At 43.0% G+C, this 134,606-nt stretch overlaps 5 protein-coding genes across 6 annotated transcripts; 2 read left to right on the forward strand and 3 right to left on the reverse strand.

The window, feature by feature from the left end:
* Positions 1 to 9,699: 9,699 nt before the first annotated feature.
* ect2 (epithelial cell transforming 2) lies at positions 9,700 to 34,865 on the reverse strand (the record flags this gene model as incomplete). Its single annotated transcript, XM_080831780.1, has 24 exons — positions 9,700 to 9,993; positions 10,476 to 10,613; positions 11,093 to 11,200; positions 12,111 to 12,265; positions 16,691 to 16,829; positions 20,787 to 20,906; positions 23,282 to 23,360; positions 23,665 to 23,746; positions 24,377 to 24,473; positions 24,857 to 24,967; positions 25,139 to 25,207; positions 25,299 to 25,418; positions 26,355 to 26,479; positions 27,568 to 27,790; positions 28,004 to 28,066; positions 28,391 to 28,506; positions 28,691 to 28,821; positions 30,067 to 30,140; positions 31,207 to 31,314; positions 31,413 to 31,502; positions 32,031 to 32,213; positions 32,875 to 32,970; positions 34,505 to 34,584; positions 34,739 to 34,865. 24 exons carry the CDS (start codon positions 34,863 to 34,865, stop codon positions 9,700 to 9,702), a joined length of 2,928 nt encoding a protein of 975 aa, XP_080687906.1.
* A 2,998-nt stretch (positions 34,866 to 37,863) lies between these two features.
* mcf2l2 (MCF.2 cell line derived transforming sequence-like 2) lies at positions 37,864 to 91,528 on the reverse strand. Its single transcript, XM_080833312.1, has 34 exons — positions 91,387 to 91,528; positions 87,584 to 87,667; positions 83,504 to 83,618; positions 82,854 to 82,944; positions 82,267 to 82,386; positions 80,007 to 80,123; positions 79,660 to 79,809; positions 79,199 to 79,323; positions 78,982 to 79,096; positions 78,759 to 78,878; positions 78,317 to 78,508; positions 77,226 to 77,417; positions 75,407 to 75,584; positions 74,839 to 74,948; positions 74,461 to 74,549; positions 60,963 to 61,029; positions 60,302 to 60,417; positions 59,065 to 59,134; positions 58,880 to 58,972; positions 58,556 to 58,648; positions 54,815 to 54,940; positions 53,908 to 54,129; positions 50,455 to 50,547; positions 49,705 to 49,783; positions 48,379 to 48,433; positions 48,131 to 48,222; positions 46,406 to 46,519; positions 45,008 to 45,097; positions 44,379 to 44,450; positions 43,326 to 43,412; positions 42,949 to 43,064; positions 42,331 to 42,446; positions 40,243 to 40,337; positions 37,864 to 39,283 (listed from the first exon to the last, which is right to left on the reverse strand). Exons 1-34 carry the CDS (start codon positions 91,472 to 91,474, stop codon positions 39,180 to 39,182), a joined length of 3,786 nt encoding a protein of 1,261 aa, XP_080689438.1. The 5' UTR covers positions 91,475 to 91,528; the 3' UTR covers positions 37,864 to 39,179.
* b3gnt5a (UDP-GlcNAc:betaGal beta-1,3-N-acetylglucosaminyltransferase 5a) lies at positions 62,300 to 70,407 on the forward strand. The gene is made up of 2 exons (XM_080833311.1): positions 62,300 to 62,496; positions 68,722 to 70,407. The coding sequence occupies exon 2, from the start codon at positions 68,972 to 68,974 to the stop codon at positions 70,109 to 70,111; it is 1,140 nt and encodes a 379-aa protein (XP_080689437.1). The 5' UTR covers positions 62,300 to 62,496; positions 68,722 to 68,971; the 3' UTR covers positions 70,112 to 70,407.
* Positions 91,529 to 108,990: 17,462 nt separating the features above from the next.
* Positions 108,991 to 122,231, forward strand: rfc4 (replication factor C (activator 1) 4). Its single transcript, XM_080832178.1, has 11 exons — positions 108,991 to 109,094; positions 109,868 to 109,989; positions 110,301 to 110,379; positions 117,951 to 118,030; positions 119,495 to 119,614; positions 119,864 to 120,007; positions 120,228 to 120,348; positions 120,509 to 120,634; positions 120,777 to 120,857; positions 121,324 to 121,437; positions 121,734 to 122,231. Exons 2-11 carry the CDS (start codon positions 109,877 to 109,879, stop codon positions 121,827 to 121,829), a joined length of 1,074 nt encoding a protein of 357 aa, XP_080688304.1. The 5' UTR covers positions 108,991 to 109,094; positions 109,868 to 109,876; the 3' UTR covers positions 121,830 to 122,231.
* Positions 122,232 to 122,365: 134 nt separating this feature from the next.
* LOC308360332 (eukaryotic initiation factor 4A-II-like) lies at positions 122,366 to 128,212 on the reverse strand. Of its 2 annotated transcripts, none has more exons than XM_080832176.1 (11): positions 128,173 to 128,212; positions 126,877 to 126,928; positions 126,072 to 126,204; positions 125,708 to 125,847; positions 125,015 to 125,183; positions 124,639 to 124,748; positions 124,339 to 124,482; positions 123,659 to 123,796; positions 123,483 to 123,572; positions 123,161 to 123,240; positions 122,366 to 123,061 (listed from the first exon to the last, which is right to left on the reverse strand). In XM_080832176.1, the coding sequence occupies exons 1-11, from the start codon at positions 128,199 to 128,201 to the stop codon at positions 122,917 to 122,919; spliced, it is 1,230 nt and encodes a 409-aa protein (XP_080688302.1). In that variant the 5' UTR covers positions 128,202 to 128,212; the 3' UTR covers positions 122,366 to 122,916. The 2 variants fall into 2 exon arrangements, with proteins under 2 accessions (XP_080688302.1, XP_080688303.1); XM_080832177.1 differs by having other exon boundaries at positions 122,366 to 123,087.
* Positions 128,213 to 134,606: the final 6,394 nt, after the last annotated feature.

The raw sequence follows: 134,606 nt of genomic DNA on the forward strand, positions 1-134,606 counted from the left end.
TGGTTCCCTTTGAGCACAGATCAGGACTTGACACGAAAGCAATATGTTTTTCAAAATGCCATTTTGCCTCTGAATGTAGAAATTGTAAACTGTCATTTCCAAGCCCGAGTATTTACTTGAATAGGGAAAGAGTTACATGACAACATGGAAACAAAGGTAAAAGGCGTCAAAAAGAAAAAAGAGAAGTGTGTGTAAGTGGGGGGGGGGGGGCGGGGGGGCACTGGCAACCGCATGTATTTGACTAGCAAATACTTACTTGTCAACCAGATACGCAGCGCGCAGCTGACAGACCACATGCTCAAAGCATGGTTCCTTGGGAAGCCGAGAGGACGGGGATAAACTGTTTGCTCTGGGCCTTGGAGAGCACACGGGCAAACAGCTCGTCTGCCATGTTCTCCGCTCGTCTCCAGTCACAACCAGACGTTCCGATCAAAACGTGGGAAGCGCAACAATGTTGCCAACATGTCAGGGGAATCAGCAGCCTCAAAGCATGGAGACTCAATCCTCACTCCTACACAAGTCCCATAAACCCAACGCCACTCCAGATCAGCACGCTAAATCTGCTAGATCTAAGCCCACTTTATATCCCCATGCCTGAGATGTGGCAATATTTACATAGTTGGTAAAGCAAGTTTTCAACTTTCATGATTTTGCCTGTGGGTGCATAAATTGTACAGGTACTGTGTGGTCCCAGTGTCCCAAAAGTAGCGTACTCCATTATAACACTGCTGTGATACAAAACACCAGTCACCTGAGCTCAACCCAAACACTAACACACTGTTTATGGCCTAGTTTAATCATTGCTACCGACACTTCATAGACAAAGTTAATTTAAAGTGCTTACATAAACATTGACAAAAGCAAAGGCTGTGAAAACAGACAAAGGGGCATTAATTTAAGAAAATTAGAAATGAAAGAAAAATAAATAGATTCAGATTTCATTGATGAAAGAAAAGGGAATTAAAGCAATGATGTTCAATTAAAGCATGAAAGACAAAACTGCTGTACAAAGTTTCATTGAAGGCACAGGCAAACAGAAAAGCTTCCAGATCAAAGAAAAAAGTCACTGGGTGCTCCAAGTAACTCAAAAGTTGCATTTAAAGATATGGTCTTTACAACAGAATGTTTCGGCTATGCACACGTGGGTCATGGAGACTTTAAAAAGTAAACATAGTTAAAACGCTGAAAGAATTTTAACTGAATTGAGGACAAAGGCTTGAGGTGGTATTAAACAGGTCTTGTAGGACTCGAGAACAGACCAGCTGACATCAAGCTACAGACTGCCAGATACCAGAAGGCACAGAAGGCACAAAATTGTTGATAATCAGTTTTCTCATTAAGTTCCTGATGTAGTTGAAAATCCAAAAGGTCTTTCCCTGAAGTGATTTACACAACAAGCAATTGCACCCTTTACATCTTTGCATTAACTCCATTTCATTAAACATAAACTGAAGCATTGCTTACCCACTAGCATATTTCTGGTGAGCGATTGTGTCTTTTTTCGTGTATCCATCACTAACGAACAACCATTAATGAAGGTTAAACTGTAAGCAACAGAAGCAGTGTTCAGGGGCTAAGCTGCTCCAATGTATTCAACTATGTGCCTCTCCACAGGCTCTCAAATCAATGTGGGAAGAGAAAATACACTCTCTCTGTGTGAAAGGTGCTGTTGGGACATAGGCAGAGCTGAGAGATCCCCCAGTCTAATACACCCAGAACAGGCTCATTGCCTCAGCAGGGACTCCCATTGGCATTGAGATGACTGGCATTGAGCCCTCCCTAAATTGCAGATAACAGGCCCCTGATAACAAGAAAATGCTTGCAGTCTCAAAGCTCAATTTTGTCGACAGGCAAAAAAAGAAAGGATAGTATCTGGATGCGAATACTTGATATAGTCATCCCAGACAGGCTGGAAATGTTATCAGACAGTGTGATGTAAATGTAGGTGATAACACACGGGGTCATGAACTTTTGTGCAGGAAAAACAATGGCTGTCATAACTAAGCCTACGAATGAGCATATCAGTATAAATCATATCATATCATTTTTGAAAGAATAACAAGCATGACAGAGTAAGCTTAATAAGCTTTTAATTGATTGAAAATGTGAGCAAACAGTCAATGAACAGGTACTGTATGCATAAGAGCACATGTGCCTTGAGGTTGGATTCCTTGCATTTGTTTTCTTACATAACAAAACATTGAGTTGTTAAATTAACTTTAAATTATTTAACACTGCTTGCCATAAGGCTATTTTCAGTTATCAGCAAGGAAACAGGAGTCATTTATTATGCGTCCAAAACAAAATAAAAAAAACTTAAAGAAAAAAAAGTCAGACAGTCAGAGGCAGACACTGCAAATTAATTTTCATTAGTATAGAAGGCCAAATTATTGACAGTATCGACAACATTTTAGCTGATCAAACTATTCTGATCAGGAATCTCTTCCATCATTTGTTGACACTTGCTGTGTGAAACATATGACAAGCTAGCCCTGGTACCCCATAGATAAAACAGAGATTTCTTGTCTCACCAAGTGACATATTTGCCTATTTCCCACCCCTGCTCAGGAGCTCTCATATATACACTGCCCACTCAAGCAGAACAATTTCCCCCCAGTAAATCAGAACCTATTTGTGCACACAGAATCCTTACAGAAATTGTGTTTTAAGAGCTCCCCACTGAAAACCGTCAAATTTGACCATCTTTTCAACCGTTCCCCATTCCACTGTTGCCCTAAGCTTGTGGGTTCATGACCAGAATCACAGTGACACCGCTTTTAAATGTTCTACAAATGTCAAAATCAACTACACTGATTACTTCCTGTAACAGAAATTGTTTGTGTCAAAGGCAACATGCCATGCCTTACACCACATGGGCAATGCATTACAATGTGTCACCTACATGTGACATGTAATTGTGTGGCTTTGGATTGGCCCTGCGCCAGTAAGTGCGAAAAGGCCAGATGGAGTTAGTTTGACATAGTAAGCGTAGACATGACACAGGCACAGGCCATCGTCTTTACAGCCCCATCATACAGCTCATGTTTTCCGTTTAAGTTTTAAACTCTCTGAACTCAATAAATCCATGAGACACTCATGCAATCTTCTTTCTGTTCATAGGAATCAGCCCTCTCCTCTCCTGTACATAATAGCTGCATGATTATGACTCACTGCTGCTTCAAGTGGAGCACTGAACCTGTGCATGACAAAAACTATTTCACTCTCCAAAACACCAACCAAAAGAACCTCACTCAAATTGCACTTCATAATTATTCCCTTAAACACAAAGACAGAGTCAGTGTCTGCTTGGAAGTGCACTGTTGATGACAACATATTTTAGGACAACTGAGAGAAAACAAAATTGGTTGTGATGCCTTGCGCCTAGTAATCCACATACAGACTTTAAGAGGGTTGGATGATCGTAATTTAAGTAGTCTCCAACTGTTCTGAGGCTGTCAACTATGGAAAAGTCTTCTGACGCTCTCAGGTCTTTAAATAGTTGAATCGCTGTTACCAAAAGTAAAAGAGAAAACGTAGGTATTTATAACACATTTGTCAGGGATCATCTGCAGACATGTTCTCTGTGCTAGGCGTGCCACTGAGCTCTGAGCTAACACTGTTAGGCAGTCACCACATCTCTCAGATATATCAAAGAGATTTGTAAAACAGTCACTCTCCAGATATGGGTGTGATGTCTGTGTGCGAGTAGGACTGAATTCAAGAGGCTGTTGCTTTTGATGGCCATCAAGACAGAACTGAAGGTTTTTTAAAAATATATTTAATTGGTGCCGTTTAACAGAGGGAAAGAGCCACCGAGGACAAGTTCATTATTTCAGAGAAGCAAGGCTGACTGTATTCTCTTTGCATTCACTTTTGAGTGGAGATGATACGAAGCAAATTCAGGAAAGTTGACGTGGTGCAAACTCATTTGGGGACAATCAGTGTCTTTTGAACACACTAAACACTTCAAATTACTGTCGATTTTTTCCTAGAGGCAATTACAGTAAAGAATAGAGCTGGGATGAGAGACCGGCAAGACATTTAGCAGTTATAGATTGGAAGCTGTTGAAGATTAGGGCAAAATTCCAGAAGCATCCCTCAGTCTGTCTTGATGAGAGCGAGACAGCAAGCCGGGGCCACTTACGACACACTCCTGCCTGTGCCTCTTCCCTTCCTCCCATTCAAAGCACTGTGGCATCCTCTGGCCTGGTCTATTCCATTATCACTTTCAGATAATCGCCTGCAGTCAGATCTTCAAAGGGGACTTGTTGAGCCCACCAGGATTACATCATCAATAAATCACTAGTGTCTTTATGTACAGAGGACACACCTGCATTCTAATGAGGAATTCTATAATGATCCCGAGCAGCTCCAAACCGTTCTGTGTACTGTAAAGTTGTGCTCCATAGCGTCGCAAAGCATTTGGCCCTCAGCCAGGAGAAAGAGACTAAGGGCCGGGAGTTGTTCACCGCTGTCGAATTCATTTCATACGGCACCAGCCCTGTGTTTGAAATCCACGCTAACTCTGTCAGATGAAAGGCACGCGCCGCTAGTTCTGCTTCAGGGTCCGTGTACTCAAGGATGCAGAGAGGTGAGTGAGACAAGACAGTTTAAAGACAAGTTTATGCCTCCTATAGCCTAGTCCTATTAGCACGTGGTAATGACTGAATGGGTGAAGTCTTTCCGTTAAAACCTTTGTTCAAGCTATCTTTAGGTAGAAATGAATGAATGGATGAGGTAGACTACGAGTCTTTCCTGATAGAACTTCGGCTTAAGCAATCATTTCCTGAACCCATATGCCTTTTGGCAGAGTACTCCTTCTCCCCCAAAGTTTCCAGCGTGCTGCAGATCTTAGAGCCACCCCTCCAGATGGAGAGGGGAATTCTCTCAGAAGGCCGACGTTCACGTGCGCAAACACCCTCAAATCAAGTGGCGGCAACCTCGTTAATCATAACTGTGGGCCGGCACTGAAAATTACATTCACAAGCACAAGGTAATGAATACCTCGCCAAGAAATGGGCTTTCACAGTGGGGTTAATGTACCATGCACAACACAGGTTTATGTAAATACGCATCTGTTCATTGAGCACTGAATAATTTGTGACCTGGAGGTAAAGTTCTCTGTGTTTTGAAGTGCAATAAAGGCGTGTGGAGCTGCAATATGGGCTTGCGGTGGAATCGTTCCTGGTTGGCCCTGTGGGATTTACCTCGCCGTCTTATCCAAAGTCAGAAGCCAGGATATTTTTCCTTTTTAAAAAAATAACTTTTTATATCATTCACTCTTTTTCAGATGATAAATAGGTGGACAGCAGTGAAAGGTCTCCCAAAGAAAACAAACATAAAATGACACACGGTAGACGGAGAAAACCTGTAGGGCCTACCTTTACTGCCGGTCTGACTAAACATCAAAAGCTACCAATACCCATAATAAGTGCACCTGTTCTACACCTTGCGAGCATATAACCATATCTGTTGAATAGTGTAGCCAAACATTTAGGCTGTATCAGGCTCATGGTGGTAAAAGCGAAGTGCATCCAAAGATCTTCAAAAAGACAGTAGGCCCACTCCCAATTCAGCTGCAATCCGACAGAGTTACGCAGTGAGTGCAGCATCCTTTTCTTCTGTGGTGCCATCAGCTGTCCATACTTGACCTTCCACCTGTCTCCTGTTCATTAATGATCCCCGAAAAGTGAATAACATTACAGAATGTAGATGTGTGTGTAGGAGCAGAGGAAAGCAAGCCACCCTGCCTGCGTTTCAATGAGTATGTGCCGCCACTGCTAACAAGCCAAGTGGTCATGCCACAGGGAAGAGACGTATTTAATAGGAACAGCAGCGTGAGCCCACAGACATTGAACTTGTAGCATTTGGCACCTGTTCCCTGTTACCAACCTGCACGGGAGATGTTAGCATTTGCAATTAACATACACTTCATGGGGCTTGCTGAATTTAGCCTGTAGCTTAAAAACTGCTCTGACGACGGGGTGTTTTGGTGCAAGGTTGAAGGCCCAACATATGCAGAGGCTAAAGTTGTTATCCATGTCAACAAACAGCACAGTTGAGGGGGTCTGCTTTCAGCAAGAAAATTAAAGTTTAAACACTACATCCACCAACCTTGTTTCATGTGCTTGCTGGAGGGGCAGAATTATTGCTTTCTCAAAATAGTATAACAAAGACGTGTGCGTTTTCCGCAATGCCAACCTCTACGTTAGCTCAATATGACTGGCTATGTTGTTGCCAGTCTTATACACAGTGAGATACGAGGACACCACAAGCCTGTTTTTGTTGTGTGGTTCTTTTTAGGGGGCAAGGATGGGAGCACTTTCCTTGCCGCTTCGCCATCAGCTCCATACAGGGGTTAGTAGACACCGCAGAGTTACACCACATAGAACCAGCCAGAGTTATCATACATGCTACATCCCTGCACACAAATCCAAGCGGCCCTGATGGCTTTTTCAGGATTTTATCCTTTGTGTGTTTTGCCTCATTTAAGGGCATTTGCCAAGTTGAATGGGAGGCACAATGACCCGTATAAGTTCTGGGCATCAGTGGGAACAATGGTTAATGGAAATGACTGACATTAAGTATGATACCCTGTCCTAGAGAACTGCACTCGCTCTCGTCTGGTCCATTGGCTTGAACTTTCAGTAACATTTGTGGAGATGAACATTGATTTTATTGAAAGAATTTCATGAGTCTTGGTCCATTCAAAGTGGCCATGAAATTGACTGAATTTGATTCAATATTCTACTGAGTATCAAAAACTTAATGTATATGATATGAACCAGCCTCGCCATCTAGAAATCCATAACAGAAATGAATGCAGACCTGTACAGCCAGGAATAAACAGCAACATTTGGTCTCCCATCTCCACAAGGCCCTCAGAGGATAAAACTGGAAATAAGTGAATCCTTTAGTAGGGTACCAAAGCAGACAGTCTAATATTCTGAAGTGACAAAAATCTTGATGTGAATTTAACAATGGCCAGACAAATGAACACACAACTAATGAGGTCCAATAGAGTTTTGCTTCTTTTATTGAAATAAAGCAAATTAAAATCATATTTAAAAGTAGAAATAGTCATTATTTTATTTTCAGCCTTAAGTGTCTGACTTGCGTTGATTAACAGGACTAGCCGCCCTGGTAATATTTTCTTAAGAGAAAAAACAGATAAAGGATAAAGAAAAGCAGGTTTGACAGTATATATGGTGTAGAGCTACCGAGAGCACAAGGAAGAAAAAAACAAAACAAAAAACCACTCACACTACATAAATAGAAAAAAAAGCAATGCTGAGAAGGTTTCCCCACATAGGCTATTTATATAAATGATTTTGATGTATAAATATGTAAGGCTACACAAAAGACACACACACAATGGAAACAAAATAGACTAATAAAATCAGTTTTAAAACATATGCAAAAAGAATGAATAAATGCCTATGCTTCAGTGACTCATTCCCCCTAATCCTGATCACTGGTAATAAAAGACCGATACATAATAGCTTTATAAAAGCTGAAAGATAAGGTAACCGAAACCAACAGGCTTTGTTCCCATTAAATGTTTTGAATACTTTCATTTGCTAATAACTACAGAAACCAACTCTATCCCTCTATGAAGAAAATTAAGATGTTACTGCATATCTATCTGCGTTAATTAAATGTGCCTGAAACGTTTAATACCAGATGAGTGAAACAAATACACACACAAAAATTATCCTTCATGTTTCAAACCAGACAATATTTGTCCAAGCTTGTGTTAATGTACGCACTTGAAAGTGTGGAAAATATTTGCTGTACCTTTGAGGATTAGTTTACGGTAAGTACTTTCTTTGAAATTAGAACACACTGAAAGGAGAATTAAATGAGGTGTGTTGAGGATCGACTGAAGGTGTGGTACTTCCTCTCAAACATAGATGACAAGTTGACCATGGAAGGAGAGTGGCGAACCTAGAGGAGAAACGGTTCAAATTAATTCAAACGAAAAAAAGCAAAAGACAATACAGACACACCAACCACCAAATTATTAGCAAAGTTTGGCTTCAGAGAAGGGCTGAATTGAATAGCTGGGGGAGACATCAAACAAGTGCTTTGTGATGGCGGAAAAGATTCTTTTATGTGCACCACAAGGAATTAAATCTCTAAACCTAAATGTTAATGGCCATTCCAGCATCTACGAGGGCAGCTGAGGAGAAAGCAAGACTGTCGGTATCAATTTAGCCATTTCCTATACCCAATCATAAAGGAACTGCACAAAGAGTGGCCTCACCCTTTACCCTCCGCTTTCAGTCAGCTCTTAATAACAAGATGAGTCAGAGACAGATGGGAGGTGCACATAAAAGGCCTTACACAAATATATAGTGATTGGCTACGGCTAAAGGTTACTGCTGGAGAAGAGTGCACACACATTTGACTGTGCTTAGCCCTGTTATGCAGACGAGAGGGACGCTCGCCACACATACATGCAGCAGCCAAGTGGTGGGAGGATCCTGAGCCCACAGGGTGAGAGAGAGGGGTGACCAGAAAAAAACACCCATGTTATTCCACCACCACGTGTGCTAGCGTAGCCACCGCGGTTAGTAACCCCTTAGCGACCATTCGCAGATGTCTCACTCAGACCCCTTCCACTCCTGGCATTAACATGGGTCAACAGTGAAGATCAGATACGGCGGGAGGACGTATTGTCATTGGGATGTCATGTGACGTGATCTCTGAAACCACATGGGGACATGGACGTGAAAAGATTTGGACCACATCAGCGAAAGTGTTCATTTTTGTTTTCTGTATCCTTGTGTTTTATGGATCCTGTTGAGCAATGTCATTCTTCATTGGTGAATGTAGACTTATTCTCTCCTGAGTCCTACAGCTTTCTTGTGTACAGACAAATTCTAACCACTGCTAACATAGATCACAGTAGTCACACCATTTAAGTGTGTGGTGACTCTTGGTGATGTGCCTGTTTTAGTAGGGATGCAATCACATCTGTATTTGGTCACATTAGAGGCACATTTAATTTAATTCATGCGATCTATCTAAAGAGCATCAGGATACCCTCCTGATACAACGCCCATGTTAATGCCAGGAGTAAAAGGGGACCTCAGTCAGATTACTATGACTTCAAAAGTGCAACTTGCAGATACTTGTATATCACTCCAGCTGGCCTGCGACAAGAACGATAAACCCAAAAAGCCTGGCTTGGCTCACGAGTGGTGCGATAAATTCCCACCATCACGCGCTCCCGCATCCCAGTGTTCCGTTAAAGCTGCATTTGGCAGCCGGATGAGGTTTTATTGGATTAAATTAGCGGCAGGATGATTAAATCACCAGCACAATGTTCATTGCTGTAGGTGCTGCAGATTAGTTCGAGCCAGGCCAGAGCTGGGATGACAGACAGCGGAGGGCCAGCTTCTTTGCTTTGCTGTGCCCACAGCACAGGGTTAAAACACACACTGTGGAGTGGGAGCGCCCTGGCATTTGCCCTCGGTATTAGCGGCACATATGCCAGTAATGAAGATGGAAATACACAGAGTGTGTGCCAACCGAGCCCATCCAGAAGGAGTTAAGAGACAGTGCCATAACTATGCCCGTTACTGTAAACAGGGGGATGCTGATAAAAGCACAGAGAGGGGAGACGGACTGGAAGTGGGTCAGAGGACAGGAGAGCATAAAGGGAGGGAGGACAGAGCTGTGCTCACATCACGTCTACAGGGGGGTCTCCCTGCGGCCCCGGTGCAGGGGCACCTGCAGGGCCCGACATGTCAGAGGGGACGCCGTGGCTGGGGCCCCGCGGCACACTGGACTGTGGGGCCTGGGGGGCCTGGGCCCCGGCTGCGAGCAGTCGGGAGGGTTAGGGGCGGTGTTTTCGGGGCTGCTGGGCGTGCGCACGCAGACGGGCACGCGGGGTCGAGGGGGCTGGTCCAGAGAGTTGGAGCGCTGCACCACCGCGTTCTTGGAGGAGGAGCCGCTGAGGCTGAACGTAGAAGTGGAGCGGGACATCTAGAGCAACAGGGGTCACGAGAGGGAGAGAAAGAAAGGAAAAATAGACAGCAATAGATAGAGAATGAGTGCAACAGAAGGGAAGAGCAAAAGGATGTGAAGGAGAGCTCAAGGGCAAGCATGTGAAAGAGAAAGAGAAAAAGGAGAAAAGACTTAACATGACCCCGCCTCCAGAATGACTCAGAACTCTCCCTTTTATTGAGCTGAAAAAGTTGAGTGCCTCAGGTTCCTGAAATATTTAGCATTTGTGTGATTCATCTCACCAGTTTGAGTAAAAGAAAGAGGGAGAATATTTACATCAACTCTTGCTTTTGAGAGAGAGAGAAAGAAAGAGAGAGAGAGCGAGAGATAGAAAGAGGGATAGAGATAGAGAGAGCGAGAGGGAATGTGAGCAGCACAGGACACAAACAGTCCTGAAAAAAGCTTGATATGATATAGAGAATGACAGAGGCCGATGTATAAAGACTTATGAAGTAACTTACAGCCAGGGTGGAGCTGCTCCCGGCGCGGCTCATGTATTCGGAGGCCAGGCCGGGACTCTTGTTTGGGGAGCCACTGGCCATGAAGGCCCTCTGGAGCACACGCTTGGGGGTCTTAGTCAGGGAGAAAGCCCTGGTGACCTAACACACACACACACACACACACACACACAGAGTCAATCAATCAAATCAGACAGCGGAGCACCCACCAACTCTAACAGCATGATGTCAACATACCATTTCAAAACTACCCTGACCCCAATTCAAATTAAATGTCCTTCATAAGAAAAGAGAGAGTATATAATTTGGTGCGGACATAAAAGCCTTTGCATTGTCACCGCATGTCCTTCCATGCCTGATCTGAGGTCTAACACTGAACTTTAGCTGTGAAGAGTAACAGGGTCAGAGCTGGCTGCCATCTGAGACCCAGAGGCTCTGCAGCCATCACACTGATTACTAATGTGATACATGAACAGGGATGAGGGTAGTATGATCTGACACACACACAGACACACAGAATTACAAAAATAACACAAAGCTTTGGCACAGACAGCAAACCACACTGATGTCACACACACACACACACACACAGAGGACATCCATCTATCAACCCCCCCTACCTTCTTTGATGTCTTCTTGATGGCCCTGGAGGCTCTGCTCAGTGTGCTGTCCATATCTTTGGTGCTTACTTGGACGGAGTCGGGATCGGTGCACTGGATGAGGTCCTCCTGGTGGAGATGGACAGGAAAGAAATAAATAACTCAGAGCTCGGCCTCTTTCTGTTTAGCTGTCAAAACGCAGGGAGAGAGTTGAAGTAGCCTCCGTACAGCTTTCACAATCAGCCCCATGGTTCATTGGCATTCAGAGAGAGGGAGGGAGAGAGAGAGAGAGAAACAGAGAGAGACACAGAGACAGAGAGAGAGAGAAAGAGTGAGAAAGAAAGAAAAAGAAACCAGGCACACAGAGGAACACAGTAGAGACAGGGACAAGGGAAAAGACAGACAGGGTAACAGACAGAAAGACGAAATATAGGAAGGAGGGAGAGAGAGATGGCAAAACAGCAGGCCAACATCCAGGGAAGGCTTAAGGGAAGGGATAACAGAGTCAAACACTGCCACCTAGTGAGGGCTCGTCTAACTGCAGGTCTAAGGGCAGCAGGCAGGCAAACCCCATGCTAATTATGACTGGGTGGAACGTATGCGAGCCTGAGCGCAGGGAGCCAATTACACATACGTGTGCTGCTCCTGGCTCCTTCGGCTGTGCCTTGGGGTCCGATAATGCCATCTTTGTCTAAGTCATCTAAGTTCAAGTTCAATTCCATTTCTAATTACATTAATCTGTCTTCCAGGCTAAAGCGCAGCAGACCATCTAATAGGATTAAAGTGGGACGAAAAGACCCTAGCACCGCACACGTGGTAATTTGAAGGCCTAATAATACAAATAAATAAAACGAAATAAAAGGCTGCTGTGCTAATTAAATAAATAATTACATTTATTTTACATTCATCTTTAAGGTGGCACGCTTTGAGCCGCAGAGAGAAATTGTCACAAGGACACAAGGTGTGAAGTACCTGAGGACATGTTGTGTGTGTGTGTGTGTGTGTGTGTGTGTGTGTAACCATGCGCATGGTGACTCACGGCATCGGCTCTGCAGATGGTGTTGGCCACTTGCCGGCAGAGGGTCTTGAGCCACACGGACTTCTGTGTGTCCTCGGCCGTCAGCTGGAAGCTGAACAACAGGTTCTCCTGCTCAGTGGGCGGGCGCACCACCAGTGCAAAGGCATTCTGACAGTCTGCAAGAAGGACAAGCAGACAAACACAAACACTAATAAGACTAATGACAGGAGACAGATAGAAACTGAAGTGCACTTCAATGGAGGAAAATACAAAGAGAATCGGGAGTGTGTGTGTGTGTGTGTGTGTGTGGGGGGGGGGTTGGTTTGACCACACCTGCCCTCCAACCCCATACCCCTTCTATGTGTGCCTTCCTTGGTCCTTTTTTAAAGAGTACAATGTGTGGATAAAGCCCTGAGGGGAAGCCATGGTAGCCATTCATCAGCCCTGTCATGGGAGCTGGAGGAAGCATGGAAGGAAGGAAGGAAAGAACGAACGAAGAACGAACGAAAAACGAACGAAAGAGAGTGAAAGAAAAAAAAAGAGTGGGGTACACACAGCTATATCATTGATCTCTCCTATCCGGACCAGGAAAAAAAAAAAAGTAAAAAAAATGTCAAGAACATGCCTTACTTACATTCAACAAAAGAAAGACAGGTTTATTTAATACATTTTTTATTATTCATTTGCAGTCAAAATCGTATGTAACTACTTGTGTAGTGCCAACTGATGCTGCCCAGATTTGAGCTGCTTGGGCAACGGAGTGCCAGTCTACTGGATTCCCCCACTCAAAGTATCAAGCAGTCTTATATGCTCAACTTGCCTCCTGTTCCCTAGTTTAAACTGGCTGCCAACACAAGAGTAAGAAAGGGGAGCGAGAGAAAAGAAAGGAGACCTGACCATCCAAAAGCTGACATGATGAATTCAGCTGGTTACTCATAATCACAGTAAATCATTGTGGTGCCATCTCAAGTGATTCTACCAATTTCCACGGACATTTCCAGTGTAACCCTGGTACACACGCCATATTTCCCCCTAACCACAGTGCAAGAGCCCCTGGCTGCTCTAGGATGCGTTTCCCTAAGAAGGGGGACCAAGGCCATCGCCTGCACAGTCGTGCTCATTAAGGCCATTCATTTCTTTGACATTTCAAGTCAAACACAGATGGGGCCCTGGAACATATGCCAGAAAACGTAAGGCACGACAGAAGATTGGAGGAGCACTTGTTGCTAGGCAATGGAATTGAACCGCTTTCCTCGTTTTCTAAATGGTTCTGCGTCGTGCATGAAACACAAGCTATGTTTTTCAAGGAAGAAGCAAATGCACCACCTTGAAAAAATATTTATTCCATTTGTTTACAACTGTGGGGCATTAAGGGTATTTTGTCATACGGTTGGTCTTAGTTAGGCAGGGCACATGGACAGTCTCACATACGAAAGACTATTTCCATGGGTCTTCATGCCAAAGTCATACAGAATGTGATTAATATCAAAATATTGTGTTCTTTGTTACTGAGGTGATGTGAGAGAGCAAACAGCCCTGTTTTGACACCTAGACACCTTCTTGGAAACTTGGATATTACATGTTTATTTAGCTAGTATAGCTGGCTTTGTTTGCTTTTAAATGTCATGATGAATGTATAGTGATGTATAATCGTTGTATTATGGAACAGTGCATTACATATACAGATATTAGAACATTACACTTGCGTATCCTTCTAGCAATCAATGCGGTCTAGTCGTGCTGAAGTGTCCCGATTGTAAATACAGCATGAGTATTGCTGTACCACTGAGCTGCTTTCCTAAATGCTAAATTAAACTATTAATAGTACAATTCTGTTAATGTGGCTTGTGAGTGAGGAATAAGGAGCTGTAACGAACAGTACCAAACAGTAGTATGTGACTTAAGGTGTACATGTAGTGTATGGATAATGGGGGAGTCTTTATTTTTGTATTACTGTAACTCTGGCAGGAAGGTAGTAGAATTGATCAAATTGGGGAAGAAATCAAAATGACTGTTTGGCTAAAGTGGCCAGATAAATGAATATCAGTAAGGGTATTTTTTCCTTAAGCACTATGAATAAAAAACGAATTTAAAAACAGTAGTAGTTCAACACTTTATTCCTTATAAGATATGTTTTTGTGCTCTCAACTAGCATTAGGGCTGCAACTAACAACTATTTTGGTAACCAATTAATCTGTCATAAATAAAATAAAACATTTATTTTTATGAACAGAAATGACATTTTATGTAAACATCATACATCATGTTTGAATATCAGAAAACGCACTAGCCTTTGCTTTGTAAAGCGAGGTTGAGATAGGCGTATAATATGTCTGAGATTGATTTTAAACTGGGAGATATTAAAGTTTAGTCAAAATGGTTCTCATCATTTCATTCTTGCCCAAATGGTCGGCAGCAGGGGACAACTCTCCCACCACCCCATCTAGCCTCGCTTGTGCCTCATTGCCCTCTTTCTTAACAGCCAGGAGGCAACAATGCTGAAAAAGAATTGCAGATTTACAGAACAAAATCACACGTTTTAAGCTGGTTGGTATTTGTGGAACTCATAATGTCTGACAACCGAAGCTGGTGGCTATACTCTGGTGTCCAAAGACAAGCAGCGATTTGGGCTCACATGAGTATTGCTAAACAGCAAATAAGGAGAAATAGTGTTTAAAAAACTGACTAAACAGAGGTCTGTAACTTTTCAACTCCCACCCTGCCGCAAAGCAGGTGTCCTGTTATTAAAAGGAGAATATGGCCACTCTAAATCAGTAAAGTAAGCACCTTTCTTAGCATGTTTATCAGTAGTAATCTCCGCTTGCCCACGTTTCAGATAAACTGTCAATCTTGATTTTGCTAGTCTGCCACTAACATGAACAAGTTGAAGTTTATCAATGGGATACTCAAATATACTCACTTCAAATAATGACATGGTTTATTTGTGGTGATGTATGCACACTAACAACAATTTTGGTATTTATATGTGGATTTAGATGAGCTGTAGCGGTTGACTTAACAAACCATATTGGGGCCATATTGTCAGGAAAAATCTCAATGGAGCTAACTCAAAGCTAACTAGTCAGAAAGACTGATTTGTCAAAATGGTAGATAGTTACTGTGTGCCTGAATGCTAAAATAAATGTCTAGGAAAACGATACAACAACTTGCCGTTGTCTTTCAGAGATCCTCAAAAAAGGAATTAGTGGATTTATCTGTAGTTGCCTAAATTATTCATGAATTCGATTGAAACCTTAAGCAGGCATGTATGCACTGGAAATAAGATTATGGTTCAATAGTTTTAGAAAAGGGCTGTTGAACTGCTGGCTACAACGGCTAGCCCAAATGTTTTAGACACAAAGCTAAATCTAAACCAACTGATCTTGCAGTGAAATTAAATAACCGCACTTTTCCAGCAATGTTATAGTTATATAATGTTATAGGCTACTCTAAGTTAAATATCAGACGCAAAACCCTCTAGGCTTTTAAAAGCCTTTAAAGAGCTGCCAGTGTAGACGGTGGGAGGATTAAACAGCCTATATTATCTGAGTAACTTTACCAGAGGTTGGTAACTTCCTGGTATTCTTTTCAAGTCAAGCTAGATTCTACATGAGGCCCTGGGGACCGGATATTTATCTTTGCAATTCTTCAGAGTCATTTTGTGAATTTTAAAATAGGCTGTATATGCTGTATCGGTCGGTGCTATGGTAGGCTACTGATCAGACAGCTCTTTTTCCTGCCAGTAGGTTAAAAGTTGAGATGTCAGCACTAGAGCTCAAGACCAGGGTTAGCGTTAACTAAAATGAAGACGAAAACGTACCTGACAAATTTAAAACTAAAAAAACCTAATGATTAATAATAATGATTAAAAACAGACCAAAATATAATAACAAAAAAAGAAAAGAAAAAAATGTTGTTATTGTTTCTAGGCGGTGAACGTTGTATCCATTCAAGGTGGCAGGTGTGACACTACCAAAACTCTGTATAGCAATAGTCAGCAACCTTAAGATGGCGATACAGCGTGTCAGGGCCTACAATGCCAACTGATGGAAGCAGGCCTTGTTATCAAGTGAAGTCAGATTTGTCAGGGAGGAAACATGTGAGTCCTGCATGGAGATTTCAAATTTAAAAGTGAAAGTGGTACAAGTGAACGCATGGTAAGTTCAGGCTACAGCAGCTGTGGCATACAAATCAAAGGGAAAAATCCACTGAATCGGCAAGGTAACCTTCAAAGTTACCATCGACAGGAACTCACATTATTCATGGGAAAGGATGTAGCGAGAGAGCATTTACGGATTGACCCGTGTCATATTGTTCAGCTGAAGTAAATGGTCGAAATATTCAATCGAGTTCTGGCCTTTTATGTATATTAAAAGGTGCAATTATCTGGCATTACATCAACGTGCAGTATTGAAGCTAGTCCATAGCCAGTAGATCCTTTGTTACTGTATCTGAGAGAGTGCAATGAGTCACCAACTAATTGACCATTACATAAGTTGACAACTATTTATATAGTCCATTTTAGTCAATTCTGTTGATTAGTTGTTGCAGTCCTATTTAGCATGCATGAGGGCAGTGTGCCTCCTGTGTGTGTGCCTTACCCTCAGTGTCCTGCAGGTCCAGCACCCGTCTGATCTGGGACAGAGGCATGAGGGCGATGTGCTTGAGCTGAGCAGGTGGGCGGGTCTGACCCAGTGGACTCCGGAACGTGCTGATGACCTTGTGCCGCTTCCGTGCAATCTGTCCGAGAGAGGAGAACAGACAGGAGAGACAGAAAAAGAGAGCGCGAGACAGCTTAGAAGAGAGACATCGGAGAAGACGAGACACATGGCCTGCCATGAAGAGATCACTCCCAACATGTGTCCATGTAGCGTGTGTGTGTGTGTCTTGTATGTGACAGAGATATCTGTTTAGCCGCGACAAATCAATAGTACCTTAACGAAGGTAAACGATCCCCCTCATTATCCTCCCTTTAATGATCTGGCGCTGTGGCCAAGTCGACCAGGGCTCAGGGGAGGGTAGGAGGGGGGGGGATGAAGGAAGGATGCGGGAGGAGGAGAGGAAACCCATATGAAAGCTGGGTGGGTGGTGGTGGGAGGAGGGGGCGGAGGAGTTAATCAATGAATAATTGAAAAGTGCAAGCCCACTTCTCCCCAGGCTCATTACCACCCCAGTCCGCCCCTGTGTGACTGGCACTCATGAAGCGGCCGGCCGGCCAGGCAGGCGAGCGGATCAGCATGATTGCCAAATTCCAACACCCCCCCATAACACCACTCCTCCCCCACCCCGCCCGATTCCAATGCGAACCCTCGCTAATTAGGAAATACATAAGAAGCTGTGTCAGCAGCGATAGACTGCGCATACACATAAATAATTCACATTCTTTAAAACAGGGACGGTGTTGCATCCCCCCCGCCCCCCACCACCAGCCACTACTGAATTTGCACTTCAAGGATCTCAAGTCCACGCCATTTGAGGGAGGACAGGACACGAGAGGGGGGTTGAGTGGGCGGCTTTGAATGAGCCTTAAGAGGCTGCACACACGAAGGTGCATGCACACACGAAGAGTGTCACACGTGTGAGAGTGAGATCATAGCAGGCGTCGTCATAAGTGAGTGATGACACTAAGGCAGCCTGCCTGAGCAGATTGGCATGGCATTGGTATGACTGAACAGGGTTTTCTACTTCATGAGAAATGTTATATTTAATGCCTGCCACACTCCAGTGCTCTTCTGACAGGCGCGCTGCAGCACACCAGTGACATCAATCTCCCTGATAAGCTGGGAAACGGCAGAGCGGCTCAAACATGCAAGTGGGCATATAGCAAATGAGTAAAAAACGCTACTCAGTGGCAGCTGTTTTATTAATATGGACAATCTGTGGGACGATAGGGTTTGAGACCACAGCACCCGGCGATATAGAGTAGATAGTGATCCTAACATAGCTTCAGAAAAACAAACACACTTTGTGTCCAAGATTCAGACACCTTGACCGAAGAACAAACTAAATGTACTCTAATCTAACCTTCATATCACTTGTGTAAATGTTATGAAAGGGCAAACAAAAGTTCTTCCTGTTACACAATGTGTTCCTTCAAACCACAGAAAACTGAAGGTTCAAAACTGAAAGATTAAGCGTTAGTTTGTTCAAGCCAAACTAATCTAATCAAAACCCCACTGTGGAGGGGAGTCTGACACTAGAATAGAGGTGTGGTTAAATTAAGCGATACGGCTGTGGTGAACAGTGCCGTGTTGCCGTGGTTGTCAGGTCAACGGTAACTATGAAATGGAGTAACAAGTAGTTCTCCAGCTGACACCAGAAGCAGCAAGAGAGGATGTTTGGTAAACCATCACAGCATAGCATTTCATAGATCAAGGTGACAACAATGCTAACAACTGTGCCGAGAACAGGACTGTCATGATTTGGGGAAAACGGAGACTATTAATGTGGTGAAGACAGATCACAGCTCTGTACTCATGATGGCATTAAGAGAGCATTATTACAGCATTATCTCCCTCTGGAACGAAATACTGTTTTCTGATTGGCTAATGGGGTGTACATTAAGTTCGTATAGATGGACACCTTGGACGTAGTCCCAGTAGAAACGTTAAATCGCCGTTCCATATCAATGCTCTTGAATGGTTACCATTGACAACCAACGTAACGTTTATTTTTTGACAGCTAGGATAATTTGAACCAAGATGGCGGCGTGTTGGGACAAGTTAGTGGGCAATGTTTTATGTCAATTAAGCTATCTACACGACTTTTTATATGTCTAAATTTACTCGGTTAGTTGTTTATGTTCTACACGAATGTTGCAGAGTATAGGAATTCTTAACTGAAAGTCTCGAATATTATTTGTAGGCGGCTGTTAGCGCTTAGAAAAAAAAACCATTGTAACAGATGGTAGCTCACACGGCTAACTAGCCTTCGACCAAAATTACTAAACTTGACCTCCCTGTTGCTCTGTCCAACTTCACCATCAACGGAAACTTGGAGTTCAACTGTAAATAGTAAAACCTTATGAACAATACCTGTGTCCGTGTGTCCGTTTACTTTACAGAGGTGAGCTCATGAGTGTCACTTTGCAGCAACGCCTGGGGAAACTAAAGGTCCGGTTCCACGCACTACTTTCTCACTACTTTCTCTAACGGGAGCACTAGGCTTCAAATCAAGAATTCATCAGGTTATTATGTATATTAAATTTCCTAAAGATAAAGGAAATTCTAAATAATAATAATACAAAAATTTTTGGATGTTGTAAACGGGAGATAAGCGGGATAACGGCCTCCGAGCTGTCCAGTTATACGAATTTAATGGACTTCTGCGGAGCAACTCCGCTCCGCGTCGTGGTGTTCTTTGCCCCGCAGCGTCCATTAAATTCGTATAACTGGACAGCTCGTCGGCCGTTATCCCTTGCAAGGCAGATACTGAAACTATGACAAAACAATGAGATGACTGTAGCATCTTCCGGTGTCAAGGGAGTGTTGCCACAACAGAGCGACCGAGGCAGGTTTCGAAACTGATACTATGCGTCTGTGGTCAGGGTGGAAGTCAAAATCGTAGCATGTTAAAAACCTCTTGCTAGGGCTGGGCGATTTATCCTATTCATTTGAATTTTTATTTTTGAACAACATGAAATGTCTCAATCGCAAAAATCAAGATTAATGCCTCCTTAAAATCAAATCGAATGCCAGCGCCAGCATTTCTCTTTATCTGGCAAATAAAGTCACACTAGATTAGAACAAAGGTTACACATCACAAATACACATAATCAATGTTTTGACAAACACAGCCTAAGCCTACTGTCCATTTCGACTGCTGTAAGCTGTACTTATGTGTACTTACTCCGTCCTTGTTGTTTGATAGTGTTATCGCAAATCAAATCACATTCTATGAATGTTATGGAACTGAGTCAGGTCTGATTAGTCAGTCCGTAAGAAATCTATAAATTGACTACTGTTGTTCTTACCCATTAGCACTGAAATGTTAAGTATAAATACGGTGATTGTAACATTACACAACACAATACTGTCCAGTAAATACTGAAACCATTTGTATGATGGTTCACAAGGAAGATTTTATTCTGTTACATGTGTAAGCACCGTATTAATTGTAGTCAGGTTCAGTAATATTTCCATCTACTGACCTTTTTTTGGTGTTGGTAAACCTGTGCTTAATGCTAAAACCTGTATGTGGAGCCTAGGACTTGGTATGGCATATATGGCCCTAGTTACTCTGGAACCATATATTGTTTTAATAAAGTAAACTATTTTTGAATCATGTTTTGTCTTGAGTCCATGTAGACAGAAACAAATCGAATAAAAATTATGAAATGTCCATTACAAAAATAAATTCATTAAGTAAATAAATCAAACTTGTTTTATGGACAGGGTGAAACTTTTAAGAGCGCTGTCTAAGGAGAAAATACAATGGCATGTATTCTTTATAACTGTTGCGTTGGCATGGAAATTGAGGATGGTGTAAATATTAACAAAGTAGGGCCAAAACTGTACAGCTCAGCATCGTTTTACAAAAATTAAATAACAGCCTGAGCGTCTGATAACGTTCTTTGTGCTTGATCTGTTTACACACCTCCAGTTGACATAAGCACAAAAGCAATGTCAACGCAGAGAATGTCATGCTGCGTGTGGTGCTCCATGTGCTCGGTGTGGACCTGTGAAGTGCACTAGTTACCTCGAGGCAGTCACTGAAGAGGAAGAGGGTGACCTGCTCGCCACGGTCGCAGGGCTTGTCTCCTAGAGCGATGGTCTCCACCCTGTGCACCAGAGTTCGGTGAGAGGACAGCAGGTTGGCCTGCAAATCAACCAATCAGAAGACTGACATCAGCTTCAACAGTGCAAATAAAGGCCTTACAATCGCTGACCTAACACATTCATTATAATTCACATGCGCTGGATTTTGAATAACCACTCCTGTCAAATTTCTTCAATTGATTCGTTTCAGCACTTTAAAGATTGTGGAAAGCATCATGGATTTATTTGTAGTGTCTGTCAAAAAGATGTTCCTCATTTGATGAGTAATGGAGTAAAACTTTGTTTATTTGTGAATGTCTTCTCCCATTCAAGGGGGAATGAGATGTGTTGAATATACCATTTAAACTAATAAAAGACTAACTTTTGACGCACAGTTTGATACATAAATAAAGCTTAAGTAAGCTATTTGAATCTGTCCTTGAGTCCTTGTAGAAACAAGCCGAAATAGAAGATGTATTGCTGAAAAAAACATCAATGGCATGGTGGTAGTGTGGAATCTAAGCAGTAAGGAGAGGAATATTCATATTAGAGTTGAAGAGCAAAGAAACTCTTCCCCTGCTGGGCTAGTAACCACTCCAAAAACACTTGGCGCAGAAACAAACAACTTCACCACTGCTTGAGTGCATAGTAAACACAGTCATGGGAATGACCTAATAGTGGAGAAAAGATTGCACATAAAAACATAGGCAGGATCGCTTAAACCCTTACAAGAAGCGGTTTACCCTGTACGTGTGGAAAGCCAATGAGGACACAGACAAATTACAGGTTCCACATTTCTTATAAATTTTAATATTGTCTTCGCTAGGACAGACTTGAGGGATTACCTACCTATGATGTGACCGACTTTGGATAAGATAGTAAGGAAGATTATATTCTACACTCAAAGGCAACAAAACAAGAAGGATTGAAAAACAATTTCTAGCATCAATGTCACATTGAGGATTATTATTAGTGGTCACTTAAAGACACAAAGGTTGAGATTTGCTGAGAGGCCCTAATTACAGAGCTATTGGCGACCAGGTGCATCTGCAGGGGCTGCTATTTTAAGTGATGCATCGACCCTCTTACAGATGAACTCAATCACAATTTGATTCATTCATGACTGTTCTGAGTTTTCTATTTGGAAACACAATGGAGCAATACACTTATTTGAACAGGGTAGTAGAGATTGATAGCTCTGACATTACGAGGGCAAGTGAGGTATGCTGTACACTGACAGGATAAAGGCAGTGGCTGCTTCTTCTTCCATTTAATAGGAGACATTTAACTCACAAAAATCACACGTTGCCTTGTTCAAGCAAGCTGTAGCAATGGCTCCGCCAACAATACAGTCATTGTAAGTGTTAAATGCTGCCTATAATGACCTACAGCCATGCCCTTCCATTAGGTTTCAAAAATGTCACTTTGTAGTTCATCCACTGAGTCTCACTGCAGTTAGGGAGACACCCTGACATGCATCATTACATATAAAATAAAGCAAAGCTATTACGACCCCCAATGGCGGGTTTACACTGAAAAACGTGAACATGAAGGAAACGTGATGATTTCTTTGGCCGTGACTCCAAAAACAGAGTTATTATGTGTTGGTGATTAGCGAGGTAGGGCAGTCCAAACATGTAGAGTAATTATTTTATCTACAGACATTTAAATAATGATTTCAATGTTGGCACATTGATTCACACATGTTCCCCTAAATCGTTAGCCACAGTCATTTGTGCTCTGTGATCGGCTAACTGTTTGACACAACTGTTTCATTTTTACGTTAATAGCCTGTCCTTTAATGCTGATATTGACTTGCACTGCAGACTTCGATTCAGAAGGTGTCATCATGGTACACTCAACATACCTCAAACCTGATGTTGTACCCATGCTAATTATCGGTTTGGGAGCTAAACAAAGGTTTATGACATGGAAGTAGGCTGGTAGCACAATATTTTTTTAATTCTGGAAAATATCCTTGCTAAAACCATGCCAAACCCTTTAAATACTGTAGTATAGAGAGGATTTCAAGAGGGACACCTGAAGTCTTTCTATTCCATTCCAACAGTGAACCACGCCTGGCACTGAAGGCAGAGCAAGTCTGCTCACACACACACACTCATCTCCTCCCTCCCTGCTGTTCATAAAGTATTCAGGTGCGTACAATTAGGCGGAAAGGAAGTTTATTACACTGGCTGCTGCTGCATGGGCGAGCTATGACTCACAGAGATGACAGGAAGCAGCGGCACACACACACACTCCAAATATACTGTACCGAGATACAATAATGACACACCTAGAAATGTCCTTACCAAACATAGAGAAAGACATAAAATCTTATAAATGTAAATTGACTGCGAATGTTTCAAGCCAGTGAGTGCCATTAATACCTTTGGTCACTTGACTTTTTAAAGTCTAAGTAAAACAAAAACTTACCGGACATCCATCCACCTCATAGACAACATCAAAAATCTGCTTCTGTCCCTCCGTCTTCCTCTTATCTTCATTTATGTGCCTGAAAAAGGAGGAGGTTATTATTCCCAAGGATTAGTGCCACACCACATCTTTTTCTGTTGGCTAAAACCAGGCTTTGCTTAAAAACAAAGACACTTGCCCTTTGACTTTCAGTTAACGCAGTGCATTTTAAAACACCCGAGTCTAATGCATCACCACAGGTGCACTACCCAATCAAGGAGAGGCTGTCCTCAAACTTAACCTCACTGAAGATGATTAATGGACTGAACATTCAGGGTGGGGGAAAAATAAAGCCCTGACGGTATAGGAGAGAAAAAAAAGTTTACTAAGTCCATTAAACTTACGTCATGACTTCTTTGAGCGACTCTATGGCCTTCTCCAAAGTGATTTTGTCCGGGTTATCCTCAGATGTGTGCTTCTTTATGTCTAAAGGGGCGAGAGAGGGAGAGAGAGATGTGAAAAGTGACTTCATAAGCAGTGGGTCTCTGGAGCCTGAGTACCAACAGAAAGATGGCACCATATCCATTATTCACAGCACATCACAACAGCTTTGGTGATGCAAACTCACAACCAAACAATGAAACTGCTTGAGACGAATCAGATTGTACTGGAGGCTGTGTGAGATTGTCTTATAGCGTGGCAATCAGAGAGTGCCCCTGACAGGGTGCGTAATGGGGAAGATGATCCTGGGGAGACAGACCCAGCTTGTGGGGTTGGAGAGCGTGAGCATGACGGCGTGCCAATGAGTGTAAGAATGCGTGTGAGTGTGTTTCCTGGATGGAACAGAGAGATTGGGTTCGGGTGCACGTGCCAGGGAGGGGTTTACTACTGAGCGCAATGGGGGGGCCACTGGATCAGGCAAAAATCAACAAGTGTGAGTGAGCAAGAGTGTGTGTGTGTGTGTGTGTGTGTGTGTGTGTGTGTGTGAGAATATGTATGTGGGTGCGTGAGAGAGAGAGTGTGTGAGTGCGTGAGAGTGAGTAAATGTGTGATTGTGTGTGTGCGTGTGGGCGTCAGCGTGTGTCAGTACATGTGCCAGTGTGGTAGAAGGTTTACCGTTGAGCAGGAGCGCCACACTAGGAAGCCTCTGCACGGGGCGAATCAGCAGCTCCACCAGCGTCTGCCGCCCACACTCAGGCTTGGCCTGATTGATCTGCAGGAAGAGAGGAAGAGGGGGCAGATATATAAAGCCCAGCAGATGACTGGCAAGAGAGGGCCTAACTCAAAGCACACAAACATTCCACAGAGACCAGAGACGCACACGAACACTCTTCAAAGAGTCTGCCACTGAACTCACACACGAAAAAATAAATAAATCACACTTTGACGGATGGAGACACACACACACACACACACAGACATACACACACACGCGAATAACACCAGCATGACTTGTTCATCGACTGTGAGAAACTCTTAAGGACTTAGACAGACAAACACATAGTTTCAGACAGTCCAGCTCTGACACTCACAGACACACACACACACACACAGACACACAAACACACACACTAATGAATTGCCCCAACTGCCTACCTTGAGGAAAGCATGAAAGCGGGGTTTCTGCTTTTCACACCGCTGAATGGTCTCCTTGCTCATCTCAAAGAAGTTGACAAATGGCGGATAGGCCTTAACAAGATCTTTCGACTGCATGAGGATAAAAAAAAAAAAGACACAACACATATTTATACACACCCATCCAAAAACTCTAAGCCACTGCCATTAAAGACAACTCCCCAGAGAAAGTCCAGACGCATGCCATCTGGAGACCCATCACCCCATCACCCCTGCCGCCTCCGCAACCCCACGGACACTCACGTATTTCAGGATGATGTCACCGACGCTCTTGTCCTCCGACCAGTTCATCACCACTTCCTCCAGGTCCGCCTGTCAACCAAGGGCACCCACGTTAAACACGACTAGACACTGATCCATCCCCCCTGCTACTGGGCAGCCCAGAAGGGGAAACCCCACGCACCTTTATCCTGGTGTGCACATCGTAGATGTCTGGGATGCAGCCAAAGATGGTCTTCATCTCCTCTTGAGCCAGGATGGGGCCTCCCACCTGCCCCTCCTTCTCCAGGGGGTACTTGAAGAGCTGGGGGAACAGGAGGCATTACTACAGAACTCAGGAGGGGACAATCTCAAGCTTTTGTCTTATAATATGTATGTGTGTGTGTGTGTGTGTGTGTGTGTGTGTGTGTGTGGGGGGCGGCATTCTTCAGAAGGCAACATTTGCAAATGAGTGATTTTCGCTCAAGAGGACAACGTAATTATTAAACTGAGCCATTATACGAATGAAAGAGGTGCTTTAAGCTTCATCCAGCACTTTTCAGAAGTTATTTCTTACCTAATGGCTCCTATAAAATCTGTTAAGTTGGAGAGCCCCACCGCATGTTTGGACAGGTTTTATGAGGCACTCAGTGCTTACACCCGCCTCCCATTGTCTTCCCCACAGGAAACTCTTTGACTATGCCAATTTCAAGACGCATTCAAGGAAAGGGTAACTCCTTTACTGCTAAAGTATCCTTTACTGCTACATACTGCATTTGTTCTAAATTCTACTTTGCCTTTGCTATGAGCAGAGAAACAAGGAAATATAAAAGGTTTCAGCCAAGTTTTAGGGTGAAGCTCTAGACTGAAGTCATTTGTTGTGATGGCTCAAGAAGAAATAAGATAACATGCAAGTCCAGGCAACATGGTCTGATGGATTTACTAGCCGCGCCTTGGGTCCCTTATGTCGTCTAACTTACCCCCAGCAGAGCAGCAAGCCTCTACAAGCACAGGGGGCCACTAGTAATGCCACTTCCCAGGGGGAGAAGCAAACGGCAGCTGCCACCGGTGGTTGGGCAAGAGGGGGGCACTGTGCGCTACGCTCCAAAAACTCCCAAAACCAAAATCAAATTCATTTTTCTCCCCCACTGCTTCTGAGCACTGGAGTGTCATGATAAGGAGACAGGCAACAACCAAAACGCTACCCCCTCCAAGTGTGTGTGTGTGTGTGTGTGTAAGAGACACCAACAGAGGCACAAACCTGGAGCACCGTATCCAGGATGCACACGTAGTTGCTCTCGGTCTGGTACAGCTCCTTGGACACCTGCCACCTGGCAGACTGCTTGGGCAGGGCCGGCGTGGAGCTCTTCGACGGCCTAGCCATCTCTAAAACAGATCAATGGACATGCATTGCAGAGGTGACTATGGAGATAACCGGAAGGATGGGCTGCCAACTCTCACAACAGCCTGGCTGAGCTCGCCGCTATCCAGCCCCATATGCACATTTCACAGGATAAAAGCAGCAGTGGGGGAGCTTTTTCAGTTTTCATACGGATCAAACAGAACACAATGTCACACTGCACAATCATAGCTGGATTCCTAATACGTATCTAGCCCCACATTTGGTGTGCTTATACACCACATCCACTGGCTGCCTACATATCCAAGTGCCTACTAAATGTTAACATAACTTTTGCACTGCCCCTCTCTCTGTCCCTCATCACTGAGGCAGATGCACCCCCCCCCCCCCCCCCCCAGAGCTGCACACACTGAGTTTGCTCTTCTAGCTACTTCCCTCTCCTGGCGTCTCCTGTGCTACCTGCTCCTGCCTCCCAGCTGCAGTCTCCAACACCTCCCTGAGGGGTGTCGGGCAGGAGCTCCATATCCGTGGGAGGCTCAAGGGAATCGCTGGGGCATGGCTCCTGCTCCTGCCTCTGGGGCGTGCTGGTGCGCTGGAAAGCTGTCCAGCAGCTCCTGTCTGCCTGCCTAGCTCTGCTGGCCTCCCTGCTACCCTTCATCGTGCCGCTGCTGCTCCTCTTCCTCTGCTGGCGTAGGGGCTCGCCTCTGCCTGCCCTGCACCTGCCTTCTACACTGCACTCTGCAATGGAGAACAATGCACTGAAGCGTGCATATATATCTGCCTATGTCTGTGGGAATGCCTTTAGGTTTGTGTTTGTGCACTGTCCATTTTATGCTTATTATTATCACCACCATCTATGAGAATTTATGATGATCATTTTTGAATTTTAGCCCAAGAAGCTGGGCTCTGCCCTGAGTGGTCCGTGGATATGTAAGTGTCGTTAACTGCAACTATGATGACTGACTGACTGAAATCTCTTCCTGCCTGTCCTCATCTCATAACTCTCTGTGCTGACACATGTTCATGAGGAGAGGATAGGGGAGACATCAGATGGAGACGGGAGACGGGAGAGGGGGGGGGGGGGGCGTGTCCTTGATCCTCCCATCACTCTCACCTCCCAGGCTCTTGCAGGTCTCGGGGGTGTTGGAGATGTCCAGCAGCGAGCCCATGGAGAGCGAGTGCTCAGCCGAGGGCCTCTTGAGCGGGGGGAAGGGCGAGATCTCCGTCTCCTTGGTCAGCTGGGCCAGCGTGTCACGCAGCCGCCGCCGCTTGCGGTTGCTGTTGGGCGTGGTGAGAGTGAGCATGGACACGGTCTTCTTCATCGCCGGGCTCTCAGCCTGACGTACACAAGGAGGGGACCACACGTGAGACGCAGAATGAAAGACACCGAAGCAAACAGAACGACAAAGACAAAAGACCAGGACAGAAGCGCTACAAGAAGTACATCTATTCAAAAACCAAATTGTACACACCAATTTTGAAATACATTGATTTTGACACTGCGACCAGCAGAATATATGAGGCTTTATGTTTGATCTATATTCAAATACCTTTTCATAAGAGTACATGGACTCTCCGGCTCTGGCATCCATCTGTATACTCCCCCAAAACCACTTCAGGGGAGGAGAAATAAAATGAAAAAGAAAAACAACAAATTGTCAATACTTGAGATAAATCTGCTTTGGTGAGTCTGCAGAGTACACATGATTAATCATGTGGGAAGAGCTCGCTAATGCTGGACATGGCAACTAAACTCTTAGTCTAATAATACAAATAGAATGGGGGGCCTTGACATTTTCCATCAAAAAGCACGAGAGGAGTGGGACAGCGCTGAGTGTAGGAGGGAAGATGAAAATGTGGAGGGGAGCGCTACTCTCACGCGACAGCGTCCTTCGGAGGCCATAAACAGGCAGGTCTCCAGGGCCACACTCGCTCACCTCCTGTTTCACCACGTAAAGCCTTTTGGATGGAGTGAAGGGCAGCTCCTTAATAGAGTTCTCCTCCACCACGGTGTGTGTGCACCTCTCACTCCCAACTTCCATGTAGAGGCCACCTGATTGACAGTTGGTGGGGTGGGGGCAGGAAGAGAAAGAGCACAGGGAGGGGGAGAGAAAAAATGTCTGAACCAAAAATGCAACTGCAAAATGTGAACTATTCTTGTGCGATGGCACTTGAACCTACAAATCACAGAGTACAATTCTTGGAACTGTCATGTCGAGATTGGCGTGTGTAAGTACCATGTTTGAGCGTCCTCTCCTCCATATTGGCTTTGTCCTCTGCAGTGAAGCCCAGGAAGCTGAGCACACAGTCCTGGAACGGGGGCACTTTGAATTCTGTACGGAAGCCCTCGTCCCCTGCATGGAAATGACTGGGGGGGAAGAAGAAGGAGAAGGCCAATCATTAGCCACACAGGAACAGCGGCACCGAAAGATGGCAGATAATACAAATCAATCACTGGATTTGTCTTTAGAAAGAGCCTATGTGAATTATCAAATCAGCACACAGTAGATGCCAAAATTGTGGAAGAATTTGTAGAAATGTGAAAAACATGGAGATGTATGGAGGGTGTGCACGCATCTGCACTCCACAAAAAAGCTTTTCAGAGATTGTACCAAGCAGTCATTCTACCTCTCGATCAACACACCTAGGGCTTTTTCTTGTTAATGAAGATTGTCTACTGAGATCTGGGGGTATGCTCTGGAAGCCTCAACCATTTCAACCATTAAATACCTTAATCTGACAAACCCTGAAGTAACAACTGAAATGAGTTTAATATTCATTATTTACCCTACATGCGCCTTATCAAATGAGAGTGACTAATATTAGAGTCTGTGTGTGTCAAGCTAATATCAGAGTCTGTGTGTGTATGTCAAGCTGTTTTCAGACATGCACTGCAACCCTGAACCATGACCGGAGGAGCTGTATGTGAGAATGCAAATGTCAGAATCAGGTGGACCAGATATTAACATTTGCATTTAGTCATTTAGCAGATGCTTTTGTCCAAAGCGATGTACAAGGGAATTAAACAGACTTTACCTGGACAACTCCTTAGTGCAAAGTCCATGTAATTAACGACTGTGCCCAAGTGTGAATACAGCAGGTCATTGTTCAGAGTATACACAGTGAGTGGGCATGTTGACACCCCTCGTCACAGGGACGACACCCAAGAGCGACAAGGCCATTACAGCATCAACTGGACATTGCAAAAGCCAACTAGGAGGGTGAAAATAGGCTAGGTCTATACTTTGCAAATACTGAGCGATGAGACACACTGAATATCAATATGCGTACAGGAAGCATGAGACACATTGCTGAAAGAAATGACACATTTATGCAGTCACAGTATGCAGTAAATATACAGCACAACCAACTAGCTAGCTGAACTGAACGCTTTCTCACAATTTCAAATGTTATCTAATGCAATTCAACATAACGTAGTTCGTGTTCTCTTCTTTGTCGCTCGTGTGACCATATGTCCAGTAGTAGACAGCGCTTCTGACAGACAATCTCCTGTTGTGTGCTACATGGGTGAAAGGGCGAATCCAGACCATGTGTGGAACCTAGAAAACAGCTCAAGAGTGTGTGTGTGTGTGTGTGTGTGGTCCTCACTCACATGTCATCCCTGTGCTCCCAGGCCTTGAGAATCCAATCTGGAGTGAGGATGGGGGTGCCCATGCACACGGCCAGCTGCAGCAAGGACGAGAACACAATAAGGAGAGGATGAGGAGGAGAGCAACATTACATTCAGACACAGTGATGAAAAGAAAGGCCGTTAGTGTGTGTAGGATGTTGGAAGTGGGGATTGAGACGGCACTCTGTAAATCACACAAAGACTTTGGGCATCAAGCGCCCTATTATTTATTATGAATAAGGCCTTGCTGCATGATTCAGCTCCATTCAGCAGATGTGGTGTAAGGGAGCTGATGAGCGGCTATACTTTTAATGAGAGACATTTTCAAATGGCATATTCAGACAGCCTCCTCCTACAGCTGTCACCATGCATTCCCCTTAAAAAGGACACAGACAACTGAACAATGATGAGGACGAGATATCAGACTCCTGAACAACACCAGTCTGAAGCACTGTGTGGGCTGCTGTGAATGCTAGACAGCTAATACCATTGGCTGGTGGAGTAAAGTGCAGCATCAGATATTGAAGTTACAGTTCCCTCAAACTGCTCAGCTAAATTAGATTCATCTCACCCACTCCAGTGAGAAAAGATTCATCGTCAACTTTATGCCTCCCAATGCGTGGTGGTGAACTATGCATATGGAGCAGCATCTCTCTGGTATTTAACAGTTCTTCCCTTTGCAAGAGCTCCACAACCATCCCTCTACACCACCCACCCCACCCCATCCCTCGCACCTTCTAAACAGACTGTTTTCACAGCAGGCGCAAAGGGAGGACTGGATTCTCAGGTTTAAAAATAAGCAGGGACTAGGTGAGAAGTGGGGCAAACTCAGGAGAATACCGAATTTACTTATGCAGTGCTGCACTCTCAGGTAACTCAAGGCAGCGGAGCATGCAGAGACTGAAGAGTCTTCAGAATGTGGGAAGGCAAGGAGGCAAGGTAGAAATGGCTGCACTTCAATCCATTTGTGCGGCTAACATGGCAACACTTACCAGCCCTCAGAAGCCTCTTGTCAAAAGGGAAAGAATGCAAAGAGGCAGCCACCACTGTCAGTTCAGTCAACTCTTTTTCAAGAAAATAGACAGAAACACACACACACACACACACAACGGCTGTACTTACCCTGTACTTTTCTCCGTGAGTCGAGTGTGCTACGAGGTGGGTGACTTTGGCGCTGAAGTCTTTGCGGATGGTGCCGCCCATGTGGTGAACCAGATTGACAAGGTTGACCTGCGCGAGGACAGCAGACTTAGAAACATGGGAAAGCACAAGGCCAGGTCTTCTGTGTACACAAAACTTTAAAAGAAGCAAGCAGACAACACACTCACCACTTCATCTTTCTTGCGAAATCCAGTGAAACACAAAGACAGGTTGAGCATGGTGGTGGAGTAGAGCGGTCGACAGGAGAAAGGAAGGGGCTAGACAGGGCATACACACAAAAACTTTCACATTTAAAGAAAACCACTCTCTCGTTCTTGGGCCTATCTTTAAAGCTTCAGTGGCAAACTCTGTCCTTGTTGACTTTTGACTATTCCTCTGTAAATATATCTGTGTTAATCTCCCCGTGGTGAATGTAGAGATTGGCGGGCATGGCCAAGTCCCCTACTCTGGCAATAAGCAGTAAGCTGAGGGAGTCAACCAGGTGCTCCTTCACACACACACACACACACACACACACACAGACACACAGACACACAGACACACAGACACACAGACACACAGACACACAGACACACAGACACACAGACACACAGACACAGATAACTAGGATGCATTCTCAGTGGCAGCCACATCAAAAGCAGCTTATGAATCAATTTCATTTTCAGAAACCAAACTCCAAACATCGTCTAATTTTTTAATAAAACTCCTCCCTGCCTGTAGGTAGATATAAAACTGTGAGGGGGGAGGATGAAGACGTTTGGGGAGATGGGATGGGAGTCTCTTACCTCCTCCTTGGCTGCGCAGTGCAGCACCACAGGGGGTCCCACGATGCGATTGTCGTTCTTGTATAGATAGTCGTAGTCTGGAGTCTTGAAGTCAGTCAGCACAAACACAGTCTCAAACTCTGCGTTCTCCCCATCGCCAAATTCTTTAACATTGTCAGTCTTAAAGCAAGGCTTGTTGATGTCCTGTGAGGGGTAAAAGAAATATCAAGTCAAGGAAAGTATGGCCATTAGGGATGTGGTGCAGTGGGAATGTTATTTCACTTAGAAGCGTGATAGCAAGTTAATGTGTGGCAGAGGGATCTCTTATGGTGTTGAGTGGAAACACAACAGGTGGGTTACACAATGAGTTGGCAGCAGGGCTCTACATTCTGAAATGCAGAGGCGTGTGAGCGCACTAAAGGACTGGGTTTTTCTTTTTAGAGAGAGATTTGCTTCGTGGCTACTCCTTATTTAACTCTCAGTTCCACCATGAATGTGTAATCAGAGGTTAGGCGTGGCATTTCCAAAAGTTTTTGATTTGTATTTTCGAAAAGCCGATATGCCCCCCAGACAATTACTGCTGTATAACCCTTTAGTGCAAACATTTCCAAGTAGCCATTTCACAATGAGTAGTGCAAATTAGGGGGGGGGGGGGGGGGGCGCGACGACGACAGACACACACAAACAGAAAACATGTTAATCCATCTTTGTTAAAAACAAACAAAGTTTCATCCACCAGGTGTTAACAGGGTACACTGACACTTAGTGGTGAGGACCCAGCCATTTAACCCCCATCACCGCTCTGGTGCCCACAAAAAAGGGTGATGTTCAGCATGCAGTGGTTCTCGTCCGTCCTGACACATACCATATTTACTATAGATTTGATCAATTTCTCCCCAGCCTCTGAGCCCGGGACACCTTCTTTAATCTTTACCATTGGGACTTCCATTATTTTGATGGCCTGTAAGAATGAAGCATTGAAGTAAATTCTGGCAACATAAAATGGACAAACCCAACGTACAGGATTGGTCAGGGTCAGTGAGGTGGGGTTGTGTGCAAGACTTTCTGTTGCCTTACACGGTAGCCATCTTTAAGAAATCAGAACCCTATCCAGAGGGGAAGCCCTGATGAATGAATAATGTCCAAAGGAGTGACAAGGCCATCCCTGGAGGTGGGTGTGTCTCCTTGTGGACTGGGAAGGGAGCCATGCTCGGTGACATAAGCTGCGCTCCATTCCCTTCCAAAGTTGGAACTCGGAGCTGGGAATGAGGTTACACCCAAGTTGATCAGATTCCAATGCAACAAGTCGGAGCAAATGCAATGACGCTTCTTGTTGTTAGCAACTGTTACCAGAGTACTTGACAACAATGCAATACGTGATATTTTGTATTTTTGTGGGAGGGTGGGCCTGCATGACTGGGCTTCTCTTCAAGGAAGAAATATATCTGACAAGCTGTTCTCATGCTCCTTTCAAAAAAAAAAAAAAAAAAACCTGGGTTCATTCCTGGGGGTTCCTTTAACGTGATGACAGCAACACACACCCAAACTCAACAACCCCCTCACACACACATAATGTCCACATACTCTGCATTCACATGTAGCACACACACACACACACACACAAAGTGCTGTTTTCAGGGACACACAAACACCTTCAAGGAGCTCTTGAGTGTGTCGTTTCACGGTGGCCTCCAGACTATCCCGTGTACATCTAACAGCAGGTGATGAGAAGCTAACTGCTCAAACTCTCCGTCTTATTATTTCTCTCAAAGTCTCTGTGTCTCTTCTCCCACTCTCTGTGTCTCTTTCTCCCCCTCTCGCAACCTCAACTCTCCAGAGACTCCCAGTCTCAAAAACAAAAGGAAAAGGGGGGAAAGGAAGACCAAGTAAAACTGCTACAGTTGAGAAAACAGAAAAGGTGTCTGCATTCTGTAAACACATGGAAGCAACAGTGAGGTGCAAAACAAATCAGTTCCCCTTATTTCTATGCAAAGACATGATTTTAAGCCTCTCAGTAAGAGCATTTGGCAGGATACAGCCACTGACTACCTGAAAAGCTTGGCACTAATTGTTCTTATATTAATGTGTCTCTTATAAGCTTCTAGGGGGGAAATGATGCTGTGCACTGTAACAAGTTCATCTTGGTTTGCTGTGAAATCATCTTGTGGCGGCAGCAGCAGTCACCTTGAGCGGGTATGACATGTCGGGCATGTGCTGACTCCAAGGACTAAACATTACGCCTACACTTCGTCATGATGGAAAAATACTATTAACCGAGATGCCCTTTACACTCAAACACCTCCTGATATGACGTAAGCAATCAGATAATCACTTGTCTTTACCTGTCTGTCTACATACTTCTTAGAAGCTTTTACAATTGACTTTCACAATTGATAAAATAGCGTTGGACTGAATAGTCGACACTCTCTCTCTCAGTTTGCTTAAAGCTACCAATCCAGTGGCATACGTGACAGGAGATTGATGATGTCATTCACCTGAAGCGCTTTCACAAGCTCTGGGTTCTTGCCAGCGTCACCAACTAAAACAACCCTGGTCTCCACCCGGGGCAGCATGTCTGCAGAGAAAGAGAGAGATAAATAAACAACAAATTGTGGAATACAAAAAGAGCAGTACTTTATCTGCAACGATCTAAGTCAAACTTCTGACCAGCACATGGAGACAGTGACCACAGTAAATGGACAGGGTAAGTTCAGAAGAATCTCATTTACCCTCCACATCGTCTGATGTCAAGCCCAGTAAAGTGTGGTCCTTGGTGGTCTCAGCCATTCTGGAGTCATTCACAGAGAAGTCGAGGCTTCGAGCGGTCCCTATAGTAACTGTGCTGCAGTCAGCCATGGCAGTGTGACAAGGGGTGGTGACCCAGTCCTGTCAGAGAAGCAAAAATGTAGTGGCAACAAGGAGGGGGGGGAAATAAGACTGAAAAAATATATAAAAGTACAAATGTCAAGTGGGTGTCATGGAAAACTAGGATTTCATGCAATATGCAAACTTTGAAAGAGTGAAGGTCTAAGAGCTTTTTGAACAAACAGAGACAGAGTGGCACAACAACTAACTGCATTTACACCATGTTCTTCAAGCCTAGTTAATTAACTGCGTTAAAGTATTGGATGTTATCAGAAAGTTATAAGTGATATGTTGCATTTGTATTGTTTACATTACAACGTCAGGTCTCAAGACAAATATTCTATTTGAACAAACAGTTGCAGTCACATGAACATGTGTCATGACCCATCTGAAAAAGACGGCATTGATGTTCACATAATTCTTAAATTAATATAACCAAATGATCAATCACTTTTTTGTACCGTATGCCAGGAATATCACGATAGTTGATAGATGAAGGCAGCCTAAACATCCAAATTGGCTAACGTTAGCTGCACACATTTTACAGATGAGTGTAAGTCACTAAGAAATAGTGTAACGTTAGTAAGGGTAACATTATCCTTACTATTCTGCACTACCTTAACCACACGTTAACGAAAGTTAACGTTAGCCTGCCTACTTGAATTACTATTAAGAGTTTGCATTTGCATTCGTTTGACCAAGTTAGCCCTGCCTTAAAGCCCTACTGACTTACTTAAACAGATTTCGTGTGCTTTGTCGGATAATGTTATCGTTAGCCGTTCTGAAAACCACTAATCTAATGTTTTAACTGATCAACTACGATGATAACAAACATTATGTATGTCCAAACTAAAACGTAGGGGGGTGGCTGGCTAGCTTTCGCTCGCTAAAGATGACCGTCAAGTTGGTACAGGTGCAGACAAAAGAAACATCAACAGGTGAAAAGAAATCCAGACTTACCTAATCTTGAAAATATCTTGGCTGACCTCTTTAATTTTCCACAACCGTCCGAAAGGTTTTCCTAGTCAGCTGGCTGGTTGACCAGCTTTGAAGGTAACGTTATCCAAACTAGGGTAGCTTGCTAGTTAGCTCACGCTGGTAAATTAGGCTAGCAGCTAGCTAACGATAGCCAAAGCACTGACAAGTTTTTCATAAGTTCCTTGCAGGTGTCAGAACAACGGTTCATTGAAAAAATACCTAACTACGCCCAAATGTTTGGCTACACGCCATAGCTATAATGAAAATAGAATCATGAAACAGTGACATTACATGCCATCTTTGCATCAATCTACTCCCAAACCCCTAAACTTTCTACGAGAATTCAAATTGTGAGACAAACAGAAGGGCAGCAAGCAGATTGGTCGAAGTCCGATCGCTTGACGGAAGTACGACGTTGGCGCTTCTGATTGGTCGTTCCATTCAAACCACAATGCGCTTTGGGAAGATGCTGTCGGAGAAACACATAAGCGAATTCAGGAACGTTTGTGTTGTTTGTGGACGGCTGGACAGCATATTTCACATTTTTCTGAAAAAACTTACATATCCTTATTGAGCGAATATCAAAGGCAAAGTCCTGTAGGCTTTTTTTTATTAACACAAAAATAAAAGGTATAACAGATTAAATCGAGTTATTGTTTTGACTAATTGATTTGGAAAATAGACGAAGAGGCCCAGTTAGATGGAAGCACTTTGTTCTTAGCTGATTGTTACTATGAATACATAACAATAACCTTTTCAAACAAGAGACTCCCTCAGAAGTCCTACAGCTTTGTTCTGCCCTGGTTTCCCTTGATGCCATCTCTGGGAGTTTGTTTCAGGGACAAGTGCTTATGATGTATTCTGCCCATGCACTCTGAGTTGGGATGCAGTTGTGGGCGCCTTCAGAGAATCCCCTGGAACCTGTGTGGAGCCTGAAGGATAAAGTGCTGAGCGTCACTAGGTTTTTTTTAAAGTTTTTTTTTTTTAAACTCCTGTGCCTCTGTATGCTCGTCACATCCTCCCCAGCCCCCCCCCCCCCCCCCCCCCCCCCCACACACACACACACACACACACAGACAGAGCTTGAAAGGCACTCTCAGTAGAGTAAAGGAAAGCTCAGTGAAGCAAAGACTTTGCCACCCCACTTTTTCCCCAGTGCCATTCTGGTGGAAAGCAAACACCTATGTCCTCACTCGCTCACCAATTGCCTGTTGTGGACTAAATGTTCATGTGGCAAAAAAGAGAATCCTTTCAAGAGTGGCTCATACTCCCACCCCAAATGTCAGGGATTGTTTGCTTGAGTGGTTGAGAGGAGGTTCCAAATAACTTGTTGTTGTTCCCCTAAAAGTTCATGTGTCTGTCTCATGGGAGACTAAATGTGCCTCAGTTGAGAAAACCAAAACTGGCATTCAGTCAAAATTGAGTGAGTGGCTCTGCACAAGATGTCCTATTCAGAGGTCAAAAAGCATGATTGCCCTGTGGTGATTGGATTAAGAAGACAGTTTAGAAATATTTGAATTTTGATGAATTAATCATTTTAAGCAGTAGCAGTATAATTAACAGTATTGATTAACAACTTTAGAACATGCCGGTTTTTACTCTATAATTGTATTCACTGCAGACAGTCAAATTAAAACTTAGAGGTAGGCTCTGATTGAGAGAAAGCATTAGGTTTTAAGTAAATGGTTTAAATCAATGGTATTATTCTTTCCCTGAAGTATGTCATTATGGTCAGGTACAATCTCATCTGAAAAATGATCCCAGGAAAGGAAAAGACACCACAGTTAGCTGATACAGTCCATGTATTTCTCATATGCGTACAAATGTACAGACAGGTAATTAACACTTCTTATACATTCCATTGACAATGTCCAAACAGATTTGTCAGAGAACCCTTATTCTTTTGTTTTAAATAATAGCGGTACATTTAAATAGAAGATATGACAATGTCATATGAATCCAACAGTCTGCAGTCAAGACTAATGGCATTTGTTTACAATCATCTGCCCTTTCAGCAAGAGTTCAAAGGTCCAGTCTGAAACTTAATAGACAGCTTGAAAAGGCTACAAAGGCCTGCTTTAACTATGGAACGGTGTAATTCCATGTCATCTTGAGAAAGCCTTTAAAACATCTTTATACTGTACATATGTATTTCTTGACATTTCTATTCCTATATGATGTCCCTTTATGAGGACAGTTGTACTGATGGAATGCGTGTTTACTTTAAAATTTCAGAAACAGTTCATATATGGTATGGAATCACTACAAAGTACAAAGGGAATGCACTTTAAGAGCTGGAATAATATTATTGACATAATATACAAACTTACATAAAAACATTCAGGTATGCAATACTGTAAGAAAATAGTACTGCCACCTAGTCCCTACAGTACTATTGGAATATATATGATGGTCAGAGTTACTAAAATACTGAGTTGATGTGGTAAATATTCTCCTTAACTGACATATTAATTAAGGCATCATGACCATAGGAAATGTGACTTTGGTCACTTTAGCTAGCCTGTAAAAGGTATTTGAGATGGATATCTTCATGAAATATATAAGGCCAATAACCTTTTAAAACCCTTACATATATACCTTGACATTTTTCAAATAAAATGTGTACTTTAATACAGCCAGGAAACACTAGTTTAGAGTATACAAATGTACAGGAAAATTACACAAATCTTCAAGAAGTGCTGTGTATAGGAGTCAGAAACTAGATAACAGGTGTAAAATTCAGCAGGACAGTACAGTTGATAAATGTTCTCTCAGAGTCATGGTAAAATCAAGCCTGTTTGCAGACCAGTCACAGTAGGTCATGTCATCCCAAGCTTGTGACACACTGTATGCATTCCTCATTTTGTTGTGGTATTTTGAGTCCATCCATATTGTCACTGGAGTGATTCCCCTTCACCAAGGTTGAGCACTTTTAGCCAAAGGAGGGCAGGCTACACAAGCCCCCACGAAGGCACAGTAAAGTTTGGTAATGAAAGCACTGAGCACCATCTTACAAGGGCTTGAGATTCTCCCGGGGCTCTTGGCTGACTGGGTATGCAATTTGTTGCTTGACATTGGCAGCTGAAGTAGGACTACTGAAGCCAGAGGGAGCAGTTTACCACCATATTTGTCCCCCTCTCCACTCTCCTCATTCCAATATGGTTGGCCATACTGTAGCCTGATGGGGCAATGATGGGACATTCTTTGCAGATGTTTAGGTCTGGGGTTTTTTTGTGCTTTTTCTCTGAAGAGGTTTTACACGGGCATGTGTCCTGCAGCATTCACTTAAATGCATGGCACTGAAGCAAGGTGGTGGAATCGCCACTCTTAGATGCAATTCCGTCGATTTGCTGTAGCCACGTCACCCGCAGCGTCGTCCTCATTGTCCTCGTTGTCCGTGAGTGCCGCGGTGCACAAGTCACTGAAGATGTCTGTGTGAGAGAGAGAGAGAGAGAGAGAGAGAGAGAGAGAGAGAGAGAAAGAGAGGGAGCAGAAGGATAGTGGAGGGTCAGCCACGCACATTCCAACCCAGGACAAAACAGCTGTTTGAAGCGAATGAGTGCCAAGCAACAGGGGAGTGAGGAATGGGGAGTTTAAAGATTCAGACAAGCAGGACAAAAATAGCTGGGGACAATGGCACTAAAGGATGCAGCACACACTACGACCAAAGAAGGGGAGTTTCCAAGAAGGCATGTTATTGCGAGAGTAACATATGTGATGAGATCCTTATTTCACTATTCATACTCAGTTTTAAATACATTGTTTGCAGGGTATTTCATTTTTCGACTCCTCTTTTTTGTCGTAGGACCATACTGAGACATACAAGTTAGAGCATTAGCACTATGTATGCAACAGCACAGTTCATCTTATATTCAAAAAGATAACCAAGGCAGTAAAAAATGAAAAAGTCAGAGTCATACATTTCATTAAATGCTTGTAAATAGTATGAGTTCTCAAACCTGATTTTCAAACGGCAAAGGAGCTGTGCTGCTTGCAAGTGTACACTCGCTGCGAAGCTCCAAGCAAAATTATGCACATGCCCCAAGCAAAAGCCTCTGCTGCTAGTGTCCCAATTAAACCCAAAAAGCAGTTGTGCAGACGAGGGGCCTGTGACTGACAAAGCACTTGCTATACGAGATCAAGACAATCACACACCAAGACAAGTGCGAGCGGTGAACATGACAGGGCCAAGCTTGGAGGGTGGAGGCGGAGAGGGATCATGCCACAATGGATGACATCATGCTCGGCTCCGTCCCCCACTAGCAGCATAGCAACACAAGCCAGGTTCCCTTTCCCCCATGTGACCCTCTCCAAATCCCTCACGGGAGTTAATGAAATTCCTTGTAAGTGCTTGCTTGCTTAAAATGGACACTGAGTTAGTGGGAAGTACCAGTGTTACTGTAAATCTCATGTCTTCCTGCAGTGGCCTGTAGTATTGTGGCTGGCACCAGACCTGTCTTCTGTGTAATAAGGTTCTTGACTAGCCTATAACATGAAAAAAAAACAACGTTCAACTTTAATGGAGGGCTTAAAAAAGGCACGTTCCTGGGCTGGGAGAACTCAAAGTAAGGCGAAACTGGATTACTCCCTGCCACTGAAAAGCTGACACTCGTGGCGCCTTTGAGCACAAAACTTCAGATATTTCCATGAATTTTTATCCTGAGTTCCTTCAACGCTTGTCTCTGAACTGTCACTGAGATGTATTGAAGGAATCGGAGTTGAAAAATATATCAAAAAGTCAGGATTTGAAACAGCTTCACCCACTTCTTAAGTAAGCCTTAGTGAAGTGTATGCATTCATTTTGACATTCAACTTTAGAGGCAGTTTTCTTACCCGACCTCGTGGATGTTTCAAAAAACAGTTGAGTGTGAGCTTACCAAGAGGTCTCAGCACGAACAGTCCTGACTGATGCAACACAGGTGCTCACAGCAACACCATCTCCCCTATCTACTGCTATAGCATCAGGAGTAAAACGATTCAGTGTCATTACTCTCTGACTGAAATGTACTATCAACAGGAGGCAGAGGACACAGCCTGCACAGGGATTCGACATGAGGAATAGATACTTCTCATCCAGAGAGGCATGTGTGGCAGGTGGTAGCTACAGGGGAGAGGTTGCTAACTGTGGGAGGGGGCGACTACGTAAGAATTCAGTCAGCAAAAACAGCCTCTCTGCCCTAGCATGTCACACACTACTGGGCACATGTTGATTGAGTCCATGAAAACCCACTGAATTCTTTATTACTTCACAAGTGTGACTTGAAAAGTTGAAGAGTGGAGGGAGGGGAGGATAGTGAGTGAGAGAAAGAGAGAGGGAGAGTGAGAAGGGTGTAAGACACTCTCAAGGCACCAACCCCGAAGAGGCGAATGACTGAACGTGGTTTTGAGAAATGAAATATGCATGAGGTGATGAAATATAAGCATATTTGAAGCATTTTTAAGTGCAGGCCTAATTTCATAGGGTATTCATAGTCCACCCCCTCCCTCCTGAAAAAAAAGTGAAAGAAAGTAAGAGAGAGACAGCATTTCAGACTCTCATCCATTGCTGGCTGGCAGGCTATTTCTATAAGTGGCAATAACAACTCTCGGCGGAGGAGGAAGGATAGCCCGATCAATTATTCAGTTCAACATTGTTTTTCGTCGCCAATATGGTACACTCATCTGCCAAAGAAACATTTTTAATATGCCGGATCATTGGGAAAAAAAGCTTAGAAGGGAATTAACTTTTAATTTCAGATGGGACCACAAAGAGAAACTCAAATAAGTTTCCAATCCTAATAGGTTTCCCTCTCCACCCTTACCCCCAAATAACATGATAAAGTTGACTCGAGTATACTTAAAGTGATATTCCAGTGCATAATTCATTCAGCTTCCACCATTAATTAAACGTTCTGTAGCGTTTTTCTTGTCAAGTGCTTGACTTTGAAGAACAAGATTGCTCTAAATCACCACCTCATAAATTCAAGGCCACAATATTACTTACGACTCATAATAAAATATGGTGATGAGAAAGTCAACTTGTCACTAATTACACAAACAGGCATAGCAACAGACCTAACCAGAGCATTGAATGGGTCATGCTTATGGATGGATGAATGATGATTTCAATTTCAATGTTCCAACAAGTTGCTAATTAATGAATCGCAAATGACCCAAAGGCAGTGCTAAAAGGTTTAAATGGGAGCTATGTTGATTTTATTTATCTTTTTTTGTCTCTAACTTTAAAACCAAGCAAAACAAAATAACACCTCTAAATTATTTTACACAGAACCCAGGGTGAAGTGTTCTTCAATATTGTTATGTTACTCTAAGAAGATTAAAGCTTTAAGTAGGCTACTTAAGCATAGAACCATGCCTCCCTCTAAAGGCTAACCAGCTGCAGGGCCACAGTAGCCATTGTTGCTTCATCATGAAAGAGATGTTCTCAGACACGCACAGAGGACTCACGGCCAGTTGGGAGTGAAGTCTGATATCTTACCAGTGGCCATTCTCTGCTTCTTCCAGGAATTGCACTATTTCCCCTGACTCAAGAGACAGATCCTGCCCTGTCCTCGCCTCATATGCCAGCTGGGCCTGGAACCGCTCATTTTCCCCCTGAGGATGGAGAGAGGAAGACAGAGAGACAGACAGGAAGATTAGACAGACAGACAGACAGACAGACAGATAGACAGACAGATAGACAGATGGATAGATAGGAAGATAGATAGATCTAGTGAAAGAGACGAAATAGAGAAAAAGACCAGTAGCTAGTGTGTGTGTGTGTATGTGAGAATCTTCCATCCTGAGTTACGTTATCATGATGAAGCCGGTCCATTAAAACGAGTCTCTCATACTCTCACATATCAGACAGATTATAATGGAAAGTGAAATGCTGGGAGTTTGAAGCTGCGGAGAGATAGACCAACACCAGGCTAATCCCTTTCCTTTTTTGTCTTTTAAATGTCAAGTCCTCAGCTCATGATAATGAGGATCAGTGCTGCTGGGAAATAATTACCCTGAGAAAGACTTTTCGGAAGGGATTGGGATGACTCAAAGGCAGATCGGTGAGTGCACAGGGGGGAAATACACATGCAAGGACTCGTTTAACGGAACGTACATTTTTGTTATTGCTCTCATCTTCCCCGTCAGACGAGTTTGAGAGCTCCTCCGCGCTTGATGGTATGGTCTCGAAATCTTCTGGGTCCATCGAGGGCAAGCGTCGCTGGGTCCATCCTAAAGAGGATACATGGGAACAAATATGGTTATAAAACGGAATTACGCTGTTGGCAGTCTGGGATGTCTGAAATAATTTCGTTTGGGGATGAACCAAATGCAGGTTTCATACTTGGCTCCCCAAAACATAACCCAGTTCATCCAGCAACCACACGTCACATAACCCAGTTCATCCAGGAACCTCTTATATCACGTCACTTCCTCCCACCACCACCACACACACACACACAAGAAGGGTACTGGTTTCCTTTAGACATTTACCTGGTTGGGATGTGGATCTAGGCACAGCTGAGTTGGTACTTGTGGTACCTTTTTGTTTGCTTTGGGCTGGAGCACCCGTATGTACATCTGGGAGAAAATGGAGGCTTTATACACTGCACAGATATCCCAACAAGACGCCAGAAGCGCTTCACAAACACAGAGCATGCGCAGTTTGCAAACTTATACTCTCTCACACACACAGTATTTGCCAAACAGAGGAATGCTGCAAAACACACACACACACACACACACACACACACACACAATCTTGCTCTCTGGAACTCCCCTTCACTGATGCAACGACGGGAATAAATCAGAACACTCAAGTAACTGACTTCTCATCATGCATATGAAAACAACACAGGGTTCCATGCAGTTCTCATGCTCAAAATGAAAAAGCAATAACCACATTACAAAACCACATCACGACGACACCAACATCATCACCAACATCACAAACATCACCACGGCAACACCAACACGACCAACTTAAGCACTGAATCGTGAGGGTGACTAGATGCTCTGTGTGTTCCCCATGGCAGTTCATTGCTTCGTCTCAGTTGTTGTTTTGCCAACAAAATACTGTCTCAAATGCTGATTAAAACGTAATAATTAAAACATTAAAATTAGTTAATTAAAATGTGGCGAAAACACTCCTCCTCGGGGGGAGTTGCAGTGCAGCAGCAATGTAGGGGCTCAGGGCCCACGAGGACCCAGGTTCGAGTCCTGCCTGAGGTCATTTTTAGAGCCCACTTCCCATCTCCCTCCCACTCACCTCCTGTATAATCTTCACTGTCCTATCAATAAATGTCTAGAAAATCCCACCAAAAATGTAAATTAAATAAACCTCCCACCCATCAGCAGAATAGAAAATCTTAAGAGGTTTGCATCTGGTCACCCTGTTTATGAACTTAACCGTGCAGAAAAGTTTCAAGCAAATCATCTTTAACATGAGTAACCAAACTTCAAATCAGGCAAGAGGGTTGCAAGAGGGAAATGAGTTCCGACTGTTTGGAGCCATCACATGCATAATCCATGAGCACTAAGCAGTACCTTCGTAACCTAGTGGTGTGGGGTCGCTCTTAATCTCATGTCTCTTGGATCTAAGGCTAGAAGGAAGTCGACCTGTATGAAGCAATACATGTATACCTGTAAGCCATATTGACGAAGAAGATCAAACAGTAATAGCTTGTTATGTTGCTCTAAAGTTACGAATATATCAGAAGAGGAATGAGGAAGGAGAGACACGTTTACAAAAGGCATTATTTTGTTTTCATCTCCCACAGAAACTTCCGGCTGAACTCAAACACCTTACAACGCACCATCAAAGATGTCAGGAGCCTGACGCCCTCCGTTTATCAGTGATGAGATTTCTCTTAAATATTCAATGACATTTCTGATGTTCCAGATTTTTTTCAGGAGAGGCAGCTCAGAGATTTTTATTTTCGTCATTTCATAAATCATACAGCAGCTCTAATGCACAAGACTGGTTGAGAAAATGGCCTTTTATTTCCCCCTCGTTGTCATGTCGGAGTAGACTCCCCTCTCTCTCCTTCCCTCACCTTCCCTCTGAGTGATTGCGCCAGCGCTAACCTTTATGCACCTGCTTATGTCATTTTTATAAGGACAGCGTTAGCGTTAGGAGGAGAGGAAGGACATGAGAGGTCCATTTGACCAGATACCTTTGGTGGCTGTGCGCGTAGCGGTAGAGGCACTAATAGAGGCGGCTAAAGAGAAGCGGCGAGGAACCTCCATCTCCTTAGGTGCAGGTGCTGGAGTGAGAGGCAAGCAGAGGTTAGCAATTAGTCTCACTGCAAAGATGGCGGGAGGTGAGGTGAGGTGGAATGGAGAGCGAGCGGGGGAGGAGAAGGAGGGGAAGAGAGATGAGAGACAAACACTAATAAATGGCAGGAGCGATGGGAGCAGTAGCTGCCAGGATACTGCCTTTTTCTCGTCCCTGCGTATTGATTTCTGTTGTGTGTGTAAGCAGGCAATAAGCAGCGGCCGATGATTTCTCCAAACACCAGGCGGCTTAAGTTTATTAATTCATTTTATTTAGGGACCATAAACAGCCAGACGGTCAACAGGGAGACTGACGCGTTAGATGGAGGGAGGACACGGAGGAAGTGGGGGATGATTAAGACAAATAGCGCACACTTGGCGACGCAGGGCCACTTGACAGGCGCAGATGGGAAAATCAATGGAGGGGGTATGCTAACAAGATGAAATCAGCCAACAGCTGAAGTTCACAGACAGCCACGGACTCCGTAGGCCTGGCGAGGAGACGACCACAAACCTGTCTGTGTGCACATTTCTCAACAGAAACCTCAGCTAGTCTACATTCACCATAAGTGCTCTCTATAGCAGTTTGTGGTACCGCTGACAGAAAACAGATACACTTACAGTAACTGTAAGGACATCCCCCCCCCTCCCCCTTAATTTCCAAGCACAGACACTTATCTATTTCTATGTCATTTTGAATATCTCTGCTATTGACAAATATACCTCAGAGGTACAGTATGTGTGTAAATCTCAAGCCTGCTATTTTACAAACAAAATCCCCTCGGTAATGCAACGCCCTCACCATGGAAGCAGTGAGACAAAATGTCAAATATTTCGAATGGGCTTACATTGTTATTTAGACAGTTTTGGAGGCCTCTAATACAAACCACACATAAATGTCAAGAGCTATAGAGCAGGACATTGAAAAACTACGACCTGACATCATATCACCTCCAGTATCTCTTTTGGGGGTCAATGTTTTCCCTTTCTCCCTGCAGCTGAACGGCTCCCAAATCGGTTTAATGATGACGGGAAGCGCACTGTGACAAAAAGCTCTCCCTGACCAAATGAAATTCAATGTCTCTTTGGTCAATACAACAGATGGAACATGGGGAGACAGACGGACAGATCAATGCTGGATGAGAGGACATCGGTGGACCCCTCCACCAGTGGAGACCTTTCCCAAGGTCACATCAGGATGGGCAGTGGTGGGACGTGACACACAGAGGACGGGGATGTAAGAGGGTGAAGGTGGTGGTGGGGAGGATTGATGATATGAGGAAATACTATTAGGTTACCTGAGGGAAGGGACCTGCGGTTGGACAGGCGCTGTAAGGTGAAGCGCTTTTTAGCAAGAGCAGAGCGGTCGGGGTTAGAGCTGCGATCAGGATAAGTGTTGGCGGCAGCATCAGCTAAAGGAGGGAGAGGACAGGACAGGACAGGACAGGACACTAGTGAAGTAGATGTTAGTTGTTGAGATAGAGATTGCAGAGTTACCACTGAGATGAGAGGGAAGAGTGCTGGGGGTGTGTGTGCGGAGATTCTCTGTGGAGGTCATAAAGCAGTTCACTCAAAACACCGCTACACGCAAGAGTACATGTCAGACAAGCAATCAATCCATCAAGCCTCCCAACTGTTCATTTCTGAGGGCTCTATTCATCTTTTATCTATATTTCAAACTTTCAGGTGAACCAACATTCAATCCACCTAACTGTCTGCAGACTTTTTCTCTTTACATAATGATTAAAAACCTCATGTAGACCTCTAAATGTTCATATTCATATCAAGGCAATATTGACTGATCTATCTCAACTTTCGACAAGCTTATTCAAATTCTCATACCCCCTCATGAGAGGGATGTTAAAAATAATCATTGTGTAATTATCACCTTTATGTTTTAAAAAGTGCAGTATGACCAGAATTCACAGGTTCACAAGATGCATTCACACATTCCCATCAGCATCACCGCACTCTTGGTATATGTGTTATTCCTCTCCCAAAAGGTTGATATGTAAATAATATGTGTGAACATACGCATCTCATCACATGTTTTCACTTAGATTCAAACGACAAGGCATGTACAATAAAGACCAAAAATATCAAGGACTCATTAGGAAAGCTGCTTTTCTCCTCCCCGGCAGCAGACACTCACACACTATGGCTAGGTTTTTTTGTGATTTAAGCTATTTTTATGTCTGGATGCTATCTTTCGGTCATTCTCTTTAAAATGTTAGAAAGATGGCTACTTAGTGCATTAAGTTCAGTTAACACCCTCAAACAAAGAAGAAAATCACAGACTACTTCAAAGTGCTGATCAGCACTTAACTTTTGATAGAGGCAATGTTCTGAGGCGGAGAAAGGGCGAGGGGCTTCCAGTGCTCTTAGTAGAGCGTAACCCTTCGCTCTGGTGTGTCTTATGTGGAGGTGGGGAAGGGGTTCCCTAAAGGCACTGGGATGTCTGTTGGCTGGGGGGTTAATGACTGTCAAACCTACCACGGCAGCTTGAAAGACCTGATATTCTCCCTTTAAAGCCTCCTTTAGCCTGCATCTCATTAGACACGTCTCTATGAAGACATCTCAGCTCTCCTGTGAGTGTGACACCTCACAGTTCATACATTATGCCACCATTTGAGATGTTACCTGTTGGGGCGAACGAACCCCGGGGCTGGGGGGTTCAGGTAGGGTTGTGTTAAGAGGGAGCCGGCTAGACTGGGCTGACTCTGAGCATGGAAAACAAAGTGTCTGCTTGGAGATAACGCGTCTCCAATCAAACAATTTATGTCTAAAGGTTTCCAGGGTAACAGTGGTTGTTTAGAAGTCTTTACATGTGATGATGTGTGTGTGTGTGTGTGTGAGGGGGGGGGGGGGGGGGGGGGTATATGTAGGAGAGTGTGTATCTGCTCGTGTCCATGCGAGTCATGTCTATTTGTATGCACATTTGCCTGTGCCTGTTTATGAGCATGTGTTTGCATATATGCTGTTTTGTGTGTGTTTGTGTTTGTGTGTGTAACCTGAAGGTTTACCTCTTTTCTGTCGCATGTTGGGGCTAGGGTTACTGCGCCTGAAGCCGGTCTCTGGACTTGAGGAATCAGACTGCCTGAGGGCTAGTTTGTTCCTGGTGGAAAAGGACAACACATGTCAGCCAACACACTTATCTCACAGAGCACTGTTCCATGATGGTCATCACACCGGATGCCAAGGTCATTTATAAACACACACACACACACACACACACACACACACACACACACAATTGGAGAAGGCACCCTACCTCATGGGAGCATGGTAAATGTTCTCTGTGATTCTTTGATGAAGCTGACTCGCCTCTGTACATAAGAAGAAATAAGACACAGTTACTCCGACTGGATTGTAGCCTACATTTTCTGCCTCCCCCACCGAACCCCCTCCCCTCCCGCCCCTCGCTCTTGCTCTACATTAATGAGGCAGCCTCTGTGGATTTTTCTTTGCTTTGTGCTCCTCCGAGTTTGCTTGACATCCGTCAGGAAAATCAAAGTGTTGGGAGCGTTTGATATCTCTGACTCAGAAGAACGATTTTCGCGGTGGCTACTGACCATGAAAAATAAATAATAAAATAAAAACTCATTCAAGTCTTGAGCGGTGCTAAGAGCCCTGAATGCTGCAGTGCACCAGAACCCAGGCACACAGACAGGACACCAGCAGTGAATGTGCGGCCATGGCGTAATACCCTGAACCCCCTGCAGGGGGCGATTGTGAGATCGGATGAGAAGATGTTGCCTCTTCTGTACAGCTGGATTGATGTGACATGTGTGGGGGGGTAGGGGTTGGAGAGGAACAGCGGTGAGGCTTGTCTGTGTTTGCCGATCACTAGGGGGAGGGGGGGGGGGGGGGCAGAGACTTTGTGTTGTGGTCTGGCCTTCGGCCGGCTGGTCCCGGAAGCTCTTGTTTCCCTCAAGCCACACACTGACTTATTCAGCAGACAGCTGCTACTGTGTGAGTGTTTGAGTTTCTGTATGTACGGGTGGATGAATGTGGGTGTGGCATTGCGTGTGTTGGTGTGTGAAGGTGTGTGTGTCTTCAGGCGTATGCGGCCTTCTGTGTAAGTGTGTCTGTGTACTTAACACATGCTCTCTGCAAGCGACTTCATGGCCTGAGGTACGTATATGCTGCGAATACAAATGGCTCCATGGTCTGTATGGAGGATGCACACGTCCCTGTGACAGCAACCCCAGGCCTGTGTGTTTAGTGCAAGGAGTATGCAAACACCTCCACAACCTACCAACCATAAAGCCAATGCACTCTACCAGCTGTCTCCCACACCACACACACACACTAAACACCTTGATTACACCCACCCACACACATATACCGAAAATACATAGCTTTACCCTAACACACACAGGCACACACTCAGACATGCAGACTCCATCCCAATACACAGCACCAGACAGACTATAAACTCCCTACCCACACACCCTGCATCTCAGCTTGCTCTCACAGGCATGATTCCACCCATGGCCCAGAGAGAGCCAGTGATAGTGATGCTGGGATGTGTGTGAAGTGGGGAAAGTGAGGGTGGGGTTGTGCCTAACATCGCCCCCTTCTGGGAGCTCCTTACCTCTGCACGCCTCCAGCTGACACGTCAACACTTTGCGGATCTCTGTCACCCACGTGCTCTTCACTTCCATGGAGGGGGCCTGGAATGACACCAACACACACACACACACACACACACACACACACACACACACACACACACACACACACACACACACACATATCTTGAAATGCAGTTTCTCAGAGTGCACTGTTTACATCACAAAGTCCTCGACTATTCCACAAGTCAACACTGCTCTCCAGTGGTCTACTATAGGAATTGCAAATCTCCATAGAAAGCTCACAACAACCAGCTTAAAACATCAGCAACATTCCCTGGCATCAACTCAAATGATTGGGCATCCTAAAAAAAGTATACATTTATTTTTCAAAACAATTGGCTTCCAAAAAGAATGCAAGTGACTTCACGAATGGGCCTTCCTGTGAAACCCCTAATATGTATGCCCCACGCAGCCGTCAGTTGATTTGGGCTCTTGTAATAGCAGATATGAGGAAGTCACCATGTTTTGACAGTTGTTTCAGGTTGTGTGCCTGTTCGTCTCATGTAGACCAGAAAGAATATGATGTGGCACGGCAGTCTCAGAGCCCGTATTAGGTTTCTCACTGGATTGGACTGCTCTGCCCCCAATGACCCATACTGAGTAACAATTGAGGTTGTGCCCCTTCTATATGGCATAAACTAGCCTAATAAACATACACACACACACACACATACATACATATATATATATATATATATATGACTACAAACCTGAATGATGTAAACTTCCTCTCGTCCATTGTACCACACTTCAAACTTCTTTATGTCCCCCTTCACATTCTCTGTGATACCAACTGCACTCATCTATGAAAACAGGACCAAAGAAACCACAAATTTGAATACTAATATTATTATAATATTCATAACTAATACAGAAAAGATGAAAGATCTCACAATGTTAAATGTAAACGAAGTTAGTCATCCATTTTTCCAAGGTTGCTCCTTTAAGACCCTTATGAAGCCCACCTTAAAATTTAGGACCAAACTAGTGGGACCATTTTTCTAACAACCTCTTGTTCTCATAAAGCTTGCATAAAAACACACATAATACTGAGAAATATCTATGAATTTGTAACAGATTTTGAAAGGGTATTTTTAAAAGAACAAAGCAATCCAAATGGCATAAAATAGATTCAAATCTGAAATGAGTGAGAGGCAAGCATGTATAATACCCACAATTTGGCAAGCAAATAATTTGAATCAGTGGTGGGAGATGTATGATGATGTATGTACCCAGAGAAAATTGTAAACGTAAGAAAGCTATGAGGTCTGGGGATAGGCTCCCCCTGTTGGACAATTAAAAAAAAAAAAAATCCTCAAATGGTGACGTCTGAGGAATTTTGAGGAAATTCCTGTGCAGTTTCGTTGTGTCTGGTTGAAATCGTGCACCCTCATCAACTGATAGAGAAATTTTAATGAAGACATTGTTATTGTATTTTAATCTGCTTGCTTTTCCTGTGTGCTGAGGCCTACAGGCTGAGGTCTTGAATACTCTCTTGCTGAGGCAAACCACCTGTTTTTGTACTGATAATCATGCACACTGCCTAACTCTCAAGCGATGGGACGGAATACCGCCCTTTGTGTGATGAAACCTGTTTTTTCTACTCACATAAGGCTGGCTGCGCCCAGCTCTTCTTTGGAGTTTGTTCATGATATTTGGTTGTGACACATCTCCCTCTTTTGCAAAAGATAAAAGTACTATTTTAAATTGCTGGTCTCTGTCTCATCAATATTAACGTCTTAATATAATGTATCTAACATCCACCAAAGGAGCTATTGTGACATTGCCTGTTGCTCTCCCTCTAGTCTAGATCCACTCCCTCTCGATCAGCGGCACCTGACTAGCCCTCACTGGCTTTCACTTGACACTGGCGAGGGGTCTTAATAACTGAAATCTGCATCTAATCAGGCTGCAACAAGGAAGAACAGTAGGCTACTACTCCGACAGACATAGATGTGAAATTATGTATACGTTAATAACTCCAACTGCAAGTCCGCAGTATATTTTCTGAGCAGTTGGCTTGTTCTCGTGATAACAGGCTTAATTTAGGCTTGGCTAACGTAGGCCTACATACACAGACATGCATCTAGCTGTCACTGGTAGAGTATAAAAATCCATATGATCTGGTTTATAATTTGTAAACAATAGAAATACTGCAAACGTTTAGATTAACTGATCTACTTGTAGTAGGCCTATATTTGTATATTTAAAGCTCATTTAAATATTACAGACACATGCAGTTTAAATCCATGCCTGTCGTTTTTTCGCCTTTGTGATTTTTTATGAAGCATCGCTTCATCTGTTTAAATGAATAAACCGCCCCTAATCTGAATTCGAAACACAATGTAGTGCAGACGTACGTTTGCCCCTTCGTTGGACATTTTACCGTCTCACTATTCTGAGGGAGCAAAAGTCTCTTTTCTGTACATGAGGCATTCATGTTCAAGTAGGCTACGGCATATTTATTTATGAGTATATCAAATGTCCATCTGATTGACAGTTGAGGAATTCAAGGCATCTAAATAGGGCTGATTAAGGTCAACGCCCAATGGCCGTGTCTGATGCGCGTCAAAAGATGCGTGAGTTTAGAACGAACTTGTTTTAACGGGGCATCGCCCACTGGCGACGTCTGCGTGGACACAAAAGTTTAGAACACGTTTCTATTTCTTGAGCGTCAGGTCCATAGAAATGGCTTGCTTTTCAATTTGATCCACATAATTTTACAGTCCTCAGCTATTTCAGCAAACTTCTATGTCACTGTGTGTTAAAAACATGACATTTCATTCCTTAGCAACTAGCATCTAGCCATTGCAAATTTAAATTGCACTGAAACACTGTGTCTGACATAACTATGGTTCAAACTATCGCTAAAAAAGATCTTGTTTTCACTGTTTTGACCGTTAATGGATGTTTCAGAACGCAAGGTAGCCTACATTCCATGAATCGCAGCCGAATGTCGCCGCCAGTGGGCGTTGTTCTTTCCACAAAGGTGAGAAGATCCTTGACGAGTTCATGTGTTTTATATGACTATACTATGAGTTGTACGGAAAAAGTACATTCACAAAATTTGTCACCAACAAAGTTGGACAGCAAGGGGCGTAAATGATACCACATGTGGGAACTGGACTAACTGGCATCCTGTTGAGTAACTGCAATCTCAAAGGAATTCAAAGTTTGTTGGGTGTATAAATCATCCTGTTGAGTAACTGCAATCTCAAAGGAATTCAAAGTTTGGTGGGTGTAAAGGGAAAACACTGACTGTTACAGAGGCCAGGATGAAAACAATAATTTTATCATCACCAAGCACTGTCTGAGTTATGGTTCCGATATCGGGGTCTTCCCACAGAGTGCTTGGAGGTCTAGTAGTTTCTTACACCATTTTATAACAAGTACAGAACAACTTTTCCCATTTGGTTGACCATGACTGTAATAATGCCATGAAAGCGTAAATACAGAATTAAACATAGTAATTAATGGGCAATTAATAAAATTATCAAAACATACAAATAATATCAAAGCATCCTGTTCAAAGTCCATTCTTCTGAAAAACCATGATGTTATCAATGAAATAAAGGCAACAGTCAGATGCTGAGAGAAGAGAACAACACTTCAGAGAGAAAGAGGAAAGGCAAACAGGATATTCCAAAGACAGACTTCATGAGCCAGAAAACTTTTTTTAAGAAAGTGAATTAAGGCAATGAATTCACGGTCTTCTAGACTTTGTTTCTGTGATGTTCTGTGAATGTGAAAGTGACTGCAGTAACCCAGCTGCTGTGGTCTGGAGGTATGGCTCAAACTGGCATGTGTATCACTATGGGCTGAAAAGTGATGGGTCCCACTAATCAATCAATTAATCAGTCAAACAATAAATCAGTTCCTATAGGTACAGGGAATTTGTCTCACGAATCTCAGAGAATTAGTGAAAAAATGGGTCACATGACTATCTTAAGGTTTTATTTACAAATTAAAGTTGAAAATAGAAAATCAGTCAATCATTAGTCAATATGCTGTTCATGGTAATTTCTGAATGTTAAATATTTCTAATGTATGCTAATTCAGAGGAAAGAGTGTGTGCTTCTTTAGAGACGTGTGTAGAGTGTAATGTGACCATTCATCAGCATGTCAGACAGGATACACAGAAGGCTTGAGAGGTCTCAGCTCACCTTGAGAGAGTGCTTGAAACTGTACGAGGGGGATTTCTCATGGCCCTCCGTAGTTTCTTCACGCTTTTTGCAGAAGAGCAGCATCTTGTAGTACAGGAAGATGTGCCTCTGCATAGGCTTGAATCGTGCAAGGTCCTTCACTTTATTGTGACCTCTTTTATGGTCTGTCCACACGTTAAAGGAACCTTGCATTAGCAGCTTCCCGAGGTCAGCGAGGTTACCCTGAATAAAGTAAGGTACAAATACATATTAGAGTAAGCAAAACACACACACACACACACACAAACACACACACTAACACACACACACACACACACACACACACACACACATACACAGCCAAAAGCTCTCTGCAATGACTCTGAGCATTAGGTGTAATTGTCTAGACAGGCTCACAGAAAACACCATAGAGATAATGATGTGAATAGTCTGCCTACAGCCCGTACTGAGAGGAACACATCCCATTATGTACCCCACCTGTCAACCCTACAGCCCGTACTGAGAAGAACACATCCCATCATGTACCCCACCTGTCAACCCTACAGCCCGTACTGAGAGGAACACATCCCATCATGTACCCCACCTGTCAACCCTACAGCCCGTACTGAGAGGAACACATCCCATCATGTACCCCACCTGTCAACCCTACAGCCCGTACTGAGAGGAACATATCCCATGTACCCCACCTGTCAACCCTACAGCCCGTACTGAGAGGAACATATCCCATGTACCCCACCTGTCAACCCTACAGCCCGTACTGAGAGGAACACATCCCATCATGTACCCCACCTGTCAACCCTACAGCCCGTACTGAGAGGAACATATCCCATGTACCCCACCTGTCAACCCTACAGCCCGTACTGAGAGGAACATATCCCATGTACCCCACCTGTCAACCCTACAGTACCTCGAAGCCAGTGATGGCAATTTGATGCATAGAGTCATTGACAGACTTGATGATGTCAAGCATAGTTGCCAAGGCCTCCTCCAGTTCTACAGTTCCCCCTGAGTTCTTGCTGCACTTCAGCATTTCCTGAAAGAAAAAAACAGACAAGGCATATTTTACACAGAACCTTACAGCATTTGCAAAAGTGCACTTTCTGGAAATAATGATAATCTCAAAATGTCAAGATGCACTTCCTCGAAATAATGATAATCTCGAAATGTCAAAGTGCACTTGCTTGAAATAATGATAATCTTGTTTTTTCACTCTATGTCCATCTAAAAGCACCTAATCATGGTGAGCTATGAAGTCTGGCACATGCATCAAGCTGTCAAATTTGTCTACTTAATCCACAGATGAATTTTTACTGTGGTGTGCTCAACTACTGCAGACAATATTAGGCCTTTTAAAACAAAGCTCCATGGTGTAAATAACAACATTCGAAGCCTATAACTGCTGTGCTGCAAAAGTCACAGTAATGAGTAATGAAACAACCTAACTGCACACTGTTATTGATGACTTAAGTACAGTGAATAAAATCCAATAAATGTTAAGCATGTAGTTTGCCTCTGGATTGCTGAATTACTGATCTGGGCTACCCGCACAGATGTACTGAGGGGGAGGTGAACTATTGACTATTTATTTTATAACAACAACTCAAATGCACCTTCAAGTGTCTGTGCAAGAATATGTGAAAGAATGGTGTTTGTGCAGTTGTTTGAATGTCTACGTCAGTTAGGAAGGGGAAGTGGCCAAACAATATCAGTCAAAATGTCAGTCTTGGGAGTGCACAAGCGCAATTTGTGTGTTGAAGGAGTGGAAAACAAAGTCGCAGAAGGGTGCCGAACAGGGAGAGCAAATGTAAAATGAATGGATTCAACCCAATGTTTAGTGGTGTGTAGTGCTGGAAGCTGTTGGTGGAGTCTTGAGCTGAGCTGTTATTGGCCATTTTGATGAAGTGAGCTGATGATGTGGCCACATTTCTTGTGGTTCTCTTTGGGTGCCTAAATTGACCCAGGTTCATATCCCAGTTTCTTTCCTTAACCTAATCTGGGGTCATAATCCTTTGGGGCTCCCCCACTTCCAACCCCTTCCCCTCGTCTAACCTCGTCTAACGTGAGTTGGCTTCTAATTCTTACCTTACACTAACCCATCTTTGTAGTCCCGAAGGGGTTATGTTTACATAATAAGGCAGTGAATCAGTACAGTTCAGGCACTGAGATATGTATGCGAGATCTTTGACTGTGTTTGACTGATATCCTGTTTACTAACCTATCTCTGTTCTCTCCAATATAGTATGACTTGCAAATGCTGATGGCTATTATTACGTTGTTGATCATCACCTAAACCTATAGTTACATGCATATATACAGTACTGTGCAAAAGTTTTAGGCAGGTGTGAAAAAATGCTGTAAACTAAGAATGCTTTCAAAAATGGAAGTGTTAACAGTTTATTTTCATCAATTCTTCATAAATTAACAAAATGCAGTGAAGGAACAGAAGAAAATTCTAAATTAAATCAATATTTGGTGTGACCACCCTTTGCCTTCAAAATAGCATCAATTCTTCCAGATACACTTGCGCAGTTTTTGAAGGAACACGGCTGGTAAATTGTTCCAAACATCTTAGAGAACTAACCACAGATCTTCTGTGGATGTAGGCTTCCTAAAATTCTTCTGTCTCTTCATGTAAACCCAGACAGACTCGATGATGTAGAGATTAGGGCTCTGTGGGGGTCATACCATCACTTGCAGGACTTTCTGTTCTTCTTTAAGCTGAAGATAGTTGTTAATGACATTGGCTGTATGTTTGGGGTTATGTTCCTGCTGCAGAATACATTTGGTGCCAATCATACGCCTCCCTGATGGTATTGCATGATGGATTAGTATCTGCCTGTATTTCTCAGCATTGAGGACACCATTCATCCTGACCAAATCTCCAACTCCACTTGCAGAAATGCAGCCCCAAACTGGAAAGGAACCTCTACCATGCTTCACTGTTGCCTGCAGACTCTCATTATTGTACCTCTCTCCAGCCTCCAGCGAACAAACTGCCTTCTTCTACAGCCAAATATTTCTAATTTTGACTCATCAGTCCAGAGCACCTTCTGCCATGTTTCTGCACCCTAGTTTCTATGTTTACGTGCTTAGTTCAGTCACTTGGCCTTGTTTCCTTGTCGGGGTAGAGCTTTTTGGCTGCAACTCTTCCATGAAGACCACTTCTGGCCAGACTTCCCCGGACAGTAAATGTCTGTACCTGGGTACCACTGGTTTCTGCCAGTTCTGAGCTGATGCCACTGCTTGAAATCTTCCGATTTCGAAGGTAAATAAGCTTGATGTGTTTTTCATCAGCTGCATTAAGTTTCCTTGGCTGAACACTGCGTCTACGATCCTCAACGTCTTCTTCAAAAGAGCTGGAACTGCACATTTTGAAACCCCTGTCTGCTTTGAAATCTTTGTCTGGGAGAGACCCTGCTGATGCAGTATAACTACGTTGTGTCTTGTTGCTGTGCTCAGTCTTACCATGTAAATGGATAAAAAATAAACATTTATTGTTAACATTTTTCAAAGCATTCTTAGTTCATAGCATTTTTTCACACCTGCCTAAAACTTTTGCACAGTACTGTATATACGCTCTGTCCACCTACTTTGTCTCTTTCTCTCACTATGGGATGCTGGTGCCAGTTCTCCACCAAACTGCTATGTACAATGTCTGCTCTGCTTATGATACACCTACATACTGAAGCAGGTAGCGCCAGGACATCTATTTCACTGGCAATTTATTTCGTTTGACAAAGCAGAACCGTCCTAGAGTAATAATGCTTTGATTTCAAGTCTCAAGTACAACTACAAGTAACTGATGAATCATGGAGTTCAAATAGTTTCAAAATCCACAAATAAATGTCACGCTATTCACAAATGTATTTTGTGATTCACAAATATATTTCACTTGATTCACAAATAAATGTCACACGAATCGCAAATGTAAATGCTGTTACTTTTGTTTACAGACTTATGAACAGGCATTTGCAAACTGCTCACCATTTGCGAACATCCCTGCATTTATTTGTGGGTTTTTGTCACTTTCCTGAAACGGCTTGATTCAAAAATTCAATTTCAGCCAATCATATGGCCAATTTCCATAGGTCAGCTGATTGAGCATTCACTCATGTTGGTCCTGCAGTGGGATGCACTTGCTACAACTAGATTGTGCATGTGTGTGCGTGCATGTTGCATAGTTGTGTACTCTGCCTCGTCAGTGAAATTTACCACCAGCTGCTACTGCTTATCTTCTTCTCAGCCCCCCATCATATCTCTCTACCGAGCCGGCCCCAAGTAGATGGGTCCCCCTTATGAGCTGCTCAAGGTTTCTTCCCATGTAAAGTTTTCAAAGTAAATGTTAATAAAGCTTTGGACAAAAACATCAGCTACATGCCTAAACTATTACTATAGCTAAATAAAGCTGAACAATGCATATAGATCATAAAAACTGATCAACAGGTGCCCTAAAAATAGATGTTTTGGTGTGCCCTGTTCCTGCTGGGATTAGCATAAGCATTTAGCATATTGCTTAGCTTTGCTTTGTGCCTTTCCTGCAGTGTACTGTTCTGAATATGATGACATGTTGTTTAAATGAAATGACAAAGAGCACTTTGAGAAGAATGCACAAACAATAACCTTCGGCATTCAGTGGTAAAGAACTTGCCTTTAGCATTAATTGGTATTTTGTGATCCTCTGAACTGGCTTCAGTAGGTATGCATCCAGTGACAGCTTGTGATCCAGTCTCTTTTGGCATTCCTGCAGTGAGATTTCAGTGGAAATAAATCAGGTGTGTGCTACTTTTCTGTGGATGTTTCAGGAAATGTTTGTCATTAAGGAAAAGTTTTCTCAATCATTCACACACCCATGCATATAACTTCAAAATGAGATAACATGGAAAGAGAAAGCGAGAGACAACACTGAGACAACAGCGGTAGAGAAGAGGCAAGTGTAAAGGCAGATGAAGGCAGAGAAAAGCACGAGTGAGACCTGGAAGAAAAGACTGTCTCCACACTGTCTCCAGAGGGCTTCAGAGCGTGGCTTGTTCTGGCAGTACTTCTCATAGATCTGCAGCTCTTCCTTCTGTGAAAAGAAACCGGGGTTCAGCCACTCCAAAAGAAACATTCAAGTGCCACTCAATTTTCAAAAAGTGTATACAACCTGATGCCACACACCCTTTTCAAAAAGCAAATTCCCACCAGCTCCGGCTTCTCACAGCAGTTTTCTAGCTCTTTCAGGAAGGTTCTGGAGAGAAAATTACACACAACAGCACATCCTGGATACCGGAAAATGCTGATTCATACATTTGTGTGGACAATGGCTGTGGTCAAGTAAACATTTTGTGTATTAAATTCCTTCATAGAGAACAGCAACAGAGGAAGAGGATATGCACGTATAGAAAGACACAAGGGGTTTACTGTTGGACGGAATGGGTATGGTTGCAGTAGAACTGCATTCTTAAACTGAACTATGTCACTCTTGTGTGATATGTAACAGAATCAGATAACGTTTTGTGCATGGGTCTCTTGTCATACGATAGCATCAGCACTGTCTGGTTACCAAAACAGCACTTCACATCACAACACAGTTGATCATATCGTTGGATGCATCATTCAGTCCATATAGAGAGTGACAGCAACTGTTTTGTCGCTAGTGAGGCAAGGCTAGGTTGTTAAGCCATAAGCTGACAGATAAGAGAGGCTGCACCCACACTGTTGGAACAGGTGCTGTATATAATATATGTGTTGGTGGGGAAGAGAGATCCAAGGCAGTTGCCATGGCCCCTTTGTTCTGGCCTCTTTCACCCTCCCTGTAACACGATCCAACCCAGGGGTGAGATATCGCAGGGGGCAGGGAGGCACACCCCGAGGCAAGGTGAACAATTTGGGACCCTGTCCCAGAGGCACTGCATGCCTCCACTCACACAGGCACACACACACACTCGCACAAAATGAAGAAAAACACAGGAAAATACCCTTTGAAAATGTCTTTGTGAGCTAAACAAAAGTGAAATAAACATAAATATAAAACAAATATATACATATATACTGTATACTATATATATATATTGCACAAAAAATCTCATGACCAAAGAAAAATTTGCAGCTGAGAGAGAAATAACGAGAGCAGTTGTAGCAGGGGATTGTTGAGCAGGGGGAAACCATGGCAGGAATGTAGGAAGTGTGGCTCTGAGAGTGGTTACCAGAGCAGCGTAGGAGGGAAGTGGGAAGGTGGGGGTTGGGCAGGGGCCTGAGGGCTGGGGGCTGGGCAGTAGGTGGGTGGGGGCTAGTGAGTGGGTGGAGAATAGTGCAATTCAAATGCACCATAACCCTGGAGAGTAAGAGAAAATAACCGACACACAAATGGAGAAAGAAAGAGACGCTGGGAGGAAAAAAAATGTGCATTTCTTACCGATTGTGGAACTCATAGATCTCAGGCAGGTTTCCAAAGAGGACTTCTTTTTTGTTCTCCAGGGCTGGAGGGATTAGATGAGAGAGCTCAGAGTTGTCCAGCTCCGCTGCATAGCCCTAGAGGGATAGGACACAGTCATTTACACAACAATGTGGGGAGCAACGGGTCCATGCACAAACACATGCAGAAAGACTGTCGTCAGCACAACTGAAGTAACATCTATAACCCTATCAAACATCTGGAACATAATCACGAGCCAACATGATCCTTTTACCTGCTAAGTAATAATGACCATTAAAACAAACATTGGTGAGTCTATTACATTCGTATGTTACTTCCACAAACTAAATAAAAATGGTTCTGGCTTGCGAACACGTTGTAGATGCATGGCAGGGTCAAATGATCCAGTACTGGTAATCTAAGAGAATTGGCCCCCAAATATAATCTGAACAAAGTGCACATAGCACTCACTCTATATAGAAATTAAATAAATTATACATAGTACATATTTTGTCAAAAGGTTTATGAAGAATATGTCGTATTGCATTAGTGTATATGTTTAAGTCAGACTTTCTCTAGCCATCGCCATGGTTTCAGGTTTCTTGTTGGACAGACAGCATGCCTATTGTCATGAGACAGCCAATTAAAGAAACAAATGTACCTCAATGATGCTCTGCAGCTCATCCACATACAGCCTCTCTGTTTCCATCAGCTCAGTCATAATGTGCCTGGGGAGAGAGACATAAAGACCCATCAATACAGGGCGGTAGCATGGTTAAAATGGAAGTTTGTCAGTGCTGGTTGATTCATTTAACTGATAATGGCGACCGGAGCCAGCATCTGATATCTAAGTGCTCATTAATATAAACGTTAATGGAGATGGTAGCAGGCGTCTGATGTCGAAGTGCTCAGCTCCGTGTTCCCAGAAGGGTCTCATCACAGTGAGGTAGGAAAACACTTTAATTGGAGAAATTGGCAGCATGTCTTACTAAATACAAGTGTTCTATGTGATGTGGTGGCAGAAAGTAAATCCATTTGCAGGGTGGGTGTGTTGTGGGGAGGGGAGTGGGGGGGGTGCAGGAGACAAAATGAAAGGGAAGGAATGGCCATAAAACAAAGAGCTGGAGAAAAGCTAACATTTCCAGTCTTTAATGGTCCCTTTAATGTGCACATTTGTATGAGTTCTGAGGTCTTGGTTTTTATGTGCCATCACGAGTCCGTCGGTCTGCTGAGTACTTTTTGGTGGACAGCCACATTTTATTGTTCAATAAAGTTTCACCACTGTGAGTGCGGTAGGTGTGTGTCTGCTAGTGTACAGGTTACTCTGTGCCAGGCCAACGGGACTTACTGAGATACCTCCTTTCTGTTGCAGAAGCACACAGAGTCCACAGCCACACCAACCTCATAACACCCACAGCAGAATCTGGCCTTTTGTTGCTTGTGCTGTCTGTAAATTGTTTTTTGCTACAAAATTGCTATCAGACACACAGAGTTTAGCTTTGCCAAAAAGCCAACCTGATTTTTCACACTATCTTCAAGTTGCAGCTGGCAGGAAAACAGATACAACCTCGTATAAAAGCTCACAGCATAGCCTACTATCGATATAGTAGCACAGCATTTTGTGTGGACCATATTCTTCCCAGGGTTTTTGCTACATTTCCTCTCCTAATATGGGCCCTGGAGGAGAGGAATTATTTTTATTGTGTTGTGGTGGCAGCCACTTATGCGATTCAGATGACACAAATTTCCAAGTACTGGCTGGGGACTGGGCTGCTCCATCCAACCACAATTCCTTTGGCCCCTGCTCTTACTTTCAATGATGTGATAATAACTCAGAGTGTGGCTCAGGGCTGAGTTCAGCAGGCAGGCAGGCAGGCAGGCAGGCAAGCTGAGCTGGAAAAGGGGCTGACCCTACCACCCAGCTCAAAGAACTACTCCCATGCTTCCACCCCTTACCCCACCCTCTCAGAGAGTCTCTCGGCACAGACAACAGCCACTCGTTCAGAGCGTAGGAAACTACTGGCAGGGCCGCTAGAAGCCAGTAGCCACGGCAAAAGACACAGCACACACGGCTTCCGGACAGGAGTTACAGAGCAAAAGAAACAGACAGATTGAGAGGAGCGAAAGAAAGCACAAGAGGCGAGCCGGAGAGGAGCTTTTTTCTTCAAAACATGGAGGGAAACTCTGTTTAGCTGGTAAGTGATATGTGAGAGGGTTTTGTTCGCACACATATTAAGGGAAGGCGCACACATGACAGAGGTGTTCACTTTCAGCTGAGTGGCTGATCGAGAGGAAAAACAAGGCAATAAAAAGCCATGGAAGAAATACTTACTTCCTTTCAATGGGAGAATAGAACAGAGCTGAGAACACTTTGCTGAATGTAGTTTCTGTCTGTTGGATGATCACAAGCTAATGGTAATGTAAGAGCAAAGAAAATGTGCCAGAGAGGTGTTAACTACAACTTGCTCTAAATCTACTCAAGTAGGCGTTTTTTTCTTTGAGCTTGAAATATATAACATAACTAAGATATACATTTCACTCTATGATTACAATCTATGAACTCTCTTAGCAATGTTTAACTTCTGGTGGTTGAAAATGTAACACTCATTTAGGGGCAGCCATATTTTTGTATCTATTTTTATATGTGAGCAGTGGGGTGCGGTGGGCTGTGTGCTCCTTACTACTGATAATAACCTGATGAAGATGATTAGAGCAGGGGTGAACGGGATTCCTAGATTTATACCTTCACTGTCAAATAACAGTTGAAGCTGTGTGACTGCTGTTCTTGTAATGACTAATGTACCAGATTTACATACTGTTACCATGGAGATGGTAAAGCAGAACTGACATTTCACTGCCAAGTTGAAGAGAAATACTTAAGGGCTGCTATTTTTAAACACATCTCCTATTACTTAATTGTAATCAGTGATTGTAGAGGAAACCATTGGAGCTTCGGATCATTCTTTGCTAATGATATAAAGACACTGACAACTTTAAAAACAGCACTGATCACAAACTAGTGCTGCACTTTAAGTCACCCCCTCAGTTGTAGTTTGAAAACATCTCCTTGATTGGAACAAATGACTGGCTACTAATCGAGTAAAATGGATCAAAATACCAATCTTCCAATTCTACTTTAACATTTTACTGTGAGGAAATAGCAGGCAATTTGCATGGAGTAGGGAAGTGTTATCTCTGTGCTGATGTGTCCTCAGGTTTGAAATATTCCTCACAAGACTGATTACTGTTCCCAGGGGTTGTTTTTGATGATTTGCATGGTGATCATCAGTTTAACTTCAAAGTTCATGAGAACCACAGCCCCTGAAAATGGACGCCACAATGGAATATTTCAGTGGCATAAATATTTTAGCAGTAAACAGGCTCTCCATGCATAATATCCATTTATGCACTTTTGACCGCTAGATTGTGTTCCAGTTCTTCTGAACTAACATGTTCCTGTGAGACCTCAGAAACAGATTATCCACCCTCTCTGTATTGACACGGGATGAACTGAAGCGAGGTTTGAGGGCCTCTTTGTTGTGAGCAATGGATTTACGCAAACTTGCTGTTGTAACGGTTCTTTTTTGTCCCAATGAATGTTTAGTACAGCTCTCAGCACTTCTATCTGGACAGTTGCTTAAAGCCCTCCATTATTGAACTTAACGCTGGGTTGGCAGTTGCATTCAACAACTGCCTCACATAGGCTCATTTTTTTTAAAGTTACCCCCCACCCTATGACAGGCCACATCAACAGTTCAGTAGTCTGCTATGTTCTGATAGATTTGAAAAAACGTATCTGCTTTAGTTGCAAAAGAAAAAATAGATTAAACTAAACTTGAATGTACGTTGTTCAACAGACAATTGTAGACCCTCCTATTGAGCATTCACATGAGAATGCCCCTGTTTTTTCAGTCAGTCTGACTCATAAGCACATCACACATAGTCACAGCGGAAATTGCAACTGCAATCACTCTGCAAAACATGGTTTCACAACCTTAAAACACTTAGGTAGCAAGGTCAATTATCTACTATGTACACTTCATTTACTTCACGTACACTTTAAACCTCAAGAAATACTGGTCAGGCTACTTTAAAGAATAAACACAGCTGATGTGGAGTCAGCTTTGAAAGAATGCCATTTGTGGATGTTGTGGGAATGAAGCGTTTTAAGCAGACATCAACACAGGAAACAACTTTAACTCAAGTTAATGCAGCACACCTTTCCACTCTGTGTTGACTGCAGTCATTCTAGCAAGCCATTAGTGCACTGAATACCAACTTATAGGTATTATGAATTTTAAGCTATTTCATACTTCATATGCAATGGACCTTCTTTAGTGCATATGTACTCAAAGCCGGCTCTAAAGGCGTGTTTGTATGCAAAGTGCCCACTGCTTTGTGCAAATAATCCAAGACAACTCTGTCTCACTGAATCTGAACACGTACAATACACTGTGAGTGTAATGTGGCCAGTGGACACCCAGGGGTTTTAACCTCCTTGCTAACACACCCATTTCTGAGGGTGCAGGTTTGAGTCCCATACAGGACTGTGTGTCTCACAACCCAGGTTCTATGAGCGCACACTCAACATGGCTGTACATGCATATCTACAGGTACACATAAGGCCTTATGTCATGTACTGCACAGACTACAAATATACATGGTGGTTCACAGAAAACATTGGGAAGTTAACCACATGCTCTGAGTTAACTTACCCATACTTGTAACAAAACCATGTTCTTGGAATTCCCCCAAAAGTAAAATTTACCAGGTGACATCATGGCCTTGTGCTTTGCTTAAGGACAGTTGCCATTTACTGGCCTATAATGGCCAATGCATGTTGGATGTCTATCAATAACAATGTCTATTTGTCACACTGCAAAATGAGGGTGCCTTGACAATCGGCACTAAGCTCATCATATTTATCATAAACCCAAGGTTGTAGTCTGTATCTTATATGGCCTAACTGGTGTGCTGTTTAATCGACTAGAGTCAGAATGCAAATACACTCTCAGTTTTAATAATATGTCCCACATTGTCCCACACAAACGTATTACTGGTCCCTTATTTGGTCTAGAGCTTCTAGGGAGAATTACAGATCAGATCACACTTACACTTCCACAGGCTACGCATCCCGGTGCCCAATAATGGAGGGAACAGGTAGATAACATCACTCAAACCTGTGCCAATAATCAGTCTGTAGGCAACAACAAACTTGAGCCTTTACAGGCTTTTCAAAGACAGATAACTGTAATGTACCTTGGCCGTAACGATAGTGTATCAAGTGACTAGCCCTATGTTAGAGCTGTGGCCCAGATAATGTGTGAGGCCTGCAGACCTGGGCCAGGGCCAGGCTACCTGAGTCAATTAACCACATCTCTAGACTTGGAGTGTCAGGAATGCACACAACTTGTTACAGCTAAATTCATATGCCAAAAATACGTTTTGTATAGTAATATAGTATAAATAAAATAAGAGAAAGCTTGTTATTACAATTATTCCTTAAACATTGATGATGAACTGATGTCTTTTTTTCACCTTGCTTCACAGCAAAGACTTGTCACATAAACTACATTATGGTTATAGCCCTTCCAGTCACAGGAGTTGTCACAAGAGTAAGTGTAGCTAATTATAGTCATTTCATGTGTCATTACAAGTAGTCCTATCGATTGTAACTTTGACTGCCCATGTTTTTGCTGTCATGGCAGCTAATTAGAAATTTAAGACCACACATTTAACCATTATTTAATTGTAACGACATATAGCAACGTGAACATTTATTTCAGCAATTTAACGATTTTACAATGATTATCAGAAAATGATCAAAATAAACACAAATAACGTTAGTGTTCTTAGGCTTTAAGTATACATTGAAAAGGAAAACAACGAAGCATTGTTTGCATTCTTTCTCCGCAGTCTCGAATTCATGGCTGCCATTGATATAATTTCTAGCCACTAGATGTCACTGTGCTGTCTGTCGTTGATGCTTCGAAAACTTCGGATTTTGTTTCGGCACCATCAAAAAGAAGCCTCTACAGCTTCACAAGGCATTGTTCGCCCATCCCTAATTACTAATATTCCCCATTAAGCATTTCTGGTAAAAAAAAAAAAAAAAAAAAACATGGCCACTTCATTCATTTCCAGTCAGCAGATTGAAGACCAACCAACAGGCAAGGGAAACGGAACGCTTTCGATAGAACTCTATCTGGGATTGGAGAATCTAAAAAGGCGGGGTTTGGCGGGGTTTGACTGAGGGTCAAATGTGTCCTAGGCATCTTTGTTTTTTAATCAATCACATCCTAACCACTAGCTTAGTGGTATTTCCATAATTCAAGAATATCTGCGATTTTTAAAAGAACAAGGTAGGTTTAAATACATTTAATTAAGCCATCACGTGCTTATTGTCTTATGTGGAGTTGGTGCAGTTCTCAGCTGTTTTACTTTAATGGTAGGTATCAATACTTACAAACCTGTAGAATCTAGCTTACCTTAAGAAAGCTACATTAACTTTGATAGCTAACCTAGCCAGCTAATCATCAGGCCGGGTAGCTATTGGTAGCTGACATTAAATCAGCTAGTAATACCACTCATACACTTGAAAGGACTGGCATGTCAAACTCAATTAGCTTGTTTTTTTCTACAAGGGGCCTACCTTAAATACTACTGCAAGGGTGAAACATTAGCCTTTCGATAAAGGTAGTCTTCCATCCGCAATGTACATTAGTTTGATTTGGGGTTTATCAGCTAGCTAACATTAGCTAGCCGTGTTTTTGCTAACTTACATTATGTGGTCTAAACAAACAACAAACGAGTTATCTTTAAAGCGAGAGTGCGAGCTTTGCGCTCAAAGTTTCACAGCGTCCTCACTGTCAATGGGTAGAAAATGTAAATGAATCACATTTATTTCAATCTAGTTTGTTTACTTATCACAGTTGGTATGTTTTGCTCAATTTCGCAAGCCAATTTAAAGTAGATGCTAAAAAGCTCCCTGGTCCTTTGAAGACTCCAACTGCTGCTGACTGGCACCTTGGGAGGATGTTTCAAACTATTGAAAATATAACTACTGGAGCTGGTGCAATATCTAATTACTGAGATGGATCGTATATTTGTGAAGGGGTGGTGATTTGCATTGTGTTAAATTAGGCAAATTAATGAATCTCAGATTTAATTCAGCATTTTTGGTTGTCTCGTATTAGTGTCACTACTAGTACAACTTTATGTAGGGAATAATGTATTGTCCGGCGGTCAGTATCCAAAAAGAAATCCCGACGGGACGAACAGGACTTGTTTCCTTCTGAAGGGATTTATTTTTGGATAATGTCTGCCAGACAATACCTTTTCCCGCTAATTATACGTTTGCTTTCCAAAACGATTACTTGCCAAAACGACTGAAGACATTCCTCCAAAATACCTATTTTCAATAATTGTGTTGCCGATTTCCGCTAAGAAAAAAAATAGTTCTTCAAGCAAATAGAACTTTAAAGTTTCAGGTGTTACGTAGCAGCCCATTAACGGACTACTTGCGGAATGATATGAAAGATGTGAATCAGAAGCACAAAACCTGTTTCGAGGCTTAAAAATAAACATTCAATTTATAGTCTTTTTTACACTTAGTAAGTTTCAATAACTCCATACCATAACATATCGACATTCAAGGAGCAAAGATGAGACGTCGTTGTGTGGTGAGAACTGATAGAAAATCGTAAACAACAACAATCGCCGCCATTTTTCCCCCAAATCTTTATTTATTGGTGCCACCAATAAATAAAGCAGGATTCCAGTCAATGGAAAATTGCCTCTCCCCACCAGCGATTGTTGTTGTTTACGATTTTCTATCAGTTCTCACCCCACAACGATGTCTCATCTTTGCTCCTTGAATGTCGATATGTAATGGTATGGAGTTATTGAAACTTACTACCTGTAGAAAAGACTAGAAATTGAATGTTTATTTTTCGAGTGGCAAGCCTATAAAGTTGCACTGGGTGCCTTTAAAGTAATCCTTTAACATTCTCGTTTCTCTGGAGTGACGGCCCTTTTTTTCCTGCCACAAAAAAATATTGCAATAGAAGGCCCAAACGTTGGCCTATGAAACCAGGAAACAACACTTTCAACAGGTATGGCATTTCAAAGGAACCTGTTGAGAGTGTTGTTTCCTGGTTTTATGGGAACAACTTCTTCATTCAACAGAATGAAAAGGCACATATGCTTTTTTCAGCTTTAGGTTTCTGTTACATGAAAAATTAAATGTGCACTATGTATGTGGGCGCAGCACCAACCGTTATTTACTGGGAAGCATCACTCAGCAGCCCATGCAACATTGTGTTTTAAGGCAAATTTGCATTCATGAACTGGTTTGTGTTTTTATATGCCTTTTTAAGTTCTGTGACGACTAAAGTGCAATCACTTGTGTTTTTTTACAGAGGCATGATGGACAATGTGGAGAGAGAACCTGCAGTCAAGGCCACACAGAATTGCTGGTGACGCAACATCAGAGTAGACTGGGGAGAGAAGAGCTCTCTCTTTGAGGAGCACGTCCCCAGTGGTGTGGATAGGATGGAACATGGGACACAAGTCATAGTTTGCAGTAACGGACGGAGTGGCTTCTGTGACTCATCTAAGGCACCGCACTGGACTTGACGAAAGAGCTGACGGGACCAGAAGGATTGCAGAATGTTTATGAACTTTAGGAGGATCCGAAAATGTCAGTGTCTCCAACTTATCTCCATGTGCTTTGTCCTGTCTATGCTGACGTTGTGCTGGGAGCAGCTGGACCACCACGTGGTGAGACACATGAAGTCCTACTCGTACCGCTACCTGGTTAACAGCTACGACTTCATCAACAAGAGTTTCAGTGTTAGTCCAGAAGAAGCTGAGAGTTTCTGCAGTTTTCCATATCTGCTCAACCACAACGAGAAGTGCAATGGGAAGGATGTACTGCTGCTGCTCTTTGTCAAGTCCTCCCCAGAGAATGTGGAGAGGAGACAGGCCATTCGCTCCACATGGGGTAATGAGAGCTACATACAGGAGGAACTAGGGGTGACTGTGAGGATGGTGTTTGCCCTCGGGGTCCATCCGCACCCCCACCAAAAGGCCAGTATCCAACAGGAGCTCCGTAGGGAAGACCTGATGTACAAAGACCTCGTGCAACAGGACTTTGAGGACACTTTTCACAATCTAACAGTCAAGCTCCTACTGCAGTTCCGCTGGGCACACGCCAACTGTGCTCACGCCAGCTTCCTCATGTCAGCAGATGATGACATCTTCATCCACATGCCCAACCTGGTGCGCTATCTTCAGGGCTTAAAGGAGAATGGTGTACAGGACTTTTGGGCAGGCCATGTTCACCGTGGTGCCCCACCCATTCGCCGGAAAGACAGCAAATACTACATGCCTTACGAGATGTACCAGTGGCCTTCCTACCCAGACTACACTGCCGGGGCTGGCTACGTGGTGTCGGGAGATGTGGCCGCCAAAATTTACCAGGCCTCTCTGTCGCTGAATGCCACACTTTACATCGACGACGTGTTCATGGGAATCTGTGCCAAATCCATGGGGGTGTCAGCCCAGGAACATGTTTACTTTTCAGGGGAGGGAAAGGCCCCCTATCATCCCTGCATCTATGAAAAGATGATCACCTCACATGGACACGTGGCCGATGTCCGGCACCTCTGGAAGATGGCCACTGACCCAAAGGTCAAAGGCATTTCCTCTGGGATAATGGGGAAATTGTACTGCACTGCAGTTAAAGTCATGCTCCTCTGTAAACCTTACTATATGAACACCTACCCTTGTAAGGCGGCTTTTTCATAGTGTACTTACTATGGGAGAAGATATAGTCTTTTAATGTGTTATTCTTTTTATTGTCTGCTGTTATTTCCCCAAAGAACCAGAGGCTAAAGCTATGTACTTAAGTTATGTGTTCACCATTGCTGCCTTTGGGCGTCATGGAAACTTGACCAGGTGATTTTGAAACCCTCTGTAGTTGTGGCTTAGATCAAGACCATTGAATGGGTGTGATGACTGTAATCCTCGAAAGGGAAGTCATTTTGAGACGTACCTCATAGATTTGTGTTTATCTTCAGGTTTCTATGCCATCATTCTGAATTAAACAGATTGATCGTAAGAAAACGTTGCCTTATTTTATCTTTACAGTAGTGCACAAAATCCCCACGACCCCCCATGCTATTCTGAATGCTGAGCCCAAAACTAACTGCAGACGTTTCCTGCCACTGGCATTTTCCAAGACATCACACAATTCCTTATAGCCCACATCCTGCACTCTAAATAATACCACATGGACACTGTTAGAATTTGCCAGCATCACAGCATTTACCCTCTCCGAAGGTTGCCGCAAGGGCCTGGAAAACGTTAGGTTGTAATTAGGACCGACATTTGTTAACTTGAGAAAAAACTCTTGATCATATACACGTGCACATTTTCATTGTGTAAATGAACACAATACTTGGATTGTTTCCTTCTATGGCTGTAAATGCCCTGATGTTTTTAAAGATTATCAACGTTTTCTATGGCGCAGAGATGCTAAAACTGAGCTGAGATGCTCCCTGCCTTCACAGAGCATTCATTTTGTGGTTGCCAGTTCAAAGGTACCTTGTTTAACTAATCAGCTCGTAAATATCGGTGAATTATTAATTGTTCTTACTAGTTTATGGCAGAATGCCACGCCTAATGATTTGATGTTTTTTCCAGTTTGGTTTTGCTGACTGCAGCATTGGCATAAGCTAGTGTCACACAGGCTGAAAATAGTCTGAGAGCCGGGTGTAAGTCTTTTGCTTTGGCTCAAATGGTTTTGTAGTACATTCTAAGAGGAGATGAGTCACGGCTTCATTGTCCAGCAGTCTACTCTAACCAGGCCTCCAAAGTGATGACACCCTGGATTCACGGCCCATTCACTGCCTTGGCTCTGAGGCTGACTGGCAGCCAGTCACCCAAAACAACTCAAGGTGTCAAATTACCATTAGCATTCACACTCCACAGAACCGAAAATTACTTGTGGGGGGTAAAGTGCATTGTTTATCTAGACCTGCTCAACATTTCACGGCTATTTTCATGAAATGAAAGCAAGTCTGTTTCCTCATTGGTGCAATCACGTCAAGAGCTGGTGCTAACCGTAAGCTTTTGAAAAGTATTATTTCTTTTTTTGTAATTTCTCTTCTGAATACCACACCCACCGTTTTAATGTGTAAATCAAGACAAATATACTTCAAACTCATGACATACTAGAATAATTTTTTAGAAACTTCAATTTTCTCTGTGATATCTTGAGCTAAATATACTTAATCGCATTTCCTAGAAATAACACAAATCAAATTTAAATTGGGTAGAGAATCAATGTTCTGAACATTGCTCACAAAAATGCTTTGAACATGACACATTACGAATACTCTAGTGATGTTAATGGTGTCAGTAGAGTGATACATAATAAACGGGAGAACTGGTGAGGATTAACAAAGAACGTATTGATATGATAACGTTGCACCCAGTAGCCTTTTTTCCCGTAAGACCATATATTAACGTTATGTTTAAAAATGTTAGTGCCATATAATGTTGGTTGCAGATGTGTTCATTATGTTCACAGAGAAAATCATGTAGAGAAAATAATTTGCCCCCATCGGCAGGAAAGGCAAACTCTGGCCCTGAGTGCAACATTATCATGAACTAGCTGACCTTCCTACCTGTCCAATCTAGGTCTACAAAGATATATTTAAAAAGAATGTGTGTATATATATATATATATATATATATATACAGCCGCGGAAAAAATTAAGAGACCACTTCAAAATTATCAGTTTCTCTGGTTTTACTATTTATTGGTATGTGTTAAAGTAAAATGTACATTTTGGTTTTATTCTATAACCTACTGGCAACATTCCTACCAAATTTCAAATAAAAATATTGTCATTTAGATCATTTATTTGCAGACAAATGACAATTGGTCCAAATAGCAAAAAAGATGCAGTGTCTTCAGATCTCGAGTAATGCAAAGAAAACAAGCTCATATTCATTTTTAAACTACACAATACTAATGCTTACACTTAGGAAGAGTTCAGAAATCAATATTTGGTGGAATAACCTTGATTTAAAATCACAACTTTCATGTGTCTTGGCATGCTCTCCACCAGTCTTTCACATTGCCGTTGGGTGACTTTATGCTACTCCTGGCGCAAGAATTCAAGCAGCTCGGCTTCTTTTCATGGCTTGTGACCATCCATCTTCCTCTTGATCACATTTCAGAGGTTTTTTATGGGATTCAGGTCTCGAAATTGGGCTGGCCATGACAGGGTCCTGATCTGGTGGTACTCCATCCACACCTTTACTGGCCTGGCTGTGTGGCATGGAGCATTGCACTGCTGGAAAAAACATTTCTCAGAGTTGGGGAACATTGTCAGAGCTAAAGGAAGCAAGTTTTTCTTCCGGGACAACGTTGTACTTTGCCTGGCTGAGGTTTGTAAAAGACCATAAGGATTGAAAAAAGCGGACTGGAGGGTCTTCTAGTTCGTCTTCTCTGATGAGTCCAATTTTCAGCTTTGCCCTACACATGGTCGTCTGATGGTTAGACGGAGACCTGGAGAGGCCTACAAGCCAGAGAGTCTTGCACCTACTGTGAAATCGGACTCATCAGAGATGACGAACTTAGAAGAACCTCCAGTCCGCTTTTTCAAACCTCAGCCAGGCAGAGTACAACGTTGTCCCGGAAGAAAAACTTGCTTCCTTTAGCTCTGACAATGTTCCCCAACTCTGAGAAGTGTTTTTTCCAGCAGGGCAATGCTCCATGCCACACAGCCAGGCCAGTAAAGGTGTGGATGGAGTACCACCAGATCAGGACCCTGTCATGGCCAGCCCAATTTCGAGACCTGAATCCCATAAAAAACCTCTGAAATGTGATCAAGAGGAAGATGGATGGTCACAAGCCATGAAAAGCAGCCGAGCTGCTTGAATTCTTGCGCCAGGAGTAGCATAAAGTCACCCAACGGCAATGTGAAAGACTGGTGGAGAGCATGCCAAGACACATGAAAGTTGTGATTTTAAATCAAGGTTATTCCACCAAATATTGATTTCTGAACTCTTCCTAAGTGTAAGCATTAGTATTGTGTAGTTTAAAAATGAATATGAGCTTGTTTTCTTTGCATTATTCAAGATCTGAAGACACTGCATCATTTTTGCTATTTTGACCAATTGTCATTTTTCTGCAAATAAATGATCTAAATGACAATATTTTTATTTGAAATTTGGTAGGAATGTTGCCAGTAGGTTATAGAATAAAACAGAAATGTACATTTTACTTTAACACATACCAATAAATAGGAAAACCAGAGAAACTGATAATTTTGAAGTGGTCTCTTAATTTTTTCCGCGGCTGTATATATATATATGGAAGAATTATTCATTGTCACTGTCATTGGCTTCCACAACAAATGGCCAGTTCCTGCTTTTTAAGCAATGCTATCTTATATTACAGATTTACAGGAAACAGCTACAAGCCTTATGTCCAGTGATAAGATTAAACAGATGAAAAGTTGGTCATCTTGAAGCCAAGCTGATGATCCACAAGCGGGGGATGTTAACAAGCAGCACAGAAAGCACCATACACAAAAAGAACTGTCATTGTGGATGATTTAAAGGTGTTCTTTATCCAAACAAAAGATGATATCAACTTTTACACAGAACTTTTAGTAAAGGACTTTGAGAAGTGATGCCACTGGAAAAATAAAAATCAGTGAGAATATATATACAAAATTATATTTGTTAAGATATGTAAACTACTTGTTAGTTATTTAAATAAATGTAGGCGAATTATTGTAAATGTTTTTGTCTCTGGATTAAAGGACATGGTTTTGCCTCATGAAGGTACAAAAAGTCATGATGCCCCAGCTGTTTATGTACCTTTTCAATGGGTTCATTTTCATCACTAGGGGTGCAGAAATGTTCTTTTAGAGGTACAGACAAGAATGTCCAAAAATGTACCTGATGATATTGGTAAAGGTACAGTGCTCGTACCCTGATAAGATACAGCTGGAGCGACAAGCACTTGGACCTTTTTAGGTTCATTCCTGTACTTTGATTTCTTAGTGTGTTTACACTATTTGCACTATGTGTCTAGGCATTAATTATGAGCTACTATTTAGACAAGAGGCCCTTACCTGCGTCTGTTTGAAAGGCTCTCCTCGGTCTCACTTGGCACCAGCAAGTGGCTGGAGCCTCCCTGGCTTGCCTCATGCATAACTTCAATCTGAATTCAAAACAATGACAATTCCCCCTTAGACTTCCTGGTAGTGGACATTAGACTATGTTGTACTGCATGGGGTTAGGGTTTCTATTAGGCTGTGTTATATTATGCATTGTGATTTTCCTCTAATTCACATATAGATTATCCCAAAATGTAACCATATATAAATATCATTATATATATATATATATATATATACCAAAGGTTACTTATTTTCACATTTTTGGAAAGCTGAAGTCTTCATTTCACTTGGGATCAAAACCTAAGTTGAGATCAAGCATACATGACTGACCTTTATGCCCCCTTTGGCAGAACCCTTACGGATGTTCTTCCTCTTTGCCAGGTCAGCATCAGTGGTCTGCTTGGTGGCGCTTGGATTTTCTGAACCCCGCCTATTGGCTGCTGTAGAAAAGTCAAAGTCAGTTTTATTATCACACAGCAGGACCCACAACACCACACACATGCATTTGGCGGCGACACAGGACACACACACACACACAAGCATGCTGATGAGACGCCGGTGAAATTGTCACAAAATCTCACATTAGAACCACTCTCAATGTTGTTTTGGAAAGTACTATTTTAGACAAACAAATCAGCCAAGGGAAATTATTGACAGGGATGCTTCCTCCTAACCAATTTTTTGTTTGCTGTGTGGTGCTGTTTAAAGGGAGTAGAAGCGGTGGTGTAGTCCAGGGTATACGCAGGTATACGGAGTATACCCACTTATTTTTCAATCAGCACCACTTCTCAAAACAGGACGTTTAACCTGTGCTGTATGGGCTGCTTGAAAAACAGTAAGAGTATACCCACTTCTCCAGGGACCACTACACCACTGAGTAGAAGGGAAGGGAACTCACCGATGCTTACTGGCCTGGGTGTTTTGGGTGATGGTCGCTTGGGCGAGGACTCCGGCCGTGGAGCTACCGGCTGCACAGGTCGAGTCTGTTTGGCTGACAACTTTTTAAGGCTGACGTGTCTCTTCTCAAACATCTCCTGGACATCTTGCAACCTCTGAAGTGCCTTATGCACATTGTCCTATGTAGAGAGATGAAAGGAGCCTTTGAGAACATGCATGACACAATGGAAAAACTTGATCAAGTGGCCTCATCTCTGAGTGTGGGAGTTAAGTGACTGATATCAGCTTCTGATAGGAGTCCTTTTTTGCAGTCAATAAATGAATTTCAAAATAAAGGACGTCTTTGATCCCAGTGGCCTATATTTAATAACATATAACATACTGAGAGAAATTCATAACATCAACAATGTTGTTTTGTCAATGCACACTACAGCATACTGATCAAGAAATATCAAATGTCCTGAAAACCATTTGTGACTCATTTACACTGAACACATTTTACACTTACATTTAAGATCAACATACAGAGGGTAGACTTTTGAGCTGTTTTAAAATTCTAGAGTATAACACTGTGCAATACGCAATGATGTGGTAGTGGAGCTTCACTGCGTTTATAAGTAGATGTGTGGGTTTTCTTGAAGTTCACATAACCTTTAGCCTGTCTGTACTTGATAGAGGAACAGGAACCAAACAGACCAAGGAGGAAACATTTTAATGATGCTTAAGCACAGTTACAAATCTCACTGTATTTCTCTGTGCATGAGAATCGTCCATAAGCCTTTCCACTCAAAAAGAAAATAACTTCTTTGCATGTCTCTATTCAAAAAAGCGTAGAGTTTCTCGAGAAGGAGCCATTTAGAGAGCTCCGCCATAACAAAGACCAAAGATAGCAAAGGTAGTTGGGAGCGTTTTTTAAACCTATCTGTGAAAACCTAAGGCTGGCTGGCAACATTTCAACAGGTGTCCCCAGCTCTGCACTCCTGTCACAAAGCACCCAGTCTCTTCAATACTGGCATGGCCATGTGTGTATCTGGGTGGACATTTGTTCAGGTGGCACAACCAAGTTCAGAACATAACTGTAACTTTCATTTTGTTTTGTGTCAGGCAAATGTAATTCTGAGTGAAAAAGTGTGTAAAATACACTTTATGGATAGTGACACAGCAATCAGATTATTGGCATATCTATACGCTGAGGTTGTGTAACCACTTATTTACAGCTTAAAGCTCCACACCCAGTGACAGACTGGAGTAGTCCACTGTTATATTTGCAACTATTAGTCTATGTCTTGGCCACATTCATAAACTGTGCAATTGACTGTTTTGCATGGGCTATAATTTCGTTGGTGTTGCTTAAGGGATTGTAAACTATCCTATACATGTATTGTAACAACCTTTTTTTTAACACAATAGGCTTATTATGAACTAATGGATGCAATAGTTTATTTTTGCAATGACACGAAGCATTTTCTGTATTGATGACAGTGCCCAGGGGGCCTATAGTGAGGTGTGTACGTGCAGTTCTTGGCATGTGTCTGACTATCTTGCACAACTGGTTTCTCCTCAGAATTTGCATGAATTTGTGAAAATGCAAGCTAGCAAAATCCTGGAGGGCCTGACAAGAAGAAAACATTCCCTTCAGAAAAATTCAGAGCTAAGTTAAGATTGAATATTCCCAAAAAATGGTCCATACTGATATAATATATTTACTGTGTTTCTGTGAATCTTAGATTTGATGTATTCTTGTCTAGTCTCATGTGGGAGTGTTGTTTGTGTAGTGTCTTTGGATAAGAGAGCAATTTTTCAGGAAAGGGCTTCTTTACCCGAATGTAGTCTGAGAGCATCAGCTCATGCTGGTTGTAGAGCTCTCTGAGCGCGCTCAGTTGCTGTTCCTCGGCAGTGTCCATGTAGCGTCTGATGTCCTGCAGAGCTGCCTCAGCCCCCTCCTGAGACTGGCACTTATCCACAGCCTGAGAGGCCAGCAGGTACACACCAGACTCACACCACTGGTTCACCTGTACACACACACACACACACACACACACAGATGCTCACATGTGTTCATTTCCTTACTAGTCCATACACACATTTGCAGTTAAACTCGTTGACCTTATTTGCTAAACTGTAATTGGACTGACACTGGTCATGTATAAGCTGTTAGGTGCAGTTTAATGTTGCTGCCTCTGTTTCTAATAGAATTGGAGGCAACATTAGTTCTGCTACTAAATTTGAAGAATAATTACATGAGGAATGTTCACAGCAAGTTGAGCAAGAGTTAAGGTTAATGCAAACAAATCTGCAGGATGTGCATCCCCTTCTGTGGCTGGCTTGCAAACACTAGCAGAACACCGACAGGAAGGTAAATAGGGTGAGGAGGAGCGGTTCAAGTTTACCACCCACCGTCACATTTCCCACATGGGGTTGTGGCTTTGGGTTACAGCATAGAATTTGAATATATTCAAATGCAAATGCAAAAATGGGTCACCAAATTTAAAAAAAAGCATATTATGTCTGGATGTAAAACACTAAAAGACGTGTAAAGCAGGTTTTAAAATCATTTGCATTATTGTCTGAGAATAAACAAGTTGAGGTTGACTCTGTGCCAATTAATAACAGTGACAGTAGGATTTCTCTTGTGCGAAGAGGGGCAGAACAGTAGACACCAGGACTGGGAAATGGGCCAAGGCGCAGGGGTCAAGTTCCACAGTGTAGTGATGTGACTTCTGTGAGTGTGAACACACTTTATTGATTCCCTTTCAAGATGCGACTGAGGAAACATTTGAAAGGAAGATGCTAAAGTATGCTGAACTGGTACCAATTGCGAGGCAATGAGGTTAGCTAGCACACCTTTTCTCCACAGATGTGACTTTTTTGATTCTTCACCAAAAGTCTCTTAAGTTTTTCATGGCAATACCTTGTCAATGCCCTTGTGAATTTCAAGCGATTTGGACAGGATATCATGTTTCTTCTTCGCTTCATTGTTGTAGTCATCACGGACGCGTCTGAGCTCAACACACTTTGGCCTTATGGAGTCCACGGCATAGTGATTGCTCTGGATTAGCTGGTCGCCATATGAAGCATGCCGCTGGGCCTTTTCCAAGAACTCCTGTAAAAAAAAACATATAGAGAGAAACTCATCCATGACGACCTCATTCCTAACACAACATGGTCTGTTCAGTCAGAGAACGTGGCAGATGGCCAATTACAGTGTATCTGACCCATAATGTGCAATTCAGCAGGGCCGGAGCAAAAAGCTTTCAATCAATGACTTTTTTGTTTTGCGTGTCTCCACCCCCTGAGGAGGCCCAAACTTGATGTGATGCGTGACGGTGCCGGGCGCATGTGACAAGGCTGACCTGAGCCCTGTCCTCCAGGGTCTTCAGCTCCTTCAGCAGCTGCTCCACGCGGGCCACTGAGTCCCCGATGTCGGAGAGCACAGCCAACGCCTGCATCAGGCCGTCCAAGAAGACTTTCACCTTGAACACACACAGATAGGAACCTCAAAGCCAGCAGACAGATAGAATATTTTGCCATTGGAGGCTTTGAAAAATAAATGTAAGTGAAGAGTATCACACATACTTCTCTGAAGTCTTGTTCAAAGTGTCGCAGCTGCAGGCACTGTTCCAGTTTGAGCTGATGTTTGGACCAGAAGTGCTCAAAGGCATTTTCAGTTTCATCCAACTGTGCCAACAACCTGTAACAGACACATTTACAGTAGAGGATGCCAACATGTTTGCTATTAATTATACAGCAGCTTTAATATGGTTAATTCAGTTGAATTGATTTAGTCACAAACCTTTCCACAGTGGTCAGGTTATCTGTTTCGTCTGGATTTAATTTATGGCTTTCCGATTTGCTGGCTTGCTCTTTGATACAGGATAGCAGGGTAGTTCCTTGCTTCATGGACAGCTTGAGCTCATCCTATTAATGAGTAATAGAATGACAGCAGATGTATATAGGCTGATATCTGGAATGATTATAAAAGCCTCAGAAGTCCGTCGCACTGACCAGGGTACAATCCATAATCCAACACGTTGTGGGGATTAAATGATTGATGAGAGATAAAAGATCCTGTCATCGTCATTTACTTGTTTTCTTGCATAATTGCATAATTCAAAACATAATGGTTAGTAATTTAGCAACTGTACAACTTTTTGCAAAGCATTTAACTTATTGTATACAACATACATGCAATTATCAGTATATGGTTTCATTCGGGCCTCTGTGCCTACTATATGACTCCAGGTATGTTCTTACCTTGAGTTTGTCGTGTTTCTCTGTATGGGCACACAGGAGATCTTTAGTACATTGCACATCATTGGGAAGTTCTGTTTCTGCCAGGTCTGTGCCAAACTTCTGCAGCATCTGGGCTGTGGTTTTCACCGTCACTGCAAAGTTCTCAATGGCCTAACAAAGAGACAATTGTTACTTTTGAGCTCATTGGGCAGTTACCTGAATATCCATTTCATTCATCCTAGTCTCAGAAACAACAGCCATTTCAAAGGAAAATCTTTGAATATGACATAAACCTGAGCAGGCCTAACTCAATAAATATAATTGCATCATAATGCCCTTAGGAAGAAGTGCGTAAGAGAGTGACTCACGGTCCTGTGGTGGATCCATTGGCTGTGGCAGTACTCAAGATTTCCTCCCAGTTCAGACGTCAGTTGACCTTTGTCGACGTATCCATGCAGGTCAGACAGAGAGTTAAGCATGACAATCTGCCAAAATAAAGGACTGATGTCAAACAAACCTGGACTCTGCGGATGAAAGAATTAGGGGGTGACAAGCCACCTTCTTTTATTTTGCACCATTTTCACACAAACCAACGAGATGAGCAAAAATGAAGAAGAACTGAGATGTGTCAGTAGAAAGATCTAAAAAAGGAGATGCTTAGATGCTTTCTAGGATTATAGTGGTGTCTCACTTGTGGGAGTAAGTTTTTTATTTGCACAAAACAGATAATCGTCATTTGACTTAATAGAAGAATAGATGATGACGTCTTTAGGAATTCAAGTCTAGTACTCCACATCAACTCAACTGGTATCATACAAGCACATTCTGCCATTACGACATAGTAAAACCCAAGCCCTGTTTGTGTAGATATAAAGAGAATGGAAAAACATGCAGATGTTCAGTGTCATGAGTTCAGTATGACGCAACTACCACTGACCACTCCTTTAAGGAGGGAGAGAGAATACCAATATCAAATTCCATTAATCTACTACCTCTCTAAACAGGTTCATAGGCGAGGTTCCCGTTTTACAACTTCATTTATAATGTCAAATGATCGTCATATGATCGTCATATGCCTCTTGTGATCCAGGCCCATATTTCACAAAATCCCTGAAGTCCCTGCCTGACAGAAAACGAGGAAAGGAGATTTGAAGAGAAACTGCAAGGTAAAATAAAAGCAGCTCAGCATTCTGGGTGACACCCTACTATGGAAAAGCACGGGCCAAAGGGCAACACACCTACACCAGACAAGACCAAGTGCTTCAAACGTTACACATTAACTAGTCTAGGACAACTTGGAACAAGGCGGGCGGAGTTGTGGAATGTAAAATAGATGTACTGTAGATGTTACATCCCTGTTAGATCAGACAGGTAAGGCCCGTATGCCTAGGAGGAAGGAAGAAGCAAGGGTGGGGATTCTTATCTGCATAACACAGAGGCCTTCACCTTAGTCCTGAAACGCCACCCCTCCCCTCTGCAGATAAGGCAGCCCATCCTTGGCACCTAGTAGTGACAAGCTGCTCTCAGGCTCATGGCCTTGGAGGGCTTCCTCAATGACTCTGTGATTGCGTTTCTGTTCCACGCTAAAGATGCTCTTCCTCCACTATCTTTATCTTGTGTCATGCTGGTGTTCATGCTTAGCTCAGAATGTGGTCACTAATGGGGACAGCTAAGGGGGTGAGATGGCGAGGAGCTAGCGGGCAGCAGGAAGGAGAGAAACGGTGAAATAGGTCATATATGGATGGTCATCGTGGTGCAAGCCGATAAAGCCTCCCACTTACGGGCTACATTGCCCGAGGGGACACAGGTTGAAGTCTGGCCTGATGCCAATCTTCTCCCCACCTCTTCTACGCCTCACTTCCTGTCATAACTTCACTGTCCTATCCAAATAAAGGCATAAAAAAGCCCAAAAATAAATCTTAAAAAATAAAATAAAAAAATTGATGGTCATCCTACTGTGGCATGTTATATATTATACCTTGCTTTATTCTGAAATTGATAATAGCATTAGTTTAAATCAATACGATTTCTGATAATAATACACGGTTTGTATGAGTAGTAAACTACTGGTCCCAACTTCTTGTAATTGTTCTATGTACAAAAGTTGCCCGTGAAAACCATCAAGAGACATAGTCACAGGGTTGCAGGCAAAGGAAATATTTTTCACAGCTTGTCACAGCATTGAACCATAACATTACTGAAAATATTTCTGAGAAACTGACAAGATAGAGAAAGAGCAAAACTCGATAACATCAAAACAGGATATGTGGCATGCCACAGCTCTACAGATTCTGAAGATGATATGACAGAAAACAACATTCAGTGAACCATAATCACAGCTCTACAGCATCCACAGTGAAAAGAAAGACAGGACAATGTCACAAAGCAACCTTCAGATTACACAGCAAAGGACTACTAGGCTAATCTAAATGGTACAGTGAGTATGATCTAAACATTCATTGAAAACAAGAACAGCACTTGACCATCTAAAGAACTCATGCACCACGGCTCTTGGTAGGGCGTGTACTGTATATGTGTATATAAGAGACAGTAGATGAGAGAATTGTCACCTCTACACATGCTTCTAGGCACTGATGGAGGGAAATGGAACCACTGAAGCATGCTTACCGGTACCTTCATTTTGAAGTCATCCCGGTGCAACCGGATGCCAATATCTGCTATTGTTCTTTGGAGAAACCGCGAGGGCCTCAACACCAGGACCAGCTGCAGGTTCCCTGGAAATGCCCCCTGGTGGATCAAGAAGCATATTCCTTAAAACAAACGGCTTGAATAAACGAGCACTGTCCTTTGTCATACGACCAAGACAATTGAGCCCTGTCATCCTTCAGAGAGTTTGCTAATAAATATTATAGTGCACATTTGAAAGCCATCCTCTCTTGTGTCAGAAAAAGTTACGAGACAAACAAATGTGCTCTCTTTCATTATAATAATTGAACAGCTTCTCTGGTCACTGTCATTACATACAATTTACAAGTGAAGAATATCTTAAGACATATAATCTATACAAGAGGACCCCTGGACCCCAAAGCCACCTTCAATGTATACCTACACTGCAGGGCAACCATATACTGATACAATATCTCCACATAGTAAAACCCCCTACAGTTCATGGGGGATGCCTGAATGAACTTTATTTCAATGAGCGACTGATTTCATACACATGGAAGTCTGGACATGAGTGTGGAATGACTGACCGCTATCCTGGCCAAGGAGGCCTTCACCGAGCTCCATTTGTCCCTGCGACGGTCGATGATGATGACGAAGCCAATGCTAGCAGCATCCAGACTGGAGAGGAGGACACGAAAGGGAGCAAAACAGACAGGGTGGTTAGATACAAGAGTAAAACAAAGAACTCCAGTAATGTGATTGAGGGATGCAAACAAATGGATGTCTGACTAGAGGAGATATGTTCTAACATACTGTATGTTCTATATCATTGTATGTTCTAATCACGGGCTTGAAGGGTTTCTCTACTGCCTAGAGCTCATTTCCTGACCACTTTAAAACCCTCACCCCAAGCCTTAACACATACACAACCCAGAGAGATCAGTGAAAAGTCATTTTGTGTCCTGGTCCAACTATACTAAAAAGGCTATGGTGAGATTGCTACATCCTACCTGTCTCTCATATGTAATTGGCTATTTCACATTGAGAACATCATCTGAAATTGTAGTTTAGTACCACTCTCCTAATCTAAAGAATGAATCAATGAATCATGGAATACTGATTATATACAATATTGATTGTAATTTAATACAGCATTATGAAATATAAAACACACCATTATGTGCATCTTGTTGAGGCATTGATCCTATCACCATAAGCACAGAGTGACACATCTCACCTTGGAATGCTGGTCAGGTACGTGACGACATTCACAAAGTCGTCATCAGGTACGTCACTAAAAGCCGAGTACTCTGGGAAGGTGATGATAGGCGCCCCATCTTTCCCTCGCCCTCCTGCACACAGACATGACACGAGACATCATAACCCTCATATCACTTCCTTCATCAGCCTATCTCTCCAAATGGAGGCATCCTTACAGTAATAATGATAATGACGGTTAGATAAGACAGAACACCTGCCCATTAATCATCACTGCTGCTGTCAAGAAAAGAATTACAAGCTGCTGTGTGACGTATATAGCCGGAAAGGCAAAGGTCAAACTAAATGATTACAGACACTAACAATAAATAAATACATTAAATAAACCACAATTATATGTGTACATACATATATAACAACATTCAAACAGGGCATGACAAGATATGCCTAAAACTTCTGGATGAATCTACACAGGAGGAGAAGGAGACTTTGCCCTTCTTTTTTTGTTTGTTAGCAACACATAAATACACACAGAATAGATTTTGCCTTATCTTAAATACAAAGAACTCTATCATAAAGATTCACTTAGCCACCAGACGGAAACAATGGTTCAGAGAGCCTATGCCACACCAGACCTAAATTTAGCTCCGGAACTAGGCGGTCAAGTCTCAAACACGTCTTGCTGCATACTAACACACCACAAGGTGGCCATATTGAGCTACATTGGCTAAATTTCCTTGGCTGAACAATGCCACCGTGGATTTGGAAATATGAATTTACACTGTACACTTTATCTCTGTTGTAAAATAAAGCCATATAAACCTGAGAAGACAAATACACTCTTTTTCAGTTAAGTTGCTAGTGTAGCAGTGCATTATATGTGAAGCATTTTTACTGTATTTATTCATAAATATAAAGGTAAAGGTACAGTATTTATCCAAAGCAACTTACATAGGCATGCCGCAGCTGGGTATCAAACCCAGCTTGTCTATTTATAAGGCAGAACTGCTAACCACTTTAATCATAAATATGATAAACCAAAAATATCCTTCTAACCTAAATAACAGTACAGTGACAATTCCATGCTCTTCTTATATCTCTTTCTCTATAACTATGATTCTTTTAAAGAAAAAAAAGCATTGATACATCACGTGGCTATGTAACCTGACAAAGAATATATTATTTTCTTTCTAGATGTTCTTGTTGATTTTAATTCTGTCATCCCTCATACTCTTTCTACTTATCATCGCACCACTACGTCATACTACTTTCTGTTAAGATCAGCTGTCTGGAATCTTCTGAAGGATCTTCAAAGATTTTAACATAATGAGATTTCAAATGTATGTCATTGCTGTACATTATTAACTGTATCTTTTATTCACAGCATGTCAATGACATTCCCTGTACCCATCTTTTTAGATTGCACCTACTAGACTACACCAAGTTACACTTTTTGACCACTATAAACACACACACACACACACACACACACACACACACACACACACACACACACACACACACACACACACACACACACACACACACACACACACACACACACACACACACAAACTTCTTGCAACTCCACACAACAACAGCTATCCCTCGAGATGAAACATCTCTTGTCTAGCAAGACAGTGGCAAGGACTTATCACATGCATAACAGCCAAAATAGAACGCTGTGTTAGCGTTATCTACTTCTACACAGCTTTATGGCACAGCTATTAAACTGCAGCTGATAAAACACATGATATATCTATGAAACAATAACCCCATTGTGTTTCAAACAAAAATCAAAAACCCTTTGTAGAGCTCTAAGCTGTGCACAGTTCACAGCCTTCGACTCGCTGTGGCCCAGCTCTCCTTTCCTGGCATTCTACTCCATGTTTTCACTGAATCAATCTAGTCCACGGAAAGATTTCAGACACCCCAGCATAATTCAAAAAACACCTGTGACTGGTATGAAGGCTTGACGCTCTGCTATCCTCTCTTGGCCCTGGACAGCATGTGATTCATATGTAAGACTTTTAGCAAGTCTTACTCTATGTTAATTAAACATGACTCTGTGGTAAATAAATATTATGCTATTTGTGATAGAAAATATTACATTTGTTTAAACATGGTGCAGTTAGCCCCACACTCATGTACACCCCCATACGCAATGCTACAATACTAATGATACTCATGATAGCATTACTAGCAGTGTGTGCCACCCTGTGTTAAAGTCTCAACTGCAAGCATGTGACCTTCCATAATGAACATAAACTAATGAAAGCCAGATTCTATTTGTTCACCAAGACACACAAACACCCCACAACATGTGTGTCTTCACCTTTCTACCCTTCTTTCTTTTTTAAAGTGCCCTATATTAAGTCCCTTACGGTACCAACAACGTCTTAATGGTTGTTGCGTAAACAGAGAAATATGACGCCTTCTTTCCAACTCCTCCATTGTAACATTACATAAGTCAGCAAGCTCTCAAGATCACAGCTCCATGCGTCCAGCTGGCAGGGAGCGAGAGGGCCACGCCATCCCCCCGAGTGGTCTGACATGGGTGGGAAGGAATGGAGACGCTCTCTCTCTCTCTGGAGCTCTCTGGCCTGCGCTCAGCCGCTCCACCCACAGCAGGTCAGCGAGGCCGGGTGCTGCTGCTCCCTCACTGGGGGAGAGAGAGAGGCACCCTCTGCCATTCTTCACTAACCACCCCAAATCAGCATTTACTACAACTGCTTCATCCCAAGTGAGTTGTAATAAAGGAAAGGTTCATATTACATCAGTGCGTGTGCTCCATCATAAATCATGGTCATGGGATTGCAAACACCTTATCCTGCAATATGCAATATGCACCTAACCAGAGCTGCAAGCTTCTTTCGACAAAAGCATCTTTTTAATGAGTAAATGTAAGTGAGCCAATTAAGCAATTTGAATACTGGACTTCGAACCAGCAGCTTTATGACATTAAAGGATTATAACCACATTGTGATCCTGTAAGCCTATATCATTTTTAAAACAGCCCGGTTTTTCATCTAGTCAACAAGCTGCCTCTTGGACAGACTAGACAAGCTGCCTCCACAACAAACATGACCTATGATAGCTCAGAGTGTTTTGGAAATCTTCTCTTCAGCTGGAGTGCAGCTCACATTGATTTCTGATGAGAAAACCAAATGCCAGAGAGGAGCTCAGAGCACACTAAGGACATCTGCTGTGGTCATTCTATTTGGGTAATGTTTCAAGGCAAATCAGCTGCGAAACAGTCTCAGTCTGTGTTTTACTTCAAAAATGTGCACATGCTATTACAATTCATGCATAAAATGATCAAAACGATGGTTCCCAACTCTTTATACAAATATATCAAAATATAAGACGTAACTGTGAGGCTTTAAATGTAGCCTACATGGAGTTAATTCAGAATGTGTAAATCCAACTGGCTTTTATGCAACATGGCCCAGCTGTAAAGAATTCAATGTAGCTTCTCTGTGCTACTGTCTACACAACAAACATGTGTCTGGCCTTCAATCTCCCTGTCATGTGCTTTAATAAGTAACACCTAACTGCCAAAGCCTGAAGGAAACAAAGAAAGAGAGAGGAAATCTAATGTGGCTGTTAATGTGGCCTGAGCTTGAGCATTCAGTGGCTAGCCACAAGGGAGCAGGAAATGATTAGCAAGCATTAGCATTGATTAGCAGAGATGATGGCAGATGTCTGGTCACTTATAAAGGGCCTTCCCAACAGCCGTAGGTCAGGGAATGGGCACTCTCATCAATAATGTGAAAAATAACCCCTGCCTGGTCAGTCAGCTGTCTGTTCTTGTCTCTGTAAATGATAAGGGTTGAAAAAGGATATTCAGACTAACTTGACTAACAGACCAACTAAGGCTAGCTTGTTGTCTGAAGTAAAAACAGAAACACTCACAGAGACACAGACAATAGCGAACATTGTTAGAAATCACTAACAACACATCAGGCGAAGAGAACTCGCCCACATTATGCCACAATAGAAGACTAGAATCTGCATAGATATTCTTTTCCACTGGGAAACAATAATGGATGGCTAACTAAGAGACATTTTAAGACGGATGAGAGACACACACTCTTACCTGATAAGAGGGCAAATTTCCTGTGAAGCTGCTCTATAATATCCACTGCCAGCAGCGGCCTGATCTCCTGCTGCATAATCTCATCTGGAAAGAGAGAGAGAGAGAGAGAGAGAGAGAGATAGATAGAGGGTGTTAGGTCTAAATTCACCCTTATTACCTCAGGACTCCGGAAGTATATTTTTAAGACAAACAACCACAATTGCAATCGGCTCTCTCCAAGCACAAGGCTGAAAGTGAAGCTCTGATAAACACATCGCACAAGGTTTATGTAGACAGAAGTTTAGTTTTCAGCAGGGATAACCACGTGTTGGATCTCTGACGTCCGAGGCTCCCTATATTCCAAGGATGGCAGTTTTGTACAAGGTCGGAAGAAGCTTATCACCTCTGGTCTAGACATGCTCTTGTACATATGCACACTAAGTGGCACCTAATATTCTAAGTAACACACATGCAGAAACATTCAGTTCCTGCTTACATAAGTCATTTATTCATATAAGGTAATTAATAATACAGGGCACTTGATTATTATATTCTTAAGTCATTAACAGTGTTTGGAAATGATCTCCATCAGAGGGAGAGACAGAGAGATAGACAGACAGAGAGAGACAAACAGTGACAGAGATAGAGAAAGTAAGAAAGAAAGTAGAGAAAAGAGAAGGATTTCAGTAAGAACAATAACTTCCATTCACAATCAGTCAGCATCAGCCTTCAACACACAGAAGATCATTTTTAGGGAACCAATGGCAAGCATCAAATAAAATCATTCTGAAAGAGTTGGCACAGCCCACAGGAGAGTGCAAAGCAGCAGGGCATTAGAGATGCATCAGCATCCTAGCTATAAGGAGAGTGCATGAGCACTATGCATCAGCACTATGCATTATCCTAGCAATAAGGAGGGTGCTAGCATTGGCCTGCAGAGTGGATAACAAATCACTGGGCAATCTATAGGACGTAGGGGGAAACTCTGTGTCATGCACACATGTATAATATATGAGGGAAGAGGTCATTCTCTGGTTGGAGATGGACCTCTTAAAAGAGACCATCCATTCTGGGGAGACATTTCCCAATACTAGACTATTCTTTGCAGAGAAGACCTTCACAGGCAAACACAACTGCACATTGTGTTTTTTAAGGGAGTTCTATTTCAATAATGTCCATTCGAACAAATCACTCTTTCATTCCATTACCCTTAAGCTCGGGGAGGGCATTGGAATTGCTTGGTAAGGATGTGTGTGTGTGTGTGTGTGTGTGTGTGTGTGTGTGCGTGTGTGTGTGTGTGTGTGTGTGTGGTTGTGTGGTTGTGTGTGTGTGGGGTTTGTGTGTGTGTGTGTGTGTGTTTGTGTGTGTGTGTGTGTGGTGTGTGTGTGGGAGGGGGTGGGTGGGCATTCTTTGCTGTCAAGACAAGGGGTCGCCCTGCAGCACGCTGCAGTCAGGGAGTGGATTTAATGGCTGACAAACCCTCTTGTGTGTGGATAAAAGAGTGCATTAACACCAGCCACACTTCATCGGCTGAGCGAAGCCTTGCCAACAGCAGAGGCAGAGAAAGGAAGACAGATGGAAACACACAAGGCCTGATCACAGAGATGGCCAGCATAGACAAAAACTGTGCTTCTGGGTTGCCAAGTTACAGAAAACATAAACAAAAGAGATGATGGTGATGATCCAGTGAAATACTGGATGATGGAATCAATCAATAGAGTGATTTCTTCATGGCAACATTCATGTTGATTAATATAATTCATGATATAGCTTGGCTGCCATCAATCACTTCATGGCAGCCGTGCTCAGTCTGCACTTTACAGGAACAATGGCTCATGTGTGCATAAACAGTGCTTGACAGTGGCGTCCAGCAGTGTCTCTGATCTGTCTGCTCCACCTTGACCAGGTCATGCAGCACTGGAGAGGAAACGTGTTACATAACACAATGATCAAGTGCACTGAGGAATGCTTTGAACCTTCACACGTACGTACCCTCACATACAAACACATGTACATATGCACACACACACACACACACACACACACACACACACACACACACACACACACACATACACACACACACACACACAGCAAAAGTAAAACCAACAACTGCTATGTTCCAAAGGAAGGAAGACTTGCATCAGGGAACATAGGCATCAAAGATTCTATTTATCAACAATGTCCTGTGCTAATGAATCTTGAAGGGTTGCACGACTAAGGACAGGAACCACACCTTTGTTTCCTGAGAGAACAGAACAGATCAGAGACAAAGACTCATAACTCACCTAGTCTCTATGACAGGATCCCATATGGGCGCCGCTTCACATGGATAAAGTAATGTGTGAAATGTCCACCAGGTGGAATATATGAAATATTTTAGGCATACCTTTGGTCTACTTATCACAGTTGCTAGTGGTAACCTTCTAATCACACATGGTGTGATCATTCAGCAGGAGGGCTCTAAGACCCAGGTGCCAAAGCCTAGAGCCTCCCACACCCAGCCTTAGAACACTTACAAGAAGCCCCACTGACTCCAATAGCATGCATTGTTAATAGCCACAGTAAACAGTGCCGTATTCCAGGAACGGCTATGATCTTGGCATTGTCGGCAGATTGTGCCGGCGACACACAGGGACCCAGAAGATTAGTGCCATGGCAACAGAGAGGAATACTGCTGTTTTCCTTGACGGCGTAAGACTGCTCACCTTGGCCTCATTAGATTCTTCCATCTGTCTCCTCTCATCGCACAGGAACTAAACTAAGCCCTCACTGGTGCACACTCCCACCTGCTAGTCTGTAGGGCTGTTCACAGCCAACACTGAGGAGCAGGAGTGAGTGAGTGACTCATCCAACATGCTACAGAGGAAGCTACAGGGGGAGTAGCCCAGTAGCCCAGAATACACAGTCATTTGAATAGTCAAAGGCATTAAAAAAGATTAAAAAAATCTATCACACAGTATTTGGATGAGCAAGGCCGCTCACACACACTATGAAAAATATTTTATACAAATCTATCTCTGGGAATACCTCCCGCCGCTCGGAGTCTCTCCCAGACACACTTCACCACACAAATAAATAAAAACACGTTGTGACTATCTGTCTAGCATGTCAATGATCTGTGTTGAGCCAATACACATAAGCTTACCCTTCATCCCTGTCCACAGTGTCTAGAATGCCAGCATGTGGCCACAACATAACATATCAGTATCATGCCACAACATAACATATCAGTATCGTTTCACAGCATAACATATCAGTATCATGCCACAGCACAATCTATCAGTTTCGTGCCACAACATAACATATCAGTATCGTGACACAACACAACATATCAGTAAAACACCAAGGCCATTAACAGCACTGGCAATGTGAAAACAACATTCCGTCACAGAGGCTGCGTAATACAAAGGCTGTTCCTACAAATGAGCTCCATCCACATGTTCAGATGCAAATGCCTTGAGGCTAAGTTAAGCGTCAACATGATGACTTGTTTAGTGTACTACATGCAGTTTGTGAACCCAGTGACATTTCCATTTCTCCCACATATTTATGCACAGAGACACCAAACTGAGACACTTTTGTCTGAAAGAGAAAACTAACAATATAACAAGGTAATCTTCAACTGACTTTCCTTGTGCCATCCAAACTCTTTTGTTTCCACATCGTCTTGGACTTCCTCAGACTCGTAAGGTTTTTTTCCAATGTGTTTTGATACGGAATAAGACTGCTGCCAAGACACATTTTTCTTCAACAAAGTCTGGCTTTGTTTATTCATGTGAGCTCACCCAATCTTCCATGACAGCTGGGACTATGCGTCTTACCTATAACTGGTCTCGTTCGCTTCATTGCCACCACTGGAGTGAGAGCGGGGAAGGGGGGTAACTCAGGACGTCCAGCGGAGGAAAACATTCGAGTCCTACAGCCGAGCGCTCATCATCATCATCACCTCTGCCTCTGCCTGCTTCTCACTCCTCCTTAGACTTCCTGAAACCCCGGCAGCTGTGACAGAGCCTTGGCTAGACAGACATTTTTGTGGCGAGCTGTGCGTCTTTGGGTCACTTTTTCCAGCTCCACCACTGCTTGCTTGCTTTAGTTCCTCCAGTGTTCTCCGCTCTGAAGCGCACACACATACGCACACACACACACACACACTCTCTCAGCGGGGAAGGGAGCAACAACCGACCGACCTATCACAAGTCTGCAGTCGATGGGGAGCTCACGCAACCCCCTGCTTTTTCCCTCTGAGTCTCTCTCTCTCTGTTTCGCTCGCTCTCTGTCTCTTTCTCTCTTGAGCTCTCTCCCTCTTCAGTCAGGGTGCAAGCAGCAACCTTTTTCTGTATTTTTTTTCCTTCTCTACAGCAGCTTGTTGGGATATTGAGAGTGCTTTTTAAGAATGGTGTTGTTCCAGAAGAAAGGGAGTTGTTGGGGAGTGTAGGTGCCCCCCTCCTCCTCCTGATCCTAAGTCATGTGCCCCCTCCGCCACCCTAACCCCCCAGCACTCTCCCTGGATGAATGAACGTGAGCTTGACCATTAAGCCTATTACGGCCACTGCCTGGGAAGACCAGACTGTTTATAATCCAGAAGGAAGTATTTTCCCAAACACCGGTGGCCACGGACAAGGCATTGTATGTAAAATAAGTCCATTTTTCCTTCCCATTGTACATTAGGTTCACAGAGCAGCCAGGCCCCAGGGAAACAGCCACAAGGACTGGCCGATCTGGTTGGTTTGATGGTCTGAAATATTATGACAAGGCCACTGCAACAATAGAAAATGTCTGCTCCACTGACCCACCCTTCATGGCGAGGAGCTTTGTTTCATAATATCACCAAACACGGAACATGATAAGATCTCTTTCATTGTACGGATGGCATACAATTGGGTGCATCTGTGAGGTTTTATTAGGATGTGAAAATTCCACAAAAGCCAGTAAAACCGTTGCTATTAAACCGTGATATAAAACATGCTCTTCTGCCAGATCAGCTGGGGGGGACCAGCTTGACTTGTTATGATGATATAATTACCAAAAATCACTTAATCACTTGGCCCGTCTCAAGCCTTCTAGCTGCGACAGGATCAGCAAGTGGCTTGCCCAAAGAACCCCAGTAAGACTCTCAACAAGCAGCAGCTCTCGCCCATACCAGCACTCCACACAATGCCACTTGTGTTTCAGAGTTGTGTAACAGCCCTACCGTGCTTGTGGACAGAAATGGAGACAGGCAATCAGAATAGACACCTTAATGAGCGATGGGCCCTCGTGCTTCTGGTCTCAACATGGGGACAATCAGAGGACCCTTGATGGGGCTCACACGCACACACACACACACACACACACACACACACACTCACACACTCACACACACACACTCACACACACAAACACACCCACACACATACAAACATCTCCATACTACACATATTTTCTGTTGTGAGTGATAAACTCACAGTGGTATGTATATAAATATGTATACACACATACATGTTAGAAAATCATTCATTCACACTTTCCTTCTCTCTTTCTCTCTCCCCCCCTCTCTGTCTGTCTAAAACACACACAGACACACACACACACACAGACACACCCACACACACAGACACAGACACAGACACAGACACAGACACAGACACAGACACACACACACACACTCACACACACACATTCACACACTCAGTCACCCTGTACTCTGTCAAACTCCACTCATCACCCCCCTCATTCAGTTCCAGTCCTGTCCGCCTCTGGTGACAGTCAATGACCGACGGGTGGAAGGTCACTTTGGCAGGGGAACGTGTCCCCTGGAATGAGCTATTAGCTCCAGAAGTGCCCCCCCCAATCAATGCCCTGAAGGAGCGCGGCCCAAACAAAGCCTCCCCTTAGTTAGCACACTCACACCATGGCAGCACCCGGCCATGTGATTCACAGCAGCACTCATCTAGTGCAGGCCTCAGTCTTATGATACTCCTCCTCTCCACAGAGACAGAGGGATGGAGAGAGACAGAGGGAGAGAGAAAGAGAGATAATGGAGGCAATGAGCCCAAAAAACGGGTGCCTGCACAGCACACACATTTCATGGCATTCATCAGTGGCAGAAGAGCTCAGAGGAGATATCAGTACTGACAGGAACACACACACACACACACACACACACACACACACACACACACACACACACACACACTCACACACACACATTAGGCCAAGCCAGTGCTCGAATGACACAGAAAATCTAATATAAAATAGTCTAACCAAGTGACCCTCTTATGTCTTTCTGGCTGGACAATGTCGACAATGGGCATTTCGGGCACTACACAACATCATGCTTTCATCTGATGATCTAGACTCGACAACACGTTCTCTTCATTGTAAACACACTGGTATAATTCAATAGCTGCTTCGGTAAGACCATGTACACTGCTCAAATCTGTTCATAATACAATCACATCCAGGTCTTGTGATCTAAATTTTATTTCATACTAATAATTTCTTGTGAGCCTGTGAACATGTGGTCACTCCTGCCGCAATGAGAATCCTGTGTATCATGCTGAAAATAAAGGAAGTAAGGGGTTTGTGGAAGCAGGACATGCATCTATCTAACCCCCCTCCACCATCTAATTGCCCCCAGAAGATTGAAAGCATATTGCGTGGGGAGGAAAGGCACTCAGGGCACAAGCACACATGCTGTGACACCCACACAAACACACACACACACACACACACATACACACACACACACACACACACACACACACACACACACAAACACACACACACACACAAACAAATTAATGTCACAGTCAAGCAGGGCCGAAATAAATCTCTGGCAATGTGGCATCCATCAACACTTATTGTACTGGGCCCCAACCGAAAGAAACATTAAGGTACCTACTACATTACCAAACATAATTCATGTAGTCAGCTCTCCAACTTACACAGGCAACCTTCTGCTGATCACATTTAAACACAATATTCAGCAGTTTCGTGCCCGGTCTTATCATTTTAACTTAATATTGGTTGCGGTGTGCTATTTTTCTCGAATACAATCAGCAAGAAACCCAGCCAGGCATGAGCAAAATAATGGGATGGCTCAGACTCTGAGTCATCTATCTCTGAGCACTGCGCTACAGTACAGACGAGAAAAGAAATGTGAAAGTGAGGTGAGTCAGTAAAGAAGATGTAACAGAGAACTGCTTCAAATCTGCAAAATAATCTGGCAAAACTATAGAACAACAGCATATTTGTGAGGGTTCTTGAAAGATCTTAACATGAAAGAATCAGTGTTTTGTTCTCAAATTAAGACATCATCATATCATAAATCGGGTTAAGAGCAGCGTCTTCTGTAAGTGAAAGCTCTTGGATGCCAGTGACCCACAAAGAAGTCCATACGAGACGAAACAGAGCTTTGGAATGCATCCCACTAGCCTGGCATATGTTTTGGAAAGCCCAGGTGACTTTGATTATGCTGGGGATGTTTTTGAAGGGTTCCCCCGGGAGTTCTGGGGCTTTTGAAGCCCCCTGGAAAGGCAGAAAGCCCAGCAGCTACCCTGAAACACCTCAGATGGGGTTAAAACTTGACACGTTCAATTGAAAGAGAGAGAATATGTGGGAACTGTAATAATATTGATCTTTCAAAGGAGGGAACAAAGACTGTGGTATCATATGTAATGAAGTCATCTTAATAGTAGCTGCTGGGGTTTCAGGGCAAGTACTAGTGCCTTGAACCGCATGCTCTAGTTTCTGTCCCTGCTTCCATTTTCGGACAATAAAACGCTCCTTGGAATTCCTTCTGGGCAGCTTGGGAAACTGCCAGTGCTTCACAAGAAACAGGAGTTGCACTACAGTACTACCTCACTCCTAATGGATAAAACATTGTCTTTATGGATCCAAATGTAAAAAGTCATATATTCCATATCTCTGTGTGATCCTCTGGAAATTGTCAGACTACTCAACCACAAAGACTGTCCACTGTTTCAGTTCAACTCTGGTACCAAAGTCATTAAGAAATGACTGCCCCCTTTCTTCTCATGTCTTCCAGTCTACAAGAATGGGAAGGGTATAACATAATAAAATGTCTCGTAACACAGTTCCACAAAGGAATGTGGAAAAAGCCCTGAACTAAAATTAAGCACTAAATAAAACAATAAGGTAGTCATACTGGGAGAGAAAAAGGACAGATCAAATGCTAAAGGAATGTTAAGGCTTTTGTGTGACAATGTATTTGTGTCAGAGACACACACACACACCACACACTCATGTAGACACACACACACACACACACACACACACAACAACAACAATATGAGAACTGTATTAAGTTAAATCTGCAGACTGGGGTATTTCTGTGATTTTCCTCACTTATGAGAATGTACATGTGTGCAGGTCTCATTCTGAACTACATAACAACATTTCTGAGAAAATTAGGTGTTTTCATAAGGTAAGCCTTTAAGATTCTCCATGGGTATTAGCATTCTTGAAATACGTTACATAGTTTGACCGTTTGCCTTTACTAACTACAAACTATTAAAAATGAATCATCTTGTGTAAGGGTTACCATCAGAAAAAACATATAGTTGTTAAAAATGTCACATAATATCTGATATGATCCCATTAGTCTGTGTTGACTAAATGCATCGACTACAACAAACCACTGTGTCAGATAAACAATAAACTGTAATAGCACACATTCCACTAGACTGAGGCTGAGGTGTTGTCACCGTGTCGTCCATAGAGACAAAAGCTAGAGAACAGTGGAAGAAAACAGCAGGTGCCAGACCTACACCTACCAAACACCTTCTGTCCAACAGCCCATTGCAGAAACAGTGTTTCCAGTAAGAACAGCTGATAGCTGTAACACTTAGCAAAAGGAGCAGCCTTAAGCTTTCCAGAATGCCAGAAATGCTAATGCTAAAAGCTAATCAAGGAAAGGACAGCGGTAGCAGGTAGCCTACATGGTGTACACTACACAGAACATGATACAAGAGAGAGAAAGAGCAGTGAGTGACACAAGGGAGATCAGTGACAGGCTAACACAGATACCTAGCAGACTCGTCCTCCTCAGCAGCTCTCAACACAACACCAACAACAGCTAATGCTACATCAACACAGATCAATGATGGCTGACACAAACAATGAGGAAGGCTATAACATGAAAACAACAAAAACAGAAGATGGGCCAATTAGGGTCTGTTAAAATGTAGGCACAATTTCTTCCTCACCATTCAAAGAGTGAGGATGATCCTAGAAAATTATCCTTTCTGGGTGTACTTTGAGATTCGAAAAAAATATGGTGAGAAGCTTGATTGTTAATTATGAAAGCATTAAGGTTCTTGGCAGTTCTACAGCCAAGATAATATGCCAATTATTATAGTGAGGTGTCATCATGCCTTCTAGCAGCTGGAGGTGGATAATTTGGTCCTGATCACACATGAATCAGGCGAGGAAAAAAGCTATATCTGACAGAAACATTTTCAAAACTCATCGTTCATAATGCTGATTTTGTGTTGCCTTTTGGTCTGTAGTTAAGTTTGGGAGAATACATTTTGTACTTTATCCTTGGCTGTGCGTCCTTTCGGCTGGCTAAAACTTTAGTCGTGGACAGCACTGGTGGACCGTTTACTGTACATATAGCACAGAGGAGGATAATTACACCACGCAAACACATCCTGCCCTGAGGCAACAACAACAATCACAACAACAACAGCCTAAAGCACAATATCTGGACAGCTGGAATGGAGCGCACTACAGGTTGACAGTTTCAAATCCCTCCATATGGCCAGGCTGGAAAGAGTAGCCAGCACTCTGCACATTATTCAGAAGAATGCTCACCAAATGTAGTCTAATAATCTTGCTTGCCCCACTTTTAGGTGCATCCATCCTAATTTCATTGATTTCCTTTTTTTCAATATGCTTACACTTAGCTGCATCATACAGCACAGGGAGCTACTGAGAGAGCTGGCATACATCATACTTGTCACCAGTTTAACCATATATACACACTAAGCAGTACAGAGCAGTGGCCAGTGACAGGCACACACCTGCCAGCTGACTCTCCCTACAGCCACAGCAGCAGCCCACACCCTTGTCTCAGGAGCAGAGGAGAGCCAGCCACAACAGGACTGTCATCTATATCTGGTTTATGCTTCTCAGACATACCATACAGACGTACAAAACAGTGAAGGAGCATGGTTCAGAAATTGCCTAGCAAACATCTCCTGCCCAGCAACAGCCACTCAGCAGTCGTGAGCGCTAGCGACACAGACGCATTTCTGTGGCTGACTGTGTTACTAGAATACATGGTAGAGGAGAACAGAGCCGTGTGAGGCAGTGGATGCCTGACCCAGAGCCGCTCGCTGCCTGCAACACCACACTACAGCTACCACAGCAGCTCGAGGCACACCCTACAAATGGAGAGCTACAGGGAGGCTGCACACACAGACACAGATGCCTACTTCTCTGGGTGGCAGACTCCGTCTCCCGGCACACGCCCAGGAACCGGTGGTAGGACTCCATCTCCCCGGCGGAGATGCGCACCGTGGAGAAGGAGGCTCCGCGTGAGCACTGCCCACATGCCGGGCAGCGGGAGGGGAGCGTCTGATAGCGAGGCGACGAGGAGACGTCCATCCCACAGCAGAACGCCAGCAGCTCTGCGTGCATGCTGCCACCACCGATCTCGCAGCACCGGCTCTCTCCCTGTGTGTGACTGTGTGTGTGTGTGTGTGGGTGTCTTACTCTCTGTGACTGTGTGTGCCGGTATGACTGAGTGTGGTTGATATAGTGTTCCGTTTCTATGCAGGTGTGTGTGTGTGTGTGTGCGTGTGTGTGTGTGTCTGTCTCTCGGTGTAGGTATGTTTTTCCCTGTCAGTGTACCTGAGCGTGTGTTTGAGAGCGGCTTCCCAGCTTGTCAGACTGCGTAAGCAGTGCCCAGTTTAACCAAGGTCAGAGCTGACACAAGGAGAGTGTAGAAAGGATCAGAGAGAGAGAGAGAGAGAGAGAGAGAGAGAGAGAGGCTTCGCTCTCTTAGCCTAAGTCAATTATTCCCGCTGTCAAATGCGTCCCCCTGCACAAGATTTATTTACGGCAGCCAGGCGGCACCTGATAGTGCTGGCAAGAGAGTGGCTGTGTCACTTCACCACTCTACTCCAAAGCTCATTCACACATACATACACACACACACACACACACACACACACACACACACACACACACACACACACACACACACACACACACACACACACACACACACACACACACACACACACACACACACACACACACACACACACACACACACACACACCAGAACATTGGTCAGAATCCCTTTCACAGTGAATGGCTATCAACAGAAAACTATTCCTTATTCACATGTGAGCCCATTCATACACACATAAACATACACACACACACACACCACCAACAACAACTACAACAACACCAACAGCAAGCATAAACACACACAGCAAGAGAGAACAGATTAAGAGCAGTCTACACTTCAAGAATCCTCTGATAGTGATTTATTCACAGTCATTCACAACAATAAGAACTAAACAGAATGCCCATCCATACTCTCTCTCTCTCTCTCTCTCTCTCTCTCTCTCACAGACACAGACATAGGCACACAGACACACAGACACAAACAGACACACAGACACACAGACACACAGACACACACACACACACACACACACACACACACAAACAGAAAACACATCACAGACTCACACAGAAAACACATCATGGGCTCCTTCCTGTATACTGCATCCACAAATACTATGAAATACAAGAATACTGCTATTATTTCATTCTCAGAAGATATTTAGTGTGTAAAATCAATATCTCTACAACACAACACCCAGCATCTTCAAATAAACAGTCAATCTCTTCATTCAGCTCATCACCAGTACACAAGTCCCCGTAGTACACTATTCTCGCCACCATTTCACCCTGTCCAGTAATACAATAGTCCTTGATCACATCAGGAATCACAAACATCAAGGAACAGGCAGAGAAAACCACAGAGCATGTTTCTGCTGGCCACAGCAGATACCCCCCCTACACACACACACACACACACACACACACACACACACACACACACACACACTGACAGAGCCCAGAGTTAAGCCTGAATCTGGTTCACATAAACACAGCCAACAGCCACTTACACATTACTGAGCTCATCCTGTAGAGTAGATATGGACAGCACTCCGGCCACGGTCCAGTGAACTCCTCAGTCCTGTCCGCCCAGCGACCTCTCGCTTCCACGCTCTCCCTCAGACCGTGTGTGTGTGTGTGTCTGTGTGGTGACTTTGTGTTCAATGCCGGTCAACCCCACGGTCACTCTGCATCCAAGCTGGTGGTCCAGCGGAGCTGACTGACATGATGTGTGTGTGTGTGTGTGTGTGTGTGTGTGTGTGTGTGTATGTGTGTGTGTGTGAGAACGAGAGAGAGAGAGAGAGAGAGAGAGAGAGAGTGTACACAAATATCCTCAACAATGCCGCAAGGCTTCAGGGGCTTCCCTTTCCTCTCCCACCCAGCCAGGCATTTATCATTGTGGAGAAACAGAGGGAGAGCACGAGTGGCCCTAGTGCGTCAGGAACTTCTCACAAAGAGAGACTGCTCCTTCCCACCTCGTCCCACCCCCTTTTCCCCACCCCTACAACCCCCTCCACAACTCCCCGTCTCTGGCATTCTCACCCCTCCCCTCTTGGGTAGGGGGCTCTGCATCATGTGAGTCCTTCTGAGCTCTGGAGAATATTATTCCTCCGACAAACTGCACTGTGGTCGAGCCACTCAGTCCATAAAATACATAAAACGTTCATGTCAGTTGTATGAGTGGATCTATTGGGCTTTGCCACACTGAAGAGGTGCAGCTTGCAGCTTGTTTTCAGCCAGAGTAAGGGGAAAATATCAGGGAGAAAAACAACAGTAGCTGTTTTTCTCTTTGGTACAAAACTGCCAAGGAAAGTGCTGAGCGTGCCTTCTTACCTACATTCTTGAGGCTGGAGGTTTTCCAGAGTGTGAAACATAAGCAGTTAGAGAAAATTAACCCATATGAGAAGGCCCAATGCTCGTGTTTTGATACGATGCCAACTATGTATCCTACCACTACTGTATGATAATAACACTGGCTTGTTTTGGGTAATCACATATCAAATCAACACTGTAGAGTGTTTTTCATGAGATATTTCAGAATCAAGTGGCCAACATTTCCAAAGATTAATAGACATTGTGCATCATGAAAGCCTATTTTTGTTTTCATGTGCAGTAATAATCACCTCCTACTGTGGGTTGTCTAAGCAAAGACATGTGTGTGGTGGTGGTGGACTCTGTAGATTACACAAGCTGTCTTCAAAAGAAAGAAGCAACAAGAAAGGCAAACACACATCAGGCACACCTTGGCCTGCCACTGAACAACGGTAAGCACACACACACACACACACACACACACACACACACACACACACACACACACACACACACACACACACACACACACACACACACACTGCAGAGAGCTACTCTGCCTTGTAAGGCCTCGCCAAGTACAATGCTTACCCAGAGGCCATGTCAATTACAACTGAGGCCATTTATGTAATCTATGTCATTCACATTAATTACAAAGTACCTTTGTGTGACACTATAGCTTTAGGATAGGAACCTGGGTTAACCCCACCACAATGCACTGGTCAAGTGTGCAGTAAACGATATATGTGTATACTGTATTCTATAATTAATAGCATCCAAAAATGAACAGGCTCAAAGAGCATGGAAGCACTGATAAGGCAAGGTAGCAGTGAATACACAAATGCCTTTTTATGTGCATTTTGGGGTTTACACAGATATCAAACCAGGTCAAGTTGACAGCATATACTGTAGCTGCTTTCATCGCTACTTAATAACGTTTACTTGAACAACGCCAGTGAACTCAAAGGTCACAAAGAGTATCTGCAGGTTACTCAACTCAACGTCTCATAGTCACTTTTTCCATTATGGATTAGGCTCAGGTGCGTGTTTTTATGGTAATCTTAAAATGAAGGGATGAGTGAATGGTAATCTGATTACAGTGCTCTATTTAAAGAAGCTTTCATGACACTCGAGGTACATAAGGTGTTAACCTCCCTGTGCAGTGCACGTGGTCAGACAGGAAGTGGATATATACAATCACAGCTGTTAGAAAAAACAATGCTGCTACTGACACTAAATACTTGTAAGGGCATAAATACTATTGAATCACAGAGTTACTAATGATTTATCATATTTTTGAATAGGGAAGTCTAAACTGTCCGTGAGTCTGAATAAAGGAACTGAAGAAAATATACAATTCTTTGAAGGGTTTTGGGTTTTATTAAAACCTGAACATGGCAGTATAGGCTCAAGACTTTCTGTTTGTCTCCCTCAGTCAGTTTAGTCTGTCAGCCATCTCAGCCTCTCTTCCTCCCCCTCACACTCCAGGGCACTCCAGATAAGAGCACTCTGTGGGTCCCTCTACCTTCGGATTTGTGTGTGTATGTGTGTGTGTGTGTGTGTGTGTGTGTATGTGTGCGTGTGTGTGTGTGTGTGTTTTTGTGTGTGTGTGTGGGTGTGTGTGTGTGTGTGTGTGTGTCTGTGTATGTGTGTGTGAGTGTGTGTGTGTTTTGTGTCTGTTTGTGTGTGTGTTTGTGTGTGTGTGTGTGTGTGTGTGTGTGTGTGTGTGTGTGTGTGTGTGTCTGTCTGTCTGTGTATGTGTGTGTGTGTGTGTCTGTGTTTTGTGTCTGTTTGTGTGTGGGTGTGTGTGTGGGTGTGTGTATGTCTGTGGGTGCCTTTATGAGGGAGTATGTGTGGGAGGACTGCTGGAAGGTAAGAACGAGATAGAGAGGAAGAGGAAGCCAGCAGGCAGAGACGAGAGGAGAGACGAAAGAATAATGGACACAGCCTCTTATTCCTCTCAGCCATTAGCTGAGTGGCATTAGCCGGACGTGAAGCCCACACAAACACACACTCCATCCCATAATGCACTGTAATCTCATCTCCCCCTGTCCTGTTGTGTCACAGATCATGGGACTATGAAGCACAAAGCCATCTCACCTAGTGTGATGTTCAAACAGAATCAGACAGGATTACATACTGCAGTCAGGGGGGCCTTATATAGACCAGAAGCTTAATGAATAAATACAACTGAAAATACAGTGTGGAAATCAAGCATGATCTTAAGGAAATCCACTTGGTGTATGCTGTGCTCCACTAAATCTGTTCATATCTATAACTTTTAACTGCTGACCGGCTATGATATGAAATAATGAGTAAGCTCATCCGTTGCACTCAAAAATGTACCAAAGCATTCTTTTTGGATGTTTTTCCATGGTTTGTGGGTGAAAGGTAAGTCAGCCATGTTTGTGAGGATGCAGTTTATAAAGCTGAGAGAGCACCCCCAAACACCTGCAAATATGAGCACTGAAGGTCACCAGCAACAACAGCACGTGACATCACTGTGGGGGGCTCCTGGAGCGGAGCAGCGTGACCTTTGCCTCTTGGCAGCATGCAATAAAAACATGAAAACAGGAATGAGAGGCCATATTAAAAGCAACAGCCCTTGTGTTTGGATCCGGACTGTGCACTTCCTCTGCCCCCACCCTCCGACCCCCCTCCCCTGTCGTGGGGCAAGTGCTGTAGGGACGTGTCTAAGTCGTCCCTGTTTCCTCTGGTTGCCATGACGCCTCTTCCTCCCCTGCGTGGTGGCTCAGACAGCTCACAGTCTCGAAGCCTTCTGGGTTTTCTCCTATGTGGGGCCTGTCCTGCTGGGTCCATATGCACACACACATATGGACAGACACACACACACATACGTATGGACAAATGCTCATGCCCTCCTCCCCAACACACACACTCTCACACACACACATACACATCAGATTCAGAGTTTCTGATTTTATATCTGTATACACCCAGACAGTATCCTACTGGCTCCTGAGTGAGTGTGGTATATCCCGAGATGTGTCATTTCTTTCCTGAACTGTCATCATCTGGCCAGAGGGTTATCTCTCATGGAGTTGTTTTTTTCTTTTTCTTTCAAGACCGCCCACAAACATGAGTGAAAGACGTGCCATGCTACATATTTGCGTGTTCTGAGGCCAAACAGACACAGAGTCACGTTATTCCACCGTATGAATTCCGACGAAACACAAACACTCAAAGGCGAAGAACCTCAAATGTCAACAGCTAAGCAAAAATGATCTTCGCTCTATAATCCAAATCAGGAGATCTCAACATCAATCTGCAAAACCAGACACCAAGAAGACATGGAACTGCTTGTAAGGTTTAAAACCACCGGAGCTTAACCGGTCCAGTTTGAGGGTCTAGTTTAAAACACACGTGGCTCTACTAGATGGCCAGGCTTTATTGTTCCACTGTGCTCCTGCCTATTTTTAAGTGACTGTAAATTGTGGCCTGCGTCAGGAGGGAGCCTACGCAAGAAGGGGGAAAGAAAACAGGGGCAACCGTTTTCCTGAATTCTGTGAAGGGGGACTCCACTGTGAAACAAATAGGAAACCGCATGAAAACACACTCGCATCCTAACGGAGAGGCCTCGTATGGCTGACGCATCCTAACACAGGGGCCTCGTATGGCTGACGCATCCTAACACAGGGGCCTCGCATGGCTGAGTAAATACAACCAGACGCCCTCAGCCTTACGATTTAGCTTACCACAACAGAGCCAAGGGTGCACTGGCACTGACCAGCATTATGAAGCATTAAAAATACACTTACTCTCTCACATACACAGTGCAAAGGTCAGACCTTTTGAGCAGTGCTGTACATAAAGTAGCTTGTATGCATGTGTGTGTATGTATGTAATGTATACCAATATATAGACAATACAGTACATGTATAACACGAATACATGTAATTCATGTACTCACATTAAATGTGAGATATGAAGATCATAATTTGGTCCCAATTAGACAGACCAAGACACACAAAAAGACAGACCATAACATCTCTTATAAAGTCTGGAGGAAGTTTTGGGACAGTTTTGGGCTGAGATGTGGTGATGTGGTGGACCTTTGTCACAGACAGCCAGTTGAACTGAGCTGAAGAAGGAAGTCATCTGTGAGGTCTGTTTAAGCATGACGTATGATGGCAGGATTACATCAGGGGAGCAGGGGAAGGGGGAAGGAAGTCTTATGACCTTCCATTGTTCACCTTTGGTGCTGTTTGTCATGGAAGCCATTTTTTTTTTTTAGATTTCCGCATTGTCTTATAGTGTACCAAGGCCTGGGTTGGCGGTATCACTGAATGAGGCTGGCACAGTGCCAAGTGTGCTGAGGCTGGTGTTAATTTAAATAAACTGCACCAGCAAACGCCCTGCTGATGTCAGTAATACGGCACAGAACAAACAACAGAGCAGATAGTGAGGCACTGACAAACACGGTATAGTCACTTGGGAAAAAAACATTCACGAAATGTGAAATGGTTAAGTGCATTGTATATGTCACTGAAAATGTTGATATAACTTTACTTCATTTATTTATGTTGATTTTTATTTACACATATTTCTAGTTCATAATATTGTCCAGAGGAGTCGCATTATGAGACTTCCCCATATTAAATCATACATTCACCTCACTGAATTAAAACATGCTAAAAATATTTGCTCTTCACCGCTGAAAGGGTGTTCTCTGCAAGGACATCTGCAGAACGTATGCGCTGTAACACCAGTGCCTTTGAAAGCACACACTGTTCTGATTAACTTGACATTAATGTATTTTCCAGTTGCTTTGCCCCATAAAAATTCTGGTCAGCTGTGGGCCTTGTCTGCTGTGGCTGATCCAACTCCCCCAAACAGCTTCATTTCTCTGTTTACCGCAGTGCTAGGACTCATTGAGAGTGGTATGCTTGTGTTAATCCTCTTAGCCTAATTAGAGGAGGATGACCCAATCAATGCATTTCTATTCAATTTTTTCCCCTGCAAGGCTAGAGGTAGGATCTCTGTGAGCTGAGCAGAGACACAATGTAATATCTAGTTATATCTAGTTTATGGGTATTGTGATTTTTATGAAGGTGTGAAATGGTAAGTACTCCTTCTCTGATAATAAACACATAGTATGATTAGATAATTAACTTAACCCTCTATGGTGTTCCTACTCCAACAGGGAACAAACATGAAGGTTGCTGGGCATCTTGGTATATGTAGGACCCTTCATAACGCTGCTCTGTACAGCAAATTACACATAGCTTACGTTCCAGGAAACATGATGTCACCATCTACCAATCACAATGCACATCCAGCCTGGATTCTGTGATGCGGGGTGAGTCAGTCATGCCTCACAAGGTGGAACTGTAATCACACTGAATCACTGCTGCAATACTGACACCCCCACCCCCTCGCCCGGTGCCATTTCCTCACAGATGCTTTATCACTTTAAAACTACAGCATCATCTAAACATCACATGATCGAAGCATCATTCATAGTGTGTTATAATTAGGGAATAAAAAAGATAGGCATATCAAAGCCTTACCGAAATGTAAAACAAGGCTTTAAATAATGCCACTTATATTCTCTTCTATTTTGACACCCCAGTGTTATATATCAATTGTCAAATGCTGATGAGATGTTTTTAGATCTGGGAAAAATACAGAGATATTTTAAATGGTCAGTCTCACCACATGTATTTCTGAATAATCGCTTAATGACCAGAAGAAATAACTCCAATCTCCAAATGTCTGAGTGCCAAGAAGTGACTCACTGGCTTGACATGGTGGCATTAATAAGGTCTCCTTGGAGAATTGGAGAACAGGAGTTTTGCGAGGCAAGCCCAGACCGGACGGCTCCTACCCCATCAATATGGAGTAATGCACAGGCCGTATGCAGGCACTGCCTATCGTACAGTTTCCATGGCAACTGTCCGTCCATCCCCCCCCAAGGGCTGCTGCAGTGCCGGAGCTGCTGATGTACAAGAAACGCAAGAGTTCCAGCGTGGCACAATAACCTACTTCCTCTGCCCTGCCTGAGAAACCCCGGGCAGCCTGACGAACACAACACACAGCTCAGCGAGAGATTTACAAGGGAAAAATCTGCTCATGGTTCCTTTTTTTCACCTTCAGACTGAAATGTCATTGTTATTAACAACAGAAAAAAGCTTTCCTGTAATTTAGTCTATTTATCTAGTTAAAGGACAAAAACTGAATTACTTGCAGTTTAGAGGTTTTTAAGAGGATAAGGTTTTATTGTGTAAATTCTTTTTAAATCTGGTAAAATGTGTTTCAGGAGCTAAATTTGCCACCAACTAATTTAAATGTGCCCACCCACATTCAGATTCCTCTGTTCATTTTTAAAACCCACTAAAATGCATAATTGGAAGTCGGGGGACTTTCTATCGCTGCCCCAATTTTACTTGACATTTGAGAACCAACTGACCTGATTCTAAGATGCACTGAAACCAGCGACTGTAATGATAAATGTAATTGAAAGTGAAACTGTAATTAAACTGTAGCCTGTGGTACTTAATCCACAGCAATGGCAAAGACATATGGCAGTCCCTGTGATAAAGGTTTTGAGATGATTTATAAATGTTTCAGATTATATTCAGATGTCCACAAAATATAAGTGGAGAAATCTGACTGACAGACCTGCATGTTATCATCACAGACCTTGCTTGCCTGTGGGACACCCACTGACTCTAATTTGAGTACATTTTGAACACATAAACAGAAATAATGAAGGTTTTCAAGTCACACAGACCACAACACTGACAAACAGCTAGCTCAGCAGAGAAATCCATGTACTCCATTAGCATGTCATCCATAGAGTACCTTCTGGTTGTATCGGGTTCTTCATACAGAATTGACAGCAGTAAACGCTACAAACCTCCCGACATCCTTTCTCTTTTTCACAGCATCGCAGCACCCCATCCCACACATCCACCACTGATCCTCCGGACAGGGGCTAACACTCACCCACATGCTGGATGATGCTCTCAACGCGCTGAAGAAACTCCTGTACAGACATCTCGTCCTCCCGCATCCAGCAGAGCATCGCAGGGTGTGTGTGCAGGGTGGTGGCGGCGGCGGCAGCAGCAGCAGCATCCACTCGCCGCTCTAACACCCCTCCCCTCCTCCTCTCCTCCTCCTCCTCCTCTACGCTCCTCTCCTCCACCGAGTCTCTTCCGCACACGCTGGAGGGCTCCCCCATGCGCATGATGCTTCAAGCCACTCCCTGCTCACCAGCTAGTGGTACCTTCCAGAGGATGAGCAGAGGAGAGGGAGACACAACTGAGGACCCAGACGGAAAGTACTTTCCTCTTATTGCTTAGAGAGGCGGTGAATTATTGATGTTGCTCACGCATACAAACATACCCGCTCTCTCCCTCCCTCCCTCCCTCCCTCTCAGTGGTATTGTGCTCGCGAGGAGCAGGCTGCCAGTAACCTGGGATTTGATGTCACAGAGGCTGATTCAGGCTCCTGGAGACAACAAATCAGAGAACAGGCACCTGCCTGGAGGGAGTGATTTGGAGAATGGGTGTTTAATTGCAAAACCTGGAGCTAAGGATTCAGTGGACTGGAGCTGTCTCTCTAGCTTTAAAACTAGACTAGACTAGGCCTAGACTACACAAGTTTATTAGGAAAAAATGATAATGTGATGTCATAAATTCTGTAGTCTAAGTGTGTAACATGTAATCAGTGATACATTAAGTCTAGAAAGATATAAACATACGCATTTCACCACATAACACATTCAAATTAGAATTAAAAGACATACTGGTCTATTTTTGATAAAACATTATATTCTTTAAAAAGTCTATGCAAACAATGGACACTTACATAGTCTACACAGCATGGATGTCCGTGCTGAAATCTATTTCACATTTTGGAGCGAACAGCCATTATCATCTTACCCACCCGTCCATTACCCCTTGGGACCGTGACGATTGCCTTGGAAACGCTGATGGAGGAGGAGACAGCAGCTGCGGCCAAGCATCCCAGTGTTGTGGAAAGGGGGGTTGTAGTGTGTAGGCTAGACTATTTCATAAACTGCATTTTATAAAACGATAGGCTATCAGTATTTACTTTCCCCACAATCTATCGAGTAAAACAGCAAACAATCGATATTTTAAAATAATCTACTTGTAGTCCAACTGGAGAAGGACTAAAATTAGCACGATCACTTTGCATTATTATCTGCCTGCCATGTGTAGTTTAGGCCTGTTTAGTAGGCTGCCTGAATTATTATTTTTTTTTAACTTGCAAATGAAAGTTTGTGTCGATTCTGTTTGACTGTTGTAGTTCTCTTTATATTAAATGCACTCCTCTTGGCATACGAGCATTTACATCACGGAACGAGCAAAGCTGTATGCATTAAACTTTGATACACCATAATCCATAACAAACGAACGCATTCAGAACACCGTACCATATGGCCATTTCGAAAACGCGCCATGACGTAGGCGGAAGAAGACGTAACATATGCGACTGGCGGGAATCCTCTGCATAACAACGTTGCCACCAAATGTCACGGATTTGATTGTGCTTGGAACTTTTATTGGACGCACTTCATTTGGTAAGGACGTTTGCATTGTTGTACCCATATAACTGCATCGTTTACGCTGCTCTCTGATGTATCTTAATAAATGAATCACCTGTAACGGTCTTGGATTACAAGTCAAACATCCATACAACAACATTGCTAAATGGGCTAGCGAGAGAACACAGTAATGTTCACCGGCAGCATGATCACTGAACGATGGCTGAGAATTTCGAGATACGACGTGAGCTGACTGTCGTTTTTTTTGTTTATAGCCAGCTAGCCACTTATCAACATTTAAAACTGAGGCGTTTATATTATTATTAATTCACGTTATTTATTATAAGGTTCTTAGTTACTTGAAGTGTTCTGAAACTCCTTAAGGCTAATAACTTAATACGTTGGCTTCTTAAACAAGGTAAGAAATGACAGGCCGAGATACGTCTCAAGCCGTCATCTCTTTTCTGGGGCCTATGCACACTTTTTGCTAGTAATCTAGCCAGGCGGTACAACTGATGTTAATTTTTGGTATTCAGAATGCTTATGTTTCTAGGCGATGTCTAATGCATGCTAAATGCTTCTGCTTGACGTCAAATAGACGCACAAAATGCTTCGTTGCTTCATACAAGTGGATAGTTATGCAGCTGTCGACTTTGCTTTGGTGTAGTTTAAAGATGTAAGACTGTCGGTTTCTTGTCTGAAAGCTTTTTTGACAGATTAGCTGGGAGCATTCCGTCCTCCGAAGAGCTCACTGAATGTCTTGTTGTTGAACCTTGCATTAACAGACAGACTGTGCATTTGGCCTTTAGGTAATAGAAATGCAGGCGTTTCTGAAAGGAACATCCAACCAGAGCATCAAGCTTCAGAAGGACAAAGCAGCTGGATCAAGTGGGGAAAAGAAACCCAAGGCTTTACCATGGGTAGAGAAATAGTAAGTCACTTACAACAATCCAAAAGTTTTGCAAACATTTCAATTATACCAAGCCATTGGCTTGTGAAACGCAGAGACCTGCTGTGTTCAAGGTTATTAATCGGAGAACTGTTCTGCTGTTGTACCTTATAATTTGTAATAATTAATAATTTTACAAGATTCAGATATTACATACTGTACCATTGTAGGCCTAAACTGCTCTGAGTTTTCATATTGAAGAAAGGGAAAACCTCTTTTCTTCTGGTATCTGCATACATGTGTTAATAACTGTTTGCATAGTTGTGCAAATAAAGAATATCTTAATTTTACAGTAGACCAAAGTGTGTGGATGATGTGGCCTATCAAGAGGAGGTGGTTGCTGTTTTGAAGAAATCATTGGAGGGTGCCGATGTAAGTCTTTTGGCATCATACCGTCAGCCCAGCAGTGAGAAACTAACTTTGTGTGCCTCTCCTTTGTACCTTTGCACATTGCTTTGGCTTGCCATGCCATGTAACATGCTGAAAAATTGTCCCTCAGTCAAATTTTATATTCTCAATCACAGTGTAATTATTTATCAGTGACGTAATGCCTGTTTGGTCTTGCAGTAAGCGTAAGCCCTCTGGCTGGATGTGTGACCAATCAACCAGCTGTCTCACTCTCTAAACTGTTTCTCTGCTACACTATTACAAGTTACAAGTCTTTTATTTGTCAGATGCACAAAATGACACAGGGTCAGACAGGGCACTGAAATTCTTAAGACAAGACAAGACAAGACACGGCACTGCCTAAGAGTCTACCATAACATAACATAGTATGACAGAACAAAAACATGACGTACACTCTGTACAAGTACTCTGAACATAATTTACACATAATAAACATATAATAACCTAAAAAACCTTACTAAATATACAATATAAATGTACCATACAGTATGCTTAACATATAACAACCAACATATAATACTAACAAATATACATATAACAGCCTATACATATAATACTAACAAATATACATATAACAGCCTATACATATAATACTACACTATATATACATATAACATATAATAAACATAACATAATAGACTATGCTAACCTTATTAACCTGTACTAACCTACGTACACACTGAGGGAGTTACAGCTAGTGCAAACAGTAAGTTGTAAGTGACAGAATATGTAGTGTAGTGCAAACAGTAGTGTGAAAGTGACAGTGCATGTAAAGTGACGAGTGCAAAAGTGGCGGTGGTGAACCAATGTCCATTTAGCAGCCTGATGGCCCTTGGGTAAAAACTGTTCTCCAGTCTTCGTGTGAGAGACCGGAAGGCAGCGGGGTAAAAAGTCTGGCAGCGGAAGGCAGCAGGGTAAAAAGTCTGAAGGCTGGATAGTAGCAGTTCTTCAAGATCCTGCCAGCTTTCCTGAGGCATCGTGTGTGGTAGGTGACCTGCAGGGCTCGCGCTGTGTGCTGCTCCTGAACCTGAGATAGTCTTCCTGGGGCAAGGGTGTAATTGAAACCCCTGTCACAGGAAGGTGGAGGGCGCTGGTGCTGCGTTGCTGGTCAGCACTGAAGATCTCTCTTCTATGTTACAGGCATGCAAACTTGTCGCTTTTCGGCGAAGTTCGCCGTTTTCCCACCGAAATATGCCATTTACGTGAATCGTGTAGATCCGAGGAGTTTTTTTTGGGGGGGGGGGGGGGCATTTCAGAGGAAGATGAAGAATAGCTGCATTACTTTTGAGGTGAGTCTCGGTTCTCGTGAACAGGGATTAAAGGGAGTAAAGTAGGATTTCCGGCGTGCAGCGTTTGGCTGCGGGAAAAAAGTCTATCATTTTTTTTTTATATTGAAAACTCTTTATCATCACCATTACTTTCGAGTTTATGAGTTCGTCTGCCAATGATATGAAAAAAGCACAACTCTCAGGCTGTCAAAAGAACATAATTAGCCAATCAGAAGTAGATTAGGGCGGGTCTTGGGAAAATGTGCTTTCACCACCGACTTTTCTGTATCGCTCTGCCTACGTAGATGCCAAAGTAGAGTAGATACTGTCAGACCGAAGCAGAGTAAGTTCAAGAATCCTTGGGAAGATGCCCTCCTAGTTGATGAAGGATTGAAAAAGAAATGGCGCTGGGCATGGATAGAAGAGATAGGGAAGGACGGTAAGCCTTTTGGTAGCCGGTGTAAGAAGTTAAGAGAAGCAGGTGCTCTCTTGTTGTGCTCAAGAAAGCTACTGTATGCAACTAGCGGGAAAAGGTGCTTCCAGTGCTTCCACTTATGTACGTTCATCGCAGAACTCAATCCAGGCAAGCTCGCCCAACCCCTGGTGAATTATGCCAAAAAATAGCTGAAGACAAAATTGCTTTGACTAAACTGTCAATATCCAATCAGCATGCCAGCTATTTTAACACACACGGCATAACACCAGAGTTTAAAAGACGTATTTCGGAAAAGCTAAAGTTTTCCTTCCTGGACAATGTCCTCGTTCGTTTTTTTGTTGAAGATACAAAGCAGTAAAAACGCAACACTTGCCAGGCAGGAACATGAATATAGCCAATGCCTCAGCAATTAGGCTACTGTATGCTAGAATAAAAGATGTATATTTTATTATACGATTATTTCTTCTGAACGAAGTAATTATGGAAATGTTGCAATATAAAACTACATTCTACAGCTCACTGTTGCTCTTTAACGGTTTAAAAAGTGAATCACTGTCCTTTTGCATATACTGTATCCTCAATGAAATGGTTGCAAATCAAATCTTCTTTCACTGACTGAATTTCACATACCCTTATAACATGTCACCTTGTGATTGTAGGTCATCTTGAAATCTTCCAAGGACAAAGCTTAGCAGCAAAACTTGATATCATATAGAAATCGTAAATGCGACATGTGTTAGTACCATATTGTAGTGAGGTGGAGTATTGCTGACCCTCTTGGGATTGCAGTTTCCAAAGTCCCACCATAATCTGCCATCATTCATTTCTAAATATTTTTTTGTTTGATTGTTTGTTTTTTTGACCCTGTAAATGTGTCCTCGCCACAGGACGACCCCCCCCCCCCCCTCGCACTCACCCACATAGGCCTAGAAAAAAAAGTTCATGCTCAGGATTTTTTTTTGCTTTAACCCCTGCGTGAAGAAGCGGCAATTTTTCCTCTCACGCAACCTTCTCACCTTTTTCACCCCTGATAGGGGGGGGGTGATAATGGGGGTTAAATAAAAAAAATTGGAATTTGATTACGTCCACTTCAGGGGTGATTCATTGGGTCATTTGGGAGATATTTTGTATAGGGACTTGGTATCTCTTGTGAAAAAAAAACCCCACCTCCTCCAAAAAACTAAATCTGCACTATACAGCCTATACAAGCTGGCCGCATACCTTGCATTTGGTTCTTGCCTTTGATGTTTTGATTGCTCAGTGTACTTTCTGCAGCTTTAGACCTCTCATCTACTGTATATCATCATGAGGCCTCTGCTCTGACCCTTTTTTAACATTGTGTTTATTAACAACCAGGTAGTACACTTATAACAAATGAAAATACACAGTTGTGAACTTTTCAACCCGCTGCTCCACTCTGACTCTTCTTTATCCTAATCTCGATCCTGTTGTGGCTTCATACATATTCAGTGTAATCATACAAGTTATCACATAAGTTGTTTCTCAAAGTAGAGAGAGGTCAAAATGGCGTGCAGTCCTTCGACTAGATCTAGAGATAAGGAGTTTGATGCAGACAAAGACTTTCCTCCATCCAAGAAATTCCAGCCAGACACCAAACTGCCCACACTGCATAGTGTGATAGGGATGTTGAGGTACCACTTGGAGGGGAAGGTGTCCACTGATGTAGCAGTGCGAGAGGTGGCAAAGCAGATATATGCCAAGTACTATCATGACACTGTGTACTGTGTGTCTCTGAGCACTATCCAGAGGAGGGTGGAGGCACTTAGGAAAAGCTTCAGTGAGGGGAGGAAGAGATATGGCCAGAAGGGCAAGGAGAACACAAAGGCTGTGAAAGACTACAAGAAGCTTTTCAAGGAGAAAAGTCAACTCTTCGATGTCTTTGCAGAGGACCCTGTGAGAAGGAAGGCCCTGGAGAAAGAGTGGGGGGTGAGCATGAGTGAGATGGAGTATCAGTATTACAATGACCAGAAGACAGAGAGAAAGATGCTGTGCTGTAAAGGCGTGGATCCTGTGTGGTACCACAGTACCATGAGAGCTCAGAGACTGAGGGAGAGGCAGGAGGATTACAGGAGGGAAAGGGACCAGCAATTTCAATACAAAACCATAGACCAAATCTCTGAGATGCTGGTTGAGGCTGGTGAGATTCCCACCACCACTGCCAGCAGCAGTGAGGATGAGGATGGGAGAATCCACAAGAAAGGGAAGCCTGATGATGAGGAACAGCAGGATGAAGATGTGGAGAGTGCAGCGACTGAGGTTATTGAGATTGAGTCTGAAGGGCACAGGACAAATAAAAGAAAGCTGTTCAAGAAAGTGGCTGAGCCTAAAGATGATCCTCTGCCTGAAGAGTACCAGCACATCAGGATTTCGGAGCGGAAAGTGCGTGATGACTTTTATAAAACGGTGGCCAATCTCTCAGGGAGAGGACTATCACTTATTGAAGCGTCTTCTGCTGTGATCGAGGTTGGAAACACGCTTTTCGCACGGAAGTGGAAGAGCCCTGAAAACACAGAAGAAATATTTGACATAGACACTGTGCCAACTGACCGGAATATTAGAACAGCACTGCAGCAAATTGAGGCCCAGAGCCTGTATCTCGTGGTGGACAAGCTTGAAGAGGAAAAGCAGAAGGGAAGGATGGTGACACATGCCTCAGACAGCACAACCAAGAAGGGGGTGGGCCAGTTTATGGTGCAGGGACTTCACGTGGGTCAGGAAAGTCCCTTCCCTCTGCCAATCCATGGAGAGACAACTGAGGACATAGCAATGCAGGTGGACATGGGGTTTGAGGTGCTGGCATCAGTGAGAGGAGTACAAGTGCAAGAGGTGTACAAACTTGTGGACACGCACATGACTGACAGCACAGCGCACAACAAGGGTTTTGCTGAGCTTCTGGCAGAGATGTACAACTTGGGTGCACCTGCAGGGCAGCTCTTTTGTGGCACCCACACTACACTGGGCTTCAGCAGTGCGATGAACAAAGTAATGAGGCTGTTGGAGGCAGATATGAAGATGGAACAGGTTCTGAAGGGTTTCATGGTGGATCTGGAGATAGACAGCAAGAACGCCAGTCTGGCTGGGCAGGCATTGGACATGTGTCTAAAGTTAGTGGCACCTGAATTCTCCCACAAGCCCTGGAACCGCTACAAGGAGTTCATCCTCTTCCTCAAACAAAGGCAGGTCTCCAGTGTCCTGTTTGCCTATAAGGATAGCAGGTTTGGATGTCTCTCGAGGGCAGCAGCAGTCTTAGTCCACAACTACGACCACCTGGCTGAGTTTCTGAGCCAGAATCCACACATTAACAACCGCCTGGCCTGCCTAGTCAGAGAGGTGATGGAACTCCCCTACCTGAAGGTGGTCCTTGTGGTGTTTGCTTGCCTGGGTGTCCACCTGGTTGAGCCATTCTATGCCAGGACCATAGAGAAGGGTGCTACTCACACACAACTTGGGGAGTTCTATAAGGGCCTTCATACAGGGCTAGGCAAGCCCATCACCTGTGATAACTACACTAAGTTCATCAAGCCAGAGTTCCCAGGTGTGTCAGATGAGTTGTTTGCCGGTGTCAAAGAAAACTATACAGCTGAGGTCCTGAGTTCTGTGTCCATGCTGGCAGAGGAGCACATGGAGGAGGTTCTTAAACTGACTAATCTGATGCTGCCCCACCTGCAGACTGTCTTGGCCAGACAGAGAAGAGACTATGGCATCGATGAGGACGCTTTCCCTGTGGAGTACCCAGTGAGTGAGCAGGCTCCAGATATCGACCAGACCCCAGTCCATAACATAAGCATGGAGAGACAATGTGGCAAGGTTGACTACAGATTGAAAAAGCTTGGCACCTTACAATCTGTGAGCAGGTCCATTATTCTGCAAAGATGCCAGCAGCTGAGGGCCGGACAGATTCCCTCCTTCAGGGGATTCCAGGCAGCCGTCCAGGCAAAGAGGGAGGTAGAACTCTCCTGGAGTGAGCACACAAGGGCTAACTTTGCGAAGGGGTCTTCTGAGAGGCAGGAGATTGCTCAGAGGAATGAGAGGAAGAGGCTGGACAAGCTGGACAATCTCAAAGCCAAAGGAGGCCCCTTCACAGACAGCAGAGAAGTTGAGCAGTTCCTGGTTGACCCAGCTATGGATGACAAGGGGAAGCAGCAGCGAATGAAAGAGGAGATGAGGTTCGCCAGGGAGAGCACCACGCTGCTCCCGAAAGCTGATCCTCTTTTCAGGATCCAAGTTGCCCTGCCCAGTGGGAGGAGGAGAATGAAGACGGCACAGGAATTTGCAGATGCCCTGATGTGTTACTTGGGCAGGAGAAGTGACAGAATCACCCTGCAATACAATACATTTCAACAGAGCTTGGACAAGCTATCAACAGTAGAGTAGTAGGACATAGTATGGCCTGTTTTAAGTATTTGTGGCTATATTAGGCTCAGCACAGTATTAAAAAAAAATAAGTTTTCAACTCACAATAGGTGTACATCATCAAAAAGGCACATTAAAGCAAAAACGGGCATAAAAAACACATGTTATTTTTCAATTTCAAGAGGTGGGGTTTTTTTTTTTAGATAGAGGGGTAGTTCCAATGACAAAGTTGCTTAGTTTAGGGGTCTTAATCAGCACCCAAGTGGACGTCTTGAAATTTTTACCCCACACTTTATCACCCCCCCCTACCCTGACCAGTTTGCATGCCTGATGTTAATGAGCCCCTCAGCTGAACACAGTGACATTTCCTCACCTCTCCTCTCTGATGTGTTTGCCTCTTTATTAGCCTGTTTTAGTTTGGATTTTAAATAGGGTCTGCTTTTCTTAAAGGGGATGTATTTTATCCTGACTAGCTGTTGGCTAGCGAGCTATTTACTCCATGCTCCCCGCCCCAAGCTGATTGGGGGCAGTGTAATACTTCGTTTGAACACCGCTACCTCCTCTCCCATTGCAGAGGTAAACGAAGAGTTTGGCCAAGGTAGGGGAGGCTGAAGGCTACGTGTAGTCAGAAAACAGATATGATTGAAAGATATTTAAACTACAATTAGTGTCTCCATCAACATGGATTGATATTTATATGTTATATGAACTTAGTCGAGGCAAACAGACCATCAAGGTCTTCAATTAAGTGCTCAAGCTTTTAACCTAGCTGATAGTCTAACCTTTAATGTTAACTGATGGTCTTGCTACTGACCTACTTGTTGAAACTGACTACAGAATAGCCATGCTTACAAGGATCCATTAGTACATTTAATCAAGCGCTCTGAAAAATTGAGAATTAAATTCCTCCAGTAATTAACAATCAACTGTCAATATTTTAGCCTCTGAAATGGTATTTTACTGATTTAAATTAACCATTCCTGACAATATGAGCTTATGCCCATGACCGGACTCTTGCTTTGCCTTGCTTTTTTGGCTACAGTGACTCACTAGCACCTCTTGAGGTACAAAGTGGTACTATGAGAGAGGCTGTACTGTACAGTAGTGGCTCTAGCTGGTTAGCATGCTAGAAATCTGGACAACAGTGCATAAGTCTTGCTTATAGCACCTTTAAATACACATAAGAAAGAGGGAGACCATTTCATTCTGGCACATAGGTGTTTGTACTGAAACAGCCAGGTTTGTATACTGGTGCATCTAAGCAGTGTGATTTAAAAGGAGGATTTAATTAAATAAGTTAATAGTTTAAGTTAAAATCAGACCTGAAAGAATATATGTCAGCAGTGGTTTTTCGTTCACATTTATTGGGATGAAGTTACTTTAGCTTTTGTTCAATGCTTTTTCCTCTTGCATCATTGTTAACAAACATTACTCTTCACTTTCCTTCCTTACTGCAGTTGCCCAATTTACTGTTCTATGGGCCTCCCGGTACAGGAAAGACCTCCACCATCCTGGCAGCCGCTAGAGAGCTCTATGGGTAAGATACTCGACCTACACACACACACACACACACTAATACTCTCTCTCTCTCTCCTCTCTCACACACTGCTTCAGTTCTCCAATATGCTATACTCCTGGGATATCTACCATACTGTAATATGTTTGACAGCTGCATATTGTTTCTGTCTTCTACAGCATGTGCATTGTGCTGTACTTTATCTATACCTGGTACAGTTCATCTTTTGTTGTGCTAACGGTGCTGTTGTTTAGTCTTGGTCGGTACATTAGCTCCAGTCTGTTTCTAACAGTGCTGTAGTCTAGTCTTGGTCGGTACATTAGCTCCAGTCTGTCTCTGTATTGCCCCATGTGCTTCTCGTGGTTCATATCTGCATATTCTCACTGACCATCAGCACCTCCCAGCATTCTTTTCAATGCAGCGTTAAAGATGGCATCAGCCCACTCAATCTACAGGAAGCTTCACTCTGCCCCGCCTCTCTCCCCTCAGCCTGATTAGAATGCCTCTCAGCCCGGTGCTGCATTCCAGGGAGCAGGGCATAGCTGAAGCCACTGCCTTGGGTGCAGCTGGGGACAGTCGCAAAAAAACTGCTCTGGTTTCATTTGGCTGCTGAGCCATGTCCACTCGAGCCAGAAAAGAGATTCCTGAGTTTTTCTTTTTTGTGCCGAGAGGCTTTTACCAGGCTCTCCTGTGTCACTAGAGGGCAGTTATGACCTCATGTAATAATATTAGAGATGTTATGACCTCAAGTAATAATATTAGAGATGCTATGACCTCATGTAATAATATTAGAGATGTTATGACCTCATGTAATAATATTAGAGATGTTATGACCTCATGTAATAATATTAGAGGTGTTATGACCTCATGTAATAATATTAGAGGTGTTTTGACCTCATGTAATAATATTAGAGGTGTTATGACCTCATGTAATACTATTAGAGATGCTATGACCTCATGTAACCTTTGTTAAATTGTGGATATGAAGAAGTGAGCTTCTTTACACTCTTGTTTGTAAATCAGAAATGTAATGCAGGGATTTTATTTTTACGGAGGCTTATCACCATTGAGAGATTGATTATAAAATATCACTCATCTGTATTCACCTGTTTAAAAATTAGATTTTTCTCACTTAAGATGTGCAGATCTGAGCTTTGCAGTACACTATGGTATCCAGTCCTGTATGCTTGTTATTTCCCAGGCGATAAGGGGGAGCTCTTAAACTCAAACACACACACAGACTTTGTTCCCACGTAGTGAAAAACATTTATTGAGTGTTTATTTAGTATTACGGTGTTGTGTGGGATTGGATACCACATTTTTAAGTCTAATCATCAATCAAGCCCCTTGGGTTGTGTCTGGACGTCATGGCCGGAGTACCACCTTGAAAGTGCTTTATTTTCTGCTGCCTGAACACTGCGATCTCCATGATTCCTTACATGTTGATGTTTTCTGTGTTCAACCCTTTGTTGTTCTCCATCACAGACCTGAGCTGTACCGCCAGCGGGTGTTGGAGCTCAACGCCTCTGATGAACGGGGGATCCAGGTGGTCAGAAAGAAAGTGAAGACCTTTGCCCAGCTTACTGCAGCAGGAAGTCGTCCTGAGTGAGTGCATCAACCTGTCTCCACAGAATTCCCCCTATGTTCACTCCTGAATTACCCAAACCCAAATATAGTTTTAGTTACCTCCTGAGGCCTCCATAGGGTCCATACTCCTATAGCAACAATATGATATAGGGATAAAGATCCACCTTTCAGAAATTGCGTAAGCTAAATGACTTGTTGATGCCTGTAATCACGTTTTACAGGCAGTGGGTTAATTATGCTCATGTTGTGTGACTGTCTCTCCATCAGCGGGAAGCCTTGTCCTCCGTTTAAGATCATCATCCTTGACGAGGCGGACTCCATGACCAATGCAGCCCAGGCTTCCCTCAGACGCACCATGGAGAAGGAGTCGCGTACCACACGCTTCTGCCTCATCTGCAACTACATCAGCAGGTCTCGTTAGGCCCACTCTGTACTCAAGCTCTTTCTAACAGCAGTAGCACAGCACTTGGACAATTCTGGAACAGAATGGACTGCCATTTTTCATAGCCAAACCCTTTTTCATAGCCAGAAAAGTGTGGGCAGATAAAATATATAGTTTCCCACCTATTTCTTTCACAACAGTATTTGAAAGACTTATAACCTTTTTTGTTTATGTGCATTTACTCCTCAGGATCATTGAACCGCTGACATCCAGATGCTCCAAGTTCCGTTTCAAGCCTCTTGCAAACGGCATCCAGGAGGAGAGAATCTTAGAAATCTGCAAGAAGGAGAACCTAAAGTATACCAAACAGGTAATGACCAACAGCTGCTAAACAGAGCGTCCAAAGCTGTAACCAGGTACAATCCCCTCATTCACCATGACTGATTGTTTAACATGTGACGACGTACTGCTATTAACATCACAATGGCATTTCATGAACATGTGAATTTTTCTTCCTCCTTCTCCACCAGGGAATTGATGAGCTGGTGAGGGTGTCGGAGGGAGATCTGAGGAAAGCCATTACATATTTACAGAGTGCGGCCAGGCTCAATGCAGACGCAGAGATCACAGAGAGTATCATAATAGAGATCGCTGGGGTGAGTGCAGCCAATTACTTAAGGGCATATCAATTTGACTTCATACTTTCAAGGCCATTAGCAACCTTTATTTCTGCTTCTGTGAAGGTTTTACCATAAAGTGTGAGTGTGATATGATGTGATTTGTAATCTGTTTGTGTAGGTGGTACCCCCTAATGTCATAGACAATCTGCTTCACATATGTCACAAAGGAACCTTTGATAAAATGCAGATAGAAGTCAAGGTAAGTCTTTATCTCCTTTAGCAAACCCCAGACCACACTTGTTTTCTGATTGCATGCCTGGTCTTGTTTCAGTGCGTGTCGGTTGGGACAGCAGAACAAGTTTGCTTGAATTTGACAGACAACCATTTCTTACATCACAATTATACAGAATGCTTAAGATACAGTATCAATCCTCACGATCCCTCCACTGAAATACATCACTTTAAGGAACCAGTGCAATCCACTCACATTATAATCCAAGTAACTTAATAAGTAATATCATGTGTAATGTACCTCCTTGAAATCCAGCTATAATTACTTAATTTCAAAATTGTCATATATATAGCCTCTAGTTCCAAGCCCTACAGAGGTTCCTAGGTCATAGTCAGCAATCTGGTGTTTCATGTCTCTTGTACTTTGGGGCCAGTTCTTTCAGTAGACACAGGACAGTCCCCGCTCACTGGTTTCTTCTCTCCTTTCCAAACAGAATATGATTGATAACGGCTATGCTGCTACGCAGATTCTTAATCAGCTACATGATTGCATCATCGAGGGCCACCTCAATGACAAGCAGAAATCAGTCGTTGCTGAAAAAATGGCGGTGAGTTTTTGTTTTGAGAAATTAAATGGGGCTTGTTATTTTGAGTTTCTCTGAAGCTTAAAGGGTGTTTCAGGAACTTAATGGACCATAATTGTTTCCTATCCATTAATATTAGTTTCTGATGCATTCTGCACAGAAATACAATCATTACTAGTGTAACTGTTTGACACGAACTTGGTGGTACAATGGTTAACTTCCACTCAACATACTGTAACAGTGGTTAATATGAAAGTAGTACAAATCAAGTCCGTTTTGTCTCATGATAACATAAGGACATGTCACCTTTTGTTTAACAGGTGGTTGATAAGAATTTAGCTGATGGAGCTGATGAATACCTGCAGTTGATGAGTCTGACCTCAGTGATAATGCAGCAAGCAACTCAGAACTCCTAAGCTGGCAAGATTTGCATCACTTCCCCGTTAGTGGATACCTGGCCAGATTCGCATCCCTACCCGTTAGTGGATACCTGACGTCTCCCACTTCCTCTCTGTACTATGTACATTTTGTGATAAACCTTTTTCTAATTTCGAAGCAAACAGTGTTTAAATGTAATACATTTTTCGGTGTAAGGGTTGGTTTGCAAGGAGTTGGCAAGATGGCACGTCCACTGGTATACTCACATGTATGTCAAAGTGCCCAAGTCGTGTTTGGTCCCACGAGATTAGTAAGGTTGTGTGATATAATGGTCAGCCACTCCGATAACTTTTAAGGTATTACACACACACTGAGGGCCAGTGAGGTCAACGTTAGGGTTTGTGCATCTTCAAGCAGAGTTGCCTTATAATGTTAGTGGAACGCATCATGCACTTGCAATGTGTGTTTAGCTTTTTAATGGAGGCTGAGTAGTGACCTAAAGCTACAAGTACTGTGATTTAGATTGAGGTCACCATCAACCATTTGGCCTCCAAGTCAGGAAAGAAACACAAGGAACCATATTCCACTTTATTTCAAAATCTACAAGCCAAGATCAGGTAGCTGCTACTATGTTATGGCCCATAGGTAAGTGGTTCAGGGTCACTTGTTTGAAACAATTGTGCAGTGTATGAAACAAACTCATCTGGAAAGTTCTAAAAGAAATTCTGACCCATGCACTAGAATAACTGCAGGTTTGTTAGTTGAACAAAAATGGCAGACTTAATACAGCACTTATACCTTTTAGTCCACAAGTAAATTATCAAACGATAAAGCACATCTATTACACACACTTGTATTAGTCTAGGAAATACATACCTACGAAAGAAAATTCTGTAAGAGCCCATCTCTACTGGCACCCAACCTAGTAGTCTAACTGTTAAGAGGGCCGTGCCTCCTGAGGTCCCTAAAGAGAACTCACCACCGTGGCTGTGTCACTGGAAAATATCAGTTTTCTTATCCAGGCTCAGCATTAAGACAAGATTAACCACCTTTATAATAATATAAGCACAATGCACCTGTTCATTTGAGCCACAGCGAGCACCTCACAAGACACCAGCCCAGAGTTTAAATCAGATCAGCCACATTCAAAGGCATCTCCTCAACAGTAGTATTGTAGAAGGACTCGATGTCGCGAAGAATCCTCTTGTCCTCCTCGGTTACAAAGTTAATTGCAACTCCTTTTCTGCCGAAACGGCCACCACGTCCAATTCTGTGCAACGAGAAGATGACCGAGCACTACAATGAAATGTATTACTATTCCTTAAGACCACAAGGCAACGCAAGTATAGGGGCCAAAAAAAGCACAAACCTATGGATGTAGTTCTCTCGGTTTGTGGGAAGGTCATAATTGATGACTAAAGAGACTTGCTGCACGTCAATTCCACGAGCCTGCAATGAAAGAGTACAGTTAACCACCTGACACTCTGAAACCGTGCATCACTACAGATATACCGTACATCCAAATCATGAATGGGTAGAGATTCCACTCCAGCATAGGGAACTGGATTTAGTGCCGTCATTCCATTTAGGCCACTCTTATACTTACACGGGTGCTAAGTAAAAAAAAAAAACATGACTTTATGCAACTCTAGACAGCCGATGCGCCATATTAAAAATAATAATAACATTACCAGCAAATCAGTTGTGATCAGGACCCTGCTGGATCCTGAGCGGAATTCCCGCATGATCACATCGCGCTCCTTCTGGTCCATGTCTCCGTGCTGAAACAACAACGACGAGAGATAAAAATCAACATGTCTCTGGACAAGTGGGGTCCGTTCCCCCCACCCCCTCACAATGATCTCACCAAGGCAGAGACGGTGAAGTCCCTGGCGTGCATCTTCTCCGTCAGCCAGTCAACCTTCCTCCTCGTGTTCAAGAAGATCACAGCTTGGGTGATTGTCAGAGTCTCATACAGATCACAGAGGGTGTCCAGCTTCCACTCCTGCAGGTTAAGAGAAGAGAGAAACACCTGTTAATGCCAACACAGGCCTCCATCACATGTAGTGGGGTTTGGTCACCTCTCCAACACCATTACCGGTACTATGTCCTTGAATTGGGACACTACACTGGTCAAAGGGAAATTCTGCTATAGGGGGCTCAGAAGTTTATAAAGCATTAGTCTTTAAGTTAATTGTCTTCATATAAGTCCATGGGAATGCCACATTGAGCATCTTTACCTCCCAGGAGGAGTTCTGAGATTCAGCAATAGTAGTTCCTCCATAGTGTGAGTTGATGTGTATCTCAGCCATGTTTACTATGGTCTGGCTTCAACAAGAGCACTTGGAACACTGGACGGACAGGATTTTCATTTAATAATTAAAAGATAAGTAGTTGATATCTTTTAGTTCCTCTGAAATTGTTCCCTACTAAGTTCTTTATCTTGAAAGGCATAATGTCACAGCTGACTGTCATACATTCAGTACACTGATCCAGTTGACTTTGTTGCTATGCCAGTGCAGATTTACGCCAAGGAGGCACACTCACCTCTCTCTCCACATTGATGTAGAACTGCTTAATACCCTCAAGGGTAAGTTCCTCCTTCTTCACCAGGATGCGGATTGGATCCCGCATGAACTTCTTGGTCACCTCCAGCACGTCAGATGGCATGGTGGCCGAGAGCAGCACAACCTGTCCACACACAGAGCCCATTCATTAAATCTACACACAGTTCAGTTTGGTCTGGTACAGTGCATCTGGCTACATGGCGAGAACACTATGCAAAGTTCTTGCATCTCTTGGAATGGCTTAAATTGGGCAAAACATTTTTAAACCATAGCAACTCACTTGGATGTTGGTGCTCAACTTTTGAAAGATTTCGTAGATCTGATCCTTGAATCCTCGACTCAACATTTCATCAGCTTCATCCAAAACGAACATCTTGATCCACTTAGGAGCTGTAATAATAATAATATTAAACTTTATTAATATAGCACCTTTCATGCAAAAGAATGCAGCTCAAAGTGCTTATGTAGCAAGAAAGAAATACACTATTGCCATAAACAACGCTTTGAAAACATCCCAAACTTATCAGGTTATGGTGTAGCAATCAGTAACAAGTCAAAGTCTTTCATTATGACGTCAGTCCTGGAAGATGGTAGAGCATCATTTCACTTCTCAGATAACATGAACCTTCCAGGCCTATTTGCCAACGAACACTTACAAAGGTATCCGCGATTCACCATGTCGAAGACACGGCCAGGGGTCCCTACCACTATGTGATAAGCCTCCGCCTCGAGCTTCTGCATCTCATTGCGGACATTTGTACCCCCAATGCAGGCATGACAGGTGGCCCCCATGTAGTCACCCAGAGCCAAAATGACTTTCTGGATCTAAACAAACACAAAGGTTGAAATGTTGTTGCTGTGTTACATTTACATAAATCCATATTGGGCTTTCAATATCCAATGACAGAAGAAGGAGACATTCAAAGTCGCTACCATGTTTAGCAACAGAATCAAATCATTTGTAAATGGAATCAAGAGTTTAGGCCACCAATACATAAGCACTGCTTTTTTGCTCATTTTAATATCGACATTTTTCAAAATCCCCAAAGAAATAGAAGTAATAATAATATTAATAATAATCAAAAACTGAATAAATCATTACCATATGACTAAAATGAATGGATTTAGTTATTTATGCCCGTTTTAAATATTAATGACACAGAAGAGGTTGATCCTTGAAATGCAATGTTACCCAACAAAACATCCCAATACTGAATTCAATCAATCTCCCCTCCCCATCCCTGAGCCCACATGTCACTCGCCAAGTTATGAACTGATGCAAACCTAAGTACCCTTAAGATCTTCCACACTACCTTCATGCTGAGGCTAGCAGCTCAGAAGCAGCATACCTGCTGGGCCAGCTCCCTGGTTGGAGCCAGAACCAGAGCTTGAGTCTCTTTCTGCTCAATCTCCAGCTGCTGCAGGATGGAAATGGCAAAAGTGGCTGTCTTTCCTGTGCCTGACTGGGCCTGAGCAATAACATCAAAACCTTTAAAATTAAAGCACAAACACAAGAGAAAGACCCTCAGCTTGTGACTTCACATTAGAGACAATCTCAACTTGCTGGTTCATTCCAGACTTGGAATGTGTCCATAAATATACTAATGAGGAGTTTGTAACCCCCATAGCAGTTACTGAATTATGGAAAGATATTCCTATAATTCATGTAATACTGGGGAGACGATCATCGGTATTTTCATTTCTTTAAGGTACCCTTGATGCATGGAATGATTGCCCGCTGCTGAATCGCAGATGGCCTCTCAAAACCATAGGCATAGATTCCCCTCAGGAGGGTTTCTTTCAGATTCATGTCATCAAAGTTGTCTGTGATCTCATTCCAGTTGCTCTAAAAATGCACAACATGAAACAACAAGAACAAAGTTATTATAGGTATAGTTAAGGTATTTAGCAGACGCTTGTGTCTAACGCCACTTACAAAAACATTAGATAAAAACACAGTAAAAAGAATGGAAAAATGAATAATCTATGATTATATTTATAAAGTATGCCTCCAACAAATACTCTAATAAGACAAGGCTGTTGATGGATCAGACAGTTAATTTGCAATACACAGACGACCAATATTTGACTTTTGATTAATCTATAACGATAAATTGTGAAAGCTTGAAGGGTTACACCGACAGATCACCAGTGCATGTCCAAGTGTCACCAATTCTTCTTTGTCTTTTTCCACATGCATTGATTGCTTCCTACATAGATTTTAACAAGAGTCACGATAACTTTGTCGATTGCTTCTTTAAAGTTTCAAAACCAGATAATGCTCATCATATTACCATGAAACATTAGCTACTTGATTTAGTTTGTAAAAAAGTATTCTGAGTGTTAAAAAGCTAACGTGGGTTGGTAATGCTATTTTATTTATGTATTCAAACAAGCATCAATGTAACATTCTACAAAAGATGGAAATTAAAGCTCCCAACACCACTTTGAGGGAAGTCTCCCATGCAAACCAGGTTATAAACTGAAGCAATGAAACAACCACTAATCCTCAATTTACCTCGATGACACCATCAGGCTCCATTCCATCTGGGCCTCCATGGTCTCTGGAGCTTAAAAAAGCAATGGATAACAAAATAACGATAATGGGTTTTTCCAACACTGACAACTGAAGTAAATATTAATCACGTGATGCTTTAAGAACAGGCACTATCCACAACCCATAACACCACCAATTTCAACAAAATGTACGAATCAGAAAAGCTAAAAAACTATCTTCGGAACATCTTGGCACATTCTTCTGTGAAGCCTGGCGGAAAACAGGGAAAACAGCTGACCTGGCATTCTTCATTGCAGGGTGCATCACGTTACTTTGACAATTGACAGCAGTTTGGACCCTCTTCTCTTCAAAAGCGATTTCGCTAGTTTGAATGTGTGCCAAGTGCAAACATGTAAATTAAGTCCTCAAGTTAAAACATGGCCAAGTCATCATAATAGACTTTCAAGATCACAGAGCGCTGTCTAAATCATACCGCGCGAACTTGTACACGCCCACCTCCCAGGCTAACAGAGCGTTAACTTCAGAACTTTTAGATATGGAACTGCCTCGTTTCTGTTGTTTGATGCAGCTGTTGACAAGACACGCTTACTAAGATTAGGGAAAACACGTTTCGCTCACAAACCTTTATTCTTCAATTTGTGCCAGTTACCATCAGAGTGGGGTTCGAGCATTGACATGCTGACACATTTTAGTAGTATCGGTTAGATTATCATGGCACCTCAAGCTTCCAAACTGCTGATAACGTTACTGAAGTGATGGTGACCATGTATATGTCTATGACGGTCTCGACCAACATTAGTTTGAACATCGGAATGTAAAAAATGTAATGTTAACTTAAAATGGGTAGATAACGTCACAAAGCTAGTTCACTAACCAGTGTTAAGGTTGGCCAATTTTAACTGGCTATCATCCATCAACCAGCTATACTAGCACTTCATACCCAGTTATATGCTTTGGCTAGGCTTGCCTTTCTAGCATGGTAGTTTAGCTTGTGATGAATAGCTCGTTTACTGTTCTTCAATGCAAGCTGTACTTGCCAAACTGCTAATTTACATACACCCAATCTACCCCTAAAGAGCCCACCAGGGCCCTCCTCACTGCCACTGCGTAGTTTGCCTGCTGGGTCGCTTGCTGTCAAACCGACACAACCAGCAAGCTAGCAACCCGACCTGGGTAATCAATCAGTCATATTCAATGTTGTGCATGACGCATCAAAATACACATTCAAAGAAAAATGCATGCATATCGAGATTTATTGAATTAGAACGTAATGGCAAATATTTATTTCGCTGATACCTGTTATGATCAGCAGACTCGCTTGACATGATCTGGCCGCGTCTTCGGGGCTCGATTGAAGAGGAAGTGCGTAAATAGTGCAGAACATTTAACTCCACCGGCACTAAAACTTCCGGTGAAGAACCTAGTTAACTATTTCACTTAATTTTCTCTACTAAATTGTATACCCACACATGTTCAAAAACAGTATATTAAACCAATAGAAAAAATACCACATAAGATGCTGGTATACTCCACCGGATGCTGGATGTGGCATCGATCTACATATTCAAGCGGAGGGATAATGCAATACGGTTAAATTAAATGCTATGTGGTTGCTACGCCGTTTCCATGAAGGTAGTTTGGAAAGGACTTAACTGAACAGTGGGAAACACACAGGCAGAATTGTCTAAATATGCCTCTCGGTGAATCAGGACATTTTGTAAAAAAAAAAAAAAAAATAGTTAAGTAGTAACATAAACTTACCAATGTGTTATAAGGAGATGACTAGGAAAGGTTCTTCCCGTTTGGACAATTAAAATGTATTTACAAAGGAACAGCCTATCTGGTTATTTTCAAGAGATCCACTCCAGTTTAAATTCAACTCGCTAGTAATCAAGTGTTAGGTACTGAACTATCCCCCGTCCCCTTCTAGTCGCAGCAAATATAAAATTACGTTTCCTTACATTCTAGATAAGTCAATAGTTTATTAAGAGCACACAAATGACATTTTCCCTTGTTATTACAAACCACCTCTTATACATGTGGATAGGCTACATTATGTTCATCCCAACAAATCTGAATCGCTGAAAAGCCCATCTGGATTTGAGGAACTTGTCGATGGTGGGGCAGGAGCAGTCGGTGGAGTAAACTGCTTCCAGGGTTTTGAGGGACAGTTGAAAGGTTTCTGGGTGTCTAAGGGCAGAGGCATAGGGGTCGCTGGTGGAGTGGAGGCTTCTAGTGGGATGTCCTGTTCCTCCTCTGAGGACTCCTTCTTGGCAGCCATTGAAGGTTCAACAATGGTCCTCAGTGGAGTCCATCCTGGAGGTCTCCTCCTCGTATTAATAGTCTTAATGTAAATTTAGAATGACAATTTTATAGGATATATTAGTTCCAGACAGAAGATTTGTTTGTTTGGATATAGTGCATATAAAGCCAAAATTACAGTAAAAACACATAGGCCCTTGTTTAATCATCGTCTACCATGGTTAAATATATATTAGCATAACTGCCAACCATTTTTTTTCATTTGATAAATAGATTAATTGTTTGTGTTTATCTGGATATAGAAGGGGACACTTGGGTGCTGCGCTTGCTGCAAATGGACAATTTGATCCAATTTGTCCAACTATTTTTTGACACGATGTTAACAGTCGAACCAGATTACACTTACCATAAATTCCCCAGGCTCACAGGTCACACTGACGTCTGGTACTTCATGCCGCCATGGAGCCACATCAATAGTAGAATTGCATTTCACAAACGTCTAGACACAAAGCATAAATTATAAGTGAAGTCAGAGACATTTAGGTGTCTTGCAGGTAAGACATTGATTTTTAGTATATCCAAGCATATCATTTGAGTTTAATTAAATTAAATACAATTTTGACTTCATATGTGGATATTTGCAAGTGTGGCAGGAGGGGATTACCGGGTTTTCATGTGGGTGGCATTCTTCTGTCACTTCTTTGTAGTCCTCTTTAGTGCAATTGCTACTCTGCATATTATATCTCAGTTTGTACCTGAATCCAGCCACCACCTATAAGTTATCCAACAGACAGTCATTTTAGTTTTGCGCTGTGGACACAGATTTTCACAAAAACAAGTACACTGAAATACGTCAGTGTGGCATGTCATAATGGAAGATGGCTGCATGGCGTATGTTTTACCCACCGATGGAGTCATACATACCTGTCTTGAAGCGGAGACAACATTTTTCAATATAAAGAGAAAGGCCTCATTATGCGCATTGTTTGCTTGCCCAACTGTGAACCTCAATGGCTCTTTCAAGTCCTCACTATTTGGATTCAATTCTTCTGGACAGCCCAGGCAATGGGCTCGATCACGAGTAACTAAAGGCTCTAGAGACAGGAGAGCGTTGTCATTGTGTTATCATATGATTTTGGCAGTTGCTAAACTACAGATTACAAATTGAAATGCAAATTTTAACTTCAATGAGTTTGAAAATCACTCAGACTCACACAACACTCTTTTAATAACAAACATTCTTTTTCACACAGAGAATGTTTGAAATGAGCACTATTTTGGCAAATAAAATACAATCTGCATAGAATTAATTATCTGTCCACTGAATTGCCTATGAATTGGACAAAAACTAATCTTTAGTGAAGCATGCAAGGTTCATGTAGATATTGTGAAACATATTGGGAAACCAGAGCTTACCAGAAGCACAGCTAACAAAATGGACGTCTGGAATTCCCTCTGTCACAGAGACATTTGCTTCACAAAGTCTGGGATCCTAGTGGGACACAGGCAAGCACATCAGCTGACTGACAGGGCTTCTCAATTTGGGGGCTATTAACTTACAACTGGCCAATAAGTGTTAAGGTTACTAACTATGTCATATGATTGTTTCATTTGTTTCAAGTGTCCTCACAAAAACATGGGCTTTAAAAGTAAATAATGCTTAGTCAACATTAAAGTGTTTGTCCAACTGAGACATGCAATCACCTGAGGACCAGTTGGGAAGTATTCACAGTCTCTCCATGCTTTGTCTCCCCCTATTGGGCAATCTGACTGCCTGCTGGTGAAGCGCAGTGACAATTCTGTGCTATTCTCAACCTGTAATGGAAAAAAAAGGTGGCTCACATTGCGAACATAATCAACAGGTATGGGTTGTGTAAAGTAGTTTAATGTGATATTTTTAATGTCTTGTTTTCTTAGAAGGTTTATCATAATTTTTTTTTACTGAATATCTGCAGTTTTGGGATATATCAATACATCGTACTGTAAATGTTAGTATCACAATCAAATAGTCGAATAAATGGATTGAAAAGAAAATGTACCCTACCTTCTTGGCCTCAAGAATTTGATAAAGAGCATGCTGATTTCCTGTAGTCAGCATCCCATTAAGGTTAACCAGAGCTGAATCCACTGCTTCCTCTACGCTTTTATCATCACAGAAAAGCTGTGTAACCTGCTGAGTCTCCTGCCCTTGTCCACAGGCCCAGAGCAGGCAACAGAGAGAAAGCACGGACAGCCTGGCTCCCAGCATTACGGCAAGAACATGTATCCTAGATCCAGAGAGGGGTAAAACTGGATGAGAGCAACTGCGTATGCAGTCCTGACCCCTCTGGACTTCTGTAATGATTGACAGTTATATGCCAGAGGATTCAGTGTACACCCCTCACCCACTTGACCAAATAAAACGACACACTACATCACATCTAGAGCAGAAAGCAGTCCAGGCCTCGACCACCTCCAGTGCAAATGTTTACCAATCCATGCTACTCTCTCTAGTCAGATACTTCAAAAAAAATCAATAATGCAACCTCAGATATTCTGAGTTTAAAGTCAAGAAATAACAACAACGGTAAGTAACTGTTCATGAAGTATGACTCTTATACAACACAAAGCGAATTCATTTAATTTTCTCAACATTTCATATCAGACTGTGACCTTCTTTGCATTTATCACAAGAAACTAAATCATTGGGAAAGTAATGGAAAAGCATTTGTAAGATCACAAATATTCTACAAAATATATTTATCTTAATATGATGTTAAGGTTCTAAAGGCAGATAATGGTATTGAGACAGCATCATTTAATGTTGATATGAGCATTGTTTCATTAGATGACCAAGGCAGAATGAACGCAACTTTAAATGGAATAACATGGCCTCATCTTTACTGTTTTGCCAAACACCCTGTTACACTCATCGCATTGACAAACCCTGGAATTGTGTGCATAAGTGGATACTTTGTACTTCTCTACCTTTGACCCAGAGGGTTTCCAAATGTCCGCCTACACTATTTGATTTCACCTATTCTCTCAGTTTTAGCAGATTTCCTATGCAGAATCTGTAAGAAGTTTTGGAAGACTCATTTGTTTGTGCACGTAGGACGCCGTGGTTGTAGGTGTAAACCCTGGATTGAGAGACACTTGATTGCCCCACTAGGTTACAAATACATTGTCCTAATATGGAACCACAGGAGGAGCTTCTAATAAAGCAATTCATTAAGAGGTATTCAGCTAATCTTATCCTCTTAATGCCTTTTGACACCCATTTGATATTAACTGGAAATTAATCATATAAAAACATCTTTGTTATAACTCAATCAAAAAAAGTGCACATATATCTGTTATACAATCTAAGTGAAGACATTTTTGTTAACATCTTCTCTAAATACTATCATGACAAATGACTGTAGATAGGCCTTTGACAAGGGGTTAACCACTTCCTACTGTCAGAACACAATGACTGTCTGCATTACTGATATGCTCCTCCCAGCCAGCAAAAGTGTGTGTGTGTGTGTTTTTTAAACTCACTTAGCTTTTAAGAGCGGGTCAAATACATCTCATGACCAGACACAACACTTGAATCAACAGGTTCCAACATGATAATAGATAGGTCAAGACAAGTCAACAAACTTACAAAATGGCTTCTCCTATCATCAGTGTTTCTCCTTACTGGTGAGTACTAAAATGTGTGCGCATTGAAAGGGTAGTAGTTGTGAATAGTCAGACTGGGGTGAATGATCGAGAAGCGTATTTCTTTGCTTTTCATCTAAATTAAGTATTCAAATCGGAAAAGTAATTTATGTTGTAAAATCATGTTGTACATGTGTGGGACAGCTTTGTGTTCATTAAGGCATCAGATGAAAGAAAGTTACTGTTTCCTGTAGATGGGGGTCTGTGTGAGCTTATGGGATGACACCATTGCTTACTCTCAAGACACCTTCACTATCTATCCCCTTTACCCACAGACTCTGCTCAAACAGGAAGCCCGGTAACATCTGAGGCAGGCCGCATGGTTGATGCAGATGAGAACCAGAGCAGCCCCCCACCCTCTGGCCTGCTTAATGTTACCAAGGGCAAGAAGCCTTCTCTGCAGCCCAAACCATCACCCCCGCTTCTTGGCATCTATAGTCTAAGAAACCTTGACGGCAACGTGTGCTTGAAAGCTGTTCTGGGAGTAGAGTTTATGGTCACAGTTAACAAGGTAAGTGCTATTACTGTCTCAGCACTTAAAAGTCAGCCTCTCAGCAGTTCACAGCTCTTGGTGGGATGTCACTCTGGTTTCCTCACCCAAGCTGCCAACTGTCTAAATGACTAACTGTCATTTTTAGTGCAGTGGCGTGTGCGTTAAACCCAGTGCTTCCTATTAGCAATTAGTTCCATTTACATGAGACGTGAACTAATTACGTAATAATGTTTGTCAACATCCAATAATTGTGTCAAATGTTATTGGCACTATATAAGTTAATAAAATAGAACTGATTGGAATAAATGGGCCATCATCCACTAATGGATTTTATTGTATGTAACCTTTCAGAAATTCTACTATTTCAACATGAACCCCCTTGCAACCCGTGCCACCGGATACTGTGGGAATACGAGTGCTCTTCTCTCGTTGGATTTTGAGGGGGGATATCTTGAGTTCAGTTTTGTCAAGGTACACATCACCTGAAACTCCATGAATGTTAAAATCATTGTTAATTTTACATCTCTGCGTACTCCATGTCTCTATACTATCAGCTGAATGACCTTCACTAACTCATTTCTTTCACAAATCATTCCCACAGGAGGCCAAAGCCTATTACACCCGTAGGCTAAGGGTTCTTTTGGAGCCGACTCCTGTGTGTAAAAAATGCAAAAGTAAGTATGCAAAGCAGTACATGCCATTGCCACATGGATAAACATATGAGCTCAGCTTTGCCAGCTGCCTTTTCTCTTTTTCCCCTGTAGCCCAGCCCTATCCTGGGACACTGGACAATAAAAAGTTGTTCAAAACCACCGCAGGACTCAGTTTCAAGTGTAAATCTGAGCTGGTGGTCAAGATGGATTCAGACCTGAGGCTTAAAATTGTACCTGCACAATTCCAGCCCTTTAATTTGGCAAATGGGCAGTTTGGAAAAGGTAGGAGAATTATACCATCATGACTAAAGTGTACAAAAGAAAGAATGAAATGAAAAAATCTGGAAACAATATTGCTGGGGCAATACCACAGCTGATACAATATTTTACTACTTCTAATATGCAGAAGCCTGCCTTATAATGCATTTTATATATACGTATGTATGTGCTAATGTCAGTTTGCAATGTTTCCCTAGGTACTCTACCCTCATGTTGTAATCTGCCTTGTTTATTTTGATTTCAGACTTTGAATGCTGGGAGGACTACATCAGACGTATCGTACCCATCATACTTGGGGCCATAGCTGTGGGAGTTGCCCTGATTGCCGTAGTATCTTACTTAGTTATTCGTGAATATCG

Source organism: Sprattus sprattus, assembly GCF_963457725.1.
Source record: "Sprattus sprattus genome assembly, chromosome: 2".
Lineage (NCBI taxonomy): Eukaryota > Metazoa > Chordata > Actinopteri > Clupeiformes > Clupeidae > Sprattus > Sprattus sprattus.

Excerpts from the sequence above, each read along its gene's own strand:
- mcf2l2 (XM_080833312.1), bottom strand. The coding sequence starts at position 91,474 with ATGTTTTCCTCCGCTGGACGTCCTGAGTTACCCCCCTTCCCCGCTCTC. Across the intron at positions 80,124-82,266 it reads ACTTCAAAATGAAGGTACCG|ATTGTCATGCTTAACTCTCT; the intron begins GTAAGCATGCTT and ends TTATTTTGGCAG. Across the intron at positions 78,509-78,758 it reads CCCTGGAGGACAGGGCTCAG|GAGTTCTTGGAAAAGGCCCA; the intron begins GTCAGCCTTGTC and ends TTTTTTTTACAG.
- rfc4 (XM_080832178.1), top strand. The coding sequence starts at position 109,877 with ATGCAGGCGTTTCTGAAAGGAACATCCAACCAGAGCATCAAGCTTCAG. Across the intron at positions 110,380-117,950 it reads AATCATTGGAGGGTGCCGAT|TTGCCCAATTTACTGTTCTA; the intron begins GTAAGTCTTTTG and ends TCCTTACTGCAG. Across the intron at positions 118,031-119,494 it reads GCCGCTAGAGAGCTCTATGG|ACCTGAGCTGTACCGCCAGC; the intron begins GTAAGATACTCG and ends TCTCCATCACAG.
- LOC308360332 (XM_080832176.1), bottom strand. The coding sequence starts at position 128,201 with ATGTCAAGCGAGTCTGCTGATCATAACAG. Across the intron at positions 123,797-124,338 it reads ACATCAATGTGGAGAGAGAG|GAGTGGAAGCTGGACACCCT; the intron begins GTGAGTGTGCCT and ends CTTAACCTGCAG. Across the intron at positions 123,241-123,482 it reads TGATCACAACTGATTTGCTG|GCTCGTGGAATTGACGTGCA; the intron begins GTAATGTTATTA and ends CTTTCATTGCAG.
- b3gnt5a (XM_080833311.1), top strand. The coding sequence starts at position 68,972 with ATGTTTATGAACTTTAGGAGGATCCGAAAATGTCAGTGTCTCCAACTT.